The sequence below is a fragment of the Centropristis striata genome, chromosome 14 (genome assembly GCF_030273125.1).
Source record: "Centropristis striata isolate RG_2023a ecotype Rhode Island chromosome 14, C.striata_1.0, whole genome shotgun sequence".
NCBI lineage: Eukaryota > Metazoa > Chordata > Actinopteri > Perciformes > Serranidae > Centropristis > Centropristis striata.
The window spans coordinates 22,655,923-22,798,653 of NC_081530.1; the positions used below are offsets into that span (position 1 = coordinate 22,655,923).

General features: G+C 39.7%; 9 protein-coding genes and 2 non-coding genes across 16 annotated transcripts in view; 9 read left to right on the plus strand and 2 right to left on the minus strand.

The window, feature by feature from the left end:
• Positions 1–448: 448 nt before the first annotated feature.
• crabp2b (cellular retinoic acid binding protein 2, b) lies at positions 449–5,874 on the plus strand. The gene is made up of 4 exons (XM_059350356.1): positions 449–553; positions 3,928–4,106; positions 4,436–4,552; positions 5,558–5,874. Exons 1-4 carry the CDS (start codon positions 466–468, stop codon positions 5,606–5,608), a joined length of 435 nt encoding a protein of 144 aa, XP_059206339.1. The 5' UTR covers positions 449–465; the 3' UTR covers positions 5,609–5,874.
• A 5,857-nt stretch (positions 5,875–11,731) lies between these two features.
• Positions 11,732–25,062, plus strand: scamp3 (secretory carrier membrane protein 3). The gene is made up of 9 exons (XM_059350542.1): positions 11,732–12,140; positions 12,961–13,044; positions 15,982–16,095; positions 16,390–16,510; positions 17,858–17,986; positions 21,575–21,734; positions 21,811–21,912; positions 21,992–22,109; positions 24,144–25,062. The coding sequence occupies exons 1-9, from the start codon at positions 12,087–12,089 to the stop codon at positions 24,291–24,293; spliced, it is 1,032 nt and encodes a 343-aa protein (XP_059206525.1). The 5' UTR covers positions 11,732–12,086; the 3' UTR covers positions 24,294–25,062.
• A 746-nt stretch (positions 25,063–25,808) lies between these two features.
• Positions 25,809–32,874, plus strand: rnf115b (ring finger protein 115b). The gene is made up of 10 exons (XM_059350165.1): positions 25,809–26,081; positions 26,161–26,350; positions 28,129–28,187; positions 28,312–28,369; positions 28,459–28,670; positions 29,753–29,821; positions 29,958–30,036; positions 30,264–30,357; positions 32,335–32,450; positions 32,632–32,874. Exons 2-10 carry the CDS (start codon positions 26,273–26,275, stop codon positions 32,752–32,754), a joined length of 888 nt encoding a protein of 295 aa, XP_059206148.1. The 5' UTR covers positions 25,809–26,081; positions 26,161–26,272; the 3' UTR covers positions 32,755–32,874.
• Positions 32,875–35,043: 2,169 nt separating this feature from the next.
• On the plus strand, positions 35,044–68,387 carry ash1l (ash1 (absent, small, or homeotic)-like (Drosophila)). 4 transcript variants are annotated; one of them, XM_059349519.1, is made up of 27 exons: positions 35,044–35,177; positions 36,195–36,291; positions 39,230–40,032; positions 40,830–45,255; positions 48,477–49,143; positions 49,504–49,677; positions 49,812–49,906; positions 50,504–50,577; positions 50,738–50,783; positions 50,978–51,086; positions 51,623–51,829; positions 52,023–52,169; positions 55,018–55,126; positions 55,264–55,413; positions 55,810–55,877; positions 55,978–56,144; positions 56,404–56,556; positions 56,757–56,811; positions 57,238–57,370; positions 59,492–59,764; positions 60,206–60,292; positions 60,384–60,474; positions 61,502–61,640; positions 61,784–61,956; positions 62,104–62,270; positions 63,478–63,961; positions 65,884–68,387. In XM_059349519.1, exons 3-27 carry the CDS (start codon positions 39,424–39,426, stop codon positions 65,976–65,978), a joined length of 8,898 nt encoding a protein of 2,965 aa, XP_059205502.1. In that variant the 5' UTR covers positions 35,044–35,177; positions 36,195–36,291; positions 39,230–39,423; the 3' UTR covers positions 65,979–68,387. The 4 variants fall into 4 exon arrangements, with proteins under 4 accessions (XP_059205502.1, XP_059205503.1, XP_059205501.1 ...); XM_059349520.1 differs by having other exon boundaries at positions 35,045–35,601; XM_059349518.1 differs by having other exon boundaries at positions 35,045–35,273.
• A 718-nt stretch (positions 68,388–69,105) lies between these two features.
• Positions 69,106–78,519, plus strand: lrrc71 (leucine rich repeat containing 71). 3 transcript variants are annotated; one of them, XM_059350203.1, is made up of 17 exons: positions 69,106–69,269; positions 71,382–71,420; positions 71,488–71,622; positions 72,520–72,603; positions 72,729–72,804; positions 72,908–72,982; positions 73,098–73,166; positions 73,290–73,443; positions 73,532–73,615; positions 73,758–73,832; positions 75,709–75,813; positions 75,929–75,992; positions 76,085–76,155; positions 76,245–76,271; positions 76,371–76,479; positions 77,491–77,579; positions 78,338–78,519. In XM_059350203.1, exons 1-17 carry the CDS (start codon positions 69,200–69,202, stop codon positions 78,437–78,439), a joined length of 1,428 nt encoding a protein of 475 aa, XP_059206186.1. In that variant the 5' UTR covers positions 69,106–69,199; the 3' UTR covers positions 78,440–78,519. The 3 variants fall into 3 exon arrangements, with proteins under 3 accessions (XP_059206186.1, XP_059206187.1, XP_059206185.1); XM_059350204.1 differs by lacking the exon at positions 69,106–69,269 and adding an exon at positions 70,036–70,290 and having other exon boundaries at positions 73,583–73,615; XM_059350202.1 differs by lacking the exon at positions 69,106–69,269 and adding an exon at positions 70,041–70,290.
• Positions 78,520–81,331: 2,812 nt separating this feature from the next.
• On the plus strand, positions 81,332–85,814 carry rps27.1 (ribosomal protein S27, isoform 1). Its single transcript, XM_059350205.1, has 4 exons — positions 81,332–81,389; positions 82,034–82,142; positions 83,353–83,463; positions 85,563–85,814. The coding sequence occupies exons 1-4, from the start codon at positions 81,384–81,386 to the stop codon at positions 85,589–85,591; spliced, it is 255 nt and encodes an 84-aa protein (XP_059206188.1). The 5' UTR covers positions 81,332–81,383; the 3' UTR covers positions 85,592–85,814.
• On the plus strand, positions 83,143–83,272 carry LOC131985696 (small nucleolar RNA SNORA35). The gene has a single exon (XR_009395676.1). It is a non-coding gene; the product is annotated as a small nucleolar RNA SNORA35 (small nucleolar RNA).
• LOC131985695 (small nucleolar RNA SNORA35) lies at positions 84,842–84,971 on the plus strand. Its single transcript, XR_009395675.1, has one exon. It is a non-coding gene; the product is annotated as a small nucleolar RNA SNORA35 (small nucleolar RNA).
• A 2,374-nt stretch (positions 85,815–88,188) lies between the features above and the next one.
• LOC131984973 (small conductance calcium-activated potassium channel protein 1-like) lies at positions 88,189–98,180 on the minus strand. Its single transcript, XM_059349961.1, has 10 exons — positions 97,741–98,180; positions 96,536–97,427; positions 95,942–96,037; positions 95,024–95,323; positions 94,293–94,414; positions 91,611–91,752; positions 91,416–91,526; positions 89,736–89,863; positions 88,590–88,659; positions 88,189–88,466 (listed from the first exon to the last, which is right to left on the minus strand). The coding sequence occupies exons 2-10, from the start codon at positions 97,391–97,393 to the stop codon at positions 88,239–88,241; spliced, it is 2,055 nt and encodes a 684-aa protein (XP_059205944.1). The 5' UTR covers positions 97,394–97,427; positions 97,741–98,180; the 3' UTR covers positions 88,189–88,238.
• A 10,334-nt stretch (positions 98,181–108,514) lies between these two features.
• On the plus strand, positions 108,515–127,595 carry chrna11 (cholinergic receptor, nicotinic, alpha 11). The gene is made up of 10 exons (XM_059349093.1): positions 108,515–108,584; positions 110,667–110,806; positions 111,264–111,308; positions 112,240–112,349; positions 112,923–113,002; positions 115,294–115,461; positions 115,546–115,740; positions 120,505–120,591; positions 122,939–123,048; positions 125,057–127,595. Exons 1-10 carry the CDS (start codon positions 108,533–108,535, stop codon positions 125,792–125,794), a joined length of 1,725 nt encoding a protein of 574 aa, XP_059205076.1. The 5' UTR covers positions 108,515–108,532; the 3' UTR covers positions 125,795–127,595.
• A 10,799-nt stretch (positions 127,596–138,394) lies between these two features.
• The window catches only part of snx27a (sorting nexin 27a), a 17,662-nt gene continuing 13,325 nt past the window's right edge, over positions 138,395–142,731 (minus strand). The window contains exon 13 of the mRNA XM_059349602.1: positions 138,395–142,731. This exon is cut by the window's right edge and continues 820 nt beyond it. The gene's annotated coding sequence lies outside the window, so the exon portion shown is untranslated.

Consider the following 142,731-nt stretch of genomic DNA (forward strand, 5'->3'; position numbering starts at 1 on the left):
CACTTTCCACATTTTGGAAGAAAATATTTTTATGTATTTATTTAATTGCTCACATACTAAGGTTACCAATCGCTTATTTTCTGGACTTCTTGTCAAATAGCCTAATTGGGACTAAGGTGACACCAACCTGAGGAAAGAAACACAATTAACACTTAATATCCGAGCTTGCAGATCATCAACATCAAAGGACTTACTGGAAGACCTTTTTTCCAGCTCGTATCCAAATCTTTCACCAGGCTGACAGAGGTGGAGGCTACAGTCAGAGTCGGGGGGGAAAGTCACTCCCTGCCACCAGCCTCTGTATTGGCTGGACCAGCATCAGATCCAGGCGAGCTGTCAGCCAATCAATGAAGGCGCAGATGCAGCCAGCGGAGTCAGCCTCACAAACCGGTTAACGGAGAGGAGGACAGACACACAGACAGCGAACCGGAGAGTCTGCAGTCAGAAACCTGCTTCTAAAAAAAAATGGAAACGGAAAAGAAAGTGACAGATTTCTCAGGGAAATGGAAGATGAAGTCTTCGCAAAATTTCGAGGACCTTTTGAAAGCGCTGGGTGAGTTTTTGCATTTTGTGATTGTTCCTTAATTTGCTTAAAATGCTCAATAAAGTTGTTTATGTGACCTCAAAAGTTTTCCAACATCAGACAAAGTTGCATCACATGATGCAACGGTGCAAAAAGTACTTAGATCTGAGTAAAAGTAGCAGTACATTGTACAAGTTCTGCATTTAAAATCTTATTTAAGTAAAAGTGCATCATATTGGCATCAAAATATATTTAAAGTACCAAAAGTAAAGGTAGAATGTCCCATTTCAAGATAATTATATTACTTGATTATAATTAGTAGTGATGTATTCAACGTGTTAACCCTTTAATGTAATAGATGGTAAAGTTTGAGATGATTTTAATTACTTTATATACAGTTGGGTACCCTAAGCCATCATTTTACAGCATGTTACTTGATTATGACTTTTAGTTTTAAATTTTGAATTGATGACATGAATTGGCAAAGTAACTAGTAACTAAACATTTTAAACAAATGTAGTGGAGTTAAAAAGTGCAATATTTGACTCGAAAATGCAGTAGAGTACTAGTTTAAGTAATAATAATAATTATGATAATTGATTGTATTTATGAAGCGCATTTTAAAATACTCAAAGTCTTTTTACATTGAATGCATGAACAGATACAAAGATAGAATACATAGAACAAATACCAAAAAGAAAAAAAAGAGTAAAGTAGTTTAAAATGGAAATACTCAAGTAGTGATACATGAGTAAATGTCCTTAATTACATTCCACTACTATTTTCATGCAAAACTAAAACTTTGGTGCCAGTTTAAAGGCAAGAAGCATGTTGTTTTCTGGTTTATCATCAACCATTTATCTCCATTGTTAAAATGCAAAAAAAGAAAGAAAGGGAAAGGGAAGTATCTCCTGCACAAAGACCTGTCAATCATGTTGTCGGCGACATTATCTAGTGGAAATCCACTTGGCTTAGAGGTGAACTGGAGAACCCGAGTGGTTTGAAGTGGCTCCCTGTGGTTAGATTGGTTTGCTCCAGCCCTGCTAACCTATGTTCAAGGGAAATATTGGTCTTGTTAAGCTATACGAGACTGTATGGAGTTATAGGAGCGGGCAGGAGAGAGCGAGGTCAGACCAGGGCCAGCCAGTGGCATCCATTAAAAATCTGGAGACAAATAGCCTGTGGAGGAATGTTAGATTAGACTCATCTGAAGCAGGGTCCTCCTCATGCGGTTGTAATTAGAGCCAGTGTAAACGGAACTAAGCCTTGACATGGGCCCCAGCAGCCAGCCGGATCTCAGACTGACTTTCCCTCACTGCCCTGGGCCTCCCTGACCCAGTCTACGGCTCTATGTGTGTGTGTGTGTGTGTGTCTGTGTGTGTGCCTCCTTTAGTACCACTCCATGAGCAAATATGGTCTGAGCTGGATCAGATTTGTGGAGTAGTCTTCATCTTTCTGAAGGCAGTTCAGTTCACATGAATAATGTCATAAACTAAAGGATTATCAGGCAGTTTATATTTGTTTTACATCCATAAAACATCACATCTCTGCTGACCAAGCAAATGTTGATGTACGGTATTTATACTGAGTTTCCAAGTTGTACTTTGCACATCATGACTAGGCCAGTTTTCCCACACAGGTTACACTCTGCTGAAAATCCTTTTATATTTTGTCTTGCTGCATTAATGGCGTACATGGAAGAAATTAGCCGAAGAGGTCAGGGGGCCACAGGTCCAGGGCCTCGGTTTGAGGTGACTTACTGTACACATTACTTGTTGGAAAGTCATAAACACAAGACACAAAATGGTACAAAGTGGCCACAAAGAGACACAAAACAACCAGAAAGAGAAACAAAATTACCAGAAAGAGATGCAAACAAACCAGGAAGAGACACAAAATTACCAGAAAGATATGCAAAACAACCACAAAGAGACACAAAACAACCTAAAAGAGAAACAAAGTTACCAGAAAGATATGCAAAACAACCAGAAAGAGACCCAAAATTGCCAGGAAGAGATTCAAAACAACCACAAGGAGACTCAAAATTACCAGAAAAAGATGCAGAACAACCACAAAGAGACTCAACAACAGGGAGATGCAAAGCTACAACAAATAGACACACAGCTACTACAATGAGATGCAAAACAAAAACAAAGAGACACAAAATGACCAGATCGATATGCAAAACAATTACAAAGAGATGCAAAAACAACTGCAAAGTCACTCAGAATGGTGACAAAGAAATGCAAAATAACCAAAGGCAGAACAACCACATAGAGATGCAAAACGACTAGCAAGAGATGACAAAACAGCAACACCCAAAATCACTACTAAGAGATGCAAAACAACTACAAAGGGGTGACAGTTTACAGTATACTATACTAAATGCAGTTCATTTACCAAGATCTGCAGGAGCTGCAAAACTACCACACGACGAAACCAATAAAAACACAAAGACAAAGAGCAAAAAAACTCAAACTTGACTACAAAGAGACCAAAGACAACTACAGATTTTTACTTCCATTATTGGACTTTATGGGTCATTATGTTAAGTGTATATCTCTTTACAACAAGCTCAGTGGGGGATAATTAGCATCATATCAGTTTCAGTGGAGTTTTGAGTTAAGTGGATAATTGCAGAATTTTAATTCCTGCTTGAACTATGTAGTCAACAATGTCACAGTAATTAGCGGTTTAAAATGCCATACCAGTGGTTTTGCATGTTGTAACCCATTAAATATAAATCACGTATGCTTTACATTACGGCAACCATTTTCTGAAGCATACCATAAATTCTTTGTTTAATTTCCTTCATCTTAGTTCATTCAGTGCAGCAAAAAAGTCAACATACAGAGACTTGAAACTAATAAAATAAACACAATGAACATTTCATTCGCTTATTTTTCTTTTCATCAAAGTTATGTTACCAATGTGTGGGAATGCAGCAGCAGCATAGACTGTTTTGAAAACCCAGAGGCTGCCAAAACCATTGCATTCATATACTTTTTTGTAAATCAAACTGAGAATACAAATAATAGGAAAACATGCACATTGTAATGAAAGGACTACATGAATTTGGTTGTTATTTGTGTTATTAAGTCTGCTGTGCGGCTGTTGACTCTCAAATATTGGATGACATAGTTTCAAGGACTGCCAACCGATGAAAAACTTTCCAAACATTCATTGCCTGCAGCTGCATTACCACAAAGGGATAATGTAACACTAATGTAACTAAAGGTGCTGAGAGATTGATTTTAATGCAGCACTGAATGAACTCAAACTAAGTGCCCCTTGAAAGGAAAGAAATTAGAGGAAAAACTGGTATGTTCCTGGTAATCTTCCTCACAGGTGATGGTTTTACCACAGCTGCCAGTTTGATATTAGTCCTATTTGTGTGTAAACAGGTGTGAATGTATTCCTGAGGAAGATTGCAGCGACAGCGGCTGCCAGCCCAGCCGTGGAAATCACCCAGCAGGACGAGAGTCTGTCCATCAAGACATCCACCAGCGTCCGCACCACCAATGTCTCCTTCACCGTGGGTCAGTCCTTCAATGAGGCCACAGTGGATGGACGTCCCTGCACGGTACACGTCCCATAAAACATTCCTGTGTAATGTCAGTGTGTGCATACCAGCATTTTGCCAAGGACAGCAGAACTAGCCAGAGTTATGCGCAGAAGAAACATGTGGAAATCATTTCAGTCAGAGTCAATCCTGGTGATGATACATGGATCTGGTCTTCATCTCTTCATGCTGTGTTAGTGGTGAAGGACATCGTCTCTGACAGGCAAAACATAAAAATGTTGAATGATAGACACTGCAGTTATGATGAAAACCTAAACTTTGCTATAACTTCATAGAGTCCAAAGCAATGATTAAATTATGATTTTTTTTTGTCTTATGAATCCATGCAGAGTTTTCCTAAGTGGGAAACAGACAGCAAAATCAGCTGTGAACAGACTTTACAGAAAGGTGACGGACCCAAAACATCGTGGACCCGGGAGCTGACCAACGATGGAGAACTGATACTGGTAATTATTTGGTATACAGCAGAATACACAACTTTACAAACACAACACAATACACAACTTTATAGAGAGTCAATCAAATTTTAAAAAGACTGTGAAACTAAAAGAGATTTGCAGGATTAAAAAAAAACTTACCACTGTAACTACCACCGGAGTTGGTATAAAAATATTTTGCGAATGCTTTAGGTGGATCACTTGTGAATTATAAATAAGAACAACTTTTTGGTTGCCATGCTAACAACTTTAGAAAATATACTACTGTAGACTGTATTAGAGAAGTGCATATATCCTCTGGATTTGAAAAGTGAAGCAAATTTGGATGTGCCTTAAACCTTTATTCTCCAGCTAGCAGGGGGCAACTCTACTGGCTGCAAAAAAACTTTGTGAGAAAATTATCCTTGTTCTCACTTAATTTATCACCTCAGTAAACACTCTCAAAATTAGTTTATGTCTACAATCATTAGTTTTAAATCTGCTTCAATACCACATGATGTTTATTTAATACATTTTGGTCCCATTTAGTTTAAAAGAGCTAATAAAGCTGGGTATGCTTTAGGCCGTGGGTATCTTTTGATTGATTGGTGTAGCAATGCAATCCATTGCACTGTATATATTTAAATAGCAGTGGCCTTGTTTTTGGAGTTATGGAAGCTAACTTTGTTAGTGGAGACTTCACAGGGCACAGCCAGGAGCCAGGTGCTGTCCGGGCTTCCAAAAAACTAAGTAAAAACCAGCTAATATGCCAAAGCTTTAAAAGCGTAGTCCACACACCAATGGGTGTCATCTTGATGGTCTTCTTCCACTTCTTATATACAGTCTATGAATATTAGAAGGTTAGCAGCTGAGGTAGTTACCTTGGAATGTAGTAGGAACTGGTAGCTTGCAAAGGTAAAAATAAATAATTTCCCCAACTCTGTTATAACCTCTTTATAATATTGTCTTTCCCTGTTACAAATAAAGTGGTACCAAATGTTTAAACTTTGTTCTTTTGCTGTTGTTTTCTTTCAGACGATGACTGCAGGGGACGTTGTCTGCACCAGAGTTTATGAGCGGGAATGAGGAAATGTTTTCAAGTCCGTCATACAATACTCCTGTTTGTGCCTCATGCATGGTTTACATTTACTCGCCTTGTTTTCTTCTCTGTCCCTCTCCCAGCCAGGCAGAATACTGGTCGGATCTGAAACAGTGCACTGTGTAGAAAAGGCTACATGAATGTATGTTGCTTTTATAACACCAAAGCTGAACTCGCTCTTTATGTATCATATAGAAATGTCACACATTCCTTTTCTAAAAATCCTTTTTCAACATGTTAATAAACTGTTTTATATGAATCCTTTTCAAACACTCATTCGTTATGTTTCCTCCCCCCTGCACCTCCCATTCCCCTGTCGTCCGTCTGCATATCACTTTACATCACTGTCTGCCATTCATATTCTCCTGATTATTCCACACCCGCTAACCCCTCCATCTTTCCATTTGCAATCCAGTACCTTGTCCTCTGTGTGCTCTTGTGTCATCATACATACAATATGTACTCAATTAAAGTCTCCCACAGACAATTCATATTTTATAAACTTTGCTTTGAGGGACATTTGGCAGAGACGAGCAGGAAACGGGGTGGAAAGGAAAATGAGTGAGGGAAAAGAGAGAGGGTGGTCATGAGAAAGTTATTTCATAGCATCAGGAGAGGTTATACTTTGCATGCTCCCCTCTCCAGCTGTACCTACTTACAGAATGAGCTCAATAAAAAAATCCCCCACCCCTTTTGCTTTGGCTTTGCACCCAGGTACAAAGTGTTAAATGGCTTGTTCTTACGTACACTGTGCAGGGAGATTTCCATCTTAAAACGCACGTTTTTCAACATAATGGATGCAAAAAAATATGCAAACGGGCTTTAAATGTAAAGAAAGAGCATGCATTGGCTTTAAAATGACATATTTAACACTATTCAGGTCCTTAAAGTCTTTCTGTTACTCAACTAAAACAGCGTGGTTCAGCCTGAGGCGGACTTGGACACCTCGCTGTGAAAAATGGACCTTCGGGGTCTCTCAGGCACTTCCTGAGGAGAGTGCTGCTCCAATTCACATAGGCAGTGATGGTTTTTCCAGGTTTTCAAACAGTGTGAAGACAAGCGCCCCTCTGAAGTGCTTCCCAGTTTATACACAGTGCTGAGCAAGCAGCGGGAGGACTGGGCCTCCGCCGGGATGAATGATCTCAATAACCTCTGCGGGTAAATGTGTGTATGTTTGTGTGTGTCTGGAGGAAGCACTCTGGTCTTTTACTCAAGCAAAAGTACCAATAACACAATTTAAAAATACTCCATAACAAGCAAAATTTTAGTGTTCAACATTGTTAACAGTGATGCATGATTTATAATGGGGGCTGGTTGAGGTGTCGCAAGTTTTAACTACTTTACATACATTCATTCCAGTCGTTCCAACTGAGGGAAATGGTCAAGGTACAAAGACAAAAAACTTACAGTATGCCGTGGAGACAACTTGTCAATCACAAGGTAGCCACACCCTAAAGCATACCCAGCTTTATTATCTATTTTACTCTAAATGGGACCATAATTTACAAAATAAACATCATGCTATATTGAAGAAGACTTAAAACTTGTGACTGAGATCATAAACTCATTAGGGAAATGCTTACCGGGGTAATAAATCAAGTGACAAAAAGGATCATTTTCTCATAGACTTTTGTACAATTTAACTTCCTTTTGCAGTTGGTGGAGTCACCCCCTGGTGGCCATTAGAATGAATAGGAGCAAGGGATCAGGGAGAGAGGGCCGGACTTGTTAAAAATGTAGGTGCATCCAAGAGGAAAAAAAACCCAACACAAATGTGGCATTACAAAAGTAGCTGGCTCAGGAGGAGGAGCTAACTTTAAATGTTGTGTTTACAAACTGCAACATACAAATCCTTCACATTGTCCCTTTACAGAAAACCATGCAAGAGGTTATTTGGGAAATGTGACCTTTGTAGAACAACCAGACCTATGCTTTTTTGTGAGGAGCCACAAGTCAAAGCGGTTGGGAGCAACTGGTTTAATCTTTAAACAGTGTGCTGTATTTTATTCACTTATCATATATTTTTATTTGTAAAATCTTAATCTGTACCATATCTTGTAGCAACAGTTATCAAATAAATGTAGTGCAGCAGAAAATGGAAATGCAAGTACCTCAAAATTGTATTTTAGTAAATGCACGTTTCACCACTGATCTGCAGAGAGTTTGTGTCTCCCTGAAAGAAAGTATGTGGGGTTTACGCAACTTCACTCATCATGTACAAGCTTTTATGTCTCCAGGCACAAAGTATTGTATGCTTTCAATGGCCTCAGTGAAAACCAATGTTATTGTGTAATCACTCATCAAAACCACAGCGCTCCAACTGCACTCTGGAGGAAATGGAAAGTTCCATGCTATTTGCTCAATAAGAAAATGGCAATTGCAGACACACACACATCCAAATACAGGAGATGCCTGACTCTCTCTTAATGACCTCTTTGGCTGATGGTTGTTAAAGCCTCATAGGAGCAGTCTGGACCGCCCAGTCCCTCCTTGCTATCCGGGTCACTTTGCACACACACCACTGTTCGGTTGGCTCATTCCTCAGGCAGTGATGTCATGGAGCCTTTCATTGCTCAATTGGTCGAGGAATGCTGTGGTTTTAGGACAGGGAGGCACCCGGAGGCCAGTGTTTGAGTAAGTGCCATCTGGACCAATCATGACACGGCAATTAGAGGAGATGATGAGTCACAGGAGTCAGCTGACAAACACAGATGCTGCAAGAGGGCATAAAAACAAATGAAGTGAAGGCTGCAAACAGGTTCAGGCAGACAGCACAAGCAGAAACACTGTTTATGCTCATTTTGTTGCAACAGTTAAAGAAGCCGTCATTTCTAATTGGGCTGTTAAAGTAGACGCTCATTCCTTGCTATCCATGCCACGCCCATTTCCACTTAAAAATCCAGATGTGAGCACCATTTCTTCATGGTTCTCCATAAAGAATATCAATTCAATTCAATTGTTGCTTTAATCTATGAATTACACTTTTAGCTGTGGTAATATTTAACAGTCTTAACTCCAAAACAGAAGATTGACCTCCAAATATCAGTCAGTCGTGTATGGACATGAGGTAGGAATTAGATTATTTAAATAAATTTGTCATTCAATCTGCTGATTATTTTCTTCTACCATTTTAGAAAATAACTAAAAATAAGACACAAGGTGTTTTTTTTAGATTGTTTCAAAGGCTTCAAAGTGCAAAAAGTTAAGAAATGTGAAGACAGATATTATGTTGCAGACATTTTTTTCTGTGCAGTACAAACCACAGAGCTTTATCTTAAATTGAAGATGTCAGACAAAAGTTTCCCAGAGACACCAAGGCTGAATTTTGGAGAAATGCATTTAAAATGATGCAGAATACTTTGAGAACATTTTCATTTAATTTCATTTGGCAGCCCTGAGACTGAAAAGGACACACTTAGTGTGATACTGTATGACAGTATGGAGCAAGATGATTTTTCCAAACTCAAAGGGAAAATTAGAATTTTTTTGAAGTGGGGTTTTATGAGGTACTCATCCATAGTCAGTGTGTTATCTACAGTAGATGGCGGTCAGCACGGCCCCAGTTTGGAGAAGCATGCAGGAGTGCTGACATCATGCGAACTTGTAGCTAAGCAATGTACTGCTGTGGACAGGGGCAGCAGCAAAACATATTTTAGCCGCAATAAACTGAAATCAATATCAGTCTCAATGTACACTATAGTTAGAATATTTTCAAAGCTTTACCTTGCCATCAGACAGCCCTGTTTAAGTTAAATAAAAGAGCTAAGTGAAGCTGTTATCTATGCTTTCTTAAAAGCCTCCTGACTCCTTTGAAATGGTAAACGGAGTGCACTTATATAGTTCTTTTATCCAAAGCGATTTACACTACACACTATGCTCATTCACCTGTTCACACACACATTCATACTTGTGGCCGAGGCTACCAGGGCACCATTGGGAATTCAATCATACATCGATGAACGCAGCATTAGGAGCAATTTGGAGTTCAGTATCTTGCTATAGGATACTTCGACATGTAGGCTGCCACGGTCAGGGATCGAACCACCAACTGACAAAAAAGTAATTATATCTAGTGTTACACGCAGCCTATGGGATACCTGAGCATAACAAGATGACTAAAATGGCATTTTTTAGGTGGTTAAAATATGTTTTGCTGCTGCCCCTGTCTGCAGCAGTACATGGTGCCAGTACTCCTGCCTGCTTCTTCAAACTAAGGCTGAACTGACCGCCATCTAATGAAGGTAAATCAGTGAAATTGGATAAGTAGCATCCCGCTTCAAGACAATCCAAACTATCCCTTAAAAGCTCCTTGAAGGGAAGTTATGGTAACAATGCTTAGCTCTTGTCTTGTGACCCCTCTTAACATATATATTGACCTTTTATACATGAACAGAGCTTTCATATGTGTGAAGAACAGTTCATAAAGAAAGAGCAGGTCTAAAACAGGGAATGTACAGTATGTGTATATACGGTGTTTGAGTACTGTATGTGTGCGTGACAGTCTGACCTATGTATATGTAATGAAATCATATGACTGCCCTCACCCATGTGACCCCATGTGACTTGTAGGAGGAGAGAATGAAAAGAGAGCAGGCTGGATTGTACAAGGGCATTAGGCCATGAAGGGTGTATAAACTAAAGGTGATATCCGTTCTGCTGCTGCTCAACCTGTGACCGGAGTGACATAAATGACAATAACAACAGAAAAAAAGGTTCTTTAAGCCAAAAAGAGGCAAGAAACTCTGGGAAACTCACATCTACATTCCATGAAAATAACATTTTTGAATCAATGATTCAAGTTGAATTTAAAGCATGTTTAAGTGCATGAGTGCAATGTAATAAAATGTATGAAAAACAAACAAACAAAACTAGATTAATGTTGCTTTTGCTGCACCTGAGGCCCAAATCTCACATTCCTCCTGAGACTCACAGGCAGCTGATATCAGAGAAACGTGTGTATGTTTGGGGGGATTATTCTTTCAAGACTCAAGAGTGACATCTACTGGAAGTGGAGGAGAGTATCTTTTTGAATGAGCAACACGTGCATATTAACTAACAGTTACATAAACTCCAGGCATGGACTGAGATCAGACAGAGATAGGCTATATGTTTAGTCAACAGCTAAATGTTGCAAGTGGAGTTCAGAAGCAAAATTAGGTGAAATTATATTGATTATTTTTCAAAACTAATAGGTTTAGAAGTTTGTTGTCATTGTTGTTAAGTTTTTCTTGTTTATTAATTTGATTTAAAAATCTTTTTGTATTCAACTTTTTTCTCTATTTTATTTATATTATTTTATAGTATAACATAATTGTCTAATTTTCTTATATCAACCTACCCTTTTCTTGTTTATTTATTTTAAATATTTTTTTAATCTATTTAATTTAACTTTTTTCTCAATTTTATATTATTCATATTATTTCATTGTATAAAATATAATCAATTTCATGCTGTATTTATCCTTTAACCCCTGGCATATTTCTATTTTTATTGGGATTTTGTTTCAATTTTGGAATACATATATATATAACATATATAAACATACCCTTTTCCTGTTTATTTATATTTATTTTATAAAAAATGTCTCTATTTTATTTATATTATTTTTATCTTATAAGATAATTGTCTAATTCTCTTATTTATATTTTATATATTTTTTATATATATTCATATTTTTATATTGTATTCATCCTTCAACCACTGGCATATTTGGTACAATGACAATTACTATTATTGTTGTTTTGCACAATTTTGGAATAGATTTTAAACACATATTATCACAACTTTGTCTTGTTTATTTATTCTATTTTATTTTTAAAAGATCATTGTCTAATTTTCTTATTTTATATTGTATTTATGCTTTAACCCCTGTCATATTTCTATTATTATTATTATTATCATTATCATTATTATTATTATTATTATTATTATTATTATTATTATTATTATTATTATTATTATTATTATAACTATTTTATTTGATATTATTTTATTCAACTCTTTTTTTTTCTATTAATCAAATTTAATTTAATTTATTTTTTTAATTTGACCTTTTACCTTTTTTTTTATTTTTTTATTTTTTACATTTTTGGCAGCGTAGACGTACGGCCACGCCCCCTGGTGTTCCCACGTGCCTGTCTCTGCCGCAGCAACGGTCACATGACTCTTCAGTCAGACACTTCCTGTACCACGGCTGTTTTTTTCCTGCAGGAGAAAATAACGGGATCCGCTCTGCTTCCCAGATCCTGACAGGGGAAAAAAAACACCGGGAATACAACCAGCTACCCGTCCGTACACCTTGTTCACCTGTTGTCTACAGTGCGGGGAGATGACCACCGGAGGGGCGGGTAGCTAGTTGACTGAGCTAACACCGCCCGCCCTTTACATTCACACAAGAAACAAACGCAGCGTTTTATCTGCTAGAAGAGACCCAGCTGCTGCTTTCCTCCCCAGCCCGCCATCGATATGTCAAAATACACCAGCTTTCCAGAGCCGATGGACGACCACAACCCTTTCCAAGTGGGTGAAACGAAATATTAATCTAATTTTAGCGTGTGTGGCCGGTGCAGCCTGTTTGATTGGGTAAAGTCATTGATGTTTGGCTCTGTGTAATAGCAGGCGTGTTGTTGCTCATGTGACGTGTGGCTTTTTTCTGGGCCTCTCTGCCCTCCTTATGATCTGTGCCCACTTGTAGCTCTCGATATTAACAATGAAGACATCAGTAGAAGCCACTCAGGTTGGTTAAATTAAGATTGAATGTTAACCCTCTGGAGTCGATCTATTTATTGAAAATACACATGTTTTATTTACAGTAATAACTTAATTTATATATGATATGTAGACAAGCTGAGAAAGCCAGTTGAAAGTGCAATCATAGGAGCTTTCACAGTGTGCCATTTATGTTTCTAGACCATTTTTAAATTGTGAATTTTCTTTCTACAATGTAAACTATGACTATTTTTAATTGACATGCAAATAGACTGTTTTGTAGTTTTTTGTTTTTTTTTTTTGTTTTTTTTTGTTTTGCTGTTTTTGTGCGTATAAATGGTGAAAAAATGGTACATTTCCATAGACACCTTTGTCCTTTGTTTGTATTTTCGTTTCCTGGCAGCTTTATACTTTGTCAATTAAAATAAAATGACAAATCTGACTGATAGCCAAGTTTGTGTGGAGAAAAAGGAGCCATGCATGTGATGTAAGGAAAGACTGGAAGATGCTAAACAGAGACAGAAATGAATGCATAGACAAATTTGAACCAAAATCTCCTGGACTTCAGAGGTTTAAAAAAAAAAAAATCAAAGCTATTACTGTGCTAAATATGTTTATTTTTGTCTGCTAGGACCCTGCAGTGACTCAACACAGCAGCAACACAGGATACGCCACACTGGATCTTTACAACCCGTTTGATAATAATACTACTGGGGTGAGTAATTTTTAACTCTTATCTGTGAGATAACTGGTAATAGGATAATTAGTGATAATTTAAATACTATACTGACACTGTAAAACACTTCTTTATGGATCATGCCTTAACGTGTCTGTCTGGCTGTTTTTTTTCGCTTTTGTTTTTACAAAATCTGATTTATTTATATATGTATACCTGTATACATGTACATTTGAATGATAAACAACTGGTTTGTCAGGAAATATAAAATGTACAGTTCCACAAAACGCATAGTAAATAAATTAATAAATTAAATAGATGTTAGTTTTCAGAATCAATCTCTCATAAGTAATGACAGAAGCCCATTGGTTATATGGGCCCACCCTGAGCACACTTTAATTAACCGCCGGTCTTGTCATTTATGTTAAGTGGACGGCCGTGGTTTGGTTTAAATTATTAAGATAAAGTCAGATTTTTTCACCCACCACTAAAAAAAGTCCCTTTTTTGCTCCTATAAGATAATATGATACAATACAATGGGTCTAGTGGGAAAAGTGTTTTTTCAAAAAACTGTAAGATGCAGTAGCACCTGGTTCCAGATTTACTGTGTGGTAATTTGAATGAATACTAGTTGATTTAGAATAATGCAGCGTACTGTATAAGCATGAGACTGCAGAAATGTAGCCAGAAAATAAGAACTGAATTGGCCTTTAGATCAGTGTTTGATCCAATAGTTTGTTGCTGTTCTTTTCTCAAATGATCTTTTGTGCATAATATACCAAACCTGATTTCTTCTTGGATTAGAGGATACGATTTACATTTTGTTTCATATTTATTCCCATTTTTATTGGTCCAACATCTTATTCATTGTCAGTGTTTTGGTTAATTTTGTCACTGCAGATTGTCAGACCAAACAGCTGTTTTGTTTCACTTCCTTCATTCATTCAGTTGTCTGGAGCCTAAAGGGGAGAAAAAACTCATTATAAAGCCGCAGAATTGGGCAATAAGATTGCAGCCACTTTAACATCCTGATTATATCAGCTGAGTTGGTGCTTTCGTGCTGCAAACTGACACATTTTATTTAAACATTTTAATTAGAATTGCCCAAACTGTCAGATTCACTTTATAACGTTCCAAAGAGATCTTCCATAAAACTTGCCAACATTTCATTGATTATTTGGAGGCGAGGCAATAAAAATCGTCTCAACTTTTTGCTTTAATAACAAAGTTATACCTAATACATTCTGGCAAAAATCACAAAGCAACTTTGTATTTTAGTACATATTTATACTGTATACTTTCTGTACATATCCTATTATGTTTAAAAAAAACATTTAAAAATATTTTTACTTTATTTAAATTTGTATGCAGTGTTTACTGTTTGTTTTATTTATTTAGTTATAACTTATATGCAGTGTTTACTGTTTGTTTGAAAATGAAAAAACCCTAATATTTTAATTTATATGCAGTGTTGATTGTTTGTTTGAAAAGAAACAAAAACATCCAATATTTTATTTCATTTGAATTTATATGCAGCGCTTACTGTTTGTTTAAAAACTGTTTTCAGAGTTTACTGTCTGTGAGAAAATAAATAAACAACCAAGTACTTTACTTTATTTTATTTAAATGTATATGCAGTGTACTGTTACTGATGAAGGTTGAGAAAATAAAAGCCCAAACACGCAGTAAAGCTGGAGCTGTCCGTGACTCTAGAGTTTTGGGGCCCTTGGGTGCAGGTACCTGCCTTGTTGGTTTGGAGAAGTGGATTTTTACAAAAATATACTCATTAAACTGCCTTTTTGTCTTAAAATGTTCATCGAAAAATCTAAGACCAGTTCCCATGGAAGCAGACTGTAACATCCACAGAGCCGTGTGGCCGTGTGACCTGCACCTCTGTGACATGCTACAGAGTTTAGGGGTTTTTGTTGCTAGGAAACGGCATGTGTCTAAGTTAGGGACCGTGTCATTGGAGTTCTGTTGCTAGGAAACAGCTTGGGTCCACGTGCTCTTCCTGTCACATGTTGATATTGGCAAATACTTCAGCAACAGGAAGTAAAGTTGGAGTTGTTTTGATACAAGTCTTTGTAGATTTCTCACTGTGAAACGACTGAGAACACACGAGTTGGGGTTGTACTTATTTTAGATTAATATTAAGCTACTAGAGTTAACAAAGCTAACACACACACGCACACACACATATGTGATAACATAAGTATCTATAATCCATTATCAGAGCATTCATGGTGAATTCTAACATTTAAAATAACAACAAAATAACATTTAAAATTATTATATTCTATATATACAATGTATTACAGTTCTAGAAATCACAACTGAAAAAATAAAGAATATATAGAAATACAATTGATAGCTAGATAAATAAATATCAGTACTGTATGTTTAGTGTCAATGTCAAGTCAATTGCTGATTGTTTAAAAATAAATTAATTAATAAAAATAAATAGCTAACATTATTTCTAAATCACCCAAAGCATTATTTTCTGTAATGTCTTTTGTGTAAAAACTTTCCTTTACATTTTGACGCATATCGGAAAACATTCCGATACGCTTGAAAAGGCAGATTTCAGCCGATAAATCAGTCAACAGATATATAAACTGCATAGTGATTTTGGTCCCTTTTCTCAAGCTTGTCAGGATCTCCCATTTCATATTATTCCATATTCTTTCATGACTTAAACTTTTTGTAATTAACTGCTCTCTGTCGAAACACTTTGTAAGCTGCTGTTTTTAAAAGGTGGTATATAAATAAAGTATCATCATCATTATTATTATTATTATTATAAACTGTATTTTAATTGTCTTCGTGAATGAACTGAACTGAAGTGATTATTGTAGCTGCAGTATTATGCTTTTCATGTGAAGGTAAAAGGTTTCAGTGTGTAAAGTGGTGAGGGCATTTTCTCTCCTAAGAGGATGTGGTCAAACTGATGCATGATGTCTTTTTTTTTTTTCTCAGCCTCCACCTCCATATGAAGCCACCTCTCCCTCTGCTCCATCTGTGCCTGCACAGACCCCTCCCAGCAGGACGACACCCACTGAGCCTCGCAACTATGGCTCCTATAACTCGCAGGTACACACGCTGCAATGTAAACACACCTATTGCTGGCTCAGGTTCACTGTCTGAACTTAATATCCACACATTCAGCGGCAGTTGAATGCCGCTGAATGTGTGGATATTAAGTGAAACACAAGTTCACAAACAAACCTTAAAAGCCTCAGAAGTCCTCTGTGAATATCTTATGATACCGGGTCTTTTACATAATCATGTTTATTATTCATGACACACAAAGTCAACCTTTCTCTCTGAGACGTCATGTACGTGACGGCTCTAATGCATCATTTACGTTGTGTCTTCCTGTGTTAGCCTGTGGTGAATGCCACCACCGCGGAGCTCCTGAGGAAGCAGGAGGAGCTGGAGAAGAAAGCCCGAGAGCTGGAGAGGAGAGAGAGGGAGCTGGAGTCACACAGCCTGGGACCTGGAGCCTGTAAGAAACGGAGGAGAGGAGGGGAAACATATATCTTAACCCTCCTGTTATGTTTCTCAGGGACAGCAGTAATGTCCATGGGTCAATTTGACCCGGGCATGTTTAATAATACCAAAGTGTCAGAAACTAAAAAATCCAAATAATAATTGTTTATATTTAATTAATAACTCAATTACCAACAATTTCAATCAATATTTAGTGCATTGGTGTTCTTTACCTCAAAAGATAATTCACTCGTTTTTCATAAAAAAAAAAATGCATGGTAAACTTTTTTTTAATGTACATTGGGAAGACCTGCATATAAAATACAATGGTTTTACATGACATTGATTTTTTTTTTTAACTTTGGAATGGGTCAATTTGACCTGCAACCAAACAGGAGGGTTAAAAAAATTGAATATATTATTGATTTAATGATTTCTTATATATATACAGTACAGGCCAAAAGTTTGGACACACACCTTCTCATTCAATGCGTTTTCTTTATTTTCATGACTATTTACATTGTAGATTCTCACTGAAGGCATCAAAACTATGAATGAACAAAAAAGTGTGAAATAACTGAGAACATGTCTTGTATTTTAGAATCCTCAAAGTAACCACCCTTTGCTTATTAGAATATAAGACATGTTTTGAGTTATTTCACACTTTTTTGTTAAGTACATAATTCCACATGTGTTCATTAATAGTTTTGATGAATCTACAATGTAAATAGTCATGAAAATAAAGGAAATGCAATTGAATGATAAGGTGTGTCCAAACTTTTGGCCTGTACTGTATATATATATATATATATATATATCTTGAAATAAAAATAAAATTACATAAATAGATAAGATAATAGAAAATGAACAAAAAACCTGGTAAAATAAAAGCCCACCGTCCAGCAATAACACACAACTCGAGCCAGACACAAAAGAAACAAACAAAACAGGTAAACAGGCCGACATGATGAGATAAAACCAACAAACAAAAACAACCCTCTGCAATTCATACAACCCATAATGTCTCTGATCCACACAGATTGATTAGTTACCATCTCTATTATCTCTCTGAAGAATGAATGAATGACACAATACTTCATTAAATAGATCAGTCCTCTGGCACCATCATTTTTTATATTTTTTATGGTAGTATTCGCAAGAGACATACTGTAGGATTTTAATCAACTCTATTCCAAACATTTTATTCAAGAACGAAATTATTCCATCCCACGTTTTTTCTGTTTTGTCACAATTGCACAACATACTGTATGTCCCAGGGTTTCCAACTTTCTTTCACATTTTGATTCAATCATTTCAAAATAAACTGCTGTTAGTGACGTTTTCCCACTGTTCTCTCCATCAGCCCGTCAGAATAACTGGCCCCCGCTGCCTTCGTTCTGCCCCGTGGGTCCCTGCTTCTACCAGGACATCAACGTGGAGATCACGCAGCGCTTCCAGCGCACCGTCACCATCATGTACTACTTCTGGATGTGTGAGTTCCTGTAACTCTTACTGAGCACTGTTGTGTGAATTCCAAGCATCACTGTTACAACATCGGTGTCATACCATGTTTGTAGAAGTTTTAAAGCTCTCCAGATGTTTGGGTGGTGTGTGGTTGCAGCAAGCAGTAATGCTCTGTAGAGCTGGCCTTAAAAATAATACAACAATATTACAAGAGTTTTTATATGACAACTATATTCTTGATGTTATGACTAAATCTATCCCTCACTTCTTTAGTTTGTAAAAAAACAACTATGACTCAGTAATAGGGAAGGGAATAATTAATCGATGATCGATTAATGGTCGTTAAGAATTTGATCGATGACATGGAATTTTTAATCAATCTGTGTATTTTATTTTAACTTTATCTCTGACTGCGTATCAGTACTCACTGAACTGTGAGAATTATACTGTATTTTTGTGAGCAGCTATTATAGCCACATAAAAAAAATCAATATCAATAGAAGTGTGCACTATATTTTGAATATTTTCATATTCCTTTCAGGCAATGAGCTGAAGCTGTTATTCTCTCTTCAAAACCACCAGAATCCATTGAAAAAAACAGTATTTTTACCTTGCAGAACATGGGAGTTGCAGGCCTACCGCTGCCTCAATCATTGTGTGTGTTTGTGTGTTATTGAGTGACTTTTGTGGAACCGAGCTAACCCAGCAGGAGAAGGCAAGTTAAAGTGGTGAAAATATAGTATACTCCTTACACTGACATTGATTTTATTAGCTGGCTAAAATACGCTTTGCTGCCCACGTCCACAGCAGTTCATTGATTAGCTTCCATGCTGTGACTCCTACACTGACAGTGGTTCAGCACCTCATACAACCCCACTTCACAAAGTCTAAACTATCCCTTGAACATGTTTCAGTAGAAGTTGCTTTTGTAACTGAGAGAATCGCTTAAGAAATTTAACCTAGACTTGACTCATGTCTGTGTGACTCCTTCTGTGCTGTCTGGAGTACTAGCTGGAGTGTTTGTACAAAGATCCTGACACTTAACTGCCGGCTCGAGGAGTTTGGCATGAACCCGCTGGTCAGTGTTCACCTAAAGGTGAAGATGGTTCAGCTGTCTCCACCTGGTGGCATCAAATTGTTAAAAAATTAAACATGTTTGTCTTTTTGATCAAACCACAGGTGTTTAGCATCTTGAAATTTTGGTAGCTTAGTCAAGCCCAGAAATGTTTTGATTGTGACACAATAATTACACTGCTTTTAAATAAATTCAGGTAAAAATTAAAAGAGAATTAATAAAGATGTGAGACACTTTACTCCAAAAAGTTTCCAAAAGATGTAGGCTGGCTTTCACAAAAATGTTCCTTTAATTGAAGGATGAGCCTTAGAATAAGTCCTATTTTTTGATGATTAACATAGCTTAAATCATATGTAAAGGTGTACCTTAGAAATACTTGTCCTGATAAATGGTGTGCCTTATGGTATAAATGAGTTAAACTTGCTACTTGAGAGCTAAAGACACTTTACTGCTGGCTCGAGGACTTTGGCAGGAACCGACTAAAATCAGTGTTCACCAAAAGGTGAAGATGGTTCAGCTGTCTCCACCTGGTGGCATCAAATTGTTAACAAAACAACTATGTTATTCTTTTTTAACCTTTCCAACCATTTTTAGGATATTGACACATTGGGAGTTTAGTCCACCCCAAAAATGTTTAGATTTTCACCCAATAATTGTTATTGTCCCTGTAATTATTCCGCTTATCCAAAGCGACGTACAAATGAGAGTAATACAACAGCTAACGGTTCTGGTCAGAGGTGTAGGCTGGCTTTCACAAAATTACAATTTTTAGTCTTGTTTATGATGATTTAGGAAGTTAAAATCATATTACAAGGTGTACCTTGGAAATTGTAGTTTATATAAACGGCGTGCTTTCTGACAAAACGTTCAAGTCCTTTTCTTCTTCAGCAGCCTGAGCTCGTAGATGAGGAAGGAGGCTCTGTCACGTCCTCCTCCTGACTCATCTGCTGCTACAGCAACAGGAGATAACCCTTCCTCCACCTCCTCACCCTCGCCTTGTTGTCTTCATCCTTTTTCTCTTTGAAATACCTTCCATAGCATTCAAGTCTTGCTTTAATGGATTAGCTGGCTAGCCAACACCAGATGCCATCAATGACACGCCCTATCACCAGTTCTCTCTTTCTCTTTCTGGCTCTCACACAAATTGCCTCTGTGCCAGTTTGTGTGAAGTATATCTGATGTTTGCACTTGCATGATATGCAATGATAAAATTGTTTTTGAAGGCTTTGATGCGTAATCAGAACTGCAGATAAATAGATCCAGGTAGTTTTTTTACTATTCTTATTTATGTTTAAAATGTATTTATCTATTTAAAATCAGGGGCTTTATTAATAAAATATTCAGGGCCTTGGCCTCATGATGCATATGTACCAACCCAAAGCTTCAGATTGCAATTTTTCTCCACACCCCATCAGCTGGAGCCTCTTTTCTTAAATTTTTAAAAAATAAAACCAGTCAAGTCTTTGTCTTCTTTGTGCATCAACTAGAGCCTGACTGATATGGGGCAGATGCGGATACTGATTTCAGAGAGGGAAAATTCATTGATAACAGATATGGTGGCCAATATAGTCTTTTTTTTTAGCTGAAATGAAGATAAACATTTTTTATGTGGTTTGTGCACCAATTTTTCACCACTATGCAAATGTGCTCAGAGAGCTTCTTTCTCAATCATGAAACTTACATTGTTAAACATTAAACAAGCAATGTATTAGACTGTCAGCCAATTCTATAATGATAACTAAGAAAATAAAGAATAAATAGGAATAAAATAAATAGCTAAATAAACATATTTACTGTTCAGTTTCAGTTCATTGCTGACTATTAAAAAAAAAAAAAATAATAAAAAAATTATTATATTGTGTAAAAAAGTTTTCATAATCTGTCTGGCTCTAGCATTCAACACAGTAAAAGTGGATGTAAAATAAGTTTGTTAGAGTTTTGCTTTAAGCCTGAAGTTGGTTGCACCTCTCGTGCATTATTTTCCTTCCCCTTCTACTATCTTTTCTGCAGGGACACTTAAGTGGCATCAGGGGCTTAGCACTGACCAAGATGACTTTGATTGGTTTAAAGAAATACAAACAACCCTAAGCATTCTTCTCCCTTTATAGCAGAATAATAATAACCAGACCGTTTTATACTGGCTATAGAAGACTAGTTTTACATGCATGTTTGCAGATACACACTTAGTATGTTTGGCTTCTGGCATGATTTTTAGAAAGTGAGGCAGAAACATAAGAGAGGGTGTGGGCGAGCATAAAAAATTAAATTAGGCAGAAATGTTGAGCCTGGGCCGAGGGACAACCAAAGAGCCAACTCTAAACCTAGCAGCAGGCAGAGGAAGGTAATAAATAGCATCATATTGCATCAGCAATAGACCTGACATGTTGGCGCTTTCTTTAGACCGGGGAGGGGTGTTTTGGATTCTGGTCCACAGCTCTGTCATGAAGCAACAATAGTATCCCTACACTCACACTGCAGTGCTGTTCATTCTTCTTCAACCACCTGTATTCATCCTTCTGTCTCCTTTTCATCAATGTCCAGTCTGCGCCTGCACGCTGCTCTTCAACCTGATCTCCTCCCTGGCCATGTTCTGCGTGGACCCCTCAGGTGGTGTTGGTCTGGGCCTGGCCATCCTCTGGGCGCTCCTCTTCACGCCCTGCTCCTTCGTCTGTTGGTACCGACCTGTGTACAAAGCCTTCAGGTGTGTACACGACAAACTACCTAAATATAACACATAAATGGCTGTTAGAGTAACAATGTTTTTCTCTCTTTTCTAGGAGTGACAGCTCCTTCAATTTCTTTGTCTTCTTCTTCGTTTTCTTTGCCCAAGTGGTCACTTCAGTCATCATGACCATCGGTATCCCTGGATGGGGTTTCAGGTATGACCAATAAATAAACTATATCTGTGTTGGACGCATGTTTCGTTCCTCTGTTTATTTTTCTGTCTCTCTGACTCAGCGGCTGGATCGTGAGCCTGGCTGCTCTGAAGACCAACGTCCCCGTCGGTGCGATCATGATGATGAATGCCGTCTTCTTCACTGCCCAAGCCGCCATGGGGGTTGTCATGCTGAAGAAGGTGAAAAACAAATAAATTAGTTTACAAGCAGGGGGAAATTCACAGCTAGTGACTCAAATTAAGGTTGTATTTTTGACAAGGTGTCAGTCAACAGTATCCTGTGTTTCTAATTCAGGATGTGGTATTTTATGAAACATGAGATTATTTCTGTCCCTACAAATATGATCACAACAAGCACCCAGGTTTCTAAACATCTGGCAGCATCTGAACATCTCAGCCACTCGTTTCTGAGGACAAAGATTGGTTTCTGGCTGTTTATACTGGACAACTCTGCAGAATTTAGTTTCTTTGTCATGATTAACCATCATAATTTTAATTGAATAGAATCAGGGGCTCTGGAGCCACATGTGGCTCTTCAGGCCGTCTGCAGTGGCACCCTGTGGTTGAGACAAAATATTTATATGAAATGAATTACTGATTTCTTTATGTTTTTATTTTTATTAATCATTGGTGTCGGCCCATTGGAATTTGTATTCGTCAATTGTAAAAACGTGCAGCTCATATATGGCATTAAAACGTCAACTAAAATGTGCATTATAGCTTACGAAACGTATGAAAGTCTACAGCCCGGCGCCTTAACCTTAACCTTAAATTTGATCAACTTCAAGTCTAGTTTCGAGTTTTTCTAGCTAGGCAAGCTTTCAATTCCAAATTTCCTGAGATATTTCTTCAGTGTCCAGCCTCTCATTTGCACTTGGGCCCTCGCTGGATTCTTACAAAATCATATAAATAAATGCTCATTATGGCCTATAAGTAATGTTGATAGGCTATGCTGGCAGTGCCTTTCACACGGACATTGATTTGGCTCTTTAACTTCCTCCACATCCACCTTAATGACAGAATAACTCTGTCCCTCCATCTGTGTTTGAACCATTTCATACAAAATGGCAAGGCAGAATAACAGCCCAACATTCTCGCCTTTAACAGGTTGTGTTAAATGGGCTAAAGTATCCTTGATTGAATCAGAGTACTGCAGCAGCATCTCCAGCGTTCTTTCAGTGGAGTACACAATCAAGTGCAATCAGTGTCAATATATGACGTATATTTTACATGAACAGTGCTGCAAACACTCAAGTTCACAGTGTAGAAAAAAATAAAGGGGAACTGATGGGGAGGAACCTTTTTTAGAGAACACTGTGTTTTAGTCAGGCAGGTTGATTGAAGCACAAGTTAAGCCTGAAAACTAACCTGATCTGGACCAGGCTAGTTTGTAGGGATGTGTTTCCATGGTAACTTGTTTAAACTTCCTTTATGATACAGAATATCCTGAAAATAACCAATATACTGGTGCATTTAAGCACAAAGGCCCAATCCCATTTACATCCTTGTAAATTGAATATGCAAGGCTGAAAAGTCATGTGCCTGTTCATTTTCAGTTTTTTTCTAATCCCTCCAGCTTCCCCCAGTAAACTTGTGATAAGGTCACAACACTATAAATTGTGGGTTGTTTTACTCATAAAAAGTGTGCATAAATGCCTCAAAATGTCTGCAAGAGAACTCTTAAGGACTTGACTGTTTGAGAGTGGAGTGTGGAGATTGAAATTTGGGTCATGCATAGTTCTGGAAAGTGTAGGGGGAAAATTAAATGAGGTTTAATAAATGTAGTATTTGAAATGCAGGCAATCACTAAAAATATCATAGTTTTTAGTCCCTTTAAAGTACTTATTTAAATCTAATCTGTAAGGGACGAGGAGATAAAGTCAAATTAAACTTGAATACTTGACAGTAATTGCTTTTACTGAGACTAGAAGTGAATGGTAGCCAATTAGGAGATACTATGACATGATCTACTGGGTCACATGAGAAAAGGAAGAAAGTTAAATCAAAATTGTCAAACTGCTCCGTGGAAACACTCGCCCCCGCCGTGCCCAGGTGGTCCGCCTACCATGAAGCAGTCAGTAGATAACAAACAGTCCGAAGAATAGCCACGATATCGGGTTCTACGTATCATTTTCACCCTCACAATGTGCATGATATGAGGATGAATTGCTGCATGTATCCGGTGTCAGTGCGCTCTGCTCTTCCCCTCTTCAGGTCCACAGTCTGTACAGGCAGACCGATGCCAGCTTTCAGAAGGCCCAGGCCGAGTTCGCCACCGGAGTCATGGCCAATCAGGCCGTACGCCAGGCCGCTACTAACGTCGCCACCAACGCTGCCCAGGGGGCCTTCACCGCACCTCGATAGACAGAGACGACAGGGGTTGGGAGGGTAAGAAATGAAGGAGGAGAAGGGCCCTTTCAGCTTGATAGAGGATCTGTTTGGTATTTATTTCCCCACAGGTGATTAGAATTTGATTGGCGGGGAAACCGAGTCTGTATTATTACCCCGAGCAGCCGAACTGCAGGGCACATGCATGAGACAGAGGTGGGGTTGTGTAATTTCTAAACGTGTACAGGACAAGTTAGCTATATTGCCAAACCGGGAGTCAACAAATCATAGGTGTTGGTTCAGGGATGGTGTGAAATGTGAAAACAGTAAAATGCTGAAGCTTTATGAAATTTAGTGCAGTCGTAGAAAGTGAGGAAAACACTTTTTTTGTACAAAAAGATGAGCTGTGTGCCAAGGAGGACAGTTGTAGCCTAGATAGTTCCTGTTTTTAAATGACTTGGATGTACATTGTGTTTACGAGGAGCCATGTTTGAGTTGCAGCTGAACACTGAAATGTTGCCATTCTAACTTTTGATCCATAACCAAGTGGCTCGATATTTTATTTGGCCAACGCTGATGTTTTGTTGCTTACGTGTACACTAACAAGTTTTGTTGTTATTCCAACTGAGAATGCCTATTTACCTTATTGCCAAAATCTGTCATACTGTAAAAATAATGAACATGTGTTGTTTCGGTTGCAATATATCTGTCACTGTTTTGTTGGTACTGCTTGTGGTTGTTATGATTATTAATACAGGTCACTGTCTTGGTTTTAATAAAAATATATTGTCATGCTTACACAGTATACTGCAGTTGTTATTACCTTGTTGACAGGTTAATTGACAGTGTACTGTATTTTTTATATTGGATTCGTGTTTTAATTGAGTCGTGGTGGCCTCACAGGAGGGGCAGGGTGGCTGACCACTCACCTTTGGGACCCCCAATGCTGCAAAAGTGCCCATTCAGCAGAGAAAAGGTGAAGAAATATCTTCGAGATTTACTTAAAATTGAGAAAATACAGTGACATATGAGGTAATACAACTTTATTATAGCAATCATCATTACAATTTGATGATTAAGACAAAACACTTGAGCATCAAATTTATAGATAATATAACAGACATGACAAAACTTAAATTCAACATAATGTCATACAAAATAGAGAAAAATAATAACAGAAAAGACACGTTTAAATAGAATTATCATTTTTACACTTTTATCAGAACATTTTTATTTTCAACCCTAGTGGGATTATTTCAACAAGCTGACAGTCCAATGAACTTAATTGCCTTTGTTTTCATAGCATTTATCGTTGCTTCCTTGTCTTCCAGCTAGCGAGTAAATTTCTTTGAGTAAAACATTTTTTTCGGAATCCTAGTGTGTATTGACAGCCATAAAAAAATGCATAATTATACAAATAATTAAAACAGATAATTTGTTCAATTTTTTTTTTTCGTTTTCTTTTTTATTTAAAAAGCTTGTTCGTCATTAACTGAGGTTTAGAACGTTCAGGAATTGCGTTGCTAGGCAACAGCTTGGGTCGAGTGCTACTGAAACTAGTAATCCTGGCAGATGATAAACGATTAAATACATTTTTTAAAGCATATTTATGTGTTTGAATCATAGACTGTATATAAATATTTGAATCTGAATTTGAATTTGAATTTGAATCCCCATTTAACATTTTTTATTCTCTGGCGACACCCAACACCGTCTGAGGAAACTGCAACTGTGATCCAACTTGTTGCATTCTGAGCTGTTTGCTTCTTTTAAGCAACTTTGCAGAAGCAGTGCGCGGAGCGAGTCCGACCCATGAACCAGCTGGTGGGCTAATATATGATTTTTTTTAATCAAAAATTAGTTTGCTGCCTGCTTGTGAATGGTGTTAATGTGCCATCTGCAGCCTGTATTGAGACATATCTCAGCACCCCACCATACCCTCCGGGACTGCTCCGACAGTCTGGGACTTTTATGGACTGCCACAGCAACGTCAGGCACTGCGCGTCACCGTGAAGATGGCGGAGGCTGCGGACACACCACAACACCGGTTTTTCTGTCACTGCTGTAAATGTGAAACAAACCCCAAACTCCCGGTGAGTCACTTTTGGAGAGTGTTTTTCCCCCCACATGGCAGCTGGGGATCATTCACGCCGCCACGAAGGGACGGATTAAGACTTATGGAGCTTTTTCTTTTTATAAATACGCAAAGTTAACTGTTTGTTTTTTGTTTTTTTACTAAAATTATAACTAGAATTATCACTAAAGCACACATATGACAGCCTACTTCGTGGTTGTTGTATGCGTAAAGCATGGATCTTACATTAGAGAGAGAGGGAGTGAAATCTGGTGATTCACGTTGCCATATTTAGAAGCACCACTGTTGGCGACTGTGGGTCCAGTTGTCTTCTGTCAACTGCGTGTGAGAGACGCAGGAGGGGCTGGCTGGGTGTCGCCACATGCACCACAAGCGCTCCCTAAACTGTTACATGCCTCAGAGCCGCAAATAGGTGCCTTTACCTTTAACCCCTGCAGCCAGATTAGTTTTGTCACATTTTTTTGTCTCAATGAAGCCCAAACACAACACCTCAACTGTTTAACTTTAATAGTTTTTGCTGGAGATTATTCCTTCCTGTGGCGCCGTGATAGCAGCTGTTGGAGTGCATTTGTTGCGCAGCTGCAGGTTACGCACATTGCATATTGTTATGATGAAGCACATGCGCACGTGTGTTTGTGTGTGACGAAAAGAGAGCCAGTGTCTATGAGTAAGAGAGAGAGAGATGGGATTAATCTGCAGCATGTGGACAAAAATGTGTTGACACCTATGAGCAGATACATTTGCATAAGGTTTATTTTCTGATTCCTTTTTTGCTACTTTACTTGTTTTTTAAGATAGAGAGGGATGCATATTTCACAACAATGTCCCTAACCATTCATCCACAGGGAGGCATCATTTGTATGAACTTTTGGTTTTGGGCTAGAGCTGCAATTATTTTCATGATCTATTCATCTGCAGATGACGTTCTCCATTAATTGATCCATTTTGGTCTATAAAATTTCAGAAAATAGTGAAAAATGTTCATCCCACTTTCTCATATATCCGTTTTGTGAGTCCAAAACCGAAAGATAGTCATTGTATTATTATATAATACAGAAAAAGCAGGACTTTTCCATATTTTTGAGGCTGAATCAGCATTTTCTGCCATTTTTGCAAGAAAAATAACTTTGACGATTCATTTTCAGTCGATCACCAAGTCTATTAATCAACAGATCATTGCTGTTCTTGTTTGGGCTATGCCCCTCACTTCTAATTCATGCAAATTATAATGCAACATGAGCATGGAATAACATTTAAGACAATAGTGTGCCTCCAGCAGTTTGGAAAAGACCATTTTCTCTTTCGAGTTTTGCATCCTGGTGGCCAAGAAGACAACTGCAGTCCATTTGGTAAGTTTTTGGCCAGGAACAGGGATGGTTTAAGGTTTTTCTTTTCCAATTATGTGGCACATTGGGTACAACATTAGGCTCTTATGTAGTTCACTGTGCCAACACCTGGTATCATCCCTGGTATTCCAGGGGAGGCCAGTCATATTTAAGACAGGACAGTCAGGTTGTTTGTAAAGAAATTGTTTTCCAATTAGAAGTAAGAGAACTAGCACAGAGCGCTGACCTCAGCCACATTCAGCACCCGTTGGGATGAGCGAGATCACTCAACATCAATCTGCAGTAAAATCCCAAACTCCTGCTGAAAGCCTTCTCAGAAGAACGGATGCTGTTATAGCAGCAGATTAATCCCCACAGTTTGGCATGAGATAAGAAGTTTTTGTCCACATTCTTTTGCCAGTCTAGTGTATGTTTCTTTTTTCTCTTAAAGGATTTCATCTGCTCCAGATGTGATTCTGACTTCATTGAAGAGGTGACAGAAGACTCCAGGTACAGCTCAGTTTGGAGGTTTAAATTCACTGTTCTTTGGTTTATAAAAATGTTTCAATGTAATAAAATGCATGATGTTCACTGTAGTGACACGTCAGGCTCTGAAGAGTTGTATTTTATTTAGTCTTCTGCAGAACAGCACATCAGCAGCCAGCGACAATTCCGACTCGTTGTTCTCAGAGGTATGTGCTTACAAATGGCATTTTAATACGCGCACTCCTCTTTTTATGAGGCTTTGTTTGACATGTTGCTTCTCTGGTCCCTTTCCAAGTTATGGCAGCTGCTGTTTATGGAGCGCTCTGCTCTGCTGTCGCATCCGCCCTCATCAGAGTCCGACCCGGATGACAGCGAGCAGGTATCTGCAGGTCAGAGCCTTCCATCTCCAGTGTCTCCAGGAGCTGTCGAGGCCCGAGAACCAGAGCCTCCTTCCCAGCCTGAACAAGAGACGACATCCAGGCCTGAACAAAGGCCCGCAGTGGAAGGGTGTGTGGACATGGTACACAGAAACATCACCAGTGTGTACTGAAAAAAATCCTTTAGTATGCCTTGACTGTGCCAGTTATTTACATACAGGGTTCCTATGGGTGCTGGAAATCCTTGAATACACTTGAAGTGCTTGGATTTTGAGTAGCCGAAAGTTCTTAAAACTGCTTGAAATGTGGTCTCAGGTTGGATGTGGGGATAGAAGACCACAAATTAGCATTGTTTATACAGGAAGTCATGCAATTTTTGTATTTTCTAGCCTAATATTCATTCATCATTTTAAGAAATGTAATTTCTGATGCACAGGCATATCAGTGATGACTTCAAATAGAAAAGATATCTGCTTCTGTCACATTATTTGTTATATTGTTATTAATATATTCAGATTTGGGTACATATCTACCAAGCGGGCACTTTTGTGGCATTTTTTCCGAACATGGACGTGCTAAAGTGTGCAGTATGTTTGGTTTAACTATACTGTATATAAGTATATATTTTATAACACCTGTGAGGTGCTAGAAAAGCTTGAACATGCTTGAAAGGTGCTTGAAATTAACTTTAAAACCACATAAAACCCCTGTATACTTTTCTTGTGATGTAGAAGTAAAGGGAAATAAATAGCAGACATGGGGAACCACCAACATACCATTTAAACTTATTAAAAGCTTTTTGCACACATTTATAATTTTGTTATGAACAGAAACAACTCTCATAGCACCTGCAAATTTTTACATTTCCACAAGTTTGAAGCCCCCTCTTTTATAATGTAAACACTCAATTTTGTGGGGTTAATGTTCTTCAAAAGGTGAGTAAAGTTGGAAACACCTTTGTGAGCTTCCACACTTTTGGATCTTTACGTAAAATCATTATTCTTCATCATGTGCAGTCATGCAGTGTCAGTATCAGACAGTACGCTGTTATCTGTTGTGTGCCTTGTCATTTTGTTTGAAGGGAGCAGCTGCGTGCATCAGTTGATTTACTAACATATGGCATGCATTTAAACTGCTGAATATACAGTAAAGTATGTGTTTTGAAAGCACACTAAAGCCAACATCTTTGCTGTCTCTTTCTGCCCTTTCAAGGATCGTGCAGCAGTTCTTGGCCGGCCTGTTTGCCAACAATGGAAACCCCGGTGCTGCACCAGCTGCACTGTAGGCACTTTCTAATCTTCGTTTTACATCAGTTACTTTTGATTTCATCTAATGTTGTGGATAACCTCCATTTATCTCTCTCTCTCTCTCTCTCTCTCTCTCTCCCTTTCCTGCTCTCTTTCTGTCTGTGTCTCAGATCCAACATGCTACAGTTGCACTCAAACCCTGGAGATTATGCGTGGGGTCAGGGAGGCCTGGATGCTGTCATCACAGAGGTCAGTGATATCACAGGCGTTGATTTCTAAGCTTAGAGTTTGCTTTTATCATGGTTACTCATTCTTCATCTTCCCTCTCTCACAGCCTTATATAATGAAACACAAAACCCCCATTAAGTTACAAACTCTTCTATCCATACACCCGTTTTTATTCTTGTTTTGCCTCAGTTTGCCCTCTCTGCCCCTCCACCTTTCTATCCATATTCATTCTTTCTTCTCCCTCTCAGCTGTTAGGACAGTTGGAGAGCACAGGTCCGCCTCCTGCTGAAAAGGACATGATCTCATCCCTGCCAACAGTTTGCATCTCTCAAGAACAGACAGGTAGAACGGCCAGCATAATCCATTCTCCTTTTCTTCCTTCCCTCCTGCTACCTTTACGCTTCTCTTCCTATCTCCTTACTTTGCCCTATCTTTCTTTACTCATCTCATCCTTCCTTTTCTCCTACTTTTCCTTCCCTCCTTGTAGCTCTTCTCTTTCTTTTCTTTCCTCATCCTATCTCTCCTTACTTCCACTAAACTTTCATTCCTTGTCTCGTCCTTCCCTCCTTCCTTTTTTTATCTTTTATCTCTTATTCCCATCTTTCTTTTTCACCTTCCCTGATCTCATCTTTCCTTTCCTCATCCAATCACTCCCGGATATCTTTCCTCCTCCTGTCACTCCTCCACTCCTCATCTTCCCATCCCTCATATTTTCCTCCCCTCCCTCTATATCTAGCTCTACCTCAATCATCCCATGTTTCCTTTCCTTTTCCCTGTTTGTATAATATCTAATCATCTTTCCTTTTCTCTTTATTTGTTTTCATTCCTCCTCCTGTCTTTCCTTGCATCCCTCTTTTTTCCTTTCAACTTCCTATTGCCCTTCCTGTCCTCCTATGTTCCCACCTTTCTTTCCATTTCTCTTGGTTTCTATCCTTTCTACCTATTTTTCTTTCCTTTTCCCAGCTCTTCTCTTTCCTCATCCTATCTCTCCTTACTTCCTAACTTTTTTTTCCTTGTCTCTTCCTTCCCTCCTTCCTTTTTTCATCTTTTATCTCTCATCCCCCTTTCTTTCTCGCCTTCCCTGCTCTCATCTTTCTTTTCTTCCACCAATCACTCCTTCCCCAAGATATCTTTCGTGCACTCTTTTTTAACCCTCCTCTTCCTCTTTTTTAATCTGTTTTCCTCCTCCCGTCACTCTACCCTCTTCAACTTCCCATCCCTCCTATTTTCCTTCCCCCGTCTATCTCTATCTCTACCTCCCTCATCCCATATTTTCTTTCCTCTTCCTGTTCTTATCTCTTATCATCCTTCCTTTTCTCTTTATTTACTTTCTTTCCTCCTCCTGCCTCCTGTCTTTCCTTGCATCCCTCTCTCTTTCCTTTCAACTTCCCATTGCCCTTCCCCTTCTCCTATATTCCCTCCTTTCTTTCCTTTTCTCTTGGTTTCTTTCCTTTCTTCTTCCTACTTTTCTTTACTTTTCCTCCTTCCTTCCTTGCATTACTCTTCCTTTCCATTCATCCTACTATTCTTCCTTCCCTCCTATTATTTTTACTCTTCTCTTCCTATTTCTTCTTACTTCCTCCTATCTTCCTTTCCTTCTTTCATCCTTCCTTTTCTCCTACTTTTCTTCCCTCATCCTATCTCTCCTTACTTCCTCTTATCTGTCTTTTCCTCATCTCATCCTTCCTGTCCTCCTCGACTTTTCCCTCTCCTCCTCCTATACCTTTCCCTCACATATTATCCTTTCCTTCTCCTATCAGTTCTTTACCTCCTCTTTCTTCTGTGTCCTTCATCCACTTTTCTTTACCTATTCACCACTTTGCTTTTCTCCTCATATCTTGCCTCCTCCTCTCTTTCCTAGTTACTTGAGTTAGTAATCAATAATAAGTAATACGTCTTTATGACCTGGGTGCAGACTACTTTCTAAAAGTAGTGAAAGGTCCCTAAAATAGTTTTATTCATGCCTCACAATGACTTCTCACAAGACATGACTTATTGACCATTGATAAAGCCTGAGGTAAAAGATATATGACTTACAGTAAAGTGGTACGAATGCTGCTAAATCTTTATTCACACATCATTAAACTGGGGTAGTTATGTGAAATGACAGAGGACTACATTACAAATGTATCACTGTGTTCCTCTCTAACAGCCTGGAGACCTGTCTTGCACATTTGAGGTGCTATGAATCATCAAAAGAAATGTTATGACTGGGTTTTCTCAATCTACTCCTCTCTGTTTGTGTCTGTTTCTCTTGCATTCACTCATACTTTCTGTTTCTGTTTTTTTCTTCTATGTGTGTGTGTTTCTCTCTTTCAGACTGCAGACTGGAGTGTCCAGTTTGTAGGGAGGAGTATGCATCAGGGGAATCTGTCAGGAAGCTACCCTGCCTACATTACTTCCACAGTGAATGTATAGTTCCTTGGCTGGAGCTGGTAAGGACGAGGAGTGGATGTGGTCAGTGGGCTGAAGTGTTTGCAGGTTTTAAGAGTGTGTCACACATCCTGAGTTGAGGGCAACAGGAACATTTTTGTCACTGATGTTTTTGTCAGGCTGCACCATAGATGCTGACTATTTTTTCTTGCAGAATAATTTGTTTTTCTCTCCGTCTCTCAGCACGATACCTGCCCAGTGTGCCGAAAAAGCCTTGACGGAGTCGACAACAGCCTCCCGCCCACATCAGAACCCCCAGAAGCCCACTCCATCAGGACAGAACAACAGGAGAGGCAGGCGATCTGAGGAACCTCCAAACAACTCTACCTCCTTCACTGTTTTCAAGAGACACGCTGCTCGCCTCAGCCCGCTCCCTCTTCACCGACTGCTTATGAATAAAATACATTACATGCATCACAGTCATAACTTTCAGCTTCAACTCACACTTCATTCATCACTGCTAAAGGACCTTTATGTCTTCGCCATTTCTAAACTACACTACACACCATGCAGGATCGTGCAGTTAGCGGGCGAGATGTGGAGGTGATGTGTCCTTCTCGCTACACTGCCCTCTTAAGTGGTTTTCTGAATCACTGACTTTGATGTCATGAACTAATCGCCACTGCGCTGCCAGTGGTTGTCAAAATGATAGGAATTCACAGAGTTATGAAGCAACACTTTTGCATTAAGGCTTTTGGTAAGACGATTTCTTCATCCAGATTATTTTGTTTTTCCACCCAATCTGATTCTCTATATTAAAGCCTAACCCTGTGATCTCCACCTTCTTTCATCTTCCATATCATGACAGAGTCTGAGGCAGTTTAGTTTTTTTCACTGTAGACTGCTTATTGGTCTACCAACCAATGTCCCTATTATCAGGAGATTTAATTTGGTTGTCAGCACTGTTGTTACTGCTTAATTATTGTGTGTTTTGTCTCTTCTCTGTTGGATAAACATTTAAAATAGAGACAAAGTTAAAATACAGAGAAACTGAAATGATTGAAGAAGTGCTGGATTATTTACACAATATTATTGTAATATTGCATTATTTAAATATTATGGCTATTATTAATACTGGTGTATTGTAACACCCGTAACTTCATGTACTGATTATTTTTTATTGATTAGTTTATTTTTTTATTTGTTGCTTAATCATTTGCTTTATTACTATTTAATTGGCAAAAAAATAAATATAAAAGAAATGTAAAAAACAAAAACCTATCAAAGGGCTATATCCCAATGTCATTGGGATATAGCCATAAATTAATTTTAATATGATATCAGAATTTAATATTTTAAATATAACAGTAATCATCATTACTAGTATTGAACATCCCTAACTGCAGCTTTTAATTATTTTCATTATCAATTATTTATTTTATCGAATCATCAATGAATCAGCTTCTGAGTCTATAAATGAGCAAAAAACAAAAAAAGTGAAAAAATTAACATGATGTTACTATTTCATTATTTAAATATTAAGTTATTATCAATGCCAGTAGTGGAACCCATCAATTCCAGTTGACACCATCAGATTATAATAAAAAAAAAAGAAAAGCAGCAAATCCTCATATTTTAGGAAGCTGTTAACACAAATGACTGGCACGTTTTGTTGAATGAATACACATCATTGGAGCTCTCACAGCCCTGGATTACAAATGTGATTTTTTACATCCATACTCATGATAATTGTGAAACTAAGTTTTTTCCTCTATAACCGTATCATCAAAATTGATGATTGTTACACCGCAAATTGTCACACTGTTCATGTCATGCATCAATATATTTTTGTCCAGTGACTGATGAGTAGAGATGCAGAAGGAGGTAGAGCAGGAAAAGCTCGAGGAGGAGAAGCTGGAGGAGATGGAGGAGAAGAGGCTGGAGGCTCACAGGTGAGGTTGAAAGAATAAACATTAGTCATGAGATTAAAAATTGTGACATGAGCTGGGTCAAGAACTCAAAAATAAGTGTAAAATTGGTGGTACAGAGTTGGAGTGAAGTTCACTAACAAGGTGAAACACAGAATTGGGTGATAATGTTTTGCTACATGCTTTACAAAAGTTCAAACCAAAAAAGGGAACAGTAAACTTAAAAGTAACAATAGAAAACTAGAATAACTACTAGAAAACACAGTGAACTGAAAGAGTTTGAGTTTTATTAAATAAACTTGTGCCCCCCCACCCCACCTCTGAGATCAAAATTTCGTCCATGCCCTGAAGAACTAACATCCTTATGGAGCAGAATTATTTATTTATAGGCTAAAGTGCCTCCTCCTGTCTGTACTGTTTATATACTGTAACGTTGTGTTGACACTAGTCTGTGCAGAAGCTGAGAGCAGCAGCGCCACTTTGACAGTTGACTGTTGCATTCCAGCAAACACACCCTCAGCCCGGCCACAGACACAGAATAGTGAAATAATGAAACACAGACATTTTTGTCAATGACCAAAGGACCGCAGGAACCACGTACGACCGACATTTGCTCTCCTCTCCTCTCCTCCCCGCTCCCCTCCGCCCTCCTCTGCCCGTCCTCCTCCTCCCTCCCTCCCTCCTCCTCCTCTCTGGGACCGAGAATGCCCGTGTTGTACTGACACAGTAGCGATACGGGCTGAGTAGACATGGAGGCCCGGTTAACGAGGGAGGCCCGTGCTGACACATCCAGGCCTAGCTAACGGCGTGTCGGGAGTGGATTTCGGAGCATCTCGGGAGATAACACGGACACCAGCCGCTGTAAGGAAAACAGGATTTTAACACGGAGGAAGAAGGAATAGAAGGCGATCCATTTCGGGTCTCTGTTGATTCAACGCAGCCGCCATTTTGTTGACAGTTAGTGTTTTTTTAATAACCTACACGGCGCTGCATCTGTTATTTTACACCGCTGGAATTTAACCCGCTGGAATTTTTTTCTTCGTGTATATTTCTGTCGATTTAACCGCTCGCTTGTCTCTGAATTAGCGTGGGGAGATTTTTGTGCTTTAGCTGACATGCTAGTGCATCGCTAGCCGTCGTAGCTGAGATGTAGTAACACGAGAATGTGACGGAGATGTAAGATTATGTGCATCACTTGTCCGGGGTTGTGTCATATTCACTCGGTTTACACGTTGTTTTTGAAAGCTGTAGGCGTTTTGCTACTCATTTGCAGCCTCCATACAGCGTAAGTTAAAGCTGAATTTGCCTAAATCGCCTTGAAACAGGCTGCTTATAGACGGCTAGTTAGCCTCTGCCAGTGCCATTGATACAAAATGTAGCACAGGCTGTCTATTATTGGACGGATGGTAGCTTGTTACAAAATAAACACAAACCTTTCACAATGCTTGGGTTATTTTTTGTGTGAACCATGTAGCCACGCCATACTTATTACTTTACCGCCTTGCCTGTTATTATCCAAAATATTATGGAAATACATATTTTTTGGTGGGGATGCTTTACACGGTGACACCATCGCAACTTTGTGTTTTGGAGGTGGCAAGGTTAATCAATTTTCTGTACGCGGTCAAGAGCCGTGTGCATTGATTTCTGATTGGGATTTGTGGCTGCGATTAAGATTATTGCTTAGTTATAACCATTTTGGCACATCGGAAAAACAGCATTTTGTTATGCATGTGTAGCTTTGATACTTGGAGACAAAATACTAATTTCATATTGTCGCTTTATCTCATGTTACTTGCTTTCGATTTTTACATTTAAAAAACAGCAGTAATGTAGCACAAATCTGACATTTTTCATGTTTTTTTTGTGGCAATTCAGCACTTGGAAGATAAATTATGTGGCCACCACGTTAATACACACGAAGGGAGGACACAGAGCCAAATAATGTGAACACCGTTTCTGGACATTTACAGAGGTGAGTGAATATCATCATTTTAATACATTTGTAGATTTTGTTGTTGTTGACATAACGGTGCAGGAATCAGGTTTCTCACTCACTGCTATCAGTCCCGTCAGGAGATTTTTTTTATGCAATGTTTGCACGCAAGTAGGTGAAATTATGTCTGCATGCATTGCAGTGTCACCTTAACGGCTTTCAGAAACTGCAAGAGCATGTCTTTGAGGCCGGATTTCCTTTCGATTGAAGCCGTAATTATGAATATGACTAAACGGGGGTGAATTTGCTGAGTGAATACTAGTGGATTAAGGGGTGATGCTTTTCTCAGGCTCACGAGTTATTCCCTTGAGGGGCAGTGTTGACTGTACAGGAAACCGAAAGCAGATAACGTTATTTGGTTCGTTCAGCCCTCTCCGCTGGCCAGCCACGTTTTTTGCATAACATGAAGGAAAGTGTAGTTAATTAAAATGTTATGCATACATGTTATCCAGTGTATTTTAAACCAGTTACTATCATACGGGCTGTTAGAGACTGGTGTTTGCAGGTTGCTGCTGTGACTGACACCTGTCATTCCGGTCCGATTTCTTGCAGCCTTTTCTGCAATCTCGTATGTTTAAACATTATAGCAGCCACTTTGATTTAAGGTGATAGTATGTTAGACTTATGTTCGAGCACTTCCGCTGTTAGATGATACAAACTAGCGGTAGTAGTAAAGGAATTTGGCTGATCTCCCCCCCTGAGCACGGCTCTGTACTAATGCCGATAGAGTAAAAGCCCTGGAAATGACACGCAGCTCTGAGGGCAGACGCCAGCCCTCATGTGAATGATGTGGGGGGTGGGTGGGTTGGATACTATTGCTATGGCCAAAGGGAAATCAGCAGTTATGAACAACGTGTGCAAAAGTGAGGAGGGAGTGAAAGGAGGGAGGGAGTAAGGGGAGGAAAGAAATGGGAGGGGGCGCGGGAAGTTGTTTACTACGTTCCTGTCTGCTCTGCCATTTCTTATAGGTTACAGGCCTGATATTGATTATTGATTCTCCTGTTTTCCCATTTTAATTTCTGACATATTTTCGTGTTTTATATGCCCGTCTTTCTGCGTTAACTCCTTTTTATTTCTCCGAAAGTAAAAGCAAGCAAACAAACAGTCAGGCATGATGACTGATATCTGTCTTCAGAACCAGTAGTGCTGTCATTCTGTTGTTTTTCAGTATAACTGTAAAAAGCCCCGAAATGACTGCAGTGTAGTGTTAATGCTTTGTAAGTACAGAAGTAACTGGATGCTCAACATGAAAATGATATGCTGTACCGTTACGGCTTATCAATCACAAAATAGAAAGTGATTCGTGCCCAGTGTCGGATCATTTACAGTAGAACAAGTGCCAGTAAATGACCTGGCTTAGCTTGTTAGAGGTGAGAGGAATGTTTTTGGCTCTCCGGGCGGCTTTTCTCTAGACTTGTGTCAGTAGCCTCACACAGAGTTAGGTACTACAGTGGCTTATTTTTGGCATAGCTGCTGTCAGGCAGCGGAAGCAGCTAGTATCACTGTGAGCGCTTAGTATAAAAGAATGAGGAGAACATTTGTCACTCTGTGAGAGAAGGACACAGGGAACGGAGCTGGGGGAGGGATGGTGGGTGAAATGTGTTTTTGATTAAAATAGGAACACAGTGACTTTAGTTTGTGTGCTGCTACTACTGCTTTCCAAGTTTTCGAAATAGAGGAGGGAGAGGACGGAAAAGCTTAAAGAAAACGGTGAAAGAACACAGAGATTGATGGAGTGTTCAAGAAAAGAGGGAGGTGTGATTTCAGTGTGGTATGTGTAGCGAGGGGGAGTCTGCAGTTTTGAGGCGAAATGGAGTGAGTAATTGAAGTAAACACAGAAAAAGTGGGCGTGGGGGAACGACAGGCCAGACTCCAAAAATTGGGCTGCGTTTACTGTGTGGTTCAACAAAAAAAGAAATCTCTACTACTGTTTTCCACAGTCGTAATCCAAAACAAACATGGTCTGAGACACTTTGTAGGGTAGGTTTCTTTTTTTTCCTCTTGCTGTGACACTTTAGTGATGTGTCGACTTGTATGACTTTCCTCAGGCTCCATTAAGTGGCTCCTTTAGTGCTCTCCACTAATGTAGGGCGCAGAGAAACCGCCGGCACGTTGACGCTCTATCACTCACTCTCAGTTGCTGCTGGCGAAGGCTGGGAAAGGCGGCCGGATCCTCTGTCTAGTCCCAGAGGGCCCAATGTGCTGAGGTCACAGTTCTGAATTGCCTCCAAATGACTTCACCCAGAGAAAGCACCTGCTTGGGGGCGAATCCGCATTAAATCACTCAGTGGCCACAGGGAGCTGTAGACAACTTCATTGAATTGGCCTGTCCTCTAAGGAGCACAATTAAGAAACATGCTGCTCTATGCTGCTGCTGTGCTAACATAGGGTGTGAGCTCTTTGCCACAATCACACACACCCGTTTCCACTGCAACTAATGAGGGAACTTAAGGGATTGCTCATTTGGCATCCCATCCTGTAACACCTCATAAGGATGCGGCAGCACGGTGGGATTAACTATTGAATCTAGGCTTGGAATATGGGCTTTGTAGTTCTCAGGTGGACAATTCAAAGTCCTTGAGCCTTAGGTTAAATTTCCCAGGTAGAAGAGCCTTGGCTGTGTAAATAGGTCACAGATTGTTATAGGCTGTGAGGACGAACACACCATAAAAAGTCACCCAGACGGGATGAAGGACAGCCTCTAGCCAAATAGATGATAAAAATTGTTGCCCTCTGTCTGCTTACTACCATCATTCATTATAGGACATTTTATACTTCTCAGGTGCAGGGTGATGTTTAAAACTGTCAATGTTTGGTTTATGTTCTGTGTTGCGGTGACTAATGTTGAATGTTTTTTTTGTTATTTTCCCTCCACCTTCCTTCTCTCTCCCTGCTCTCCCTGTCTTTACTCTGACAGTTGAAGGACGGAGAACGAGGGCTGGACAGCCGAGGAAGGGAGAGAAGCCACTTCTAAACAAGGAGAGCTTCACCCTCACCGTTACCCCCCTCCCCCCTTTCCCCCTTAACCCCTTTCCCATACCCCGACAAAAACTCTACCTGGTATCCACAACATTCCCTCCCTAGTAAACCTGCACATCCTGTAAAGTTCTGATGGATCCGAAAAATCAGGGGGGAACTGCAACTCCACCTCCTCTTCTCTCAGGTGTCCCCTCAGGGGAGCGAGAGAAAGAGGGAGGGGGTGGAAAGAAAGAAGAAGAGGAGGAGAAGAAGAGAGACAGAGAGAAAGAGGGAGCTGCTGCTGCCTCTGCTGCTGCAGCAGGGGCAGGAGCGAATGGGCAGGGTGGAGCTGGAGGTGACCAGTCCCATTTCTCCATCAAAGAGAGCAGCCTGTCCGAGGGCAATGTCAAACTTAAGATAGGACTTCAGGCAAAACGCATGAAGAAGCCCCCTAAGATCTTGGAGAATTACGTGTGCCGACCAGCCTTCAGGGCCACCGTGAGGCATACGGGGCGCGGAGGTGGCGGTGCTCGTGGAAACCGTGCTGGGGCTACAGGTGATGGGGCAGGAGCACAGACCCAGAGTCCTTCACATGGCAGGGAAAAGGATAAGGAGAAGAGTCCCAGTGTCAACAAACCAGCTTCATCATCTTCATCAATCCCCTCCGCTAAAGCTCCTACGCCACCTCCTCCTGCTCCTCCTCCCGTCAGCACTACCACCCTGTCACCCTCCCAAGTGAATGGGAGCGCTCCAGCAAAAAGGGTAAGCAGGGAGAACATAGTCAGTTTATGTATTTTGATTCAGCAATGGATTCATACTCTGGAAAAAGGGAAAATCTGGTATAGACGGTCAGATTGTTCACCCGTGTATTACATTTCTTTTTTGTACATTTACCCTACTTCCTTAAAAATGTTATTATTGCTCAGTCGTCGGTGAGGAAGTGGTCAACAAAAAGGTTACTGCAGTAATCACTGTGTTATTGCACGGATAAAGAGCAGAGCATAAATTGTTCTTTAGTTTTCTTTGTGTTCTCTGTTGGCCTGTCTCTATTCATCATGCACCACCCCCTCCCATCTCCCTCCGTCTGTGTCGTCTATCCTCTGTTTCTGCACTGCAATGTCCTCTCCACCCCCCTCTGCTACATGACCCCCTCTCCAGCTCTCCCTCTGTCCCCAATCTGACCCTGATAAGTGTTATTGAGTTGAGTGTAACTTCCCCCCCTGGGCATCCCGGGGGAGCAGCAGACAGAAAATCTTATCAATGTATTGCAGTTTGTAAAGCGTTATAGAAACCTATTTCTGATTGATGGTTTGTTCTATCTCAGGCTGTCAGATATTTTAGGTTCAGAGCTATTAGAAGCTTCCAATTTGGCCATATTCCTCTTAAATTTGTAATCGCATATCTGTGTACGACTTTTGTTTAAAATTTTGTGTCTCTGAAATTTAAGTGTTCAGAGAAAAGTGTATCCACACATCCATTTAATTTAGAGCTGTAATAATTAAATTATTCCTCCTCCACCTATTGGTTCTCACTAACTTGCCATCTCCTTTTCTTTGCAGGGTTCACCAAAGACGGATTGCAAGTCTGATACAAAGCCAGACACGAAAGCAGCCAGCACCACATCTGAGAGACCCCTCAACCTTCATCGCCCTCCACCAGACAGCAAAACGCATCCCTCTGGGAAGAAAACACCAACTCCACAACCCAACCCCCGGACAGCTTCACCTTCTCCACCACTTCCTGCATCAAAAGAACCCATCTTTGAAGCTGTCAAACCTCCACAATACACCTACAGCACTGAAAGTCAGAGAGACAAGGACAAGAGTGTTCAAAATAGGGGTACACCCTCAGTTGCTGAAAAATTAGCTCAACTCATAGCGACTTGCCCACCATCAAAGACCCCCAAGCCAGCCAAACCTGCAAAGATTGAGCCCGCTCCTTCTCTGCCAAGCTCAGGTTTTATGGCCCCCACAGCCAAGCAACGAGACAGGGCTATGGCGAACAGGAACACATATTCAAGAATGGTACACCTTTCTCCACCACCTCCTGTATCACGGCCACCTGGTCGGCCCTATGGTTCAAGGAACAAAGACTGTGTTATGGACAATTCACCTTCCATGACTCCACAAAGAAAAGAGGACACTGACGGGGCTGAGAAAGCTAGTAGCAGCAGCGGTAACAGCCACAGCAACAGCAGTAGTCGCAGCAACAGCCCAGCACTCACCTATGCTAATAACCGCCTGTCAGCCATGTCAAAGGACAGCAACAGCGACAACAGCAACAGTAGCATTTCTAAACCACAGTCACGTCCAGCTCACTGTCTACCCCACAACACATCTTCACAATCTTGTCCCATTTCATCCTCTTCAAGCACTTCAGCCGAGCAGAGGACAGTGAGTGCAGTGAGTCACCTGGGCTCCCCTGCTCCCTCACAAGGACACCATGCACGCGAGAGTCCTGCCTTGGCAGATGAAAGCAGTGCAAGTGAGAGGGATCAGGACAGTGATGGCCCTAGAGACTTAACCAAGTGCCCTCCTTCAACAGGAAAGCCAGAAGGAAAAGACAAGGGGGCTAGTAATCAATCACTGCGAGTTGAGAGGGGGAAGAGTTCTAGTCCAAGTAAGCGCAGTCCTAATCGGGATAGTAGCCGCCCTGGTCGGACTAGCAGTCCCCCTGAGCCTGTACGACAAAGAGCGTCTTCTTCACCAGAGCCAGATGATGATGATGATGATGATGATGATGAAGGCCCACCAACACCACTCAGAGATGATTCTCCTGATTCATCCGCAGACTCTTCAGCAGAGCAGGACAGCAAACCCCTTAAAAAACGCAGGGGGAGGAAACCTCGCTGGAGTCGTCATATGAACAAGCTGCCGGGTCAAAGAGCGGGCCAGGATTGTCTTTTCGACCAGAGCAAAACCACTTTGCCTTTATCTTCAAGCTTGGAAACGCCCTCACCGCCGACTAAAAGACCTGTGGGCAGGCCTCCAAACCCAAATAAGGTCAAACCAAATCCTGTGCCACAAAGTCCAACGTCACATCTCTTTTCAGGCCAGCCTAAGAAAAGGGGAAGGCCGAAGTCCAAAATGCCAACACTTGACGCTCCGGCTCGTGGGTGCCTTCCAAACAAGCTGGCCCCCTCCAAGGTCTTTTCATCTTTAATGAAGTCCAAAGAAGAGCAGGATCCACCTGTTCTTCACCCAGAGGTGGACCTGAATCCCCCTAAACCTATGCCTAGAAAACGTGGACGCCCCAAGCGCCTTCCTCCTACCTTACCCCAGGAGTCTCAGCCTCCCACGTTGGCTCCAGAGGCCGGGGACATGGGAGACAAACGGTTCCGCACCAAGGGAAATGGGCAGCTTATCATGAAAACTATTATAGGCAAGATCAATAAGATGAAAAGTATGAAACGGAAGCGTATCCTCAGTCAAATCTTGTTAGGCCCAAGACCAGAAGACACCCCTAAATGCGCCCCCACTGGGGTGGTTGGCTCTGTGGAAGCTGCAACTCAATCATTGTCCTCACTGGCGGCTTCTTTTGGGGGGAAATTGGGGCCACAAATTAATGTCAGTAAAAAGGGCACAATATACATGGGGAAGAGGAGAGGCCGTAAACCAAAATCAGCATCTCATGCCTCAGCTACACCACCACCAGAACCCTTCCTATCCCCAAACACCACTTCCCCTCTCCATCACCATCAGTCACAGTCCCAGCAACAGCACCAGCTCTCCTCTTCAGAGGTCTTTCCCTCCCCCTCCCTCTCACAGTCTAGTGGAGGCCACAGTCCCATCAGCGATGCCAGCTTTGTGGAGCCAGGCTCAGTGCACTTTGCAGGTCACTCTCACTATTCCAACCCCCATCATAGCCACAACACGTTCTCCTTCCCTCCCCCGACCTTTTCGGCCCCTAACCCTCGCAACCAAGGGTTGGGCTCAACATCGTCATCTTTGGCCACAGCAGCTTCCCAGAAAAAGTCATCTTGCCGTGGATACCATCACCATCATCACCATTACAGGCAGCACTACCATTATCATAAGCTTTCCCCTCCCAGGCCGCTCCATCCAACCTCCCCTGCTCCCCTCAGTGAGCTAAAAGAAGCCACTCCGTCACCAGTCAGTGAGTCACACAGTGAGGAGACCGTGCCTAGTGACAGTGGTATAGGAACAGACAATAACAGCACCTCTGATCGTGGTGAGAAAGCTGGAGGGGCGGGTGGCTTGGGTGCAATCGGGATGCCACCGGGGATGGGCAGTGGATTATTAATGCCAGGGGTCATGGGTTCGGCTATGGGTCCAGGGGTGGGCCTTAATTCCAGAGGCAGGCGGCGACACTCTGCAGTGCTTATGGAACATCCTTCACCCTCTCCATCACCCCATGGGGCCAGGTCATCACCCGATCCCAGGAGAGCTCACCCAGCAGCTCCCGCCTCCTCCTTAATAGGGCATAAGGAGAAACATAAGCACAAGTGCAAACGCCGCAGCCATGGTTGCCCTGGCTACGACAAGCTAAAGAGACAGAAAAGGAAACGCAAGAAGAAGTACTTGCAGCTGCGCTCCAGGCGGCATGACCCAGACTTTCTCGCTGAGCTGGATGAGATTGTTGTGAGACTGAGTGAAATACGGATAGCACACCGTACCACAGGGCACCGGCTCGGCAGTGGAATAGGCATAGCAGGAACAAGTAGAGTGCCAGGAGTTGGGAGCAGGGCCAGTGGTGGCTTAGGAGGCGCAGGTGGCCCTCCTCCACATCATTATGTCCACAGGGACCTTCTGCCTACTATCTTCAGGGTTAACTTTGGCAGCTTCTACTCCCATCCTGCATACTCTTGTGACCCCTTGCACTATGTTCGTAAACCAGACATGAAGAAGAAACGTGGACGGCCTCCCAAACTGAGGGAGTCCATGTCTGAGGTTCCCTTTGTACCTGGGCTTGGATTCCCACTCTCCAGTGGAGGCTTCTACCATCCCTCATACGGTGTTCCCTACTCCTCTGGGCCCTTGGGTTTGGGCTATTACAGAGGTTTTCCTCCAGCTAGCGCTCTGTATCCACACCCACACCATCAGTCACCCCACACCGCCCCATCCCACCACTCTCACCACTCACCCTCTTTCCCCCCTCCTCCCCCCACATCTTACATGCATCATCACCACCCTTCACATCTCCTGCTGAACCCCTCTAAATTTCACAAGAAAAAACATAAGCTGCTTAGGCAGGAGTACCTGGGAGGAGGACGGTCCCCTGTCCTATATCCACCCATGTCCTCTGAGCTTTCCTTCAACTGGCACCACAAACACAAACACAGACACAAACACAGAGAGCGCTGTGCTGAGGAGGACAGAGAGGAAGCAGCAAGAGGAGGATCAGGGAGTCGGGCAAGTGCAGGGATTTCTGACAGTGGAGCATCAGGGAAAGGGGAGCGAGTTGGCAGTTTGGGAATGGCAGAGTCTTTACAACGATGCCGCTTTGGACGAGACACCTCCAGCACCAGTGCCAGTAAGCAAGCTGCCTCCACTTCTGCCAACTCTCCTTCATCCTCCTCATCCTCGTCTGCAGAAAGGTACAAGCGCAAAGAGAGCTCCATGTCCTGTCTCGGCCCATCCAGGCTTGCGCTGGGTAGCAGCTCAAAAGGTCACCACCCAGTAGAGTCCTGGTTCAGGATGGGCAGCTCAAAGGCGGACTACTCTAAGCTTTCACGGAGTCATGTGGCACCCGGTCAGGGTCCCTTCTCAGATGGACGGGCTGAAGACCCAGCAGGCTGCTCAGACAGCGAGGATGAGGAGCCACTCAGCCCCACAGAGGATGTAGAGCCTGGAGCCCATGATTCTCCAAACCTTACAAATCTGTTTGCCTCTGCTCTCACCCGCACTACGCTGAAGGGGGGCAGGAGCAGAAAGGCTGAGGTAGTCACAGAGAGCTCCAGCTTCTCCCGCATGGACAGGCCGATGAGGAAAGACCGTTCAACATCAGCAGAAAGGAGAGAGTTAGGTACGTCTAATTTTGTTTAGTTCACTTGTAATGGGGTCTGTATGAATTTGCTGCCTATAGCAGAGCTCCCGCTGATATATAGGTTACAAAAGCATCTGCATAGTTCATTTTCAATAAAGAAAAGACTGTAATAACCTGTAACAAAAGCAGCAGGGAGCTATTTGCATTCATTTGTTCTTGAACATTCCAGTTACTGTATTGAATCCCTTGTCATTCATATAGCCCTATATGCTTTGAGTTTGATGAGCTATTCAGCGCAGAATATCTTTTGCCCTAAATTAAATTTGACATTGTTAAAGGTTAGTGGAGTCAATTGTGCACCGAATTCATTTTCCAAAAATAGTTCTGTGCATGCAGTTGTATCTCAGGTCCTGTGGCTGAACATGATTGGCTGATGTCTGATGAGCTTTATGGCTTGGCACATGACTATGGTAAAACTGGCACAGTGTGCAATCAATTAGATCCAGCACTGGTTCCAGGACTATGTATTTGGGCAATAACCATTTCAGACGCTGCCATATGGCACAGTGAGTGGGCACTCAAATCTTCACTTGATCTCTGCTCATTGAAGCCTGAAAATCCTTCATAGTGATGAGAAGTTGTGAAGTGGTTACAACTTGACCCTCCATCCCTCAGTCGTGGTTGGATCGAACAACACTAGAAAATTATCTGTTCTGTCTCTGTTGCCGTCTCAGCTGTCCCCCATCTGTACGGAGAAAATACTAAGTGGAATGGGCCACTTATTTTAGTAGAAAAAAAAAACCCTTGAAAGACAGTGACATCCCCTGTGCGTACACTGTCTCATGTCACATTTGGTAGCTCTTACTAGTGGTTATTGGCTTGGCAAAAAAAAACATGTGTAATGACTTAAACTGGCTCCTCTGTGAGTGTGGATGGCCGCAGTTGGCCACAGTTGATATAGCATTCCTGCCAGAGCAAAAGGGGTGGAGTGTTTTGTTAACATGCTATATTTAGTAGACATTTCCCTCAAAAGACCACAATGTGAGGCCTAGTCCTATGCTTTAGTATTCCCAGCACCTGGGCCGAGCTCATGCTGCTGATATAAGACACAATGCCTCAGCAATGGTCTTCATCAGTGTGACTCTGAATGCCTCCTGACAAAGACTGATGTGCTTCTGTGTCTGTGTGTGGGAGCACCTGTGGGGTGGGTGTTTGTGTTTACGTGCATGTTAGTAAGTGAGATGGGAAGCTGTAAGGTCCCAGTTGAGACAGCATGGTGTAGTTCAAACCATGCCAGGGTAATCCTGGATTACGGCTTAGGACTCGGGGTCAGACAGCGGTCGCAGACTATGAAGGTAGAGGAGGCCAAGGGTGGAGACTGGGCTGGCACACAAGACAAGTGGGGAGTGATGGGAGTCGATAGATGTACACTGACTGAATACTTTTGTGTGAGAATGGGGGAAAAAGACTGTAAAGGAGGCTGAGAATAAGGTGTAGCATTAAAGAGCAGAGTGTGTTTGCATCCCAAATATTCAGATTTCAACAAAAGAAAATGCAAAGAAAATGTATTAACTGCAAAAAGGCAGAGTTTGAAATTTTTGAAAAGAGGCTGTATGAAATACTTCAGTGTATTACCTACAGTACTGCCGTGAACAGGATATATTCACTGCTTTACCTTGCTGTTAAATAACTCGTCCTGACAGGGAACTGAAGCCATTTACCTCACAAAGCATGGATCTTCCGCTGCCTCAATTCAATAGTTTGTGCTATTATGTGACTTAGGTGAATTTGGCCCTTAGTTACACAAAAACAAAAACACAGTAGCTGATTGAGGCAACGGAAAACCAGCAACTCCCATGTTCTTGAAGGTAAAAATACTGTTTTTGTCAACACAGTCTGGTGGCTTTGAAGGGAGCATGAAACAGCTTCAGTGCCCCCTGCTTTAACTTAAACATGGCTGTCTGATGGCTAGGTTAATGGGTGAAAACATTCTAAATAAAAGGGCTTTAGCAATATTCATTTTTTCAGGCAGCTTAAATTAATTTTAGCTCCTGCCCTTTAAATAAGCCATATTCAGTTTGGAAGACTTATTCACACTTATTTCACACTAGCTTTCCACATGCCAAACACAACACAGGGGGATGAGTGCAGTGGTCATTCAATGGTAAAAAATCGGTCATCCCACTTTGACCCTGTCTGACCTGGTGACTTTGTTGGCTCCCTCTTCCCTTAGTCTTTTTAGGCCACTGCATGTGGCACAATCCTATTTTTTTCACAGAACCTGGAGTAATTTCTGTCACACAATGTTGGTGATGATAGATAATATAGTTGATTTTTGCAGCTTTTCCCACCATAGGCATTTTTGTAATATTTAGCATGTTTTGAGTTTGTGGCATTTTCATTCAAAATCTAATTCCATTGAATATGAAACACTTGCATGGAAACTTTCATGATGAGTGCCAAAGAGAGTAAGGTTCAAGAAAACTTCTTTCTTTGTTGACTGAAAGAGAGGCAACTGGAGTATAAAGACAGAAAAATAATGTAGAATAAATAGAGTTCAGTCATATACATTTTAATTGTGGAGGAATCGGTGGTCAGCTTGGAGAAGAGGAAGGAGAAGGTTGATGAAGGAAGTCAGGATGATTAGGGAGAGGAGAACTCTGTTAATGAGGAAAAAAGATAAGAAGAGGAAGGAGGAAGATGTGTGGAAAGGGAAACAGAGTCTTGTAATGTCAAATGGGAAGTAGGAGAGGGTGTGTGTGGAAGATGAGGGTGAAATATGAGTTTTTAGAATATTGCAAATGAGGAAAAAATAGAGATTTGAAGAAAGATGTGATGTAAAGCGTCAGAAGGAGAGTCAGAGAAAATTAAGTGATGGTAATTAGAAAACTACTCTGTGACCACTTTGACCATTAAAGTCCTGTTAAAAATATCGGCATGGCAGGGATAACATGGTCTTTTATGCTGTGTTAGCCAATTCTTGTTAGAGGTGTGAAACTCTGTAGACTCTGGTGGTTTCCTTTATTTTATCGTCTTTTCCTCAGCTTCAAATTGTTGTTAAGTTGTAATTAAACTACAGTGAATGACTGCTTCAGCTTTCATTCAGGGTAAGGGCAGCCACAGGACAGTATCAGTTTGCTGTCTGTCTTAACTGTCCAAATGCTGCTTACAAATGCTAAGAATTGCTTAGACTGTGTGCTGTATGGTTTGATACTTAGTGTTACATATGTAGTATTCATTTTCTCTTCTTCTTTGACTAGGGTCATCAAGTATCCAGACAAGAGGTGTCGCCCTTTCGACCCCTGAAGTGCCCGAAGTATCAATGCACCACCGGCAGCAGCACCATCACCAACCTTCACTGTTTCACTCCCACGGCTCCGCTTCCTCCTCCTGCCTCTCCCCTTCTCAAGACTTTTGCCTGGATGCCTCCCTGCCCCACCACTCCCACCGGGCACAGCCATCCAAACACAGCCTGCACCACGTCAACAAAATCCTACGCGCCAAGAAGCTGCAGAGACAGGCTCGCACAGGAAACAACGTGGTGAAGAAGAGGGGGCCCGGACGTCCCAGGAAACACCCGTTACCTTCCCCGCCGCCATCTCCACCACCAGTGGTTGACTTGAATCAGAACCGGCACAGAGACAGAGGGGCGGAACGGCCAGCACAGGGCAGAGGGTGGGAGGGGGACACTGTGACTGATGCTATTGAGTCGGTAGTCCAGGGCCAGCGAAGGAAAGGTCAGAAGAGGAAGCACTGGGACAGAGATGGGGATGAGGAGGAAGAGGAGGAACTGGAGGACGGGGAGGTAGAAGAGCCAGAGGAGCGATTGCCGGACAGAGAGGAGAACCTGGGCAACCTGGTAGCAAGGTCTAGGACTGGGACAGGAAGAAGCTGGCTTACCCAGGACGAGCTCCAACACTTTCGTGGGTAAGCAAATTTCCAACTCCACTGTGGCACATTAACCTCTAGGCACCTTTGCAGAGTGGTGAAAAATTGGTGCACAACCCACATAAAAAAATGTCTATTTTCATTCCAGCTCATCATTCCAAATTACTATATCGGCCATCATATCCGTTATTGATGAATTTTCCCCCTCTAAAACCAGTATCGGCATCAGTCTCAAAAACCCCATATCCATCAGGCTTTACTTTATAACCACAAGCATCAGCTGTAGGACACTGACAAACATTTACAGTCAGTACTGATGTTCGGATTTTATGCGTTTATATAAAGGAACATTGTTAAATCCAGTTGTCACTAGAAACCAAGTCATGTTTCTACTTTTAGCTCAATGGAAAGCAAGCCAGATGGCCCCTGCTCCCCGGAACGCCCAGGCACCGAGTCCAGGGAACAAGCTCCGCCCATCTCCATAACCAGCCAACGGGAAAAGAGACCAGCCAGACCTCCAAAGAAGAAGTTTCAGAAGGCGGGACTTTACTCGGATGTGTACAAGACTGAAGAGTGAGTTTGAAAGAAACATTAAACAAAATCTTCAAATATTACAAAAAAATTTAGATCTCATTGCACCTTGTAAACACATTCTTATTCTTGTGAACTTGCCTTACATTTTACCATTTCTGTACCACACTCTGTAGCCCCCGGAGTCAGCTTCTGCAGCTAAAGAAAGAGAAGCTCGAATACATACCTGGTGAACACGAGTATGGATTGTTTCCAGCTCCTATACATGTTGGTGAGTTTCAGATTGGATCACATTGTTTTGCACTGCACATTGTTTTTTTTCTATTTAAATACAGGATTTGAGCTGAAAGTTTCCACCAAATGAATTGAGCACTCGACAAACCAAAGTAATTTATGTTTTCTGATCCTGTTAATAGTTATGTTTCTGTCGACGAATCATTCGCTTTTTTCTGTAATCTAGCAGTTTCACTATTACTGTGGTGCACTTGTTTACTTCTAGTACTTCCTTAGAATGATATATATATATGTATGTCAGTTTTGCTGACTAAAAACCACAAGGGTCCTTTTAGTCCACCAGGGCTTCTGAGGTTATTTGTCAAAACTATTCAGATAACTCAGTGGTTCAAGGAACACGACCCTTGCCCTTTCAGTCACCACATGCTTATATTTCCAGCTATGATTAAATGGTCAAACTTCTCATTTCCAAACAGTATGTAGACATAAATGTGATTTATATGTATTGGCAAAAAGGGCTTCATTCTTCTCTTATGTCAGTAATGTTGATAGGTTTTTAATGTAGTGAGCAACTTAACTGTTACATTTAAATTGTGTTTGCTACCTCTAAATGTCCCCTTCTTTGTTTTCTCAGGGAAGTACCTGAGACAGAAGCGCATTGATTTCCAGTTGCCTTACGACATCTTATGGCTGTGGAAACACGATCAGGTGATCAGTCATGTTGAGCACTAAGCGTTTTTAGGGTATTCCCATGCTCACAGTAAATTACTGACAAATAGTTTCAAAGGTACAGCCCCTGTGAGGGCATAACGTATTTGTTTCTGTCTTCAAACCACTTTGTGTTAACCGTTGTCTTTTTGTGTTTCAGCTTTACAAGAGGCCAGATGTCCCTCTTTATAAAAAGATCAGATCAAGTGAGTACCTGGCTTTGTTTCAGTGATTCAGCCAGAATGTAATTTCTGATCGATTTATGTCTTAGCATTTCTTTTCTGTTTTACTACATTAGTTGATATGACTGTTCAGAAATGAATTATGTTCAATGCTCACACTGTTGGAGATGTGTCTGTAACTGTAAATGTAAAAGGGTAATCCCCTGTTTGTGTCACAGATGTTTATGTGGATGTGAAGCCTCTCTCTGGTTATGAAACAACTACATGCAACTGTAGGCAGCGTGAGGATCCAACTGAAAAAGGCTGCCTGGATGACTGTTTGAATAGGTAAAGACAAATGACAGCCTACTACAGATGCATCTCAATACATTAGAATATCATAGAAAAGTCAATTTCCAGTAGTTCAAGTCAAATAGCCCCAACCAAGTATTGAGTCATACAGATGGACATTCTTTTCAGAGGCCATCATTTCCATATTAAACATACTTTTTAAAATTGTTTTTTGTAATATGAATTTTTTTTGAGACACTGAATTTTAGGTCTTCATTAAATGTAAGCCATAATCATTATAATTAGAAGTAAATAAATGAAGACATGAATTGTTTCATTCTGTGTGTAATGGATCTACAATATGTGTTATTTCCACTTTTTGAATTTAATTACTGAGATAAATAAACTATATTGAGAAGCACCTGTAGAGGCAGATTTTTTAACTGATTTTATGTTGGAAATCTAACTTTGTTGTATTTATTTCAGACTATTGTTGTAAACTTGTTACAAATTAAGCCCAAGTGAACAAATTGTAACCATATTCTTAAGAGTCAGCCTCATTTAACATTTTTTCCCATTGCTTGTTTCCCCAGGATGAGTTTTGCTGAGTGCTCTCCCAGCACCTGTCCATGTGGTGATCAGTGTGACAACCAGCACATCCAGAGACACGAGTGGGTCCAGTGTTTGGAGCGGTTCCGTGCTGAGGGAAAGGGCTGGGGCATCCGCACCAAGGAGACCCTTCGCTCTGGACAGTTTATCATCGAGTACCTGGGAGAAGTGGTTAGCGAACAGGAGTTCAGGTGAGACAACCTGCTGATACGTATTACGCGAGTTCTAAGTCGATGAAGAAGTATTTTGGTTCTCTGAAGAACTAAAATATTCTGCTTCTGTCTTTCCGCCTGTTTCACTTCCTCAGTTAATTTATCTTGACATGGAATTTAATGAAAACCTCTCTTTTAATCATCCGCTCCCTCTCTCCTTTCTTTATTTCAGGAGCCGTATGATGGAGCAGTATTTCTCCCACAGTGGCCACTACTGTCTCAACCTGGATAGCGGCATGGTGATCGACAGCTACAGAATGGGCAATGAGGCACGCTTCATAAACCACAGCTGTGAGCCCAACTGTGAGATGCAGAAGTGGTGAGTGTCATGGCAGCTTTAAACCAGCTCCCTCCTGATGTCCTTGTGGTGCTTTTGGGCTCTCACCAAAGCACAGATTTGGCTAAGCCCTTTCAGACACGAACATGAGCATTTGCCACAAGTAGTTACGACGGATAATTGAGCCAGACATGCAAAAATTGCATTAGTTTGACTGATGATGAGGAAGGCACTATGCACGCAACTAGGGCTGCCACTATCGGTCAAACTAAATTTAAAACCAATTTAAAACTGATTGCATCAGTTCAAAATGCTGATTTTCAGTTGCAACATCATCATTCATATTGACAAAACATATTAATTTCTGCCCTTTGGTTTCTGATTTTTTTCTCAAAGAAGAGAAGAAGTATTTTAAACCAGCTTTGTTTACATGTGTTTTTTTAGTCTACACTCTTCTGTTTCTTCCTCAACTTTTTAGCATCTCAGCATATGTTGGTGTCTTAGCACCATCTGCGAATCTGTGTAATAGTGTGACAGCATTGGTATGACTCTGTATTGCGTCACCTGCAATGTGTCCTTGTGTGCGTGCACGAGACAAACAAAACAGGAAGCTGCTCACAGAAAAAACAGCTCTGCGGCTCTATAAGAGGTCTAAACCTCCACAGGGAACCTTTAAGGCCTGTCCGGGACATCAGCAGTCACAGCGTATATTAGGTAGAGCTAAACAAATGAAGCTGAAGATCTTGCAGGATTGTTGTGAGAGGAGAGTGGGAGAAGCTGATTGGAAAATGTTCCAGCTTGATAATTCAGTATTTTGTTTTCTAAATGTTTCCGTCACTTACGGTTAACGAACTGGAAAATACCAGCCTATTACCTAAATAGTTTCAGTTAATTGCTATCTGTTTGTGTGCCTGATGATTCTGGTGAGCTGGGTAATTTCTTTTTCACTCTGTGAGGCAAACAGAGTGCAGTGGAAGTACCAGAAGGGAGAGAAAGATATTCATATTCATAGGCATATGATCCAAATAGAGACCAGCCAAGCTGCGAAAAGTTCTGCTTATTCTTGATTTCTCACTCCTGTTATCAGATAATAGAGGTTTCAGGATAAGCAACCACACGTTCTCTAAGTAGGCTTGTTTGTAGTGGTGTAAGATTCCCTCTTTGTGGCAGAAATTCTTTGTTATACTTGGAAGCTTTTTGAAGTTGTGTGGATTTATGACAGTTAAACCACTTCAAGATAAGACACAGATAAGGAGCTGCAGTGTATGTTAGCCAATATTGGGTTTCCCTTGTTTGGGTAACTTACACAAGCTCTAAAAGGGACACGTGTAGCAGGTGCACTTCATTGTAAATGAGAAAGCTCTGCCTTGAAACCCCAACCTTATTAATGTGGTTGTGTGGTGGTAATCTGATGAGATCACCTCAGTCAGTCTCTGCCAGTGTTCAGAGACCTAAATGGCTTAAAGGCCTTGCACCATGCCAAAACAATTCACTGGTTTCCTGAGGGATCGTTCTCACAGCACGGCTCAATCTACTGCAATTGGAGACTTGGCTGAGCCAGCCTCTCTGTGCTTGATTTCTAAAAAGTGAGACCTATTTGGATTTTTCTTTTTAGATGTGGTTTACCTGGTAAAGTTGAGCGTGTTTGATACGGTTAACGGCCTCCAGAGAATCCACTATCTAACTATACCCTCTGCCCTCCAGCACAGACCAGCTCATAATCTAGGACACTGGTCGGTGTATGTGTGTGTCTAACTGCTTGTGTGTAATGTAGAGTGGCTGGGCTGAAATAAAAGACTCCAAGAGGATGGAGGATTTTCAGCACAAAGCCTGACGAGTCATCCATCTTGTCACAGAAGAGAGATTACATGGAGCCGGGCCTTAGATACAGCTGTAGTGCCTGAAGACAATGCGCTGAACCAGCTTTTTACCCCTATAGAAGGAATAAATTATCAAGTGGCTGGCAAACAGAGCGGTGTGCTTTATTCTTAGAAGAATGGCGAAAAGCTGGATCGCTGCTCCGTTTTGGAGAAGGGGAAAATGGGGAGGACAACGTGTTGAGTGCTTGCCAAATTGAGCAAACGAAAATCGGGCCAGTTCTTTTTCCTCCTTTTTGTCCTGGTTTTAAAATGCCTTAATTTAATTGTCACAGGGCTAGTTTAACATTGTTTTAAGTCAAGACAGAATCTTGCCATCACCTGCCTAAAGGGGGATTACATAATTTACTTCATCCCTCTTACACAATGCTTTGGTTTTCCATGACTGTTGTTCAGAGGTGCCTGCTGCATAATAACATTAGGAGTATGTTTTTATAAAATGTATTCCCTGTCAATACAATATGAAGTCATCTTAAACATTTCCATTCCAAATTCCCCTCTGGGGATCAAAACAGGCTTATCTTATATTATTTATCAGTAAAATACTGCCATAAACTGAGACTGTAGGATCCAGTAACCTCCCAACAGGCCTAAAATATGTTTTACTATGTGAAGCAATGTCGCTTTGTATTGCATGTGTAAATCGATGGCAACATAACTTAAAAACTGAGACCTTCCATGACTTTAACAGCGTCTGCACTGATTTCTGTGCAATGGTCGGGATGTGACATTTGTGTGTGCTTCTGAGTGTCTTGCCTCTCTTCAGCTGCTCTACAGCGGCAACATCAGTTAATGTTAGCGTAGAAAAGAGTCGGCTACAAAAGACACAACAAGATTTTATGAAAGATCGAACATACTACCTTAACTTGCCAGTGACCTCACTTCAATTTAGTATGTTTACAGAAGTTCATTTAAAAGACTTCCTCATGCTTCATTATTAACAATAAAAATGTATCTTGTGATTTCTGCACTCAACCACTCGACCCTTCCCGTGACTCCATTTCCTCTCTTAGGTCGGTAAATGGGGTGTACAGAATAGGTCTCTTTGCTCTCAAGGACGTCACCAGTGGCACTGAGCTCACCTACGACTACAACTTCCATTCCTTCAACACAGAAGAGCAGGTGAAGCATCAGCAAGCCACCTTTAACCCTCTCATAGAATCACACTTTCACATATTTCATATTCACATATAAACTTACACTATACACTTTTTTTCACTTATTAAAACTCATTGCTTTTTTTCTCCCTCCCACCACAGCAAGTGTGTAAGTGTGGCTCAGAGAGCTGCCGGGGCATCATCGGAGGGAAAAGCCAGCGTATTAACGGCCTGCCTGGGAAGACGGGAGGGACGCGGCGGCTGGGTCGACTCAAGGAGAAGAGGAAGTCAAAACACCAGCTCAAGAAGCGAGTGAGTGATCCATGTAGATAAAATACTGGGAACAAGTGTCTGTAACGGTTCCCTCTCACTTAAGATAACATAATAATAGAGTAACCCTTTTACGATAACCTTTAACTGTAACCTATTGTTATCTAGCTGAAGCTTTTACCTTGTTGTTAAGTATGTCTGAAGTGTGGCAGTGTCTTGTTAAATATCAGGTGCAGTGTCTATGTAGGACATGGATATGTGTGTGTCTCAGAGGTTCTCTTAGTCGGCCACAAAGTGTCTAAAAAGTAACTCAGAATACCTTAAAGGGTATACTTTTGAATGTTATGCCCCAAAGTTTACAGAAAATCATGGTTTATTATTTAGCAATACATCATGGTATTGAGATTGGTGCTTTGATACAACTTTTTTTATCTTCAGGAAGAAGAGTCGAGTGACAGCAACAAGTTTTACCCTCATCTCATGAAGCCCATGTCCAACAGAGAGAGGTAAACACACACACACAAGCAATACTTAAGAGAAACAGACCTTTATCTCTTATTACACCAGTTGTAATACACTCCTGTCCTCTTCTCACTCAATCATCAGGAACTTTGTGCTCAAGCACCGAGTGTTTCTCCTGAGGAACTGGGAGAAGATGAGGGAGAAACAGGAGCTGCTAAAGAGAGAGGGTGAGAGAGAGAGGGACACCAGCAGCCTCTCCTTGTACACACGCTGGGGAGGAGTGATCCGCGACGACGGCAACATTAAGTCAGGTGAGTGGACAGGCTTATAGACGTGAAGAGGAGGTGAAATCAAATCAAGAAGACATTAGGAAAAAGTTCTGTTTTAGTTGATACGGTATGTTGGGATAATCATGTTAGCTAAGGCAGCACTGGAATGCACATACGAATATCAATTTATTAAATGTTTCTGTAGCTGTACACAACTTGCAGAGCATGCAACTGAGATGTGAAGTGATCTGAATGGAAGTGAAATTGTGTATAAACTTGTTTGTCTTGCTCTCGTTTTCAGACGTGTTCTTGACGCAGTTCTCAGCCCTGCAGACTTCGCGGTCGGTACGCACACGGAGACTCGCCGCTGCTGAGGAAAACACAGAAGTCACACGCACTGCTCGCCTCGCACACATCTTCAAGGAGATTTGTGACATGATCACCAGCTACAAGGGTCAGTCTTTATACAGTAGAACTCCTTCCAATAAAACGTATTAAATATTCTCATTAGTATGACCTCTAGCCAGATCTGAGCTCTGATCAGACCTCTAAAACACATCTCTCAATGCCTCTAATATTTAATATTCACTGAACGATAAGGCTCTATGATTAAGAAATGATGACAGAAACGTTATTCTTCCGTCTTCCCTTCAGATTCAGCCGGCCAGACACTTGCTGCTCCGCTGGTGAACCTCCCATCCAGGAAGAGGTAAGAGTGTGTGAAAGTGCAGACCCGCATTTCTGTCCGCTTCATTCATAATGTTTAACTGTTTTCCAGACAGCAGTGTCACTGTGTTATCAGGTCCATCAGTGTACAACACCCACATAGTGTAACAGTTTTATCTTGGGCCACACATTTCAGCCGTGACAGCCTGTGCTTTGATTCTTGTCCAGTATTGATAGTAATCACTTTGTGACAAAACAATAACAGCTCGTTATTTTTTTGTGGCTACACGGTTCTAACTCTGTCACGGTCAGCCACCACAGAGAGAGCCTCAAAATCTATAGACTCAAGGATTTATAAGCATCAAATATTTTGGAATTGTTTTTGTGGATGCTCAGGCTAAATGCTCATTTTGAATGTATTCCAACCAGATTTGCAGAAACTAATCCTGTTTTTTTCATGTGCCATCAGGAACAGCCAGTACTATGAGAAGGTGTCTGACCCACTGGACCTGAGCACCATCGAGAAGCAAATCCTCACTGGCCACTACAAAACCGTTGAAGCGTTCGACACAGATATGCTCAAAGTGTTCCGCAATGCTGAGGTAAGCAGGTGTCCCATAAACATTTTTATGGTCCTGTTATTTACAATAAGAACTGCAGAAAGAGCACTTGTGTCTGTTCAGATACAGATTTTCATAGTTCTGTCAGTGTGGCATAGAGACAGATCACCGTTTAATTCCTGCCTACACCTGAGGGGAAAACAATTCATCACTCTCTGTTGATTTTCTATGGCGTGAAGGTGCCTCCTTGTCAATTCTGTCTGCCAGCAAACAAGAGAAAAATGTCTAAAAGCTGCTGTGTGGTAGAATGCTCTACTAACGGGGTAAAGAACCCAGAACTAAGTTTTTGTAAGCTGCCCAACCGAAAAAACTGAGCCTTTAAGAAGACAAAAGTCGATACAGACAATGGAACCAGAGGCATCAGCAGTAAAATTGGGGAAAACTGTGGGATCCTGACAATCAGTATGCCTACGTGTGCAGCCAGCATTTGTGCCACTGCTAACTAAGCTGTGCAAGGCCTGCTTTTGAGCTTTGTTAGGTTAGATGATGATCTTAGTTGATGATTTGTCCATTTAGTATGTATTTCATATTTCTCCAAAGAATTTCTCCAAAATAAGCAAGTTAAGTCAGACAATACTGAGTTAATTAGTAAATCTGTTCCTCTCTGGTACACATAGGGTGCTAAAATCTAATATTTTGGGCTTGGTAAAGGAATTTTGTTAGTGATTCAGCCCTTGGTTGTAGGGCTTGGCGGCATATCGGTATTACGAGTTATACCGATATATTTTAGAAAGAGATATGTAGTTGAGACAATACCGCCATACCGATATATAATACCTTCTGATGTTGCCTTAACTTAGGGGCCGCTATTTGTTTATTTATTTATTCCCTTTCAGATTTCGGATTGTAGATGAAGAGCAACACAACGTTCTTTGCAAAACAGGAAGCAAATTAATTGCTTCAAAAGGGGGAAGGTTTTGAGTTTGATAAAGTCTTTAAATAAAACAGGTTGATGATGACGATTACTTGTGATGTTGAGTTAAAATTAAACACTTTGCACGTTTTGTTTAAAATTCCAATATCGTATATCTCCATTTGGCCTAAAAATCCTGGGATATCAGCTTTGGTCCATATCGCCCAGCCCTACTTGGTTGCATATTTTAGTGACGGTTCCTTTCCCCTCTGATGGTTTTCAGGTTTGATAGTTCCTGAACCATCAGGAAGTACAACCCCGCAGCAGGAACTTATTTTACACTTGAAGGATGATCCCACCGCCAAGAGAGCCATAGTTTGAAAATTATCTTTTAAAAAAAACGATTAATCGATGTTATCGATCTTCTCCACCTGTCAGATTTATGTCAACAATCATTAGAAAGATCAGTATGATGATTGCATGAAGGCTGCTGCAGCATCCAAGTCTTCATCATTTAATAACACTCATCATAAGTGAGTCTCTTGAGTTTGATTCTCCAAGCTCAATCAATATTAAAAAAAAAAGCTTCATCAAAATGATCATTCAGGTTGTAACTGTGCAGCTCTAACACATTCTTCCTCCCACTCACTCGGCTCATTTCTTTCTTCCTGTCTCGCACACAAACACCTCCCAAATGGGATATAACTTCATGACTGCTGATCCGATGTGCACACGTTGCAGGCCCTTTTGATTTACATCTGTATAGCTTAGCAGTTTAAACAAGTGCCACTTGAAACCTCTCAGAGGAGCTTACACTTCCAGTCAGAGACGACTGAAGTGGACGTCTAATTTAGATTCACCCTTTGGACGCTTGCTGGATTGAAAAAAAGCGTGAGAGGAATTCGATTTAAATTGAGAGCTGTGGCGTGTTGCTTTGTCTGTGAAGTTTTGGCAGCTACAAAGACAGTTTTGAATGTTTCTTTCTGTGTCAATGAACTTTGTTCATGAGGAAATTGCCCGCAGACTTGCAGACAGATCAGCTCAAAGCCTGAATGATGGGAGTATATTTCTGAGGTCAAATGTAGCTTCTTCTGCCTTTTGAATATGATTTATGTCGTCTCTTAATGCTATTTGTGGTCTTGTGGTCTCTGTTGTGCATCAGAACACACAGATGCACAAAGATTATCTCCCTTAAATGCATTATTTTAGCTAAAGTAGCAGCATTTACAACTGTGTCTTCTTTCCACCAGAAATATTACGGCAGGAAGTCATCGGTCGGCAGGGATGTGTGTCGGCTGCGAAAGGCCTACTACAGCGCTCGTCATGAAGCTGCTGTGCAGATTGATGAGATCGTGGGCGAGACTGCCAGCGAGGCCGACAGCTCGGATTCGCTGGAGCGTGACCATGGACATCACCACGGAGGAGGAGGAACTGGTTCCCACGACAAGGACGACGATGTCATCCGTTGCATCTGTGGAATGTACAAGGACGAAGGCCTGATGATACAGTGTGAAAAGTGCATGGTAAGAAGCAAGATGTTTCATTGAAAAAGTGGGTGGAAAAATCTATTTATGCTCGCATAGAAAGAGCGATGGATTTTCCATCATTTCTTTTGTCTAACAGGCTGATAGGTTACACCTGTTTTAGTGAGCGCTCTCTCCTGGGACTAACTAAGAAGTACTTTGTCAAGAAGATTTTCCAAAGGAGTGTGCATTCAGGCCTCCTGTGTATAGATTATTTTTAGAAAACAAGAAGGAATACAAATATTGATTTAAACTACCACAGTTGTGAATGAGGGAGATTGTTACAAATCTGTTTGTCTTTGTTAGTAACACAGCCTCAGACTCACTGCTTTTCTATAAAGAGTGAGTCACTGTTGATACCAGCTGGGGAGTAATTGATTCTACTATCCTTTTTTTTTTTTTGCTTTCCGGTGATTCAACAACTGTTTTTACCGCCTCTAGGTGTGGCAGCACTTTGACTGCATGCGGCTGGAGACTGAAGTGGAGCACTACCTGTGTGAGCAGTGTGACCCTCGGCCTATAGAGCGGGTAAGTCTAACACCTCCCAAAATAACTGCTGAAACTGAAATCACCAACCTATTCCATCTGATCTCACCCATATGTGTTCTTGTTCTTTCAGGAAGTTCCCATGATACCTCAGCCCAGCTACGCCCAGGCAGGCTCCATCTACTACATCTGCCTCCTCAGAGACGAGCTGCTGCTGCATCAAGGTATAGAAACCAGCAGTCGTGCGGTCACAAATGCTTGGAAAGATCCAGTCTGTACTTTTAGAGTGGTTTCATTTCTTATCTTACTGCAGTGATGTACAAGTGTACTCCAGGAACATCACTGTTGATGTGGTTTTAGGTGTAACGGTGCACACCTGCTCTGACCACAGAAGCTGGGAGTGATCAGAGGTTAAACTGATTTTGAAACCGAGAAGACAGTGAAACACACATTGTCAGCCTTGTGTTTAAGGCTATCTGTGGGGTTTTCCTCTGAAATAACAAAATGGTATGTTGACAGGGAGTGCTTCTTAACAAAACCTATTTTGTGTAAAGTTCAGGTCCAACAAAAGTGAACTCCTTCCTTATGAAACATTTGCACTTCTGTTTTTTTTATTATTTTAAACCTGCAGTGTTTACACTTATGTTTACTAGCTTGCTGTCTTCTATCTTTTCTGATACATTATTGCAATTCTTGGTGCATTAGATCCACCTGTAGATCAGATGGATGCCACTGAGGAGTTTTCCCACCGGTTAATAAACTTGTTACAACAACGGCGTTTCAAATTACACCAGATATTTAGCAAGAAAAGATATTGGTCGATGACATTGAATATCTGTGGAGGGCCTTACTTTGTAATGTTAGTTCTTCCCCTTAAAAAAGCTTTTGCATTTCACTTTGAAACCAAACTACTACAAAGGGTTACTGGAGGTCAGAAACTCAACAGGAGTAAATTACTCTTTAAGATATTTTTATTTGAATATAGTCAGGGCAATTTAACTTAATTATTTTACAGAAAAACAACAGACATCAAGAGAAGTAAATCTTGTGTTTGCTCTGCAATCTTTTTGCCTTAAAACATTTTGATCTGGCAAATTTTGATCCTCTAAATCTCCTGAATTTGGAAAAGGAAGTGTTACTGCATTGAGATGTTCCACTCAACCTGTCTGGCTTTTGTATCAAGGAGTCTATTTGTTGTGAAATCTCTCCGACAAGACCAGTAACCTGTCAGTGTGTGTGTCTCGTGTGCAGGTGACTGTGTGTATCTGATGAGAGACAGCAGACGCACACCCGAGGGCCAGCCTGTCAGACAGTCTTACCGTCTCTTGTCTCACATCAACCGAGAAAAACTCGACATCTTCCGAATTGAGAAACTCTGGAAGAATGAAAAGTAAGTCGATCGGACGTTTGGACAGCTTGCATGATGCACTGTAGATACCTGCCAGCAAGAATAGATGCATGCTCATGGATTATTACTGATGCATTGCACTGTTTGATTTTCTGATGTTTTCTGTGTTAACTCAAACTCTAAAGGGGTGAGAGGTTTGCCTTTGGACACCACTACTTCCGTCCTCATGAGACACATCATTCTCCATCACGGCGGTTCTACCAGAACGAGTTATTCCGCATGCCTCTCTACGAGATCATCCCCCTTGAGGCAGTGGTGGCGACCTGCTGTGTTCTTGATCTCTACACTTACTGCAAGGGTGAGGGGAAATACACACATGAAAACTCACACATGCCGACATGAATGGAGTGAATGGAGGGACGCACCAAAATAAATATTCAAATATTTTTAAAGACATAAATTGCAGCAGTTCCTGGCTAACAAAGAGTATGACCTTTTCCCTCAGGACGGCCGAAAAATGTCAAAGAGCAGGATGTGTACATCTGTGATTACCGCTTGGACAAGTCGGCTCACCTGTTCTACAAGATCCATCGCAACCGCTACCCAGTCTGCACCAAGCCATACGCCTTCAACCACTTCCCCAAGCGGCTCGCACCCAAAAGAGACTTCTCGGTGAGAGCGATGGGGGTCGGGACAGGGTGGGGCAGCCACGCTGGGATCTGTTACTGATTTATAAACACTGAAAGATATTTTAAGAGTTGGAGGTAATATTACAACCCAGGGCACAGTTTGTTCACAGTTATTTAGGCAGCCTGCAGCACAATCACAGGTGAAGGTGGGGCCAGCTAGGAGCAAATGAGAGAAACCACAAACTGCTTTTTTGGTTCTGATCCAAACCACATAGTTTGCAGCGAGCCACATCCAAATATCTGTGTTTATTATGCCCAATGTAAAGTGTAATGCTAACAGACTTGAGGAAACATGAAACTTTACTTTAATATTAACAGCAATTATTTTACACTGAAAGCTTCAATCTAGCTAAAAAGGGATTTCCTCATCAGTGTTTTGTTTTAGGCTTAATATTTTGTTGAGACCTGTTTAGTTTTGTTTGTTTTTGTATCCAGATGGATTCATTTAATGACAACGCTTCAATTTTGCTTGAATTTTACACTTTTGGAGCTAAAAAAATGATTTGACCACCCTTGATTTCTTCAATTTCTTGTTCATTTTAATGCCTGGCACAACTGGTACATTTGTTTGGACAAATATAACGGTAACAACAAAAATAGGTCATAAGAGTTTAACTTAAGAGCTGATATCTAGCCATTTTCTATGGTTTTCTTGAAAATGACTCAAGTTATTATATATTTTTGTTGTTATCATTATATTTGTCCAAACAAATGTACCTTTAGTTGTACCAGGTATTAAAATAAATAAGAAATCATTTTTTCCATGACTGTATATGCATGCTTGGAAATGTAAAGTTAGAGCTTCGTCCAGCTGGTCAGCCATGGCTGTTCTGAGCTGAATACCCAATAAGAAGGGATCAGCTGTCTTTTGTTTTTTTGCTATTTTAGACGGCAGCTTGTGCTTGCGCTGTGTGACCATTTTCAGGAGATACACTCCAGAATGCAATGATGCATGAAAATGATCTTCGTAGCTTAAAGCCTCTATGTTCTTGTACTTGCATGGACCATGTTTCTGCTGCAATTTAGATGTTTGTCAGGTAAAGGTCAAAGATACCTTAATTAAGTTGATTTAACACTGTGTTGCACTGATTTTATTTTACATGCACAAACCCTTGGCATTTAAAACCAAAGTCAGCTGCATCAAACCATGACAAGTGTTTGACCTGGTTCTGATTGTGACATTTTTGCAGCCTCACTATGTTCCTGACAACTACAAGAGGAATGGGGGTCGATCCGCCTGGAAGAGCGAGCGGCCCAAAGGAGCCGGGTGCGACGACGACGGCTCATCCTGCGATCGCGGCGACGATTTCCCACCTGAGGCTGAAGACAGGAGAGGAGAGGAAGACGACATGGACATGAACCCGGAAGACGCCGAACTCCTTTCCGGCAAGCCCAGAAGACCGGAGCGGGAAGGGGATGGAGATGAGGACGAAGATGAGGAGGAGGAGGAAGAGGAAGGGCGGGAGTCTGAGGAGCGGAAGGAGCTGGAAGACAGTTCCGCAGAAAGGATAGGAGAGATGCTCGAACTTCCGTCGTCTTCTGCCTCCTCGCCGCTGCACCACCCGGTCCTGGGCAGGAGGGAGGCCCAGAGGGAACGGCTCAACAAAATCCTGCTGGATCTGCTGCACAGAACTCCCAACAAGAATGGTGAGGGACCGGGAACAAAGCAGGGGGGTAGGTCAACAGATGAATCAGGGTTAACATTTAACATCACTTGAATTGTTTAAACATGTTGGATGACATTTTTTTTTTTACACTATTTCTGAATGGTTACGTTTAGAATTGGGGCAAAAAAACTCCATTAGAGGAACCGGGAGAGGAAGAGAAGCAAAATCTGCTGCTCAGATTTAGCTGTTATTCATATTTATGTTAAACTCATTCTAACATTCATCTAACAGATGGCAATCTCAGTTTTCAGATCTGCTACTTTGTCCAACTCTCTTCCTCCCATGCAGTGTTACAGTCTGGTGTTTCTTTGCTTCAATCTGCTGACAGTCTTACCAAAAACTTGATCTTGATCTCGACCAACTTTAAGCACCAACATTCAGATAAAAATCTCAGTGTTTAATGGATAAGGCTGGTGATGGACTATATGTTTCTTAAACACTTAACCCAATAATGAATTGGCCCTGTTAAGTGTTGCTGGTGTAGCCAAAGCCTGATGCTGGTTATTCCTCCACTGGTGAACTGATCCTGCAATGATTTTCAAAAAAACATTTATAATCATTGTCATATATTAACTTTATTTGGACCTTTATTATGATGCACAATTTATTGAGACAGTCCAAATAAACAATTGTGCTTCCCAGCAAATGGACTATTAACTGCTGTTTAAATAATATTTTTTTTCCTTTTTTGGAAAATGAAAATTATGTTTATGAGACATTTTCAAAGACTTGCAGCTGCAGAGACAGAAAAAGGCCTAGTCCATACATAGACTGGTATTTTTGTAAAACATAGCTTTTTCAATGCGTTCTGACTTTTCGAAAAAACGTATATCAAGAGTATGCACTGCTATTGTCATAAATGAGGCGATGTTTTGGTGGACGTGGTCCAAATAGTCCTGGATCCAACCTTGCTCCTGGGATTTTTATTTGTCTACACATAAACATTTACTCTTCCACTAAGTTGAGAAACAAAGGCAGCAGCGTTGGGTGTCTGAGGATACAGCTCTGAATGTTTTATGAATAACGTTTGGCCCCGACTTTTCAGACACATTTAGCCACTTGCTGCTAACAGTAACCTCAGTTGGCGGCTCCTGTGGCAGCAGCACAGCGTCTCTCAGTCTCCTCTCTCGCTGTGCAGACGCAGGCAGGAGCAGTCAATCCTAAAAGGGTCTGAAAAAATCTGAGCCATTCATAAAACATTCGAGGGCTGTTGCCTCAGACACCCCAGACTTAAAGACGCCGCTGAACAAAGGTGCAGACTCTGTTACAGAGCGATCGATGCACCTTGCAGCCAGGTAGCCTTCGGCTTACTTTTCAGGCTCCCAATTGGCCAACATCTTGTTTTCTTTTTCTCTATGTGATTGGCCAACATGGCCTTAGGGTTAACGTTATATTGCAGCCTGCTGGTTTTGCATGCTCTTGACAGTGCTGCAGTTATGTTTTTGCATTTTTATTTGGTTGGAGACACAGTGCTTGTGTGGACGAAGGAGGAAATAATACCTGTTTTCAAAAGAAACCTGTGTGCATGTGGACTAGGCCTAACACATGGTGGTTTTAGTCTTTACGTTGGATTTGTTGACAAACAACAACAAATTGCCAGCCTTATCCTGCAGTAGCTGCTGGAAGCACTGAGGAAACGTTTGCTGACAAAGCCGGCAAAGAAACAAATCAGACTTTTTATTTATGGAATACAAATAAGAAAAACACAAAGTATACAAAATTTGGAAAGACGGAAGATAATTTGCACCTGAACACTCCTGTCTGATCTGTAGTTTCAGAGAGACTCAAACATTTTTGGGCACTTTGAAGCCTCAGTAAGAGAAAAGACACTTTGTTTATCTTTACCTTTGCTGTTTCTCTGATACAACACTCTGAGTGTTGCTGTTTTTAAGCTCACATCCTCTCTCTCTCTCTGTGTTCTTCCAACAGCCATAGATGTCACTTATCTCCTGGAGGAGGGCGCGGGGGGGCGGCGGCTACGGCGGCGGACGCTCGGATTCGGTGATTTCGTGGGCAGAAAATAACGTCGCCGCGTGCCTGTCAAGCACACTGCCTTTCACTTTTGTGAGCTAAGCGGCAGAACATGGAGAGACAGCGAGAGGGGAAGCGCAGCATTGCTGGTTGTCCGACCATTAAGGACCACAATGCGTCCCTGGGGGCCTCTTCCAGTTTACCTCTTCCAAGACTTTCATCTCAACTCTGAGAGGGTGGAGGGGGTTTGGAAGCGCTGACTCCATCGCAATTTCAGCTTTTCAAGAGTTCTCGAGGAGCACGAGGAGAGAGCTGACAAAGACTTCTTGCTTATTTAAGTAGTATGATGCAAAACCTGTTTTTTTTTTTGTTTTTTTAAATGAACATAGGAGAAATAACCCATGCACTTAAATGCATTGAATATTACAGACATGGGTAGATGAATTCCCCTACCAAGCATCAGAAACAAGTGGTACTGCATAGGGACGGATAGACGGAGGGAGGGTTTCAGTCAGCGGGGATGTGAATGCTGGAGAATTGTTCCCCCTAGTGGGACCTAGCTGCAATGACAAAATATAACAGACAAGAGAAGATCAGCACCGTGACATGTGAGGGGGGAGAATGGCATAGGAGAAATGTAAGTTGAGCAGTGTGCTCAGATGCTGCTCATGAGAGAGAGGACGAGGGTGGTGAACTGCACTTTTGGTACCATGGATATTGTGAAGCTCTGTGTAATGTATCTATAACGAAAAACACACTAACACTCTCACAGTATTGGATGATGCAGTCTGAAAAAAAAAAGTCTATTATCTTTTTTCCTGTTATACTGTAGTAACTCATTTAGGAACAGAAGAGGCCGGGGTGTGTTTTTAGAGTAAAGGGGGAGGGGAAGATTGAGTGTGCGCTTTTGTCAGTCAAAGTGTCTTGTTGACGTTTTAATTTTAAATATTTTTAATTTCTCGCGAGGCAGTCAGCTTCGCCCCTCTTATTTCTTTTTTTTTTTTTCTCGAAGTAACATGATTCACCAGCTTAACTAAATCAGGCGTTCCGGAGGGACACCGGCTTCAACTGTAACGCCTTACACAGTCGTGCCCTCCGGCTGCCTTGTGTGTGAGTGTGTGCGTGCGTACACACTTATCGTGTGTCTGTACTCTGCCAGATTTCTTGAAGATATACCTTTTTAAAAAAAAATGGAAAAAAAATTAAGGGCTCGATGGCAATTAACAGTTTTAAGAAAACTATGGAAAACAATACTTAACATAAAATGTATCGTGATGGTCATATTTTCTTATATTCTGTGAGACGGGTGGGGCGGTGTATACTGTATATTGGGAGGGGAAGGGATTTAAGATCTTTTTTTGTCTTTCGAATATGTTCCTGTTTGCCATGGAGAATGTTTTAAAAAAGAAATTGTGATATTTGATGAGATTTCTTCTCTTCTCTTTTTTTTTTTTCTTCCCCAAATGCCTCTGCTAAAAAGGGACAGCCTGCAATGTCCCAGCGCGGTTAACTGACAGAGACGAGACCAGAATGAGACACTGACGGAGGGAGAGGGGGGGGACAGGAAGCTGTACAGTGCCAAGTTATGTATATATACACACTTTACATTGAGGAGTGTCTCCAAAAGCAATATCTTGAAAAAATGGATTTTGTTTATTATTGTACTGTACAGGACTCAGCCCTAAATGTATTATGATTATTGTAATAATGATAATATTATAATTTCTTCCGTTTGTATTACTATAATGAAGACACTTAAGCGCGGAGGAAAATGATTTTTTTAATGTCCAGAAAATCTCACCGTAACTTGTCCTGACGACATAAAAACTTAAGCTGAGTTTTTTTGTTGCCTATAAATGAAATTCATCTATGTACTTACTGCATGAGCGAGAAGAATGTCAAACGGACACAGAAGGCATTGGGACAAGACAGTGACTCAGCAATGACACCTTTGTCACTGAATATTGTTAATAATATTACTTTTAAAAAGGAGAAATGTACTCCTTGTTTTTTGCTGCAAAGTGTTGAACACTAAAAAAACAAACCAACATAAAAATGTTATGATATTTTTAAAAACGGTGGCGGAGACAAAAGTAAAGCTGTCAGCCCAATATCATGTTATTATTTTTTTGTTTTTTCTTTCAAATAGGAAAATGGTTCCGTTTTGTGATAGCAGTCATTGTATGATGCTTGTACTTGTATTTGTGTGTTTTGTGTGATTCGTTTAGTTATTTTTAGACAATCACAAAATAAGATGCAAGCATTGTAAATGGCAGACTGGCGGACATTTTGTGATGTGTACAGTTTGTCAAAAAAAACTTCTTCCACTCGTTAAAAAGTTTGTAATTATGATTCTTAAGTCATGAAAAATGCTGTTGGTTTTTACTTTTTGTTTTATATTTGTTTTTGTTTTTTTGTTTGTTTGTTTTTTTAATAAAAAGCACTACATTATTGTGAATACACTTCATGCTGTCATGTTTTTAGTTTTCCTTAGATAGATACTTGTGTCTTGAGTTTATCACGATGATGATGATGATGATGATGATGATGTGGTTCAGAGTAATATGAGATAAGTGAATATCTTTAAATTTGGGTCAATAGAGTTATAACGTGTATATATATCTTCTTTAAAGACATGAAAGTTTAGTTTGACCAAAGACACTGGACTCTGCAGAGTGAAACATGCAGGAATTCAACTTTCAGATAATACAAAAAATTTAAATACCGGTACTTGAATGATCACATTATCATTCAGAATACAGTTTACAATCAACATTACTTTAGTCAATATGGAATCCCATTTCTGCTAATGTGATGAAAAAAATTATAATTATTTCAATATTTTCAAAACACTATGTTTTTAGAAAGTTTTTCTTAATTACTACAGGATCTGTTTTTTTTAACACAAGACTAACTTTTAATCTTTTTATTATTGTTTACTGGTGGAAATATGAGTAATCTCGAGACTGCTTTCTCACAGATTTGCCACAAAACTGTCAATTGGAAACTGACAGCAAACACTTAAATAAAGGCCGCGTAAAGTACTTAAATATTTACAAGAGCAACACTTTTCAAAATTTCAATTTTCAAATACACGATGAGTAAACAGGAAAAAAAGAAGTTTGCATGAAATCTCGCGAGAAATCACACAGTTTCGACTGAGAGTTGGTTACCATGGTGAATGACGCTCAGGAGTTCATTTGACATTAACAGCGCCGTTTAGTTAGCTAATTTATCTGATGATTTAACTACATTTCGACTTCAAGACACAACAATGTCCACAAAGAGGCATAAAAAGAAAGCAGATAAGGCAAACGCTGAGGAGGAGGCCTCGAAAAATACAGGTTAGATGATCATTTACCAGCAGGTCGCGAATCAACTGACGGGAGTTTTTTTGCTAACTGTCATTGAAGACATTTTAAAAAAGTCGAATTAATCTAAATTATATGATTCGCCTTGGCTTTTAACTGTATGGAGTCTTGGGCAGAGGTGGGCAGAGTAGCCAAAATATGTACTCAAGTAAAATTACTGTTACTTAAGATTATAATTACTCAAGTAAAAGTAAAAGTACTCATAAAAATAATTACTCAAGTAAGAGTAAAAAAGTATGCAGTGAAAAGACTACTCAAGTACTCAAGAGTACAAGTACTGCGTTTTCTCCGGATTTATTTTTGAAAGCAACACAAACGGTATAAAATAGTAGCAAACAACATATAAAACAGCAATCTTCAAACTAAAGATACAATATATTGCCATAAATTGCAAAGGGTGGACCGACATCATATTAAACCCTATGGATTAAGAATGGGATGTCACTTTAGTTCATATGTGAGTCAAGGCAGGTGACGGGCCGTTAAAAAGAGCGCGTTCACTGTTGCTATGGCTATGACCAACATGACAACACTTGTCATCTGACCCAAGTAGCTGCATTTGATTGGCAAGATCATTTTCTAATGTATTTTATTGGTTGAAAAATGAAGACGTAGAAATAAATCTCACAGATTTGCCACAAAACTGTCAATTGGAAACTGACAGCAAACACTTAAATAAAGGCCACATAAAGTACTTAAATATTTACAAGAGCAACACTTTTCAAAATTTCAATTTTCAAATACACGATGAGTAAACAGGAAAAAAAGAACTTTGCATGAAATCTCGCGAGAAATCACACAGTTTCGACTGAGAGTTGGTTACCATGGTGAATGACGCTCAGGAGTTCGTTTGACATTAACAGCGCCGTTTAGTTCGCTAATTTATCTGATGATTTAACTACATTTCGACTTCAAGACACAACAATGTCCACAAAGAGGCATAAAAAGAAAGCAGATGAGGCAAACGCTGAGGAGGAGGCCTCGAAAAATACAGGTTAGATGATCATTTACCAGCAGGTCGCGAATCAACTGAGGGGAGTTTTTTTGCTAACTGTCATTGAAGACATTTTAAAAAAGTCGAATTAATCTAAATTATAATCTTAAATTATATTATATTAGAATATACCTGAAGTCCTTTAGAATGAATCTGCAGTGAAATTAGTGACTGGAAACAGACAGTCTAATTTTAATTAATTGTAATATAATGTAATATTTTACTGTACAGTCTATATATAAAGGCGTTTTGCAAAATAAAGCGAACAGTTCTGTGAATATCATGCTATTAATCATATTTCCATATTTATCTGATATTAGGGCCTGGTTGTGTAACACTTTATTCTGAAAACTGAAAACTGCACGTGGACACAACAAATACATTTTCGGCACGACGCAATTTGATTATTTCACATGGTGTGTTGATGTAACGTTAATACTTCATCTCCTCTCAGCTGGCAAGAGGTTTATACTGAAAAAAGGTGATAAAGAATGACAGTAAAGTGTTTATCCTTCATGTCAGCTCGCTTGGAGCGGTTTCAGTGAATTTACCGTAAATATCACAATACGGGCGCACTACATTATATAGGGACGGCTGGCTTGACTACGGAGAAGCGAATGACGGCTCACTTGACCGCAGTGAACTTTAGAGGTAAATTTACAGTAGGGCTCCACACTGCTTTGTTTTAACGTCTAGATGTGATGAAGAAGTCTGAATGCTTTGGTGCTTTTGGAGACTCCAGAGTTAATGATTAGATAATAATACAGAAGGATCATTCACATTACATATACCAATAATACCAATAATATTGAGCCTAAGTTGATTGTGGGATTTCATTTGTATAATGAGTCTTAATAATAATAACAACTTTCAAGTCGGTTTTAATGCCTTTAATATGTTCATATATTCAGTAGATTTACTCACAAACTTTTCGCAGCAAACTGGACTCTACTGTAACTCAGTATGTGCTGAATGTTAATTTAGATTTGATTAAATACTGCTCTCAATAACAAGATATTTCACAAGAGTTTAATAAAAAAGGATAAATGCATACTATAGGTATAAACTATGTATTTTCTTTTTTTGTTTAGGACTGACACCAAATGAAAAACTGCCTGCTCAGACCTTTGGTGAGTAACCTTATCAGACTGTTTTTAAAAGTTGTATGGTCAGTGCTTTAAACCCTCTATCCCACAGATGAATATCAGTGCTCAGGCAATGTGGAGATTGACTTCCCGGCCCTTTGTGTTCTTCTGGATATGACGGATATCCCAGCTGTCAGAACCAAGCAACCAGCCTCCTCCACCACTGAAACTGAAGGAGGAGACACAGGTAAACAAGAGCTGATATTGATCTGAACACCTGGCAGAAACATACTCTTATCATTGTGGACCCTGTATAAAATACTTGTTTATTTTTCAATGTTCATTTCTTAATGGCAGGAACTGTTTGTCCTCTACACATTAGCAGAATTAACACTGATTATTCTGTTTTCATTCTAGATTACTTTTCTGTTCAGATACTTGAATGAAGAATTTATAAATATTGACCAAAGAAATTCAGAAGAATAGGAATGCTCAATGCTACAATGAAAACTTACTTTTCTGTGTAGACGTATATGGGCAGATTATGAGACAATGTTCCCATGGGCATAGACGTGCAAAAGGTTTCAGGTTTTGTGTCTCTGTAGTTGTTACACATCTCTCTGTCGTTTTGTGTCTCTTTGTATTTGTTTTGTGTCACTTTTTCTTATTGTTTTGGTGTTTTTGTAGTAATTTTTTGTCACTTTGCGACAGATTTTACTCTTTGTATTTGTTTTATGTTTTCATTGTAATTGGTCTTTCCGTAGGTATGTTATGACTGTGGTTTGTTTGTCCCTGTTTTGTAGTTGTCTCTTGTCTCTTTGAAGTCATCTTTGTAGTTCCTTTGCGTCTTCTTGTAGTCATTTTGTCTCTCTTTGTGGTTATTTTGCCCCTTTTTATAGTTGTCGTGAGTCTCTTTGAGGTCTCTTTGTGTTTATTTTCAGCTGTTTTGCATGTTTTTTTAGTTGTTATGGTCTGTTTGTAGTTTTTCTAGTTTTTTTGTTTTTCTTTGTGGGCATTTTGAGTCTTTTTCTAGTTGGTATGTTACTTAAATGAAAGACATTTTGTACGTAAAGGCCAGGTGGGACCATGACATTTCAGACTCTCTGCTACAGCTCACTTATAATTGTTATAATTGTATCTTCAGAGGACAGTCAGTGGAAGCGGAAGTGTCTCCAAGTGGAGCTGGAGAACGAAGACCCCCTCAGTGCAAACAACATGAAGGTTATTGGTAAGAACAAAACACCACAGATAAATATTTCCATTCATATTTGCCAGCAATAACCCCTTGTTTTTGATATCATTCAATATTTCTGCTGCATGTTGGAGTATATGATCTGTTTTAAATACACACAGGATGGAAGGTAGATGAGCAGACTGCCAGAGTGCTACAGAAGATGCTTCTCTCCTTGAATAAGCTACAGAGCCTTCAGTGAGTAAAGAGCTGCTGATGCTCTCTTGTTACAGGGAACAGCGTTACAGCTGTCACTGATTTGTTCCTGTTTGTTTGTGTAATTTTGTCCTCTGTGTTGCAGGTTTTGGCAGACGGGGCTGACAGATCGAATGCTAATCTCCCTCATGAACACAATATCACTGTGCTCCAACCTCAGGTAAGTGGATTCTGCTGTCATTCACACTGCGAGACTTTGTTTTGTAGAGAAAATGTTGTAGAGCTGCAGAGAAAATTACACTACTGTGCTGATACTTCTCTTTATTTTCTGTTAGGGTTGTGACATTGGAAGGAAACCCTCTTCCAGAGCAGAGCTTCCACATTCTTCTCTCTGAAGACAGTGTGTAAGTCACCAAACCGCTACATGTATCACATATAGGTACAGAAATAAACCTTAATTTGTATTCACACACACAAAAAGAAGCACAAACATGCTTGGTCTCATGTCGTGTGTTTCTTTGGTCAAGCCTCACTCACTTGTACCTGCGAAACAACCGGATAGGAGACGAGGGATGTCGTCTAATTGGGTCAGCTCTCTCAAGAGCTGCTAACAAGAACCTCATGTCACTCAACCTGTCATTCAATTCTATCTGTGATGCAGGTGCTACACATATCGCACAGGTACAGCCAGGATCTGACTTCCTACGTGCTCCGATAGATTCCACTCACGAGCGCTGAGTTGTTGTCTCCCTCCTGTTTTGTCTCTCAGGGCCTGCGGCTCAATCGTTCACTTCTCATTCTCTCACTGTCCAACAATCAGATTGGAGACTCAGGAGCTGCTCATCTGGCTGCGGTATCCATTTACATGAAAGATTTTAACCTGGGTCATAATGCATTTAAATCAGTGGTTAAGTTGTTTTAAATTATATTTTGCTTACTGCATTATGTTATGTAACTTAATAGGGCTCCACCATTTTAACTACTTCCGTTTTCAGATACTTGGTGAGTTTGCTCTCACTCATGAAGAAGTTGTGGAGAGGAGGAAGTTGCTTCTGGAAAGAACGCAGTCTGTAAGTGCAGCAATGTCTAACATCAAGGGAATAGTTGGGATTTTTTAAATTGGGGATGTATGAAGTTCTTATCCATAGTCAGTGTATTTCCTATGGTAGATGGCAGTCAGCACGCCTCCAGTTTGTAGAAGCAGGCAGGAGTACGGACACGGAAGCTAAGCAATGTACTGCTGTGGACGGGGGCAGCAACAACATGTGTTTTAGCCCCTAAAAATGATTTGTACTCTATTTTTAGAATACCCTCACCACCTCACCTTGCTGTCAGACAACCCTGTGTAAGTTAACATGGGGACAACTGAAGCTAATCTATGCTCCCTTCAAAAACACCACACTCCACTGACAATATAACAGTCATTTTACCTCATAGAGACTCACTCAAGTTGCTGGTCTACCGCTGCATCATTTAATTTGTCTATTATTGTGCGACTTTGCTGTTTTAAAGGGTTAGTTTGGATCCACACAATAACACAAACAAACTACCGAGGCAGCAGTGGACCAGCAAATTTTGAGTTCTGTGAGGTAAAATTACTGTTTATATCAGTGCAGTCTGGTGTTTCTGAAGAGAGAATAGATGGATATAATGGCTTCAGTTTCCTGTCAGAAAGGGCTTTCAGTTGACTCCTGCCTTCTTCGACTAACTGGGGGCATGCTCACCGCAATCTTCTATAGTTAATTCACTGACTATGGATAAGTAGTAACTTAAGCGCTTATCATTCAAAACCTTTTTTTGTGGTTGTGGGCAGTGGATGTTTAGGGGGAGATAGCAGGTCAACAAATAAATTCCACATAGAAGAGGTGAACATCATCTGAAAACTGTGCACTTTATTTTACTTTGAGATGAAGCTCAGCACTGTGTGTCAAGTTGTTCTGGTCAGAAATGCCTAATCAAATTTTCTTAATTATTTAATTAATTATTTATTGATTGAAGCCTATTATGGTGTATAGAGTCATAACATTAGGGTGAGCTTTCTTAAGTCCAGTCCATGTTCAACTATGTTGTTGTAGCATTTTTTGGGTTGATAGCATTTGCTACACTAAAATGAGAATTTAAACTAGTGCAAGAAGTAAAATAGTGCAAGTTAAAACAAGAAATCTAAAATAAAATAAAGTAATATAAATTACTTAGTAAATGCAATAAAAAAATGAATATTTACAAGGCAAAGGCAAACAAAGGCATAATGCTATTTTATTCATATCAAGAATGGATAAAAATGGTCAGAAAAACCTCCAATCTAAAGACCTTTGGAACAACAGAGAAGAATCCATGCTGTGACTTGGGTTCAAAAACGCTGGTCATTTTGGAGCTTACCACTGATACCCAGTTTATGTTATTCAAAGCCTGTATAAAGAGCTCTGTATGCACAAATATTCAAATACAGTAGGCGGAAATGGCAAATTTATGCTACATGATAAAAACTATGTGGTTTTTGCCTTAAACTGCATGTTATCAGCGTAAAAACGAGGAGACTTTTGGAAACCTCATTCAGATAGCATGACATCAGAGGTCACATGACCGCTTTGAAAATTGCCAAAATTGCCTAACTATGCAGCGTTTTTTCAACAATTTCCCGACATGGTATCCTAACACAATATAGATTCCTTAGATCTTCTAATTTCATATGATACATATGAAAAATGCAACATATCATCTGAATAGTAACAGGTTATACAACCTCACTTACAAAAATCTGAACTATCCCTTTAACACCTAGTCAACCTTAAAATAACCCTAAACATCAAAGTATCTTGTTGAAAAAGTGCGGACTGACTAACTAAATCTGCAAAAATGCATTAATATAAAAGGTTTCAAACAACTTCTCACAAGTATAGAAGTTCAAGGACATTTTTCAGTCCATCAAATTATGTTTTTTTTCAGTCATCTTTGAGGGTCGATGCTGAGCAGCCTGGTGAGCAGCTTCCCTCAGTAGCCAGCAGCAGTTCACTGAGCGCCAGCAAAGGGGAGAGCAAAAGCAAAAAAAAGGTAACATGCAAAAGAAGAGTGTAAAATGGACAGCAAAGTGAATCATAGTGTGGCTTATATGGTGTCTGTGGTTTGTTAATCATGACAAATAATCTTGAGATGTTTTACTTTACAGGAAACATCCAAAAGAGAGGAGAAACCAGCTGCAAGCAAAGAGAACCCAAAGTCTAACAAGAAATGTAATCGACTCTGTCACAGATAAACACTTGTTCTATTATCCTCCGACAGCAGCCGTGTTTGTCTTCATTGCTGTCTCTTTAAATCTCCCCAGCTACTGATATAAAGGCTTCTCAAAGTAAAGGTGGCAAGCAGGGCGGCAAAGACAAACAATCTGCACAAGAGGTACCAGAAACATGCTGTCAGAATCTGTGTACCATATTCCTATCAACATGCACAGTATTACTTTTAATAATTCAGTTGTTTTTCTGCAGGATAAATCAAATGTTACCCTGAATGAGGTTTGTGTGATACAGTTGTTTGTTGAGCAGATATTTTGTTCTCTATTTTGAATAGGTGCTGTCATGCACTTGTTTACTTCTCTTTCTCTCCACCAACAGGGAGAGACGGTGGAGATATTGAACCCCCTGCTGGATCAGTCGGTGCAGTACAGGGACGGGGAGCTAATTCTGCCTGGCAACACGACTCTCACCTCCCTCAACCTGTCAAGTAAGTGACTGTGGTGTGTTTAGCTAAGCTTGAAATAAGAAATAAAATCCCTTTTTATATCAAGGTATTTCCAGCCCAGCTACAGTTGAGGGTTTTATTTGTATTTTTTCACAAGGAATACTTTCAGCTGTCATTAATGTTAAAGTCTTGATTTTGTCTATGTGAAAAGGTTTCAATTTCAAAATACTTCATGGTGTTGTTTTAACATTATGATTATAATTATAAGAGTAATTATAATTATTATAATTATTTAATGTTACATATAACAATTACACTTTTTATTGTTATTTGTTCAGAAAAAGTACAGAAAAGCACAAAATTAGGGGTTTATTATTTACAGATCACATATATTTAAGGTATATTATGCATGTTTTTTATTTTAAAAATGTCACTAGAATTGGTGTATAAGTGAAGTGAGAACCTGACTAGAAGTGAGACCCTGCCCTATGAGGGGTCGTGTATTCCATAATTCACTCTTCCCTCTCACATACACAAAAAACACCTCTCACATTCACAATTTTACCTCTTGCATGCACAAAAAATACCTCGCCAGACGGCATTCGTAATATTTCTAATAATACATCAATACAACAACCTGCTACAGCCCAACATGCATCAGTTGAAAGGGAAATCGCGTCTGCCCTCTGTCTGTATTTTGTCTTTCCTTTTCATTTTGCCATGTTCAGGGCATTTCTGGGCGTCTTCCTTTAAGCACAAAGCTATGAAGATAGTGCACTCAGTGCTAAAAAAAACAGAAATGTACCAAGGCGATACGCCAAGCAAACAAAACAATTCCTGCATAGTTTGCCTTTAATCAATCACTGTTTATCATTTATTTGTTGCGAACGAATTGGTCGCTAATTAGCAGCTACTTCTGCAAGCGCTCTGCACCAAATAAATACTGAAACCTTACATGAAGATTTAAATGAAATGATTATGTTGTGTGTGTGTGTGTGTGTGTGTGTGTGTGTGTGTGTGTGTATGTGTGTGTGTGTGTGTGTGTGTGTGTAGGAAACAGAATCACAGAGAAGTCGCTGCCTCTTTTCTTGAAGTCACTGGAGATGCAGAGTGACGGAGGTCTGCTGCATCTCTGTCTGCAGGTGTGTGTCTTAAGCCAACACTGTGTGTGAAGGAATCTGTTCATAATTCACTTTACATTACATTAAAATGACATCTAAGAGGTTGAATCTTTATTTTCTAAAAAGGAATAAAAATAATGTGACTAGTGTCCTCACTTTTTTCTTTTTTTTATTGGTTTAACATTTTTGGAAATCACTATTTTTACTGTTATGTAAATGGTAATTGTAATTGGCTACAACTTTAGCCTTATTTTTAACAGCTTTGGTCCTCATTTTTATAATTTCGTTGCTGAGATTTGGGAATTTGGCAACATTTCCTCATATGCATTTTAAGTAAACTATACTTTTAACTTTCATTTTTTAATATATTTTTTATGCCCAAAATTATTTTAATTTGACTCAAACATCAGAAACTGCTTCATCCACTTTCAAAAAACTTGTTTAGAACTGCTTTAATGTGTAACCATTGTTGTTGATTTGAATTGTTTCTTTTTGTGTAATAATTATTATTATTATTATTATTATTATTAATAATAATAATAATAATAATAATAATAATAATAATAATAAATTAAGATCTATAGTGCTTTGTTAAATACTACTTCCACTGGAGATAGTTTTTAGTGTATTTGATCATTCCTGTCATGAAAATAAAAATATTGGTTTATCATTGACATAGCATAAATACAGCACCACCATGTTTGAATTTACAGTTTTGATAAACATTTGCAGAGGAATGTGAAACTTGTTTGTATGATGATTTCTGATCTTGTTTTCAGAAAAACCGCTTCCCAGCAGAGTGTGAGCGTTATGTGAAGATAAAGGAGCTGATGACTCTCAGAGATCCACTTAGACCGAGGGAGGAAAAACAGGCTGAATAGCACTGAGGGAACAAATCTACTCTTAACGACGTATACTGTTTACTCTTAATTTGGTAAATAAGAATAAAAAGACAAATTTATTTTGTCCTCTGTTGTGTTTTTTTTGTAACACACGAGAAAAACAAATGGAAGCAGTAAGAGTTACTGCCTTGTGGTGCATAAAAAGGCAGCAGTGTCTGAACTGGAGGACAGTGTGGGACATTAAAATCCAGATGCGTTGCCCAGGACAGCTAATCAAAACCCTGTTCACAGATCCATTTTACTGCTTTGTTTGGCCCACAGTTGAATTTACACCAAGGACAGAGACACAGAACAGCAACAAACCAAGTACTTAATACAGAATAACTCATTTATCTACCAGAGACTGCTCCACTGTTAGAAATGTAGCTGGTGTATTAAGCATGTTTGTGTCAAAGACTTTTCTGTAGGAAATTCCCTCTTTGTGTTTATATAGGGTTTCCTTGCTGAGCTGCAGTGAAGTGACTGTAGAACTGTAGAGAGGATTTCACACTATAAAGACCATGACTGTGTGAGATATCCACTTCATTTGTTTTTTCCAGACTGCTGATATCAGTGTGTACACACACAAAATTATATCTGTTTGTAACATTTAAATATATAATAAAATATATATATAAAAAATATAAAATATTTAGGTGTTTTTACATACATTTAAAGAAAACGTATTCTAACAATTGGGAGTGGAATAGATTTTGTGATTTTGGATTACGATAAAGTTGGGGATGGGGGGGGGGGGGGGGGGTATCATAAAGTTATAGTGTTTTACAGTATATAATTCTATATTATATTTTTTTACTGCAGTATATATATATATACTGATATGTATAAGTTACAAGAGGCAGGTAGCAATGGTGGAAAGTAACTATGTACATTTACTAAGTACTGGACTTAAAGTACAATTTTTTATGTAACTTTATACTTCTACTCCACTACATTTTGAGGCAAATATTGTACTTTTTACTCCTCTACATTTAGCTGACAGCTTAAATTATTTTTCAGGTCAAGATTTAAAATGAAAAACATGATACATTTAAAATGATTACCCATTTTTATAAATTAAACCACTTAAAAGTTTATTAGGTAGTTAAAATAAGCGGAGTGGAGTAATTTCACAGTGTGGTATTAGTACTTTTACTGAAGTAAAGAAACTGAATACTTCTTCCACCACTGTCCTTTTTACTTTTTAATTTTTTAATTTTTTAATTTTTTTTTCTTCACAATGCACATGCGCGGACCCGTTACGCTTCTGTGCATGCGCGTTGTGCAGAAAAAAAATAAAATAAAATAAAATAAATACAGGACAGTGGTGGAAGAAGTGTTCAGATCCTTTACTTCAGTAAAAGTACTAATACCACACTGTGAAATGACTCCACTCCGCTTATTTTAACTACCTAATAAACTTTTAGGTGGTTTAATTTATAAAAATGGGTAATCATTTTAAATGTATCATGTTTTTCATTTTAAATCTTGACCTGAAAAGTAATTAAAGCTGTCAGCTAAATGTAGAGGAGTAAAAAGTACAATATTTTTACTTTAAGTCCAGTACTTGAGTAAATGTACATAGTTACTTTCCACCATTGCTACCTGCCTCTTCTAACTTATACATATCAGTTAAGAGTCCTCCTTCAGACACTGTAAGAGGATTAAAGGGATAGTTTGTGCATTATTATACAAACTTGGTACAATTATTGTCAATGCCCTCCTGAGGATAACCCTTTAAGGTTTTATTGATCGGCCCCTTGGTGGCACTGTGGTGGCAGTCTAATTTCATATTTGGTACCGTGGCCACACTATAACACTTAAGGCAATGAAATTCATAGGGGTGGTATAGACTGGACCCTGTAACACACATACCCCGACGGCAGCATGCCCCCCTGCAAGGGCCCGTTCAGTACTGCTTGCAGTCCTAGTTTATTTATGTATTTGTTGCTTTATTTATTTACTTTGGCACTGTAAGGCTATATTTCGCTACTAATATTTGTGTACTTTTTACTCGTAAAAATTAAAATACAGACCTTTTACTGGTATTTATTCCATAACTGATATTTGAACATTTCGGTATTAAATATCTACAGCAGGGATGGGCAACTGGAGGCCCGGGGGCCACATAAGGCCTGTACCCTGACTTGAAGTGGCCTTCACCTACATGCATTTGAGCATGAAATCTTATAAGTGCTGTGTAAAAATGCACTAAATTGCTTCTTGCAATTAATGTTGGTCTGCTGTTCTTGCACTGAAAAAAAAAGAAATGTTAAGTTACTGCACTGTTAACATATTTAAAATTGCAGTTTAATCATATCTGGTTAAGTGCACGGTCCTATATGTGGTCCTGTGGTAGTGTCGATGAAAAATTGTGGCCCCCTCCAGCATTTAAGTTGCCCATCCCTGATCTAGAGTGAAAAACAGCAAACCCACCATAAATTGTTTTAAAAATGAAATTAAAAATTATATAACATCCCTGAAGTCATTAACGGTAGAGAACCAGTCCATAAATAATTTGTATGAAATAATGTCGAGGTCTCTTGTGTTTTTGAATGCAATCCTGGTATTTTCTTTTATGCGCACTTTGTTGAAAGTCAACCCCCTGTGTTTTATTTTATTTTGATGTGTTCTAAGCTTGTACTATGTTTTGTTTTTGTTTTTTGTTAAATGCAAGCAATGTTTCCTCAAATGAGTTTTTGAATATTGATGTTTCGAATTGAAATGTACAAAAATTGTGATGTTAAATAAAAAAAATTAAAAAAAAATCCCTGATCTAGAGTTTTCCCGGTGGAGGCAGCGGGGTGGAGCTTGGACCTCATCAACATGGCCGCCACGTCCTGTTAAATTCGTCACGTCCGGTTCTTGCTCAAAGGAGCCCCCGATATCAACCCGTCGCTTCCGGTAATGCCTCCTTTTCGGCAGCGGCTATTTCCTCGCCAACATGCCAGTGAGTATCCACAGGCCCCTGTAAAATGACATTTTTACCATTTAATGAAGTGTTACGGCGCCGCCACACGGCTCCACGTTTACGTTAGACATTAGCGATTCGACTGGTGTCGGTTTGGGAGCCTTTCGTTAAGTTTTGGTCCCAGTTTTACACAAATAATTTCCCACATTTGAGCGCATTGCGAGCGCATTGTGACACAAGATGGCTGCGCACACACCGCAAACATGGAGCCAGTTCAACGGCGGGGCTCAACGGGATGAAAACTTAACATTTAGCAGCCGCACGTTTCCTCTTGATTGATGTTGTATGTTTATTAATTAGGCTAATTTACCAAGAATTCACTAATCTATACAGAATCGCCTGTGATTGATGTAAATGCGCAGCCTGCGTTACCCAATCCAAGACATGTAGGCCGGCCTAGCAGCCTTAACCTCCTAACGTTTAGCAGAACAAAACAATGCTAACACCAAAGCTAACTGGTGTCATTATGAGCAATATATATTAAATTAACTTATTTTATCTAACCTCTCGTTTTTGTCCTGGTATAGCCCGTGCTTTGTCTAGTTTTAATTGATCAGTCAGTGTTACATTTTTTTTACTAACCTTTTGTTAATTCCCCCCTCTTTTTTAAAAAAATAATGCAGCTCGCAAAAGACTTGTTGCACCCATCCCCTGAGGAGGAGAAGAGGAGGCACAAGAAGAAGCGTCTTGTTCAGAGTCCCAACTCTTACTTCATGGATGTTAAATGTCCAGGTAAGTTTTTTTTGTTTTTTTTAATATATACAAACTGCAGAGGAACAAGGCCAATCAGGACCCTGTTCAGAGACACTTTTTACGGTTTTGTTCTCATTTATTCATATCCGAACAAAATCCATTGATGCATTTTCACACCTCAGCCAGTGTGACACGTTAGTATGGCTGCACACATAAAAATAGAGTTTACATGAAGTTTAGAAAATGTTTCAATTAAAATTGTCCGTTTTCAAGGTTATGCTTGGATTAAATTTTACCGCTTGATTGACACTATCTGCAGTTTCATCTAAACTCCTGTAACCCAAAAATGATTTAATATTTGAATCCAAAGAATCCCATCACCTGACTATATCCAGGTATGGTTTTTATACAAACTACAGAAGAAATAGGCCAATCAGGGGTTCAGAGACAGTTTTACTGTTTTGTTCTTATTAATACATATTGGAATGAAATCCAATGATGTATTTTCATACCTCAGCCAGTGTGACACGTTAGTTGGGCTGCACACATTGAAATGGAGTTCATATGAAGGTTGGAAAATGTTTAATTTTAAATCTGTTTTCAAGGTTATACTTGAATTAAATTTTACCACTTGATTGTAGCATAATCTGCCGTTTCATCTAATCTCCTGTGAACCAAAAATGTTTATTTGAAACCAAAGAATCCTGACTGATTTGACTCCAGGCGTCTCCACACATGCAGCGTACACTCTACCCTAAATGGGGAAAGTAAGAGGTTGATATAAACAGCTTTGAATTACCTTGATTGCTGTGGTTATACATTTTCAAGTTTATATTTTACATTTGCACTATGAGCAACACTTAAGATGTGGTGATAAAGGCTTTGAGAGTCAGGATTTTACTCTAAAAGCTGTATGAACCCTGAATAAAATAAGAAAATTAAAAAAGTACACATGCCTGCAAAACGTATCGCCTTTGCAATGATTGTGCAATAAACATAAAGACTGCCATATTGCACTCAGGTTTTTTTGAGTTGTTGGCCGCACTGTGAAGTGACTGGACTTCCTATATTGTGGTCTTCCAACCTCATTACAGTGCCAGATCGACCTCAGTTTGCAGAAGGGTTGAGCTAGACCACTGGCTCCCCCCTTTCGAAGGCTGAGAACAAACACCTTTATAGTTGCTGTGTAGTTCAGCTCTTTTTCTCTTATTTTCTGGAGTTGTAACTGTTGTCTCATCTCTTCTTCCAGGATGCTACAAGATCACGACGGTGTTCAGTCACGCTCAGACAGTAGTGCTGTGTGTTGGCTGTTCAACAGTCCTGTGTCAGCCCACTGGAGGCAAAGCACGTCTCACAGAGGGTCAGTATCCGTCTACAATATGCATGTTAACATGTTTAACTTCTGGGCACACAACAGGGGTCTCTTTAACAGTCAGAGTTGAGTTATAGTTAAAAATATCGCATACATACATGACTGTTTTCCTACTTTCAGGCTTTATGTCAGAAATCCTTTAATTTAAGTCGGAATTACCTTGAGGCCTTTTTTAGGGAGACCTGGTCAAGAAAGTGCACCATTACAAAAAATATAAAAATGGAGCATGTTACAAACAAAAGACAGGGCAACCAACCCAGAATACAAAATTAATTTTAGGGACAGCAATCGCACTCTTCAGTTACAGTTTTAAGTTCAATTTGGGAATATAGGAACCCAGTATGTGTGTTCCACTAATTTTTTGCCAGATTCATATATAGAAGCAGATAAAATGTTTTTTTTATTATTTTTTATTTTATAAATAAGCATAGTTTTTCCATAATGCACTCTGATCTCTGCTCTTAACTTACCATTAAATAACTCAATTGAGAGCTTTCAAGGAATGTTTTAAAACTGAATTCAGTTTGTTAGTTTGAGCCCAAAATATTTTCTGTATCTGCACAGGACAGTAAGTGAGCTGTTTGCATTGTGAAAACTTTATTTTGTGCATTAAATATCAACCAATATTGATTTGTACTGAGGTTAATCAGGGTGCTACAACTCTTTGCACGACAGCCAATCAGGACTGTTTGAGACATATTACTGCTTTGTGCTCAAGATGTTGTGCTAAGAATAGTGAATATAATTTGCAGAACCATCGATATATTATATCAGCATGTGAGACATTTTCTAACACAAGTTCACCTGGTTGCAGTTGTTTGACTGGTGCTAGAATCCGAAAAGTGTATTTGCGATACTCAATGAAGGCATTAGGGAAATATTTATCACAGATAAAACCAAAATCAAAATGCCTTAGTGCTCTGCACAGAAAAAATGTGCATATCTAAAGTGTTATGGAGTATTACGACATGTTTTGTTCCTGATTTAGAACTCTCTTGGATTAATGTTTTGTCTAAGTAAAATTTGATGAAAATGTGTCAATTTTATTAAGCAGAGTTTCTATACTTAAAAATGACTATAGATTATTGAATTGCATAACCTTTTAGCTTAGGTTGTACAGGTAAGGGATATGAAGCATTTGAAGAGGAATAAGCACAAATACAGAGGATTGAAAATGTATTTTAAGCTTTAAAACGGTAACCAAACAAAATTAATGCAGTCGAGCAACTTAAACTTTTCGCCAGTCTAAAACAAATTCCTGTGCACATGCTAATACTGCAACATTTATATATCACAGCAATTTATGACTGAGAAATGTGGTTGCTAATTTTGAGCAAGTATATTAATTTACGACACATTTTGTTGGCCGCACTGAAAAGTGACTGGACTTCCTATATTGTGGTCTTCCAACCTCATTACAGTGCCAGATCGACCTCAGTTTGCAGAAGGGTTGAGCTAGACCACTGGCTCCCCCCTTTCGAAGGCTGAGAACAAATGTCTGCTAACAGTTTCTGTATAATACAGCTCTAATACATGGTTAGTCATGGTTCACATTAGGGCTGGGCGATATGGACATATCCTGATAAATTTATCGCAAATTGAGAGCAAATCTTCAGTCAAAGCCAATTATGAAATGTCACAAGTAGTTTTACTGGAACTATTTAAGTAAACATAAATACTGTATAACAGGAGCACCTTTTTTAAAAAAAAAACAAAAACGATCAGAGCTCAAAGTGCTAAAAAAATAACTAAATTTGACAAAGCCTAGTAAGGGCAGCATTTATATATAAAAGGAAAAAAAAGATATATCGATATATGCAATATGGTCTAATTCCATATCACATTTTAAAATGTATTAATACATTGCCCAGCCCTAGTTCACATATACATAAACTGTTAGTTTTGTCAAAGCTTCATCTTTTGTGTCTACAGTTGCTTTAGCTAACGGCACTTCTGACCTAATCACATGACGGAGAACGATGACTCTTGTATCAGCGCTGTGTGGGACAAAAGCAGCGTGCACCGGCTGCAGTATTTCTGTACTGTAAGGCTTCTTTTTGTCTGACTGTCATTGTCTCCTGCTGCAGGGTGCTCATTCAGGAGGAAGCAGCACTAGCTGTTCTCCCCGGAGCTGAAGGGGAGAGGAGGGGATGGACCGGTTGATATCAGCGCCTTCTGCCGGCAGAGACGGCGGCAGACCCAGCGGTCTGATCCGAAAGGAGACCTGAAGACGACCTGGACACCAGATGAATTTCCACTGTTCACGTTGATGGATCAGTTGTTGCTGTAACTCCACCCTCCAACCCTGTCTCTCTTAATAAAATATTGTTTTGGCTAAAGCAATGGTTTGTGAGTGGTTCATTTTCTGTTTAAGGAAAGGATTTTCTTTACTGTAAAGATTTAAATACAAAAGCAGTAGTCTTATTTTTTGCATTAGAAAAAAATACAGGCCAGCATCACTATGTTTTACATAACATTACAGTGGCAAGCAGGATATAAATGGATGCATTGATTTCATGATCACGAAAAAATGTTTAAAGTAAGGTGATAACAGCAGCCTTTTTTTCACCTTTTTGGCATCCTATAAAATGTGAAAATGCTGAAAGTTACTTTATTGTTTTATAGTTATACATTTTGTCCATAAATGACACAAAACACCATTGCATGTTAAAAAATTGGAACAAAAGTCATATTATAGCATGTTTTTTTTTTTCAAAAAGGTATTTTTTAAATGCCTAAAAATGCTGGAAATTACTTAGTCTGTTGATACATTGGATCAAAGTTTGATCAAAAATGAAAAACACCATATCATGGGATGTCCAAAAAGTCTGTTGATACATAGTTATATATTTTGTCCATAAATGACAGAAAAACACCATATTATGGGAGGTTAAAAAATTGATAAAGTCATACTATAGAATGTCGATTTTTGTCAAAAATGGTCATATTTTAATATAACTAAAAATGCTGAAAATAACTTAATTATAGTCTGATTCATATTAGTTGATGGTTTGTCCAGAAAAGACAGAAAAACACCATATTATGAGATGTCCAAAAATTGAACAAAAATTTTGGACATCAAATTTTAAAATGCATAAAAATGTGTTTTTTTTCTTCCAATTTTTGGGCATCCTATAAAATTGTGTTTTTCTGTCATTTTTGGACAGATCATATTACAATATGTATCAACAGTCACTTTTTCAACACCAACATCAACATTTTAAGCATTTTGGGGCATTTTTAAAGAAAAAAAAAAATGGACATACTGTAGTATGGCGTTTGTTTTTTCTTTGATTTTTTCTCTGATTTTTGGGTATTTGATGAAATGGTGTTTTTTTGACATGTTCGGACAGATTGTCCAAAAATGTCTCTGTGTGAACATGTATTAGACATTCAATACAGAGGCAGTAGTCTTCTCATTTTTTATTAAAAAGTATTACAGGTTATCATCATAATTCAATCAAATTACAATTAAAATGACAATTCCAAATAATAACAAGACCATGAATAATGCATTTTTATCACATGATCAGAAAAATGTGGAGTGTTTTCAGATAAAGTAATTCACCAACAGTGAGTGAAAACACTTTCTCTTTTTGTTTAGTTAAATTATCAAAAAGAGCTGCAAACAGACGAGAAATTATTTTCATTATCAATCTGCTGAGTATTTTTGTCAATTAACCATAATTACTTCTCCTATACAAAAATACTATGGAAAAGACCCAACACAAATTTCATCTTTGTTTATAACAGTCCCAAGCCCCCAAATATATATCTAACTATCATCTAAGAGTAAGAAAAACAGTCAATCAAACGGCCCTTTAAACTGTTTGGTGGCAGGACAAAGTGTTTTCACTCTGGGAAAGATGAGAAAAACCTTCATAAGAAGTGAATTATGACTCATTTCTACATTTTGGTTTTATTTATTTCTGCTACAGAAAATTATGCTACTTATTTTTTTAACCCTTGTGCCTCAACTTCAAAGAGTTAAAAGGACAAAATCATCCAATTGGAGAAAAAACGAAACAAATATGCAATAAAATACTTTATCCTTCCATCCATTTTCCTCCGCTTATCCGGGGCTGGGTCGCGGGGGCAGCATTATTTTAAATATTTAAACCAACATCAGTCGTGATCATAACACCCAATGATTGAATGTTGGGGAAAAATGAATATTTTTTCTGTATACTAAATGTTTTTTCATGATTAGCAACAACATAAACTGTATTTTGAAGCATTGCATCAATCATTGCAGCGCTCCATAATGCAGAAGCAATAAACCTAATGGGAAGCAGGAAAATAATTTCCCATCATAAAGTGGCTCAATCAGTAAAAACTGTAATTGGATCAAAAATTGTGTTTTTTTAATGGGTTTCAATGGGGACATTTTTATCCTCAATGGTCTCAGTGATTGTATTTTGGCTTCACGGTTTGTAAAAGCCTTATCATAGTAATAAGTGCGAGGGTTTTTTTTTATAGTAGCCTAATAAAAAAACCCTGACACATGCATTAACACAGCCAAAATGATAAAAAAAAAAAAAAAAAGCCAAAAGTATCCCTCATGAGGCAGAAGGGTTAATACAACTTTACATACTTCTGTAAAGTCTTCTTTTTTATTAACATGTACATTTGGACCTTCTGTAAGAAAAATGTCCCAACATGATCATTTTAGCTGCACTGTGGGCAGATTACTCCTCCAGGAGCACCTGAGAAGCCTTTTTCTCTCTTCTGCATCACCTTCCTGAGCCTCTCTCTCTCTTTCTCTACCTGTCGACGCTTGCACCGGCAGCCTCCGTCTTCACCTCGCGCTCCCTGAGCAGGTGTCGGATGGAAGAGTTCTGCGTGGACAGGGTGTTGGACAGGAGCGGCATCAGGCTCCTGAAGCCCTCCCTCAGCTCCTCCACGTGCTTCTCCAGGCTGTGGATGTGCGTGTCCAGCTCGCCCCTGCAGCCCTGCACCTCCGACAGCACGTCGTACATCAGGGTTTGCATCTGCGTCGGTGGTGCACGTGGAAAAGAGAAAGAAAAGGAAGCCATCAGGGAATATTAGATGCTACTTTGCTGAGGTTTTGCCAGATTGTGATAGAAAATGACGCGTTTACTTGCCTCCCTCACCTTGCAGAGGTCCACAAGGGCGTTCCCCTGGTCTGCAAGTATCCTCTTCTCTATCTTCACTCGCCGCAACCTGGGGACAGCATTATACAGATTTAGCTGCTACAGGAGGAAAGCATGACTTTACTACTTTACTTCACCTACATTACCAATAAACAACCCATAAAAACAGATTTTATAGACTCAGTTTGCTAGAAAGTACTTTTAATATAAACTCTTTACAGTCTGGGGAATATGCAGCTTCTCAGCAGTATTTTTTTTGGTTTTCACACTGAAAAAGAGACAAAAAATACACTCAAACTACTCAGTATGCTGTTGAATTGTGCTCAAGTTCAAGTGTGCTGTTGATAGACACTATTCTCCCACAATGGACTGCACAAAGAAAATAGTGCGCGTTGGAGAAACAGCTCGTAAAATACTGGAAAAATAACATCAAAAAAATGTATAAAAAGATGTTGTCATGTCTCCTTATTGTGATGATACTTTTAAGCCATACTACGACTTTTCCATTTTTAATAACATTTTTATGCCATAATATTACTTTTTATTACAATTTTAATGACATACTAACATACACTAACATTTCTTTCTTGATGTTTTTTTTTACAACATTGATACTATACTAAGACTTATTTTAATTGCATTTTTTAACATTTTCTTCACAAATTTTTTTATGACATACTATATTATGACTTTTTTCATGACATACAGAACTATACAAAGGCTTTTTGGAAAATGCATTATTTCAAAATTTTTATGACATTCTATTCTATGGAATTTTTTTAATAATGTTTTTATGGCATATTTTACCATCACACTTATTAATGACAGTGTTAATGACATACTTTTGTGTATGTATGATTTTATAAACACATGTTTCTGTTAGAGAGAAAAAAGTGGTGTGTTTTCATGTTTATTGGCTTTAAATGTTGATTTTTAAATTAGTAAACTGTGTGCCAAGACGCTAAACTGCTGTTTAAAATGAAAGTTTAAGTAACAATGTTAGGCACTGATTGATAATCAGTAATTATTACTAATATACATTACAGCATACTACATAAACATTGAGCACTTGTAGCAAATAAAGTGAAGAGGCAGGTCTTTCCTGCACAGAAGCAGCTTTCCTGTATATGAGGTTAAGTGTCTTACTGGTGGATGGCCAGCAGCAGCTTCCTCTGGTGCATGCGGACTCTGGTGTGGTCTTTTTCTCTTGACAGCTTAGTGTATTTGTAGATTAGCCAAGTCTCTCTCAGCACATTTGCTGCAGCAATTTTTATCTAGTGAAAGGACGCAGAAAATCACTCAGGAGAGTTATTTTATGTTTATGCACATGACCTGGAGGCACTGTAATTTACTGCACATGCTGAACAACACCAACATAATGTACCTGACTCAGTGCACTACAGGCACTTTGTCTTATACTCAACTTTAAACACAAATTATCCTAAAACAAGAATACGAAATGTTCTTGTGGGGTGAGATAATGAAATTAATGTTTTAGGCTTTTTTAAAAAAAAACCTTAATATGCTGTTGGAGTATTCTGTAAACAATTTGTATTGATTTATATTAAAGCAAGGTAAACTTATTACACTTCACTCGCTTTTTACTTGTTCTGGGAATACTCTCATGTAATAATAGCAGTGGTGGAAAGTAACAAGTAAGTACATTTACTCTAACTTTATAATTCTACTTCACTACATTTCGAGGCAAATGTTGTACTTTTTACTCCACTACATTTAGATGCCAACTTTAGTTACTTTTCAGCTCAAGATTTAACATAACAAAACATGATAACATTAAAGTGATTGGACATTTTATTTAAATGTAACCTCATTAAAGTATATTCAGTAGTTAAAATGAGCCCTATCTTGAGAAAATTAAAAGATAAGGTAAAATATGACTTTATTCATCACGAAGTGGGGAAATTCATTGTCAAAGCAGCTCAAGATACAGACACATAGATATAGAAAACAGAATAAGAATATCAAAAATAAGATAATACATACATTGTATGCACTGTACATACTGCACATACACTGTAATTTCCCAGCTTGGGATAAATAAAGTATATCTATCTATCTATCTATCTATCTATCTATTCTAAACACATTCTATACATACATTGCTTACAAAAATGCATCAATAATAATAATAATAATAATCCAATAATATATTTGTAATATATATAACAATCTGAGTGGGTCCATTCTGCATAACGAGTACTTTTACTTTTGATACTTTAAGTACATTTTGATGCTGATACTTTTGTACGTTTTGAATGCAGGACTTTTACTTGTAGTGGAGCAATTTCACAGTGTGGTATTAGTACTTTTACCTAAATAAGAGACCTGATTACCTTTTTCACCACTGAATAAAAGGCACAGACAGTGCACACAAATTTCTGTATGTTCTTGAGTAAAATGAGTTGATATGTGACATGTGCAAGGATAAAACTGTTAGAATAGAACAAAAAAAAACAACATCTGTGCAGAATCTCTTTTAATGTAATCACTGGTTAAAAACTCAAAACTTTGCAACTCTTTCAGGGCAGAATCAGACTACTGTAGTGTTAAATAAAAACTCTGAGTTAAAAATAAAATTAGCATTCTGAATGGCACATTATTGTCACCCCAAACTCCAAACACCCCGCTCTGACCTCCTGTAATGCCCCATCACATGGTTCATAAAAACACTGAGCTCTGCTGGACAGACACGGTTATTACTAGCACAGATGCTGTATTTGCATGTTTAGCCTGATTAAATTTAACTTAATTTATATTAATTAAAATGTCAAATTAAGGCAAACTGAAGGAGATATTGGTATTTACCCTCTTGGAGATGTGGGAGTCCATCATGAAGTTGTGAACATGCTTCTCTGCTCTGGTCAGCTCCAGCTTCCTGGCAACCACTGCCACCACCAGGACTGTGCAGCCAGCTCCCTGCGGGTGTATGAATTAGACTCTTTTATTATGATTTAGAGTCATAATCTCATCACAGAGGAAACTATCAACCCTCTGTCTCACCATGATCCCGGTGAGGAGGCAGATGCTGCGGCCGCAGTAGGTGTGAGGCACCACGTCTCCGTAACCGATGGACAAGAAGGTGACGGAAATCATCCACAGGGCCTCCATGTAGTTACTGCTCAGGTCCCTGTAGTTGTGGTGTCTGCAGGAATGTAAATCAATATTGCATTATTGTATTTTCATGTAGATTATATTTTTACTTCTTTTTCTGGTCTGAGATGCTGCCGTCCTCAATTTATCTGACTGCTGCAGCTGAATAATGAATAACTGCTCTACTTTCATGTTACTGATGATTTTTCCTTCCACACTCTTATTTTGCATTCCGTTAATTAACAGCAATATTCATAAAAAAAGAGGTGAATAATTGGATTTGTTGCTGCAGTAAAAAACATTCAAGTAACTCTGTGTGTCTGCAAATATCTGGATGATAATAAAATATTGAATATATATATTCTGGAGAACTACAGTTAAGGCTTCTCAGGTCTTTAAAAGCACTTTTTAAAAACCTCTTTTTTTTTCAAATAAGACATTTATTAATTTTAGCACATTATTATTATTTATAATAATAATAATCATGATAAAAATAAACATGCTTACCTGTTTTTTTAATCTTACAATATAATTGAGTATTTTATTTTATTATTTTATTTGTGTATTATTTTAATTATTTGATTTTATTGTATTGCCTCAGTGCAGTCCTCAGGGTTTATTGCCAACATTGCTTGTCTGTTTTTATATATTATTATTTATTAATTATTATTTTGTTTTTCAACATATTTAATTTGTTTTTTACTTACTAATTAGGGCCCGAGCAGGCAACAACCTGCGAGGTCCCTATTGTATTTCGAATTATTTTTTGTGTTTTTTGGTTGACTGAGTTTTTATTTTTCAATGAGAGGTTGCCGGTTGGGGTGTGTGTGTTACAGGGTCCAGTCTATACCACCCCTATGAATTTCAATGCCTTAAGTGTTATAGTGTGGCCACGGTACCAAATTTGAAATTAGACTGCCACCACAGTGCCACCTAGGAGCCGATCAATAAAACCTTAAAGGGTTATCCTCAGGAGGGCATTAACAATAATTGTACCAAGTTTTGTATAATAATGCACAAACTATCCCTTTAATCCTCATACAGTGTCTGAAGGAGGACTCTTAACTGATATGTATAAGTTAGAAGAGGCAGGTAGCAATGGTGGAAAGTAACTATGTACATTTACTCAAGTACTGGACTTAAAGTAAAATTTTGAGGTACTTTTATGTACATTTTATGTAACTTTATACTTCTACTGCACTACATTTTGAGACATATTGTACTTTTTATTCCTCTACATTTAGCTGACAGCTTTAGTTACTTTTCAGGTCAAGATTTAAAATGAAAAACATGATACATTTAAAATGATTACCCATTTTTATAAATTAAACCACTTAAAAGTTTATTAGGTAGTTAAAATGAGCGGAGTGGAGTAATTTCACAGTGTGGTATTAGTACTTTTACTGAAGTAAAGGATCTGAACATTTCTTCCACCACTGTCTTTTTTACTTCTTTACTTTTTTTAAAAAACTTTTTTTTACATTTTTTATTTTTATTTATTTATTTTTTTAAATTGTTATTTATTTATTTATTTATTTATTTATTTATTTAATTATTTATTTTGTATTTTGTATTTTGTATTTTTTTAAATTATTATTTTTTTCTGCGCATGCGCGGCTTTTCCGGCGCTTCTACGCATGCGCGGCCTTTCTGCACTTCTGAAGTGTTCAGATCCTTTACTTCAGTAAAAGTACTAATACCACACTGTGAAATTACTCCACTCCACTCATTTTAACTACCTAATAAACTTTTAAGTGGTTTAATTTATAAAAATGGGTAATCATTTTAAATGTGTCATGTTTTTAATTTTAAATCTTGACCTGAAAAGTAACTAAAGCTGTCAGCTAAATGTAGAGGAATAAAAAGAACAATTTATGTCTCAAAATGTAGTGGATTAGAAGTATAAAGTTACATAAAATGTACATAAAAGTACCTCAAAATTTTACTTTAAGTCCAGTACTTGAGTAAATGTACATAGTTACTTTCCACCATTGCTACCTGCCTCTTCTAACTTATACATATCAGTTAAGAGTCCTCCTTCAGACACTGTATGAGGATTAAAGGGATAGTTTGTGCATTATTATACAAAACTTGGTACAATTATTGTCAATGCCCTCCTAAGGATAACCCTTTAAGGTTTTATTGATCGGCCCCTAGGTGGCACTGTGGTGGCACCCGACACGCGTGTACTGCGAGGGCCCGTTCAGTACTGCTTGTTTTATTATTATGTTTTTATTGATTATTATTATTATTATTATTATTATTATTATTATTAATAATAATAATTTGTATTTTTTTTACATCAGAGAAATGCTTTAAATATGAACATTACATCTAAGCAAGTGTACATTTACTTAACTTCTCCTTTTTAAATGTATCTTAATTATTTTCTATTCTTCTTATTACATTACATTTCTGTATTATCCACATTGCCTGATTGCCTGAAGTCCTGACATATTAAAATCCTGGTTCTACCATGAAAAAAACTGTAAAATTGTAACTTTGCTTTGAAGTGCTTTATAAATACATGTTAATATTAGTATTATAGACAGTACTACAGGTTCAGACGTGGGCTCAGATATCATCACATACCTCTCACACACATGTAAGCCCCACGCTGCCACAATCCACAGAGAGACGCTGAATATCATCAGCACGGTCCCGGGGTAGGTGGTCATTAATGTTTTCCCCACAAATCGGGTGTTGAAGTGAATCTAAAGATCACAAACAGGATGCATTTGCGTCACGCTTTTGACAGTAGGGGCCTACTTAGCCAGACTATTTAGGATAGCACCTGTCAGATTATGATTATATAATACAGAGGAGATGAGGGATAAGAAAACTTGTTCTCAATCTGGCTTGATACATGGATAGTAGGTTTGGCATTGCGGTGGGGAGACAAAGGTCATTTTCATCACTCTTAAATAGCATTTATAGGGGAGGGGATTAGCCGGGTGCATATTATCAACTGTGGAAAAGAGAGCAGACAAGCAAAGGAAAGCTAGCGAGGGACATAATCAGCATGTGAAACCACTGGGATTCATGGGGGTGAAACTGTGATAGTCACACCTCAATTGTCACACCTCTACAGACCCCTCGGCCCACCTAGACGTAAGACATAAACAGATGTGCATGAAATGTTCATAGAGGAAGCCCAGCCCAAATCACTGCCAAAAAAATAAACTTTAACATCCCATGAATCATGTCCCTAAGCAGGTTTCTGCTCAGAAAATCAAAACAAACAAAGTGTTATGATTTCATCACAGTACTATCCAAGCCAGTGAGAGCCAGATTCTGCAGGCAGCCCACGGGCGACCTCCCACCTTGTTGAGCGCTCCGATGCTGCGTGACGCCGTGTCAGTGAAGAGGCGGCTATGCAGCATCATGGCCCGGCCCAGCAGGTAGAGACGGAGGAACATGGGCAGAGCCAGGACGATCTCCAGCTCCGTCTCTGACAGTATTAGACGGCTCTTGGTGTGATGGAAGGTCACCTCGAAGTACTCCATCAGACCCACCGGATACGGATGAATGGCCACCGCTGCCAGCTCCAGGGCCACCAGAGCCAAACGATCAGTCGTCATGGCAATCCGCCAATCCTCTGCACCGATGTCGTGAACGTAGAGCTGTCAGAAACGTAAGAGAGAGTTATAGTGAATATAAGCATCTGACCTTGATCCTAGATAAATCTGGAGGGTCACAGCTTGATTAAATGGGAACTTCACCAATTTTACAAATCTAATTCTGCTTTTTTAGTCTTGGGAAGTACAACTGCATATGTGCATTGTGGCTCCAGAGGAAGCTGCACAAAGTCAAAAGCAGAAAAGTCGCTTCAAGTGAAAAACTTCTGGCTCTATAACCCAGCATGAGTCAGATGTTAGGACGTTTTTTAAAAGGACTAAAAACGTTTCGCACCATGATTTTCATTTTTTTCCTAGCCTTTCCTACCAATTTTTTTTCTCTCTAAAAGATATTGCACAGTTTCACCTCTAAAAATCCTTCAAATGAAACAGCCTGAAAATGAAAAATCACTTTCTGGTTTCTGCACAGTGCCTTGATGAGTGGGCATATAAGTGGATTTTGCTCAATTTTAGAAGGCCACCGGAATAAAAGGTTGGAAATCACTGTTGTAGAACTGCTTTTTGCCACAGAATTTCAAAGAAACCTTTGAGTTTGAGAGATTGTCCCTGGAGGAAACAAAACACATCAAACACCTGATTGCATAATTACTACGGAGACTTTACCTGAACCTCACAGCAGTGGTACGCTATGATGAGGCCCAGCAGGATCAGCGTAGAAAAACTGATGATGGACTTGAGTGCGAGGGAGTAGACGGAGCTCTGTGAGACACACAAACAATATGACATCATTGTCAAGCTGATGGCTTTTGAGTTTATGGAATGTAATCTATGAAATGGCACCGGTGATCCTATGTAACCTTATAATCTTACATACATTTAGATAATCCATTTGCATGATGTAATGAACGTGATCTTATGGGCATATTGTGCCTTTTCCTGTGTGGGAGATCAATTGTCATACTAACAACAGATTATCTAAGTTAAAAAGATCACGTGGGGAAAAAGGGAGGCAAAAAAAACTATGAAGAACTCAGGCTTTTTTTCTGAGACATATGATGTGAAAGTGTGGTATGTTATGACTCAATATGTGATTTCTCAGGCAGTAATGGAGGAAAACTAGTGATCTAATGGGCTATTTTCAGAAAAGAAACAATTTCAAAAAGTATACTTTTGCAGTGTGATTTCTTTCCTCAAAATTCTTGTTAACCTTTCACATTTCTCAAAGGATTTGTCAGTGTGCTTTTGTGTCTTCCTGACCTTGCTGTAGACGCTCCAGGAGAGCTCCGTCTCCATCACCATCATCACCATCCCGAATATCCCCACCGCCAGGGCGCAGTCGTTCAGCCGCTGCCTCCTCAGAAACAGAGCCCTCCTGCGGACCAGCCGCCAGCCGATGTTGTGGGTCTTCCAGTACGAGTCGTCCTTGGAGGCCTCCTTGTGTTTCGGGCTGGTCTGGTTATTGGGATCGGGGTTGGGATGGGGACGCTCGGCTCCTGGCAGCAGGCCTTTGCCCTCCGTCAGGTCCTGGCGATGCTGGAACAACTCATTGTGCGGCTGGAAGTCATCGTCCTTGCTGGTGATGATGATCTCTGGGAGACTCTGGCGGTCGTGCATCTCCAAAGACACGTTGCCTGACTTGCGGCGCCCCCTGGCCTCAATATCATTGACCTCTAAGTGTGACCTGCAGGGGCCCTTATAGGGCGAGCCGCAGGGCGACATGGGGACGTCAGAGAAAGACGTGACTTTCTCCTGGAGTCTGTGAGCTCCTGCGTTTTTGGCTTTGCACTGGTGATTACGATCCCTGTGGGCTTGATTTTGTCTACTCCCGCCTGACCTTTTCTCACATTTCTTCTCTTTGCCTTTGTCTCCCCTCCTGTTGGAGCGAGGGGATGGTGTGACATAAAGGTGGCCGTTGTATAAAGGTGTGGTGGCCATGGCCTGGGTTCTGTCCAGCCACACAGGGTGCTCCACCGAGGACTGGACTGTGTGGTGGATCCCGCACTGCGGAGAGCAGGCCTGAGGTGGAGGAACTATCCTCGGTGGGAGGAGGGGCCGCTGGTCCTCCACGTCGTCTCCATCCACCACTGACAAGTTCATAGACTGGGAGTGCTCCATAGTGAGAGGGTTTACAGGTGACGATTCACCAAATCTTTTTAGAATGTTTAAACAGAAAAGAGGAGAGAAAGACAGAGGGAGGGAGGACAAGTGGTTTAACGGATGATAACAGCATTGTGAAAGGAAAAAATACTCATTGTAGTAGTTTTATCATCACAGAAACTTTTTTCATACCTGTTCAATTCGCTAATTTTTATTCTTTATGATCTAGTATTAATCTGTTAATTATTTTTAATTAAACTATGGAGAATCTAAAGTGCAAAGACATTCTCATTCAATAATTTCATTAGGTGTAATCTTAAAAAAAAATCTTCTTTTTTCTTCTACACAGCTCTTTTTATTCTTACCTTTTCAAGCCAAGGTTTTCCAGCCAGTGAGGAAGAAAAAGGCCTTAGCTCTGCTCTGGCTCTGTTATATCTGGATAAGTATTTTAGTATTTTATGGTCCTGAAGGTCACATCTGCTCGAGTCACAAAAAGATTCTCCAAACAAAATCCTGTCGGGCCTCAAACACACGACTTCTATTAGGAAGATGTGAACAAAATGAAGTTAAACTACAAAAATGAATTAAGCTGAGGACCGACGTGATCAGATCAAAACATCCCAAACGTCCTCTCTCCGCATGTATGAACTTTCCAGCAATCCATTAGCAGCCTCAGCATCACAGAGCTCCTCCCATAGATGCAAGCAGAGGTTATGAACTTCCCTGCATATTACGACATGCAAGGTAAATACCCGTGGATATCCATTACATATTCAAGCATTTATTCCCTTGTTTGGTCGTGTCCGATAGTCCACCATCAGGGCATCCTCCTTAAAGCTGGAGGGGCTTAATGACTGCAAAGTCTCTAAGTTGCAGATGTTGCATTGAGCAAACGCAAAGAATGAGTCATCTGTCTGTTTTTTTAGTCGGATTGGCAGATTTCCTCCCTATGTGTGTATGTGTCAGAGAGAGAGAGAGAGAGAGTGTGTGTGTTTGTGTGTTTGTGTGTGTGTGTGTGTGTGTGTGTGTGTGTGTGTGGGTGGGGACATCTGCTTATACATGGGTGCCCTGGTGTCATAAAATCATCCTGAAATCATTCTCTCAGCCTGATAAGAAATGCTATTATATCACCCTTCTTTTGTAATTTTAACAATTGCTGTCAATATTGTCGTGGGAGAATTGCAAATGCATGACACAAACTTTTAAAATAAATAAATAAATTTAATCTTAAAAAGAGAATAACGCTCCTCAATATGAATTCAGCAGATTAGCATTGCAGATTAATCAAGTGAGACAGAGATCTGATACTTATAAGCTTATGAAATATCAAATATGTCACGCCTTAAGCGAACAATATGCACAGAGCGGGGCGGCGTATTAAGCATTAAAGTCATAACAATGACATTCAGCATCATTTATTTATCTAAATCCTTGTGACAGATGGGTCTGCAGATAATAGAGCTCCCTCCAAATGGAAAGACCTAAGGAGCAAAGGGGTGGGCGGAGCGCATCCGGATAGTAGCAGGATAAAGGAAAGTGTTATCTAATCTGAAGACAACATGTATTTAAAGATGGATAGAGGGTGAAGGAGAGCGTTGGGGGATGTGACTGTGCACAGGTGGGAGAGCAAAAGCATGATGGTAGACTGATCAGACTGTCAGACATCCCTCCAGATGTAAAATAGATTCATTATGCAAAAACTACTATGTTCTACTCTGAGACTTAGCCAGATGCTGCTGTCTGGGTTTTTTGTTTTGTTATTCTGCAACAGGAAGCTCCAAACTCTCTGTGCCTCAGTGCGTGACTGTCACCACTACAAACCCTGATGAGTGTTATCTAGAAATACAGACCATAACTCACATCCTTGCAGAGAACTACAGGTGCATCTCAATAAAATAGAATATCATCGTTATCATAGTTTATTTATGTCAGTAATTCAATTCAAAAAGTGGAAATAACACTACTACTAGATCCACTACACACAGAATGAAACATTGCATGTCTTAATTTAACGAATCTCTTCTAATTATAATGATTATTGCTTACATTTAATGAAGATCTAAAATTCAGTGTCTCAAAAATGTTTTGATATTGCCAAACACCAATTTTAAAAAGTATTTTTAATATGGAAATGTTGGCCTCTGAAAAGTCTGTCCATCTCTATGCACTCAATACTTGGTTGGGGTTATTTGACTTGAACTACTAGAAATGGACTTTTCCATGATATTCTAATGTATTGAGATGCACTTGTAGATCCTAAAATATGATTATTCATTTAAAAAAGGAGTGAAAATTGGATTTGTTGCTGCAGTAAAAACATTAAAGTGATGCTGTGTGTCTGCCAATATCTGGGTGATGATTAAATATTAAATATGTAGTTCTTGAGAACTTCAGTCAAGGATTCTCAGGTCTTTCAAAGCACTTTTTTAAAACCTCTTTTTTAAATAAGCCTTTTATTCATTTTAGCACATTATTATTATTATTATTATTATCCACAATAATGTGCTAAAATTATTAAAGGCTTATCTGAAGAAAAAAAAGATCAAAATAAACATGTTCACCTGTTATTTTTAATCTAATAATATAATTTGGTATTTATTTTATTAGTGTATTATTTTAATTGTTTAATTTAATTTTTATTGCCTCAGTGCAGTCCTCAGTTCGATTCTGAGACATAGACATAGCCAGACCATAACTCACATCCTTGCAGAGAACTAGATCCTAAAATATGACTATCCAGTCTGCTGAAGAAACTCATGCTGCTGCTGCGATAAGGACTACGAATGTTCGTAAAATAACAAGATGCTGAAAGGATATATGCACATCTGCAAGGCATCAAATTAATTCAAGCCTGCAGCCAAGTGCTTGTAAATCCTGGCCGATGTAGCCGGGAGCTAAGTATGTAATTCTTCTTGCCTCTGTGGCCGGTAGCCAGCACGTTTTCAATTAGTCTCTTCCATTGCATTTCATCCTTTGGCTGCTAAGAAAGTGAAATTAAACTGGGATATTTTGAGTCCACTAATTGCTGTGGCTGGTAAATGGCAAATCTGCTTCATGCCCTGAATCTTTAGTGCGTGTCAGTTTCATCTTCTGGTCAGGATATTAATTGCTTCAGTCTGATCTGTTGGAACACATCGGCCAACAGATAAATAAGTCCCATTACTATGCAAACAGAATTAAGAAATGTTTGTGTTTTAAAGGTCAAAAGTCCCGATTTGGATTAAAGAAATGGTTTGACATTTTGAGAAATGTCCTTATTTGCCAAGGGTTAGATAAGAAAATATCCTTCTGCCCTGTTTGTGTCCGTCACGCATTAACGTAACATTCCTGTCAGAGATAAGCTTTATTTCTTATGAAAACAACAACAAATTGTTTTATAAACTGTTTAAACACGTTCTTAACTTCTTCCACACCAGCCCTTCCTGTTTGTCTTATTAAGGGGGGCTGGGGTCTTTATGGAGTGATGTGAGTCAGCAGTTAGACATCACATAGAAGTGGTTGTTTTTTGGTTATGCAACTATTTAGCAGTTAAAAGTTTAGAGTTATAAAGGTTAGAACATTATAATGGAAGTCTATCAAAGTCATTCACATAGTGACAGGTTTTGGGGTTGATACATTCATTCATTTGTTACACAGATTTGGTGCTGAATTTGACCTTTTTTTTAATTAGAGAATTGATATAAAGGAGATTTCGGCAAAAACAGCTAAGACATCCCCTTATTGTCACTAAACCTATGAAAGTCATACATCATCTGAATGCTCTAGGTCTCATGAAGTTTCATACGTCTTTGATTGTCCTGGATGTCACAACATTTTATGACATCCAGGACAAGCTTCAAAAAATGGTCTCACTACAAAGAAATGGAGACTATAACTACTGAGTAACATCATCAGACATGAAAAAACTGGGCGAATTGAATCTACAAGAATTTGGGATCTCCAGTGATATCAAATATATGCGTCGACCACTCCATCCTCCTCAGCCGCCTGACATCCATAGGCATCACCGACTCCGCCCTCTCCTGGTTCAACTCATACCTGTCTGAAAGATTTCACTACATCGCAATAAACAATCACACATCCCACATCCCACACCACCCCTGTCTCACACGGAGTCCCCCAAGGCTCAGTGCTTGGCCCCATCCTCTTCATCCTCTACATGCTCCCACTTGGTCACATCATCCGCCGCCATGGACTTCACTTTCACTGCTATGCCGACGACACTCAACTCTACATCACCACCAAAACCATCACTCTAACTATATTTCCACCCTCACCAACTGCCTCACCGACATAAAAACCTGGATGAACCACAACTTCCTCAAACTCAACAGCAGTAAAACTGAAATTATAATCTTCGGCCCAAAATCCACCCTCCCCACCTCCGAGAACTTCACACTCTGTATCGATGGTCACTCTGTCACTCCCTCCCCCCTGGTCAGAAACCTTGGCATCTACATGGACCCCGCACTCTCCTTCAAGTCACACATAAACAACGTCACCAAAACATCCTTCTTCCACCTCCATAACATAGCACGCCTTCGATCCACTCTCTCCTTCTCAGCCGCTGAAACACTAATTCATGCCTTCATCACCTCCAGACTCGACTACTGCAATAGCATCCTGTATGGCCTCCCCTCCACTGTCCTTCAAAAACTGCAACATGTACAAAACTCCGCTGCCCGACTGCTCACCCACACCCCCTCCAGAGAACACATCACGCTCATCCTCCGTCAACTTCACTGGCTTCCCGTAAAACAACGCATACATTTCAAGATCCTCCTCACCACCTACAAAGCCCTAAACAACCTTGCCCCTTCATACCTGACAGATCTCCTCCATCGCCCCATTCATCCCCACCGAACACGCTCCACTGACGCCAACACCCTCACCACCATCACCAGGACCAAATACCGCACCATAGGGGACAGAGCTTTTGCCATTGCTGCCCCTACCCTCTGGAACTCCATCCCCCTGGCCATCCGAAACTCCGACTCACTGCCGTCTTTCAAAAGTCAACTCAAAACCCACCTCTTCAACATCACTTACAACACCTGATAAATCATTTTCCACCCTCTGTCTTCTTATCTCTTTCCTATCCACTGTATTGTTGTTTTTGAATATTTGTATGTGTTTGTATGTATGTATGTATGTATGTATGTACTGTATGTATTGTACATTTGTATTCTTTTTCACTCTGTGTTTTTTTGTAAAGCGTCTTTGTGTATTTTGAAAAGCGCTATATAAAACTGATGCATTATTATTATGCAATTCATAGACTGTTTAGGGACCCCAGTATGCAGAGATAATAAAATCGGCAAAAATAAAATATTCAGACAGTGGGTGTTGTCGCTTGTTTCTGCCTCTGATTTTCATGGACAGGATCTCAAGGTGCAGCCAGGAGAGGAGAGGTGTCCAGTTTAGGGACCTCAGAACTATGTCTCTTTGCAGGTGATGTGGATCTGTTGGTTTCACCTAAAGAAAGGTTGAGTGTGGAGCAGTCAGTCCATTTAAGTCTGAGGAGGACTGCTCCATCTAGGTTGGGAGTTGTTTAGGCCCCGTTCACACGAGGACAGTCTGAACAGAAGACGCAAAAGTGGCGTCGCGTCTTCACTTTTTATTCCTCGTTTAGACGAGCATTTTCGGGAGGAAATCTGCGTGCATACGGTGACGCAAAAGTGTGTGAAATTCGATTGTATGCATGCCAGGCGGCATCACTTAAAGCGATAAGAGCATCTTTGGGCATGCAGAAGTTTTCACGCCACACATTTTCATCCGCTACTACTACCACAAAGTTATCCACCATCCACTAGATCTCCCAGGTCTCGTTCACAGCCGTCTGGCTCACCTCCGACAAATTGCTGCATCCAAAATGTGATAGAGGTAATTACAGATCCTTCTCTGTTCACTAATACTATCTGTACATATCCTGTACATTTGGTGGAAAGACTCATGTAAATTTGTTAGAGCTGCCAGAGCAGCTTGAAGGTCTGACGCATGGAAATAATCCCACGTTTGTTTATTTTCCTGTACTGGAGCATGTATGTGACGTTAACACGTACATGACGTGAGCAGATCTGAGCAGAGTTTTGCGTCTTGGCCGTGTAGACGGACACGCTACGGCGGAGCGTATTTAATTTTTCCACTTTTTGCGTCTTCAAGCCCCCAAAACGCCGTCTACGTCTAAACGAAAGGCACTTCCGATAAAATATGTTGTCGTTTTTACCCGCGAGCGTCCTCGTGTGAACGGGGCCTTAATGTCCTAAGCGAAGGAGTTCAAGTATCCCGGGGGCTTATTTAAGAGTGAGGAGAAGGTGGAGCGGTTGGACAGTTTGGTGTGGCTGTTGAACCAGGCTGCTTTGGTAAAGAAGGAGCTGAGCCACAAAGCAAAGCTCTCAATTTAACAATCCACCTTTGGTCATGAACTCTGGGTAGAGACCGACAGCCCGAGATTGCCAGTACAGGTAGCCGAAATGAGTTTCCTCTGTAGGGTGAGGAGCTCACACAGCCAGAGAGAGCTCATTGTGGAGCCGCTTCTCCTGTATGTCTGTGTATAAGTGTTTTTTTAAGTCATCTTTATTCGTGAAGATTATATTTTACAAACAATACAAAACACATAGAACAAGGCAGACATTTTAAACAGTTACAAAAATATGCAGCACCAGAGGTTTATGTTGGTTTAGCCAAGTTTGATAAAGAATGTAAAAAAAAATCAGTAAATCAGTAAAAAATAAATAATAGTATATATATAATATATATATATATATATATATATATATATATAATATATATATATATATATATATATATATATATGTATAATTAAGAAAAAGAAACTTAATAATTCAACATGGCTAGACATATATAGAGACACAGATATAGGAGGGAATAAGTTTACATGCAGCACAAACAGATGGATGTGAATAATGTGAGTAAGGGTTATTAGGTGTATTGTGGAATGTGTAGATTGATTGATAACTATTGTGTTTCATATAATGTGGCTTAGAGCTAAATCTCCGCTTAGCATGCTAATTGTGAATAACAGAATTTGAACATTTCATGCAAATTACTACAACTTCTGCAACTCCATAAAACACTTACTTTTCATAAGATACGCACACCATCCAGCACATACACATTGAACATTGATATTGGCTGGAAACTATTCGAATATTATTGGAAAATCGACCCTTGTAGTACACTTTAAAAGATAGGTAGGCTAATTAGACTTACAGATGAGACCAGTCAGGGCGGAAATCCAGAGCGAATCGGGTTACTGACCAGGTGTAGGTCTATCACACAATGGGGCGGAGCTCCCCTAAAAGGCCGCAACACGTCCTGCGCAAATAATGATGATATTTTGAAAAAAAACAAAAAAAAACGAGGATGCACACCTTTGTGCCCTGCGCAATTCACATAAGAAATCGTACGGCAGTCTAACGGTCAGCGAGATATGCCCTAGACACATCTAAGCTAAGAGTAGCCTATAATGAGGTTGCATAAATAATATTCATTTTCAAGTGTCATTTCATACATTGTATATCCAAATAGTAATTTTTTTTAGGCAAAGTATAAATTGGTCATAAATATTGTCCAAGATGAAATGACAGATGCCCTGCCATAGGGTTCGAGTGCTTTCACAAGTCCAAAACAGATTACAAAAAATGCAGGTCACATCAATGTCCTTCTTTAATCTTCCCAGCACAGTCTTTACAGGGTGAAAGCGATGAATAATCTTGAAAGAAACCTCTTTGACGTTGTTGGTAAGTAAGTGCCTGTTAGGAAGAATGGGGAGTCATTTGAGGTTGTTTGGGCTTCTGAACAGAGTGTCTCTCCATCACGCCTCCCATTCAAGGTTTCTCCGGGCACATCAGACCTGGAGGAGACCCGGGGTTGGATACAGGAAACGCTGGAGAGATTATTATTTATCACATCTGGTCTGGCAATGCCTCAGGGTTCACAAGGAAGAGCTGGAAATGTTTCTTGGGAGAGAGATGTCTGGAATATTCTGCAGCCCCGGATAAGTGGCTGAAAAGAAATGGATGGATAGATGAAAATGGATGGATGGATATATCTGGTTCTACCTAACTGACAAAGTTAGAGAATATGATGCTGCTAAATCTGCTAAATGACGTGTAATGTAATGTAATGATGCTACATTGGTGGGCTACTCTTAAGATTTCACTCCATAGAAATGTATTGGATAACAGTCTAGTTTTGCTCCAGGGCTTGCTGGGGGCAGAATCTAAGTGCCTATTAGAAGAGAACTTTATATACTCAACTTCATTCAGGACAAAAAAGGGCCAATCGGACAAATCAGACGTCATAGCCGAGTGGATGTATGTGCCCGTTCTGTCGATAACACCCTATTAAGTGGAGGGGACGTGTCAGCGTAGGAGAGGGTCTAATCCAATCAGCCGAGTAATTAAAAACACACAGCACAGCAGCCCTGATGGCTGATGGCTGCACCGCCAGGGACGGCATTCAGCATTTAGCACAGAGAGGGATGAGCTGTAGTCATGCCAGGTCAGAGCGATGGCCATCTCCACTGCTGTGCAATTAGAATCACAATCAGGACCAGCAAAGTAAATAAATAATTAAAAAAAATCTGCAGAGAGTGATTTGTGGCAACACATTATGTAGATAATCCTATTCCTCCAACTGTCGTCATCATTGATATGGCTTTAATCCACACCCTGCTCATTGTTTTTATCCACCCGCCTATATTGTTTCTTAATTAGTCTCTTTACAGCATTGGCTCTCATCATCTTCTCGTTTCATTTAGCCTGGTTTCTTCCTCGTTAATTAACACCTTCAGCTCCCTCCTCCTCCTGCCAGTGCTGCTGAGCTCCAGCCAGCATGCAGTTGGAAAACAAACCACCAGATGTCACCCACGCCTCAGTGCCTCCAATCTGTATTTTTATGAAGCCTAATGAATTTTGTTTTTGGCACTGTGTCACACCGGTGCTTGGCGCATAACAGCACAAGGAGCTTCTTCTTCTTTTTTTTTTTTCTTTTCACGAGATGAACTCAAAGTCAATTTTGCACACGTTTAAGCAGCAATACTGCCAGCAGGATGCAGCAGAAGCAGCAACAGGATGCATCTCGTCTTGATGATACATTGCTGATGCACATTGTATGTCCTCGATCCACGCTTGATGCAGTTTTCTCTGCTTTAACTGGTGACTTAGCCATCCTTCTTTTCGCCTCCGAGGGCCACTCTCCATCCTCTGTGTGCAGCCGAGCATGAATCTGTAGCTTGGGAGAGCTGTGGATGTGTGACAGGCTGCCTAGGAGAGGGGTAATTCCGAAGGGCAGTAGAAGTAATAGGGTAATCTATTATACAGTCCAACTCTTTCTTCCTCCTCCCCCTCCTCCCTCTCCCAGTCTTTCGGTTTCTCGCTGCCTCTGCCCTTGCATCAGCATTTCGTGAGGACAAATGAGAAGTAGAGTTTAACTATGCACATTCCCGATGCCCTCCTACAGAGCCCAGCACTTTCGCAATTAAACTGGAGTCCATCTGCCCCCATGATTCAAAGCTCACCCCCCGCTGAGAGGGAGCAGCTCACACACACACACACTTACCCGCACACACACACGCAGCTCTCCAGCCCAGCGGTGCGTGACAGTTACCACTGTGGTGTGTTATCATATGTGTAACCAGCTGCCATATATTTTTGATACATGCCGTGCTACACATGTTAATCAGCCAGAACACACACACACACACACACACACACACACACACACCCCCACACACCCACACACCCACACACACACACACACACACACACACAGGGGAGGGAGATCTGAAAGACAGGAGATATGCTAGAGATGAGTGAGGATTTAACAAGTGCTTTACCTCTTACAATTTTCTTTCCTTGACATAAAAAAGCAGCTGATAAATGCAGAGGTGATTTGTGTTTTGCACCTATTTTGTGCAAAAAAACAAGAAAAAAATAATAAACATTTCCCTCTTTTCTGCATTTAATGGCTCCCCTTCTTTTTTTGTATGAGCCACCACCGTGGAGCCTGACTGATTTATTGGTCGGCCAGTTTTATCAGCCACTAGTGGTCCATCACAGACTTACTGGTATCTAATGGTAGCAGGATATATGTCGTCAATATAAAAACCTTTTTTACGACTTAGTGGTGTAAGCTTTATATTTCATTTTTATTTATTTTAATGGTCAGCAATTGACAGATAGTGAATACAGTACTGATGTTTATTTTTTATTATTATTTTAGTGGTCAGCAATGAACTGATACTGAACCGAGTACTGGTGTTTATTTAGATATTTATATTGTTTATTTTTTTTGTTTTCATTTGTAGAATTGGTTGACAATATAAAACAGTGTGTGTTTTACATTTAACATGTTTAAATATTATTCTAATAATTTATTTGTTTATGAAAGTAGTCTTCTGAGTAGCTTTTCATGGTCATTTTGGCGCATAATCAGTGCACAATCCACATAGAAAAGGTCTATTTTCATCCCAGCTCAAATATTCACTATATCAGCCACCATATAGGTAAAAAAAATCCCCTCTAAAAGTGGTATCAGTCTTAAAAATCCCATTTCAGCTTGGCTCCTCTGCTGACCTGTTTGTAAAGCCTATTTCCCCACTTTCTTTCTGTCTGTGTGGATTCCTTTCCCGTATCACACTCTTTGCGATTAATTCTCCATTAGCGTTTTAAAATTGTGCACATCATCTGTTTCTAATGTCTTTAAAAAAAAGGTCAACTTGTGGCAACAGACCAATAAAAACCTCTCCCCCTCCTCCTCCATCTCCGGCTCTACCCTCAACCCCCTTTCACCCCCATCACTGACATTTTTCCTCTCCTGTGCTCTCCATTTTAGTCCCACCTCCCTGAGAGACAAGGAGACAGAGAGAGGGAGAGGGAGAGAGAGAGCCCACAGCCACCATCTCCTCCTCCTCCTCCTCCTCCTCCTCCTGCACTCCGTCTCTTCCAGCACACGCTCTCACTCCTTCTCTCTGATGCCGACTGGATGCAGACCGGGGGATTTCCAGCAGCTTCCTGAGTCCATCCTCCCTCCCTCGCCTCCCTCCCTCCCTCCTCCTCCTCTTCCTCCACCTTCAGCATCCGGAGCTTCTCCTCTTCTGCCTCCTCTTTTCTCCTGCTCCTCACCACCAGGATGTGGCACTCTGTGGCTCTGCTCCTCTCTGGATTCTCTGCTTTAATCCACGGTGAGCCTGAACGCCTCTCTCTCTGTCTTTCTCTCTGGTTTCGGGGGATCAGAATTGCAGCGCGGCACTTTGGTCTCAAAGTGCCAATTTATAGGGAATTCAGGAATTGGATTTGTCTTGTTGATGCTGATATGTGAAGTATTTGCCGGAATAAGACATTAAAAATAGAGGAGAAAAGAACTCCAGGAGAAGAAAAGTGAGAATCTGGCTCACCTGTTTGCTTTCTTGTTTACATTTCTGGGATTTTTGTGTTTTTATGTGTCTGGATATATATGCTGAGTTGACCTGAGGGTTGGACGTGTCTACATGAGATGTTTAAACAGGCAGATCGATTCTGTGCAGCAAGGCAGATGACAGAAACAGTGTGTCTAAGAATCTGAGCAGTCATAACATTTCATCACTCCCTCTTTCTATGTGCATGGCAGGGGGGGATCTCACCTCCACAGGAAACAGGTCACAGATCAGTTGAATGTGCTCGTATAGATCCCATATCGCCTTCTCCTGTTGTGTTGTGGACGCGTTACTGCAGCCGAGCTGACGGGGCTCCCAGCAGCAGAAGTGAATCTAAAAGGCTGACAGTTTGATGACAGAGCCGAGAGGAGAGGAGAGCGGCTGAACTTTCCCTACAGGCACAAGTAGCAGCAGTGAGATGCTTTTTCAGATTGTTTGTGTTTTTAAGAGTATGCTTTTAGATCAGAAAGTCAAGCAAAGACAAGACAAAAGTTTCAGACAATACTGTTCTGTTCTGCTGCAGACTGGGCTTCAAAGAGGCTAGATTTAAGGGAACATCCAGGGCTTTTCCATCACTTTGCGTCACATGAAACCATCTCTCAGCTCCATGAGTGTCTGAACATTTCTGCCACCGCTCTACTGGGACTTAAACCTGTTATGTTCTTAGCACCAGAGCCCCTTGAACCCTTAAATCCGCCACAAATAAGCTTCAAAGTGAGAAACAAAAGGCATCCTCCACATTGTTTCGACAACATCTCGCATTCAGTATGTTCTGCATCTGCTTTTCTAGCACTTCATCGAGCTTATATAACACCAGACTGAGTGAAAACCTCGAATACGAGACCTCATTTTTTTAATTGCTTTGCTGTTGCTGCAACTGGAGAAATACATGTTTTGAGCATCATTTTCTCGTATTAATTCCCAGTACTTCAAATTCAAACCTCTGGATCTCAGCTAGAATATTAAATAACGCATCATAAAAATGCAATAGTTTAGATGAAGTTTGGCTGTGTTTTGGTCGGATAACAACACATCCTTTACATTTTAAACTGGTCTGCACATTTGTGATTCACACGACAGTCTGCTTACACTCCAAGTCCAGCCAATTAGTCTTTAAACATCTCTATTCCAAATTTTTTGTGTATTACATCTGAGCATTTCAAACCAACCTAATTATACGTTCATTAGAGCCAATTATGTCCTAATAAGGTTTCCCACTACTTCTAATTAGATTACTTTTTGTTTACTGACTGCTCTGTGCTCTCTCCCTGACTCTTCCTCCTGTTCGTCGATTTCCATCTACATTTTTTAATATTAATGTAAAATATTTAAATCCGACTGAGGAGCAGGACCTCGTCTACATATTTCATCCTTCAAAACCATAAAAGTCAAGATAAGTGTGAGTAATGTTTTAAAAAAAGGATCATTTAAAAAAAATTCTGCTAATTTCATCAGAAAATCCCATTCCTCTCTCTTTTCTGTATAGCGTTTCTTTTTTAGTCTTGTTCTTCGGGTATTTATAGATAAGGAAGTTCAGTTCCTGAGGGCTAAATCTTCTGATTTGATCAGCAACATGTTTTTTTTCCCTCTTCTATTTTCAGCATCAGTCCCTGCCTGACTGTACTCCAACCCCAAAGTCTCATTTGATTCCTCAGTGAGGTTTTTCTTGGAGATTTTCCTTAAAGGCTGAAGCCGTTTTTATTCATTTCACAGGAAACTCAGACTTAATCTGTCATTGAGCCCTTTTTATGCATCCATCATTAATAACCTTTTAATATATAACCGTTTTGTTACTGTGCAGTGCAACTTGCCCTCACTTATCTAAATCATATATTTTTCTGCCTTTACCAGTGTCCCTGCAGGGTCCCCACCAGAGGAACCTACTGAAGAACCTCCTGAAGGACTACAACCGCATGGAGCGGCCGGTGGGCAACGACTCCCACCCTCTCACTGTCGTCTTCTCCCTCAGCATGATACAGATCATGGACGTGGTAGGTTTCTTTTCACCCCTCATCATCCAGCAGTAGTTGTTTTGCTGCTGAATTACAGAGTGTGACAAAATATACTTTTAATATTAAAGTATGATGTTTTTAATCTGCTTTATTAAGCTTTTTTCCCCCCTTGGACAACAATATGATTCTTCAGCCTCTAGTCTTGTTTTGGTAATAAATATGGAAATTAGCCTGAAAAAAAAGAGAATTAAAATCATAATTTTGTTCCAAGCTTGTTACTGAGTTAATAACAATGCTGACTGGAGGTTTTTATATATATATATATATATATATATATATATATATTTGTGGATTTATTTGTGGATTTGGAGGTAAAATGGAAACTTGTAATCTTTTATAATGATGCAAAATAATGTTTTACACTTTGGCCTGTGATTTATAGAAGTAATGATTTCTAGATAAGAAATGAGCTAAAAATGCTTTAAATGTTCTGCAGGATGAGAAGAACCAGGTGCTCACCTCTAACATGTGGCTCCGGATGGTAAGGATGAATGAATTTTCAGCTATTATGGCTGGAGGTTATTTTTATCTGAACTAGTTTACACGGTCTTTAACATGTAAATTATAATCATGAGTTACACTCTGTGAGCCTCATGATAATATCTTTAAATTTTAAAAGAAAGTGGAGCTGTTATAAAACAGTAAGGAGATATAGAGAAGGAATATTTTCTCTGAATGATTTGATTTATGTCTGTGATTTTTTCTCTGACATCTAAACTGAAAATAGATCAAGCAGCTTGTCAGTACTGCACTGCAAAAAAGCCAACTTGTATTTTTTGGCCTAAAACAGTGACTTAAGTTGGTAAAACTTGGAAACATAAATTATTGACATTTAGGGCAATAATGTAAGTTAGCACAACAAAGGAAGCCAGTTGTATGTTAAAAAACAAGTTTGTGAGTTGTTGTGACTTATATCTTTAAGTTGGGGTTCAAAACAAGGGAAAATAGTTCTGCTAACTCTTATTTCTTTGTTGTGAAATTCGGTCATTAGCGAAAGCTAGCAGCTAACTGATGCTAGCGGCTAACTGATGCTAGCGGCGCTGCTTGTTACAGCTACAAGAGTAGCCGTTAGCGTATCAATGCTAACTCAAAATTGTGGTCACAACATTATCTGACATTTCATAGTGGCGTTACAATCGTGCCAATTCAGCACATTGCAGAAGTTAGCAGAAGTAAGGATAAAAAGTTATTACAATGTAAAATCATAAGTTAGTACTTAGTTATAACTTTGACAAAAATCTGAATTCAGAGTTGAGCAAACTCAAAAACAAAACTTAAAATATTTAGTTTAATTGTCCAACTTAAAATTTTATCGAAGTTTGTTGCCTTGAAATTTTGAGTTCATCCAACTTTTCTTTTTTTGCAGTGTGTCCTCCACTGTAATTCAGGTTGTTTCTGTCTGTGTGTTAAAGAGTTGGTTCGACCACTACCTCCAGTGGAACCAGAGTGAACATCCAGGTGTTAAAAACCTGCGCTTCACGACAGACCAGGTGTGGACCCCAGACATCCTGCTCTACAACAGGTAAAACACGCATAAACACCTCAACACACACGCCTCATATTAGGGCTGGGCGATATGGACCAAAAGTCATTTCCCGATATATTTAGGCTGAATATCAATATTCGATTTCTATCCCGATTTTTTATTGCAAAATGAGAGCAAATGTTCAGTCAAAGTCAAATATGACATGTCACAAGTAATTTTATTGAAACCGTTTATTTAAGTGAACATAAATACTGCATAACAACAGGAGTACCTTTTTAAAAAAAATCAAAGCTCCATAAACTAAACATTTAAATAAAAAAAAAAAATCTTAATTAAAAATAGCCTAGGAGATAAAATAGGCCAATCTTTTTCTGAATTAAATACATTAATATGAGAAAAGAATAAGGAAAATTACAAAATAACTTAATATGACAAACCCTAGTAAGGGCAGCATTTATATATAAAGAAAAGAAATTGAACTATATCAGTGTGATATGGTCTAATTCCATATCACATTTAAGAATATATCGATATATCGCCCAGCCCTACCTCATATATACACATTATATTCCAACAAGTAGTGTCACTTCCTCCCCTGTCCTTCCTCAGTGCAGATGACGACTTTGACTCCACCTTTAAGACAAATGTTCTGGTGAACTCCAGCGGCTACGCGGAGTATCTGCCTCCAGGTGAAACTCTTCTTTTCTTCATTCATTCCTTCTCTCACTATTCATCTCTTTCCCATCACTTCGTCATCCCCCTGTGGTGCAATAGCAGCATTTTGCTCTGCAATCCCTGCATGTCTCCTCTGTTTGTACATTTGATATTAATATTTTATCAGTATAAACAGCATCTTTTACTCACTGCTTACACATTCCCAGCGCTGTGAGTAACACCTATAAATAGGAGGCGCTTACTTCCTCCGTTTCCTGTCTTAACCCAAACGCAAGAGCCGTGCAAGTGTGAAAGTAACGGCTCCTCTGGGTTTCCACGGGTCTTTACTTTGTATTTTCTCAGTCGTTTCTCTATACGCCAGATTACAGCGGGCTGAGATTGGATCCCAGGTGTTAGCGGGGGCTGAGTTGAAATGGCTTTCTGAAGTAAAAGTCGAGGACTGCGAGCTCAGAAAGCCACCCTATCAATTCTATTCAGCAGCCATGTTTATTAATAGGCTGCTGCTGAATGTAAATACAGCTCCCTAATGCTGCAATTTGGATCGGAGCCAATTAGGGAGAGAATAAAAAGAAAATGGTGCTCTGCTTTGGTAGAATAAAGAGGAGAGGTTTTACTACAATGAGAAAGAGAACAGGGAGTAAATAGAGAAATGTAGAAGATAAAAAGGAAAAAGAACAAGCAAGCTTTTTAGACACGCTCACACAAGCCGGGTTGCAATTCCTGAGGTCTTTTTGGGCTGTTATTACCAGTAAATAAAAGACAACAGGTCTGTGGGTGGCAGGGATGGAGCAGGAGCTTTGACACACGGTAAATAATTCAAAGGCGGAGGATCTCAGGTGTTGGCTGCACACTATCATTTGCAGGAAAACCTCTCACAGCTGCAGAGTTAAACGTGTTATGTTTGGGTTTAATGGTATAACGCGAGATAAGCGCGTAACAGAGGTTTTAGCTCATATCTTGATTGGGTGACATTTGCAAACGGGGGAAATCTTGTCTCCGGGTCTTGTAATGCCTTCTTGGGAAGTGATTTTCAGAATGATGGAGTTTTATTTTGGGAGTCGTGCGGCAAGAGAGTGAGAGAGATTATTCCAAGCTGCAGTAAAAAAAAAAATCCAGGTGTCGTGTTTGTGAGCGTTGCTTCAAGGTTACTGGATATCTGAGAGAGGCAGGGTACAAAATTATACTTTGAATGAAGGAGTGCGGATCAGTGAAGTGCAGGCAGATGGAGCTACTTTTACCTGATTAGTGCAATTTAGAGTTTAGTGCCTCAGAAGTTCATAACAGGAGTAATTATAAAGACATCCTCCCCATGAAGCAAGGGCAAGAACTTGGTGTCAGTATCAGGGGAGAGCACAGGGAGGAAATTTACAGCTACTACTTAATTTGATGTCATTTTTGTGATCAACCTCTGCCTTGAAACAAGCCCTCAACCTGCTAACCTCCTTTCTCCAAACTCTGCTTTCATTCCAGTCTGAAGGCTGATTTGCATGCCTCATAATGAATGTCTTTGAGCGCTGTAAGGCTTCATTGACATTTTGGTTCTGCGAGCGTCTGAACGTCTCAACAAGGCTTGATTCGTTTATTTCAGTAATTACTTTTACGAGCTTGCCAGCGACCACCGCGAGGATCATTGTGATTCTTCATTTTGGGGCTGGACACCAGCGTGCAAGTGGGTCTTTGTCTGTGATTTTGTGCTTGTGTGTGCCCACGCATATGCATGTGAGTGCATTTATTTTGCATAATAAAGCGGTAATCTGATTAGAGCACGGTGAACAATCTCATTTTTCAGTGTCGCTGTTGATGTTTCCCTCTCTGGCCTATAGCTAACAGCTGTGTGTGCAGAGCAGAATATCTAAAAACCTGCTGGTGACAATTCTACTGCCAAGTTTTTTTTATACAAGTTTCTTTGATGGAAGGTAGTTTCTAATCTAGTATTTGCTTTCACTTCTCCAGCTCCCAAACTCAATTTCAAGAACAGTAAACTCTCTGTAGACTTGCACAATGTTAATAAAAATCTGATTACAGCGCACACTCACACCATTTTCTATATAAAATCTGAGGTTCTTGAGTTCAGAACTTAGTCCTTGGAGTTGGCTAGATATGAAATGAATGACTGATTCTTTCTGACAAGCAACTTGATATTCAGGACAGGTTTTCTGCATAACACAAGTGGTCCTCAGGGTAATCTTTCCCTTGTCACCTCTGTTCTGAAACTGCAGGGGTCAATGCTGTCATTTAGTCAATTGATTGCAGAGCTTTAACCCCCTGCCTTCTTTTCTTTTGTTCTCTTTTGTTATTTTCTCAGGAATCTTTATGAGCACATGTAACGTGGACGTCCGCTGGTTCCCTTTTGACATTCAGAAGTGTGAGCTGAAGTTCGGCTCTTGGACGTATGACGGCTGGCTGCTGGATCTCCAGATGAATGATGCCGACATCTCAGGCTACATGCCCAATGGAGAATGGGACTTAATCGGTAAGTGCGGTGAAACCTTTGCATGTAAAACATCCAATCTTAAATCAACATGTTGAACTTCTCCCTGTGTCCATGTACTTCCAGGAGTTCCTGGCACCAAAAACGAGGTCTTCTATGATTGTTGTAAGGAGCCGTACCCGGATGTGACGTTTGTTGTGACAATACGGCGGCGGACGCTCTACTACGCCCTGAACCTGCTCATCCCCTGCGTGCTGCTGTCTTCCATGACGCTGCTCATTTTTGTCCTGCCTGCTGACTCTGGGGAGAAGATCTCACTGGGTGAGTGAATCAGAAAGAGCAATAGTGGAGGAAATAGGTGGACAAAAGGCAGCTGTAGTGGAACGAAAGGTCACAAGAAGTGGAAATTTAGGAGTTGTTAGTTTGGAGAATTTGCCTATTTTGTCATTACGTGTCTGAGGTTGATTCCTCTTTCCATATATATATATATATATATATATATATATATATATATATATATATATATAATTTACTCTTAAATGTACCTTTTAGAGTTTTTGATCAAAAGCAGCACTATGGATTTTATAATTGGGCTCCACACAGACAACACATAAATGCACACATTCCTGCCAATGGTTTTCACAATATTCCACGAGTCTACAGTACATTTGGCAGTAACTCGCCATCAAAGGCAGAGAAGAAAAAAAAAACGGCTCACTTGTAAGCACAGATCTTTCTACTTTTCAGAAAAAATCTGCTTTACAAATGTTTTATGAGAAAAGAGTAGACATTCACACAGCACACATTTCTGTAGTAGTAAGCATCTGTGCATCAGCGCTGACAATGGATTGAGCCTGAAGGCTCATCAGTTTTTGTTGCAGTGACGACTGTTGCTGTGCAGCCTCACTATGGAGTGACAGTCCCTCCTGCAGTATTTTTAACAAAGATAATAAAGACGATAATCTTGCTTTATACTGTATGCTTCACATCTATAATCATTTCATATATAAGTTACATGACTGATAACTTGACATGCTAGATGTTTTGTTATAGAGAAACACATGATAATCATTGTAAACTGTTTAGAAAAGGACAGACACTTTTGATAAAGCATCTATTTATCTTGGCTGTCACAGACAAGAATGAAAACCATATTTTCTACCACAAAGCATCAGTGATGCTTTTTGCTCTTCTTTCAATAAAGAAATACTCTCCAGTTCTGATATAAGTAATGCTATTACCGCATCCATACGATCCCCTATAGGTGCTGCTACGGTTGTTTTGAAAATAACTGTCCAAGTCGTCACACGCACTTATAGCTACGCCTGTAAATAGATCATCACAGGACATCGACTGATCCAAAGCACAAAAGCATTACATAAAGCCTGACAACATGGATTTTCCAGACAACTCTTATGTGATCTAATAATAAGACAAGAATCCAGCTGCAGTACAAGGTAACATGACTGTATTAAAGGAAAGTAAAAACAACCTCAGACACTACACCAAAAAACCCCCATCATGTACAGGCAAGGTGCATCATCCGGAGAGGTAAACCAGGAAGATATTCAGGGCACCACCCAAAACATTTTGGAAAAAGGCACCCCAATGGCCACACAAATTGGCACATTTTGCAAAGACATAAACCCACCTAAACCTCCTATAAAGGGGCTATATAGTACACAATCGCTGTCCCCAAACCACGCTAAGTGGGGCTAGGGTTGGGTCCCAAACTTTGTACTTTGGTCATTTAAATCCATCTGTACCTGAGAGTGCATCTCGTTGAGACAGTTATTGTTTACTCCCAGCATGTTGGCGAAATGATTGTATCTAGATATAGACATCTATTAGACATCTACGTATAGATATCTATCACAAGTCAATTAGAAGTCTATTAGACATATATGTATAGACAGCTTTTAGACATCTATAGCTAATGTCTATTAGATGGTCATTAGATGTCTATGTTTACAGGTTTTTAGATATTTTTACGTATAGACGTCTATTAGATGTCTGTTAGACATCTAGGTATAGAGGTCTATTAGAAGTCCATTAGACTTCTAGGTATAGAAGTCTGTTAGATATCTACGTATAGAGGTCTATTAGAAGTCCATTAGACTTCTAGGTATAGAAGTCTGTTAGACATCTAGGTATAGAGGTCTATTTGACATCTAATCGACATCTAGGAATAGATGTCTATTAGACATCTAGGTAGAGATGTCTGTTTGATGTCTAGGTATAGAGTTATTTTAGATGTCTATTAAAAGTCTATTAGACATCAACATATCAAGGTCTATTAGAAGTCTATTAGACGTCTACATATGGAGGTATATTAGAAGTCTATTAGTCATCTAGGAATAGATGTCTATAAGAAGTCTATTAGACGTCTCGGTATGGACGGCTGTTGTCTGATATGGATGATGTCATGATGAATGTTATTATTGCACTTATATTCACAACTGACTTCACATTTTGGTTATTACAGAGAGAGTTAAATGTTGGGTACTGGTACAGGGACTGAATCCCGGTATCGGTAGTGGTTCAAATGTGAACAGTGCCCAATCCTAAGTGGGGAACCTTCTGGCTACTATAGCAGCTGGATACTGTTAACTAACTAACTGTCATACATGCAATTTCCTTATATGTACAACAGGCCTCAAAGGTCTTCTTTGCCTCTTCTTGACTAGGATCATCACTGTGTTCATGAGAAGAGTTGTTTTCATGTTGGTAGATTTGACTCAGGAAAGCAGGAAAGTATCTCTTTCTGAACTTGGGTGCTGCCGTGTGTAATTGTATAAATAGATATAGTATGACTGCTTAAAAATGAGTGTTCACAACAAGCATACCTTCCTAGAATAAAGGCAAATAAATAAATAAAAAATGAAGCAGTGGTGCTTAGGACTTCAGGGCGGGATGAGAGGAACCAAAGGAAGAGAGGGTGGAGCTGAGAGTGGAGAGGGATTACAGGATGAAATAGAAAGATGAGAAATGCGAGGAGGAGGAACAGAGACGGATGGATGTGGGAAGGTAGAGAAAAGGAAGCGCAGACAGTAGAAAAATTTGAAAAGGATAAGACAGGACAGCACAAAGGAGAGGGAGGACTGATGAGGAGGGAAAGGTGGGAGACAACCAAATCGCACTATAATAGGCTGGAAGAGAGAGAAAGGAAGCAGTGGCGCCATCGAACAGCAGCTGCAAATACATTTTAATATGTGTTTCATATGTTTTACGATGGATGGTGTTCAGCTCATCAGACATTAGACGGCAAAGACTCTAAATTATCTGACAGGAACTGAAAGAATAAGTCGATGAATCTGTGAATGAATAGGCGATCAACAGAAATATAATTGGCAACAATTTTGACAATTAATTATTTGTTTCAACCTTTTTTAAAGCAAAAATACCAAAGTCTTGTTATGAGACACTAAAAGTGTGTGGGCGTGTCTGTTTCTGCAGAGGCGCTGACCTCCGCCTGCATTTTCTCTCTTTTTTTTCATTTTACTGTGTTTGGGGCGTTACTGGGCGTCACCCTTTGGGCACAAAGCTACAAATAGTGGACACAACGCAGAAAAAATGCAAATATTGCAAAGTGAAATGCCAAGCGGACAAAACTCGTTCCAACACGAGAGTGAATCTGGAATTTTCTATTACTTTCTTTGTGATGGAGAGGAGGGTGCAAGTTTCAATGTTGTATTAACAAACAGCCAGTAAAAATTCCTGCGTAGTTTACCTTTAATCGAAAAAATAGTCAGAAGATTAATGGTAGAAAATAATTGAGAATTGCAGCCCTATTTCTGATATTAGATTACTGCATTGTCCTTGTACCAGTCTGACCGCTCACTAAATACACCAAAATAATTTTTTTTAAAAAGCAAAATACTTTAACTATTTTATAAATACTATTTGATCAGCAACACTTGTAGTAAATAAACACTACAAACAGTTGTTTTTCTTGCTTTGTTCATGTCTGAATAAGAGAAAACTCAGAGGGAAGCCGTGGCATCATTGTCAAAGCATATCCTTAACCTCAATACCAGGATGGATTACGCAGCATTTCTGCACTGAAAATAATGCCAAGCCTTACACACACGGCCAATTAACCTATTGATGTAATTAAGGCTAGTGAATTGATTAGGAGGAGAGAGCTTACACACTGCCTTCCAGGAAAATACTCTGTCACTCTGCATGATGGAGGAGACCTGGGGACCAAAGTGCCTTTAGGGTGAAGAGGAGCATGCTTTTAAAGAGAATAACTGTCATTTCTGCAAAAGAAAAAGCAACATAAAATAAGCATTTTTAATTTCCTTAATATCCTGAAAGAGGAATCATATTTTATCTCTCTGCCGAAGAGTTTAATAAATGCTTCTCTATGGAGACAGTTATGCCAACAAAGCACTCCTTAAATTCTATCAGTTGGAGAAGTGAGACAGATAGTGTGGAGGTGGATAAATGAAGATGGAGATGACTTTCAGTGCAGGCGGAGTTAGGACGACTTAAAAAAGAAAAGAGAAGCGGAAGTGCTTTTTGCAGGAGGGGTACAGAATGTCAAAAAGAAATTCACGATAGCATTAGCCGGCCATTTACATAAATCGAACCTGATCTCATCTGGAGTGTGATCATTTATCAAAATACCAAACAGACTAATGTAGTTCCTCACAAGAAGGTACTGCGGGGAGGAGACTGAACCATGATATTGATTACTTAACAAAATGTAGTGCCAGCATGAGCTTCTATCTATCTATCTATCTATCTATCTATCTATCTATCTATCTATCTATCTATCTATCTATCTATCTATCTATCTGTAACAGTACCGTATGCACAGCCACCTGACCATATCTTCCATATCTTACAGCCCCTTCCCTTTATTTTTTTATAGTATATTTGTACATAATTGTTTCTACTTTTCATATATTTTTCAATATTGTTTGTATTTTGACTTTTTTCTATTCTTCATATTTTCAATTTATGTTGCTGTTTTTTGACTTGAAGCTCTTGTTTCCTTAATATTTATTTATATTTAGCACCTAGTTCATGAAAGCCAACAAAATAAAAATGATTCTATGATGATCTATCTATATGCAGGGATCACCGTCTTGCTGTCTCTTACTGTCTTCATGTTGCTGGTGGCAGAGATCATGCCAGCCACGTCTGACTCCGTCCCTCTTATAGGTATGTGAGACACACTGCATGTTTTCATGACTTGTTCACATGCTCCCTAAAGAGCTACTTCTTTAACAGGACTTACGACATGCAATTAAAACGCACTGCCGCAACAACATTTAATGATGTTCAATATGAAATGAAGATGTTTTACTGGTTATATATACTGCATGAAGCTTCCATCTGACAGTCACAATCAATATTTGGTCTCAAGTGTTTTATTATTCCGTAGTAATTCCTCGTGGTGTACAGTATAAACTGGCCTCTGGTTGAGCTCTGGTGGCTGTCTGTTAGCGTGATAAGTGCTTATTAGCGCAGGATGCAAAGTACAGCTGGGGCTGCGGGGAATGTCATTAGTTTTGCATTTCTTAATGAATCACTCAAAATAGTGGATTTAATGAGACTTTGACCTGATGATGGCTCTACATGAAGAGTTATTACAACCCTGAGGGGGGACCTGAATGTTTGGGGTAGATTTCAGGCCAATAGTTTTTGTCACATTTCACTCAAAACCACAAATGTAACCTGATGGCAAAGCTTTTAAATGAAGGCTGAGACATGTTTTTAGAGCTGCAGTGTTAGAGGTTTACAGCAGACGGAGCTGGAAATACAGAAGAAGCTGCTCAAATGTTGCTGGGGTGTGCTCGGCCTGACAGAACCTTCTGGGCACTTAGATGGAGCTGATATACAATACAGGTGTGAATCAGCAGAGGCCCCACGATACGATTTTATCCCGATACTTGAATCACGATACGATATTACTGCGATTTTCAGCATTTTGTGATATGGTGAGTATTGCGATGCAATATATTGCGATTTAACTGTTTAACTGCATTTTGTGTCCACAATATTAAATTCAATCAAGAATAGTTTTGTCAAATAAGAGAAAATGATCAGTCTATTCATCTCACTTGAGTCTTTTTGAAATGAAACATAAAAAAAAATTTGAATGAAACATTAAAATGTAGCGTTATTTCTACAACTGCCAGACGCGCATGGTGCCTATAGATTCCTCAGATCTTCTAGTTTCTTATGATACCACTATCTCCAGTACATTCCTAAAAGTGAGCCTGGTACGGCTTCCAGAAAGAAAAAAAAGTCGGAAATTAATCTACTATATAATATCTCCACGCAAAACATCGCAATACTATGCTCTGTCGATTTTTCCCCCCACCACCTCTAATAAATACAATAGAACAGAAATCACTTGTTTTTGGTCTTTAATTAAAGATCTGCTTGCAATAATAAAATATTGTAATAATCACCAATAAAGTCAGCTACTGTTGATGCTCTGCCTTAAATTTACACAGTATGATTTGGTATTTAACTCATATCTTTATTTTTTGTTTAAAATATATATTCTGATCCAAGGCCGGCTACAGATGAATCAGTGAAACAAATTGAGTTCTATGATTGGTAGCCAGCTATTGAACCCTTCAGATCATATTTTACTACGCATCCCCAATGATATGATGAAATGTGATGCAGAGACTTGCCTAATGGAGGAGCTACGTCATAAACATTTGTCTTATGGGAACCACAAATGACTGTACAAAATTTCTTGGCAAATCATCCAAAGCTGGTTGAGATATTTCATTCTGAACTGGCCAACAATGTCATCCACAGAGCTCCTGCTGCACGGCTTAAAACCCCCAGTTTGCCACACAGAGCTTTTAACAGTCTGTCCAGAATGTCACACTCTCTCTCCTCAGACTCTCATCTTTGGATGGTCAAAACTACACATAATAAAGAAAAAACACACACACAATAACAACATATTACTACACGGTTGGAGAGCTACAAATGCCCCAAACAAAAGCCAGCAATAATTTTAGCCATCTGCTCGCCTTAAAATTTAATTGGCTAAATTGATTGCAGGCACAGTGCAGGATATTATATTTTGTGAGCTAAGATTGCAGCCAGAGACAGATGCACGGCCATCTTTGCCTAAATACACAAATCCTGGTCATTAAAAACTTTACAAAAAAAAGAAAAAGTAGAGCCATAATCATCAGAGTGCTGCTTTCAGCATAATTCTTTTAATTAAAAATAACTACCCCGATGCAGTCTTAATCTGTTTGTTGATTTTACAAACACAAAGTGGCTTCTAGCTGGCAGCGGGGTCGGCAGCAGGTTCCCGGTTGGCACGGAGGTATTTAACAAAGGAGGATTTCATTTTGAATAAAACAAGGTGTGCTTTTACCTTGTAGTTTTGCACAATAAAGAGTTAATTGTTTGCCTGTGTGCTAGATCATAACCTGCTATGGCTGTCAATACAGAAATAGGAAATTACAGTGTGTGTGTGAAATGACTTCAAAATGAAATATAACGCTGTTCCGTACTCTGCTCCGCTCAGGTCAGTACTTTGCCAGTATAATGATCATCGTTGGGATGTCAGTCATCGCCACAGTGGTGGTTCTGCAGTATCACCACCACGATCCAAACGGAGGAAACATGCCGAAATGGGTGAGCTCAAACTCGTCATCACCTCAAGTGCATTATCAGTTACATACATCATGCTCTCCAGCTGGTTAAGTCTTGTGAATGGTTGCTCTCCCTTGTTCAGATGTGATGCCACCCTATTATTAATCTCAATTCCACATCATCATTCATATCATGCTCTTGCCATTTTCAGTAACATTTCATCTGTCTGTCAGAGCTACCTGTGCTCCTCAGCCGGCTTCCTTTCTCTTTTCATTCTCTGACTTCCTTCGGCTGTGACTCATTCGGCAGTGTCAGTCTGCCTGAGCGTGTTCATCAAATGCCTCGCCACAGACTTCAACAGGAGTGCCTTTCAAAGCGTTCTGGATATGTAGGCGGATTCGATTTGACTCATTCCCTCTTCTTATTTTTTCTTGCCTTCTGTTTTACACTAAAAAATGCATGAAGTCTTTTTTTAAACAAAAGTTTTGTACTAATGTGAACATAATAAAAATGTGAGATGTGGAAAAAAGGCACAGCATATGCAATGATATGCAACTAGTTAAGAGAACTACTGTTACTACCGAGAAGGAACATTTTCTGTAATACTAATCAACACACGACTGAGTCCTAAAGCCTGGCAGTAAGCTAGCATTTTTCCACATTTTTGCAACTCAATTGATTTATTTGAATGGGTTTATAATTACAGTAGATGCCTGAAATAAGGTCTGTAGTTAACACAAGCTTATGAGATTTTCATGTCTTGATCTAAGTCATAAAAATATGTCAAATTTAGCAAATTTTGAAGCTTTAATGTGTCTAGAAAAAGGCAGTTGCAGACAAGTGGCTAAATGGGACTTTAGGGATTGTTGGGACATTAAATGTTGTACGTGTAGTAGCCAAATGTTGCATTTATGCTTGGGAAAAAATTATAAAACAGGCATTTTTTGAGAGTTTTCTTGCTGAACAAAACGTGTAGGTATGATACACTTTTGTCTGCCACAGGGATTATTTCCCACAATAATCCATAATCCAGTAAAAAAATCCCTTTGGTTTGAGGGAACCAGGGTGATGCTAACTTCCCAGTTGAGCTACAAAAATATATCAACCCTGCAGCACTCTGGAGGGATGGCCTTTGAAAATGGAAAGGTCTACTTTTATCGCTATATGTATATTAACTTGGTTACGTGAGAGTGCAGATGCTGCATATATCGACACATTGAAGGACATTCTGTTGATGAATGGCCTGTTGAGACAGCCTGACGGCCAATTAACGAGCTAATTGATGTGGTTCAGATGAGTGCATCGAACCAGCACAGTTCATAATTGCAGCCCGCACAAAAACAACATCAACAGCAGCAGCTACAGGGACTGTTACCTGGCCAGTAAACACAGTCGGTGGAGACTAATTGAGCAGTCATCTGGACATTAGCTTCTCATTAGATGCCAAACACCCATCTGGATGCTGTTGGGCCAATATGCCCTTTCAGCGGGCATGTAGACTTTTTCAGAGAGAATTTAGTTTTGATGTTATTTAGGAGGAGAGAGAGGGAAATAGATCAAGCTTTAAATTTGTACCAACTTGGAGGGAGCTAATCTTCTTTCTATCTTCATACTGCAGTTTACTGAGACATTATTAGAAGCTCATTGCACTGTAATCTGACAGTCAGTCTCAATTATTCCACAGTTTAAATTTAATGCTGTCTTTTTAAGTATCCTCTCTGCTGGAAATACAGTTAAAGCTAAAAAATCTTCTTTGCCTCAGGCCCTTAACTCTGCGTCCCTACAGGGATCTCATGCTCCTTTTTATACAAGTGCAGCTGCTTTTGAAACAAGATGCAAGGTTGGAAACAGCAGCAACATCAATCCACGACAAATGAGGCTATTTCGCCCAGCTTAACTGGTGTTATGTGAAGGTCAAGATGAGTAGGTGGCTCTCAGAGCTTTACAGCTTTCTTATTATTTTGTTTTGCCTCCTTTATGCTCTTACGCTCTGCTGTTCCTGTCCTCCACTCTCATCTTTGCATATCTCGGTTTCTCTTTCTCTCTACAGGTGCAGCTCGTCTTGCTGCAGTGGGTAGCGTGGTTCCTGCGTATGAAGCGGCCGGGAGAGAACGACGACCCCGAGCGGCCCCCGTGTGCCCCCCACTTGCGGCGCTGCTCCTCGGGCTCGCAGAGCGGGAGCATCCCAAATCCAACAGACCCCACCCTCCATCCGCTGCACCCACAGAACCTGGCTCCTCTGCAAACGGGGCCCCTGCATGCAGGACATCCTCACCTCCACGCCCAGTCCAGCGCCAACAACAACGGGAACCTTCTTTACATGGGTTTCCAGAGCATGGAGGACCCTTCAATGCTCTCAGAGCCTCTCCAGAGGAATAACATCTCCGTAGGGCCTCCACGGGTTGCAGGAAGCCCGCCTCCACACCTCCCGTCACAGTTCTGCAGCTCCCCGCCACCTCCTACCCCCAATATGGATACTGTAGGCTGTCCCAGCACTGTCTCCAGTGGTGGGGGCTTTGGAGGTGGAACCGGAGGGCTCGGAGGGTGCTCCACTGCGGGGATAGGAGACCCTCAGTTACAGGCCATCTTGGAAGAGGTGCGTTACATGGCGGACCGTTTCCGCGAGCAGGACGAGACGGAGAGCATGGCCGACCAGTGGAAATTTGCAGGCGCTGTAATCGATCGTCTGTGTTTGGTGGCGTTCAGCGTTTTCAACATCATATGCACCATCTCTATTCTCATGTCTGCTCCCAACTTTGTGGAAGCTATTTCAAAGGATTTTGTTTGAAAGCAAAGAAGGAAAAAAAAGAAGAGGAGGAGAAGCGTGAAGGAAGGGATGAGGGGAATTAAATATAGGATGAAGGATGGAGGCGGCCCGCATCCAAGGAAACACAATTTCCAGCGGACTGTAGGCTCTGTGATTTGTGATTGCAAGGAACTTGGAAATAGAAAAAAACAAATGGTTTTCTTTGCAATACATTCTGTTTTGTAACTGAAATATAAGAAGAAAACAGATGAGGAAGGGACTACAGAGTGAACTCAAAAATGAGATTAGGACGAGCAGGGTGCTTTATCAGATCCTTGACAAGGTGAAATGGATTCTTGTGGTTAATTCGAAGACTTTCCCCCCAAAATTAGGGGAAGGAAAAAGACAGAAAGAAAAGATTATCAGTCCAATGCAAGTAAGGAAGCTCTTAAAGCAGGGGAGAGATTGAGAGAGTAAGAGGGGGAAAGGGACAGGCAGATGGACAGAGAAAGATAAATAAGACAGACATTTGGCTGTTTTATTTTGTTGAGGAGGGAAGACAGTCCTTCACTCCCACATTTTGAGGATAGACTGCATCATTTAAAGTGATGTGAGGAGGAGAGGGCGGGGAGAGGAGAAAAAGACTTTGACAGAGACAGAAAACAGAGCGGCCCTGAAGGAACGAGACTTCCTCTCTTGTGACATTCGGCAGTCGGAGTAAGCAGTTTGATGTTTGGAAATGCAAAAGTGGACCGAAGATCAGGAGGCAGAGAGGAACACAGGAGGATCTCATCTATTATTCAATCAGATCCGTCTAATGACCGTCAAATTGAAAGACCTTGGATAATCTTTAAGACTAATAAGCTTTTAAAAGATGAAGTCCCCTCTCTCGCTCGCAAACCACTTTAAATTTCCCAGGGCCTTATCTCTTTGAGACGATAGCTAATCTGCAACAATCAGCAGAGATCAAAAGCTCCTCTGCAGCGGCCACAGTGTGCAGTGCTTATCACGACCGGGAAACTGAATTAGCCGGTCATCAACAACGCAATGGCCAGTGGCTGCACCACAGCAGAGGCTCAAGCCAGTAATATCTCATGAAGCAGTTACCTAACTGTATCTGGCAGGTCCTAATAGATCAATGAGATAGACTCATTGGATTTCATATTTAGGTTTAATTACTGAAACGACAGGTCAGGTCTTTAAAAGAACACGAGTGGCACAAGAAAGAGATAAGATAATTCAAAAATCCCCAAATTTATACGGAGAAGCAACATCCCATCACATTTCTGTCAGATCCCTTCAGGGGTTTATAGCTTCACAAGTGATCTCACATCTATCTAAAGTGAAAGATGAGACTTTAATGGAGCTGTATTTTCATTAAATTGATTGCAGTTGATGAAGTCTTGATTTAAAAGGTTTAAATTCAAAGTACGACCTTCAGCCAGCAGGCATCTGTGGAAAATGGTTACCAATAAACAAAATATGTCTTTAATTAATTTGGGTTTGAAGGGTATTTGACTCTCATGTGTCTCTGCTCGAGGTTTGAATATGTGCTGAATGCAAGGTTACCCTGGCTTAGCCCGACTCATGGACGTCTATGGGATCAAGAAGTACAAATCTTATTACGCAATTTCTAATTAATAGAGAGATCAGACTATGTGAAACTTCCACTCTGCTTTTTTTTTTTTTTTACTGTATTGCTGTGTCCAAAATCATTCCTCTTTTACTATATAAAGTTTCTAATACCCAACACACAGTGAAATGTCTGCGTCATGTAACAGTTCTGCAAACAGTCACACTACTACAAAGTACGGTGGCCCTGAGAGCTCACAGCACTGCAACTTAAGAAAACACATGCAAAAACACAAAATACAAACAAATTAAGAAAACATCTTCATCAATTTGACAACACATGTGCAGCATTTAGAAAAAGCGATGCAAACGTTATAATGTTAAAATGTAAATTATCATTATTTTGAAATAACGTGATAATATCACAAGCATGTGCAGACATGTGCATCACTTATAAGTGTCCTCTGGAAACACTATTGTGTTGTGTTGTGGTATTTGCAGCGCGTTTTCTGAATGCTGCACAATTGATGAAGATGTTTTCTTATTTGCATGTGTTTTGTGCATTTACATGTGTTTTCTTGAGTTGCAGTGCTGTGAGCTCTCAGGTCCACCGTAACAAAGGAAATAGAGCCATTTTTAAAAAAGGGATTGACTGATTACTTGTTCCATGAAGACGCCTTAATGACTTAATGATAAACACACATAATCCACAATAACAATAGTCATAAAACATTACAGGTGTGACCAATAATGATTGGTGTCTTATGTGTCTTATAGATACTTCTGAGTTGTTATAAACTAGAGGTTGACTGATGGGGTTTATAACACATTAAGACCACTTATGTTCTCACCTATACTATACTCACCTTAACAATCAAATGTAGCAAGGGCTCAATATGCTGTAATAGACCATGCAGTATCATACACTGTAAAAAAAATGTTCGTAGAAATGACAGTAAAAAGCTGCCAAACTGCATGACAAATAGGGCATAAAAAAAAATGCATAAAAATGCAATAAAATTTTCATGTAAAATAATGGATAAATAGCATATTGTCACAAGGTCACAATTACCCTAAAATAAAGGGACATTTCAGTCTAAATTATAGTTTTTGCTGATATTTACATTTAAATTTACAGTACAAAACCTACTCAGTGTAATTTTTACGGTAAAGTTCTGGCAACCACAGCTGCTGGTATTTTACTGTAAAATTAAACAGATTTTCTTTTTTTTTACAACGGTTTAGCTGAATGCTCAATTCTGATTGGCTGTAGGGTGTCTATTATTTCCTGACAATAGAGACCTACTAAGTAGCTCCAGTTAAACCTTTCAGTGTTCTAAATTAATGTGCTGGCCAAAGCCTTCATCTAAAATTTATTGCAATTTTTTCTAACCCAGAGTGTCGTCGGATGGAGGCTGTAACACACAGGCTGCCAGAAGTACACTGCCCCTCTGCACTAAGTGGTGAAAATACTTTTTAATGACTTTATTTTAGTAATCATCTCACATCCCATTCACTATTCAACTCGCTGCTTCAGGTTGCAGCCAGCATTAATGTTACACGTGACATATCATGTTTTCATGGAATTTTTTATATTGATTTGGGGACATTGACATGGCTGGTCTTGTGGTTTACCATACTGTCAAATTATATTTACTGTTTATCAACCGTATGTAAAATTATTGACCTTGAAGCATAACATTTCTGCTTTCTGGCTGATTCTCTCATTTCATCATGTTTACTGGAGAAGTGAACCTTATGGGATGGGAATATTTGTTTCAGGCATTAGACAAACCCTTTAGTGTAACAAGAAAAACCGAATTGTGGTTTGAGAAAAACTTTAGATTTTGATTGCAAAACATAGATGAATAGTCTTAATTTCTTGAGAAGGTAAATGCCCTCCATAGTCTTTTAATTCCTGATAATGGGCACCTTGTCGGTCATTAACTTTTAAATGTTATTGTATGTGTTCAGTGAATCGAAGTACATATTTATGCATCCATAAAAAACATAATTGTCATCAAAGTGTTGTAAATCATGCAGAGAATTAAAGTAAAAATTTGTCTGATTAAGAAACAGAACCTTCAGATATAAAACTGAGACGATAAATTCAAGAAGAAAAACACAAAATGCATTTTGTCAAGCTTTATATTCAATATGGGATGAAAATAGTGAGGTGTTTAGGTGAGAACAGGTAGCCATAATGTTTTATGAGCCCCAACAGTCAACCTCTAGCTTATAACAAGAGCAACCATAAGACATTTGAACTTACTGGATCAGAAAGCATTATGTGTGTTTATGAGTGTAGTCAGGGAACATTATAAAAGCCCTATATTTCAGTGTGAATGCCTCCATAATGCAGTATAGATGTGGTCTTCATAGAAAGGGTTACTGAGTGATTTTGGACAAAGCCCAAGATTATAAGAGCAGGGTGAGTCATTCAAAGTAGCTCGAATCGACAGAAATCCAGCTGAAAGTGTATCTTTAAAATCTCTCCCCTGTGCAATTCAGCACAGGTAATTGCTGAGTCTCTTGTCGCTTCACTGATTCTGAGATAGTGTCACATTCTCCTCAATATGAAATTTCATGTGGATAGAGCTATTGTGCACAGACACTTGTAACAAATATAAAGGTGTCAGGAGAAATTGTTTCAGCTGTAGAATTTTTTTCTGTATTTGTGAAAACAGTTGTATAAATAGTAGTTTATTGCACATATACGTGCCCATCCTGCGTACACATAACTGTCAAAAACAAATGTTTTTAACCCTGGATAAAGTGTGTTTCCCTGCATTCAAGTAGCTGATACTCTAAGATAGCTAAGCTCACTATTTAGCCGTACATTCAAACTGTAAGTGCAGACACAAAGAAGTTATCCCTCAGTTTGTCAGACCGTAGGAGAAATTCCTCAAAAACCAATCAACCATTTCAAGGATAAGGCTAGCGTTACTGTATAATTTTTATACTGTCTACAAATCCCATGAGAGAAACCTAATCCTATGATGCATTACGTCTGTCTCTCAATACTTCAGCATTCTGTCGCAGACGGCCTCATGCCCATTTGTTCCTACTGAAGAAATAATCCTTAAAAAACAAGTCAGAATTATAGCTTCTTTTTATTTAAAAACACTCAAATTGCTTCCTAAAACAGCTGTGAACTGTGGCACACGTTAGTCAAAGAGGAACAAATATAGCGTTTGTTTGGAACTACAGTCATGGAAAAAATAATTATTATTATATTAATTATTAAACCACCCTTTTTCCTCAATTTCTTGTTCATTTTAATGCCTGGTACAACTAAAGGTACCTTTGTTTGGACAAATATAATGATAACAACAAAAATAGTTCATAAGAGTTTAATTTTAGAGCTGATTTTTATCCATTTTCCATGGTTTTCTTGATAGGGTGGTCTAATAGTTTTTTCCATGACTGTATTTTCACAATACACATTTAAGAACTGAAGCCATTACATCCATGTGTAAAATTCTACTTTAAACAAAATGCAGAAAATTCAGATATCAAAGTGTATATTTAAAAAAACCAACATTTATCAATTTGATCATCATTGTGATGTACATTTGTACAACTGAATACTGCAGAACATGGAAGTTGCTGGTCTACAGCTGCCTCAAGTCTCGATTGTTTTACTTTGTTTGTGTTACTGTGTGACTTTAGTTTTTAAAGGTTAGACACTAAGAAAGCCAACAAACAAGCTAAGCGATTGAGGCAGCAGGAGAACAGAAACTCCTGTGTTCTGCGAGGTAAAATTACTGTTTTTTCAAAAGGAGTATGGTGGCTTTGAAGAGATCATAGTTGGAGATAGTGGTTTCAGTTTTCCTGTGTAAATGGCTGTTTGATGGCAAGGTAAAGCCTACACTTCAACTGATATAGATTTTAGGATGAGTTTTTTTCTCTTTTTTTTTCTGCCATTTATTCTTTCATCTGTAGCGACATTTTCACGAAAAGTAGCTGAATAGGCTTGTGTACATTATCTGAAGCTACTCTTTCAGTCGTCCTCGTATGATCACATTATCCTGTTGTAGGTGTAACGGGTGAGGTTTTCCACCAGTTCCCAGGTGTTTTATTCCCCTAATGGCTATATAAAAAAGGGATATCATTACATTACCATGGAAAATGCTGGTTCCTACTCAGTGACAGGCACACCGGAAGATGCATCCATAATTCATGCAAGGTGTCACTGGGGCTCGGAAAAAGGTGGATACAGACAGCTCTTGTTAGTAGGATAAAAGTGTTGTTGGGTTTGGTATTTTCATGGGGTTTGACACTAAGAAAAATATACTTTTGACACTAAGAAAAATATACACCGGGAAATTATTCTTCAAGAAATCCATTAATGATTAACGCAAAGATCCAACAGGACAAATGATGTTTCCTAAATTCCTGACCTGCTACTGTAGAGACAGCTGAACAAATACTTCATCTCTATACATATCTCTTCATCTTCTGTCTCCTCTCCCTTCCTCTCTAAAGTCAAGTCATCTCACAGGCGGAAAGTTAACTTCCTGCCTCGAGGTTTGTAAAAGGATATTTTCCTTCCAGCACATACTGACACCTAAACACTCACATCTGTACAGAGCATTTCTCATCCTCAAAATAAAGGATATCCTCTTTTTTCTACCACCTTTGGTCTGCTCCCTATCTCTCTGTGTTGACAGTGGCTGGCCCGACACCCAAAAAAGAAGAGAAAAATGACAGAGAGAGGGCATAAGAGGAGGAGAGAAAGTGCTGACGCGCAGCGAGAGCTGGACAGGGTCTTAATTGATCACTCGTTCAGGAAGGAGAGGAGAGGGAGGGGGAAGGATGGGATGGAGGGAGAGGAGGGGAGGGTTAATGGAGGAAAGGAGGGGGGGCATACGGGGTAATTCATCGGATTTATGAGGGACAGAGGCAGGGGAGATGGGTGCTCAGACAAGCATAACTCAGTCACAGGCATCAAATGAAAGGCCACTGCAGTATATCACACCAAAGGAAATATATACGACAGATATATACAGAAATTAGTGGTATATTTTCATGCAACTTTATGTCAATCAAGCGCGGGGAACGTGTGTGGCCCTCACTGTGTCACTCTGTTAGTATGCCAGACTGGTTAAAGAGTCACAAGTGTATTTATAGTATTGTGCTGCTCCTTATTCAGCCCAGCCAAGGCTCCCTGTTTGACGGGCTGAGTCTCTTTCTCTCTGAGGTCGAAAAATGTGCAGCGCCAGCAATCTAGCAGCACTTAGATTTACTGTGTTCACTCAGATGGAATAAAAGAAGAGGGAGAACGTGTCTGAAGATTGTTGGTGTGTGTGTGTGTCGATGGGAAAGATGAGCCTCTGGGTTTGCATATGCGTAGAATCAATCAGTTATTGTTGTTTTGGGTTTTTTTTCTCTTCACAATTCTCATTCAATAAGAGCGCACTGACCTAAAGCTTTCTCCCAGGCCTTAGATATTTTACCAGATGGGTAATTCAACTGAAGCTCACTGGAGGCACATTAGGCCTCACACAGCTCTATAACTGTGTAAATGGGGTGGCGATATGTAAGCTAAAAAGATGCAATCATTGGGAAGCATACAAATGAACCAGAAAGAAAAAAAGACTAAGCACATCCAGAGATGGAGAGATATCACATGAGGCACATTGCCTGGAAACACATTAATTAACAAGCTACATTAAACATTTGCACAACACACAACATATTAAAACACATATTTAGATGCACACACAACATATGCATGCACACCTGTTCTCTCTAAGGGTCCCAGCGTGCTCTGCTGCAAAAAAGCTCCCCGACATCTTGCGGCTGAGGCCGATCAATGCCTTTTAATTACCAAGGGCCCAAAGCGCTGGTCGATACAGCTGACGAGAAGCAGAGAGAGAGAGAGAGGGAGAGAGAGAGAGAGGGAGATGCTCCAGACCGTGATTGATGCTCACTACTCCCAGCGAGCCTACCTACAGATGTGTCGTTAGGCTTGATTAATCCTGCCAAGCCACATTCACTCACTTTACAGACCGCCGTATAACCAGCCTGGGCCGCCGCGGTCACAAGGTTAAGTGGACACGAGGTGTTCGACCTGAGGAACACAGACCTTTTAAACAATCAGTCAACAGTGGCTGATTACTCTCTATAATACTAGCTACAGTACTAATGTTACACCCTGAATTCAACATGCCAAGGAAAGCTAGAAATTACTTAATTCATGAGGTTACTTTCAACAAATTTCTACTTGGGGACCTGCAGGCATTGACAAAGGCATAAGTTTAGTTATTGAAGAATTTACTCACTTTCCAACCCGAGGAAATCAATAAAGTTTTTATCTCTCCAGTACCCATACTACCATGCTATTTAGTGTGCCAGAAGAAGATTTAGTATGTTCCAATACATAGTGTGCACTATGCCAAAAACATCAGGAGGTCCAACTACATCTGTTAGCAAGCCAGCTCGCTTTTCTGGCTATTCTAACCCACAATCCTCTGCACAGCATATGTATTAGATGGAGGGTCAAAATTCAACGTGCAATGTTTGATAGAGGAGTGTGTCTCAATTGGATGCATATTGCATGCAAAAGTACATACTTTGTAAGAGCTGCTGCAGTACGAAAAATGTATGTGATTTGGAATATAGGACATGGACTGAACTGTGAATAATGACCTAAGACTCATCTGTTCATTCATTTCTGTAAAGGGAAACTTTCCTACGATCCGGACCCTATTTTTACCAGAATGTAAATGTAATCCCTTTGCACACCATCAATGTACATCCATTAAAACTGCTCGTTTTTTACACAGACAGGCTCAGATTATTATGATGAAGTGTCTGACAACATCATGAAATGTTGCTTTTTTTCTTCCTGTGACTAAAACATTTAAAAGAAAGCAAGTATGTCCTAGAAACCGCAAAAATTACTGTGAAGTGTATACCTTCGAATGCCATAAATGCTGCAACTCTAGAAATTAAAAAAAAATGCTTTTTAAGTATTAATAAGCATGAAATTGCATTTAAATCTCATGACACACAACTGAAGTTTGTGTGACATATTTATACCTCACGCAGCTAACTCGTCCTCAGCTGCTCCTCTCTGGAGAATGCTGCAATTCAGTGCAACTCAATTGGGTTTAGTAAAATGGGGGAAAACAAGCAAGACTTCTATGCATGAAGTGTGTTAGGAGTCTTGATTTGAAGCTGTTTAATTATACATTACATAATTATTAGAGTTTTTTGTTATATAATGTTATTTGAGATTTCAGATCCATCCCCCTTTTCTGAGAAGCAGACAAGGAACAGACACAAAAAAGCAATTTGCTTGGCACGGTAGATAAACACACACAAAAAAAGGCAGGCGACGAATAAATCCAGCAGCTTAAGCCCACCACAGCTGCTCCTGTGTAAAACTGAGAATGACATGTTGGAGAGACTCCCACACTGTTTTCACTAAAGCCTCAACACAAGTGGACGTTAAGTGGACTTAACACATTTTTCCTCAGGTGTGACCACTGGGTAAGCAGCCACTCTGTGGGTCTGAGGACATTATTGCACCTCTAACGTTAAAATCAGTCGACTGTTTCGAGGAGGTGTTCATATTGAACGACAAGAGGGTTCACTTTCTCCTCCTCCCCGCTGCATGTCAAAGAACTCAACTATTGGCTGCTGATCCATCTTATGTCTCTGCTCTCACTTCATTTAGCTTGTTCATTAACTTAGTACACCACAAACAGTTTATTAAGTTAACAAGGATTGATTTGGTCTGTCTAACTTTTAGATTAAATACAAGCTGATTTAAAACAACCTAACATCTATTTCTATACTTAAATTTTTTTGAAGTTTCCCTTTCCTCCCTTTTGACCTACTTTTAATGTAGATAATCTTGATGACTTTGCTCTTCAGTGATGGAAGAAGTAACAATATCCCCGGGGTAAATATACTCCAAGTATAAGTCCTGCATTTAAACTGCCACTTCAAGCACAACTGTGTAGGGTTTAGGAAATCTATTGGCAAAAACAGAATATAATGTTCACAACTATATATTTGCGTATAATCTAAGATGTTTTGTGTTTTCATCACCTAAGAATGAACCCTTCCGAGCCAGGAAGTCAGGATTTTACAGTAGGCCAAATCAGACAAACCAAACCCTGGTTCTAGAGAGGGCAGTTTGCTGTTTTATGTTACCTGAAGGCCACTGTAATGCTATGAAATGCTTGGAAAGGGAGGGGTGAGCGGAGGAGTATTCAGATTGTTGCAATTTGCAAAAGTAAAAGTAATAATTGTGCAATATCATACTGTGAGAAGGAACGGCAGTATAAAGAAGAAGCACAAGGTTAAAATACTCATGTATAAATCAAGCAATTTAAAAATTTGACTCAAGTACAGTAGGTGAGAAATGTACTTACTCAGTATTACTGGAGTCTTAAAGCAACTACACATTTTCACTTCCAACTCATCATCGACAGACTCACAAGGAACCCTTTAGATTTAGTTTTGGACGTGTCAGGGACAACGTGCCAGTTTCTTCATTGGGATTTTCAAAATAAACCATATTCACAGGAAACATTTAAGTTTAGGCAACAAAACCACTTGATTAAGGTAAGGGGAAAAGGACAGTGTTGGGGTTAAAAACAACTCTTTCTACATGTATGTACTGGTCACAGTACATTCACTGTTTAGTTTCACATGAACACCAGCCTCTGGGTCAAAGCCTGGTGTTTCTAAACGAACATTTGCACTATTTATATTATGTTCCTTGCTCGCAACATCTAATAATGATGCGGTTGCTTACAGACACTAAAGTAGAGACGGAGACTGGCAACTTTAATTGTGTTGATATTAGGGTCCCCGGTGGACACAGGCAATGGTGTTTCTATTAGCACCGCCACCTCGTGTCAGTAAGTCAAAGAAAGATGCAAATTATTCTTAACACCATTTTTCTTTTTAAAACACAGCTGTTTGCAAGCTGCATAGCCTCAAGGTAATATATGGCTTTTATGAATAATGATTGTAATATGACAATGTTGTAAAGAATTTAACTTTGCTTTGGCCACCAAATTCCTATATTTATGTAAAACCATCTTCATAATTAAAATCAACATATTACATACCGCTCTAGGAGGAAGCCAATATCAGGATTGGTTCTAATGTTGGCTACAAACAGTATTAAGACTTTATGTACATTCTAATTTGCACCAGTTTATATCACATTAATAGGGATTAATAAGGATTAACACTAAGTCACACACCTGACAATAATAAGAATGAACAGTTTAAAATTCCTCCTCCTGTCTGAGGTGGACATAAGAAAAACGGAAAGGTGGTGAAGTCAGGGTGGCAGCCTGCAGTCAGCATATAGAGACCACGTGGGACAGCTCTAATGAGATGAGTATTTTCACCTCAGCGGTGCCAATGCACACAACATTTTATGGGCTTGGTTCCACTGGGTGCATTAAGAGGCCCTGTGTTTTTGGTTTGAATAATGCCTCACCTCAGTTTCCCAATACCTCCCCACAGACTGGAACAACTCCTGTTGAGCACAGTGACCGGCATAAAACTCTGTGCAGCATGTGACCGTCAAAATGTCACTGTTCCCGTCGCCATGCTAGAATAATGTGCCTGTAGATCTTTTATTAGCCGCCGTGCTCCTTGCCATGGGACCTGATATGTACTGTACAGCACTTCTCCCTTTCCTGCAGGCCTGGGGCTGTTTTCAGGCAGGAAATGTGCATTTTTTAATAGAAGAGTGGACGGTGTAGTATGAAGACAAGCACTCAGGGCTTTAAGCGAGGAACATTTCTGTGTCTGAAATGTGTTTGAGGGGAGAAAAAGGGGGGAAGGGGGATCACAACATCAAGAAATGAATGAATTCATAGTGATCTGCAAAATGCTTTAAAGGTACAAAATATATGCTTACAAACAAAACACATATGGAAGACTTTAGAAATCTGTGTTGTAGTCAAGACCACTTGAACCGAGACATGACCAAGACTAAAAAGACCAAAACAACATAGTGTATTGAGATCAAAACAAGACCAAGACTTTGAGGAGTTGAGACCGTGTCAATAAAAGACCAGCAACTCTTAGATAAAACTTTGACACCTAGATAAAATATGGAACCAGACAACTCCTCAACTTCATCTGAAAGATAAACACTGACAAAACAAAACCCACAGAAAACAAACTTGCTATTAATTCACCTTTCTTGCCATACTACATAAATGTATGTAAGTGTTGGAGGTGGGGGAAAAAAGAAAATAGTATCGCAATATTTTGCGTCAAAATATTATATTGATTCATGGCGCCAAGTATCGATATTTAGCATTCCGGCGCTATCAGTGTTTTTGTTGCTGTAGCAGGCTAATTTTTAGGAATATACTGGAGATACTGGTATAATATGAACAGAAATGATAAGGAATCTATAGGCAACATGTGCATCAGAATATCGTGTCGGGAAGTTGTCGAAATAACGCTGCAAAGTTAGGCTTTTTTATGTTTCATTTAAAAAAAAATTCAGAGCAGTGAAGCTTAAAGTTGGGGAAAGTTTTATAAAATGCTGCAGTTGTTGTCGTCCATACATGTTTGATATCAGTTCAGTTCAGTTTGACTGAATACTTTGTTGGTCAGTCTGTGGGTTTGACTCTCATTGTGGAGAAATAAAAAGACTCAAGTGAGATGAATAGACTGAGAATTTTCTCTTATTTGACAAAACAATTATTGATTTAATTTAATTTTGTGGACACAAAATGCAGTTAAACAGTTACATCTCAATATATTGTATCGCAATACTTACTATATTGCAAAAATGCTTAAAATCACGATCATATCGTATCGTGACTCATGTATCAGGATAAAATCGTATTGTTGGGCCTCTGCTTATTCACATCTCTGGTAAGCGTATCATAACAAAGATCTTAAAATAATCAAAAAGTTAATTCTGTGTAGGAATTTTCCTTTTTTCTTTGAACAAAAAACAAACAAACATTGGCTACCTTTATTCAACGCTAGTTTTCCATGTTTTATCATCCACCAAACAGTTTTTTTTATTAATTAAGTAGATCTACTTTATAAATACAAAATACAGGGTTCCTTATGGCTGTATACATAAATATACAAGCAAGAATATTTTCCACAGACCTATAAATTATCCATCTTTGAATCCAAAACAGCCCTGTGCCAACCTTCCGGTACAGTGCCGGGGAAGTTTAAGCTCTGAGCTCCGCAGCACAGCACGGCTGTTCATAAATGAGACATCTTCTAATCAGCCACACAGTCTCTTTGGTCGCTTGTGTCATTTGTTTAGCTCTGAAAAGTAGTGACATCCTACTTTTCAATTCATCCTAAACCCCTGTAAGCTACAGGAATGGGGATAAGGGAAATGTTTCCTGCCAGCAAACTGTCACACCTGCTCCCTGTCACTTCTCATTCCGGCAGGCTGTATGCCGCAGTTACAAGTGTTGAGAAAAACAAAATCGCTGTCAAATCAGCTTTCCTTGCTTAACTCGGTCATTCTGTGACAACCAATTTAGCTCTAGACTTAACATTTACCACCAGCGACTCACTATGAACTACATTTACATAAATGCCTCCCACACATGAACAAATTACTTAGCTCTCTGAACACAGGGCGGTTAAAGTAAACCTTGAGACTGAATGAGGAGCATGAATCAGACCCTGCCATCACCTTGCTTGGCAGCTCACAGAAGAAACACTCATTAAAAGCAATTTGATGAGCATGGCGGTAACATTTTTGACAAATTCAAATTTAAAGACATTAAAAGCTTATTAGGTGCACTCGTATTTTTTTCCTTCAAGATATAATTGGTCCCCAATGAGCACTGCTGTTGCTTTATCGCTTTATGTCTTTATAGGAAGACAGTCTTGACATTGGCCAGGTCCCGCTGGAAAGGAAGGAATCCATACATTGATAACCACAACCTGAGCGCTTTATCATTTAACAACCGGTAAAAAGCCTCCTGGAAGCTCATTCAGATTACTGCCAACATAAAGAAAATGAGTCCACGCTTCATTTTATGCCCTGGAGAGAGTAAATAAGTTCAGACTGACAGCTTATTTTCCCAATATATAACTTTATTTAAAATATTGTTACAATTTATTACTCTACACAACATTTTTCAAACCTTTTTTCCTTTTTTCTTATATTGGTTAGTAAACCTTCATGTGTTTTTTTAAGATATAAAACTTTCCATTTTGTGGGCTAGTTCTCGACAGGTGTTAAATGTTTTTAGACACTGTCTCTCTTTTTTTATAACAGCTTATTTTTCATTGTGTAGTTATCTAATCCTCCATACTGTCGTTCCCCACGCACATAATCAATGATCAACGGTGGCTCTAACGTTGTACACTATCATTTCCCCAATCGCTATAATTTCTGTTTAAATAAATAAAAGTTCTTGAGTTGGAGAAACAAGAGTGCATTTTGTCCAAGAGATATTCTCTTTTTCTTTTTAAAACAACTATTTACAGGTTATGCTGAAGACAGACAAACAAGGCTTAGGTTTTTAATTAATGTTGCTGCCTACTTGCCATGGATAAAGCCCCGTGTTTCAAAGCAATGAAAAGAAATTAAGTATACAAAGGCTAACACTTTTTAAAACTGCACTTACATCCACCCTTCATGTTAGTCATACAGTAGGTAAGACCTGTCAGCTGAAACAGGAAAGCCAGCAGCTAATGCCCTCCGAGCCGGCAACAAACATCAAGTCTACACAAAAGAAATGCTGATGATGAGTTACAAATCTGACTGAACTAACAGCGTCAAAGAAAAGAGACGGACTGAGCGGCCTCATAAATGCCACTTCGAACACTGGACTCTAACTAACAGAAAAGATCTTGCGCAATTATCTGCCACTGAATGATGTGATGGAAATCAGTTTTCCAAAGACTGATGCGTTACTATAGCAACAGCATCATTAGGTCGAGCATTTCAGTGGCGGGTTGTGATGAAACTTTCTGAGCCTCACGTGCGGTCCACACATGGACAAACTCATCTTTTATTCTACTGCCACCATGTTCGCTGAACCATCAAACATTCTGTTATCTGTTAAGTCCTGTGTAGAATTCAATCCTCTTTTTGTAAATATTCACTCACTCGCAAGCCAAGGCTGTCCAGCTTCCTGAACACAAACACAAGCGGCCCACAGCACAGCGCACACTGACGAACAAACACGGGCCGATCATAAAAAGACGTGCTTCTTAACATTCTTGTCATCTCTCCGCTTTTCACCTAAACACTGTTACAATGACATTTATCTCACTGATGGCAGAAATGGACGACAACTGACAGTATGCGCACCTGCCTGTGACTGATACGGAGTGGAAGATGGCACCTGGCGCAGACGAGACAAACCGAAACACTAAAAATATTTAGAAAAAAAAACAAAAAAACAGCAGCTTTCTAAAAGCCTATTCACAGCAGCATGAGCCACGGGGACAGAGAACAAACATCAAAAAACACTGCTTTGAATACATTATTGGGAGGAGTGAGTCAGTTGGCTGACAGGAATAAAAGGAACAGAGGCTGCACTGAGCGTGTTGAGCCAACGTGGTGCTGCCACGGCAACCACATCCCTCTGTGATGAAGGGAGACCAACCTGGAGAGTGTGTGTGAGCAGAGGACGGGAGAAACCTACACACACAGTCACACCACCTCCATCTGCCTCTCCCTCAACATCTTATAGGAGGAAAAAAAAACATCATCATGGTTGAACAGCTCCAATTCTTATGTCATCCATCTCTAAATTGGCTATTACTCTCGCTGTCAAAATGACCATCCAGCAATCTGCACATTGCAGTTTCTTTCACAATTCAGCTATCTGTGGTGTGAGTGTGTGTAAAACACACGCATGTATTGCTATAAGCTGTTGTATAACTGAAGCTGGTCCTCAGAGGTAACGACTGGATGACAAATAAAAAACCTTGCAGTTTTACAGTTATCTCAAACCATAAACAGACAGTGACAGGGAGACAGGGATGTTTTTGTGTGCGTGTGTTTGTGTGTGTGTTCTATGCTGAAAAAGCCTGTGAATGTAAGCTAGACAATAGGAGACGCCTCCCATTTGTCTCCATCTGTCTGGCGTCTCTGCTGTCGTATGGATACAAAACCCCATCTTCATTTGCTAGCTCTCACACCGACAGCTCATCAGACGCGTCCAATCAGAGCCTAAAAGCTTATCAGCAATGTCAACGATAAACACAGAGGACACACGCACACACAAACAGAGCAAACACACGAACAAGCATGCTCCAAGGTAACTGACTGAAAGCAAATTATGACTAAACCTAGGCATGAATTAAACATTTTATTGAATGGAAAGCTAAGCTCAACTGGAAAAGTAAGTACGATTTTTTTTTCAAGTGGAACTTGAACTTGTGCTCTAAAAGTCAGTCTGAAAAAACAACAAAAAACTCTGCTGCCAGACAGCAAGTGAAGCTCAAGAATGAGTCAGTAATGAATCAGCCAAGATAAACCACTGTCCTCTAAAAAACTCTATTGCATTGAGGTGAAATCAATACATTTACGCACATTGCCTCCATTCAGAAGATTTTTTTGCCAGCATGTAAACCTTCTGCCTACACACTTAAAGTGAGACAAGAATGTATTAAACTGCAAATCTACAAAAAGAAAAAAAGGTTAACTGTGTGAAAAGAACTGAAATGTTCCTCTAAAAACACAAAAATCAGTGTAAATTGTAAAACTGTCATATAATCATGTCATGTGCATACAGACACACACAATTAACACTGTGCCAATGTAGGTGCAGTAAGAGGCAGACAGCTGCCTGCATTGCTATGTATGCTTATGGTTGCAGTCACACAACTTTATGCACCCACTACTCTCTGTACAACACACACATCCACGCACACACACACCATCTGTCCTCCTCATGTGCTTAATGGACAAACTGCAGAGGAGTGATACTTTGGGGTGAGTTACAGAGCCCGAGGGATCACTCTTTAAGGAGCTCTGAGAAGATTTCTATTTCTACTCAAAACCTACAAACTAAATCTGCCTTGAACTCTGCTGCTCTCTGCTGCTCGGTTGGAAAACTGCAGCTCAGCAGAGAAAATGATCCTGTTTTTCACAATCAGAAGGTGTACCATTTCAAAAACATTTGGCCCATCAAGCTTTTGTTAAAGAGATCATCCCTGCACAGGGCTGAAAATGAGGACGCCTCTTCCTCTCTACAAAATCACCACAATAAAACACTTGTGAGGGGATAAATACACATACTGACATAAATGGCAGACTGCCAACCAGAACAGTGGGTTAGACCAGAACAAAAGGTGAAAATTTGAGATTTGTTAAAGCAGCTTGAATGCAATTTAGTTAGTGTTTCGTTGTGTTAGATCAAGAAACCAATTATTATAGCGCTTATATTAATCTATATTTTATCAGAAGT

Bases quoted from the DNA above. Each gene is read 5' to 3' on its own strand.
- crabp2b (XM_059350356.1), top strand. From the start codon at position 466: ATGGAAACGGAAAAGAAAGTGACAGATTTCTCAGGGAAATGGAAGATG. The intron at 4,107-4,435 runs GTACACGTCCCA...GAATCCATGCAG, and splicing joins TGGATGGACGTCCCTGCACG to AGTTTTCCTAAGTGGGAAAC. The intron at 4,553-5,557 runs GTAATTATTTGG...GTTTTCTTTCAG, and splicing joins ACGATGGAGAACTGATACTG to ACGATGACTGCAGGGGACGT.
- scamp3 (XM_059350542.1), top strand. From the start codon at position 12,087: ATGTCAAAATACACCAGCTTTCCAGAGCCGATGGACGACCACAACCCT. The intron at 12,141-12,960 runs GTGGGTGAAACG...TTTGTCTGCTAG, and splicing joins ACGACCACAACCCTTTCCAA to GACCCTGCAGTGACTCAACA. The intron at 22,110-24,143 runs GTGAAAAACAAA...TCCCCTCTTCAG, and splicing joins GGGTTGTCATGCTGAAGAAG to GTCCACAGTCTGTACAGGCA.
- rnf115b (XM_059350165.1), top strand. From the start codon at position 26,273: ATGGCGGAGGCTGCGGACACACCACAACACCGGTTTTTCTGTCACTGC. The intron at 28,188-28,311 runs GTACAGCTCAGT...TATTTTATTTAG, and splicing joins GAGGTGACAGAAGACTCCAG to TCTTCTGCAGAACAGCACAT. The intron at 29,822-29,957 runs GTAGGCACTTTC...TCTGTGTCTCAG, and splicing joins GGTGCTGCACCAGCTGCACT to ATCCAACATGCTACAGTTGC.
- ash1l (XM_059349519.1), top strand. From the start codon at position 39,424: ATGGATCCGAAAAATCAGGGGGGAACTGCAACTCCACCTCCTCTTCTC. The intron at 51,087-51,622 runs GTAAAGACAAAT...TTGTTTCCCCAG, and splicing joins CTGGATGACTGTTTGAATAG to GATGAGTTTTGCTGAGTGCT. The intron at 51,830-52,022 runs GTGAGACAACCT...TCTTTATTTCAG, and splicing joins GTTAGCGAACAGGAGTTCAG to GAGCCGTATGATGGAGCAGT.
- lrrc71 (XM_059350203.1), top strand. From the start codon at position 69,200: ATGTCCACAAAGAGGCATAAAAAGAAAGCAGATAAGGCAAACGCTGAG. The intron at 72,604-72,728 runs GTAAGAACAAAA...AAATACACACAG, and splicing joins AAACAACATGAAGGTTATTG to GATGGAAGGTAGATGAGCAG. The intron at 75,814-75,928 runs GTAACATGCAAA...TTTACTTTACAG, and splicing joins AGAGCAAAAGCAAAAAAAAG to GAAACATCCAAAAGAGAGGA.
- rps27.1 (XM_059350205.1), top strand. The intron at 82,143-83,352 runs GTAAGTTTTTTT...CTCTTCTTCCAG, and splicing joins CATGGATGTTAAATGTCCAG to GATGCTACAAGATCACGACG. The intron at 83,464-85,562 runs GTCAGTATCCGT...CTCCTGCTGCAG, and splicing joins CAAAGCACGTCTCACAGAGG to GGTGCTCATTCAGGAGGAAG.
- LOC131984973 (XM_059349961.1), bottom strand. From the start codon at position 97,393: ATGGAGCACTCCCAGTCTATGAACTTGTCAGTGGTGGATGGAGACGAC. The intron at 96,038-96,535 runs GTCAGGAAGACA...TGTGTCTCACAG, and splicing joins CCTGGAGCGTCTACAGCAAG to AGCTCCGTCTACTCCCTCGC. The intron at 88,467-88,589 runs GTGAGGGAGGCA...CCACCGACGCAG, and splicing joins CCCTTGTGGACCTCTGCAAG to ATGCAAACCCTGATGTACGA.
- chrna11 (XM_059349093.1), top strand. From the start codon at position 108,533: ATGTGGCACTCTGTGGCTCTGCTCCTCTCTGGATTCTCTGCTTTAATC. The intron at 110,807-111,263 runs GTAGGTTTCTTT...AATGTTCTGCAG, and splicing joins TGATACAGATCATGGACGTG to GATGAGAAGAACCAGGTGCT. The intron at 120,592-122,938 runs GTATGTGAGACA...TGCTCCGCTCAG, and splicing joins TGACTCCGTCCCTCTTATAG to GTCAGTACTTTGCCAGTATA.